This window comes from Bufo gargarizans, chromosome 2 (genome assembly GCF_014858855.1).
Source record: "Bufo gargarizans isolate SCDJY-AF-19 chromosome 2, ASM1485885v1, whole genome shotgun sequence".
Classification (NCBI taxonomy): domain Eukaryota; kingdom Metazoa; phylum Chordata; class Amphibia; order Anura; family Bufonidae; genus Bufo; species Bufo gargarizans.
Window position 1 is genome coordinate 94,155,085 of NC_058081.1, and position 144,179 is coordinate 94,299,263.

The window sequence follows — 144,179 nt, forward strand, 5'->3', positions numbered from 1 at the left end:
CGCTGCAGCATGATGAACGCTCGTCTGCAAGGGGCCTTCGGCTTTAGGGTGCGTTCAGACATTGTGTATTTACTGCAGATTTTCGGAGAATGTCGCAGAATGTGCTCATCAAATCTACAGTAAATTACAGTATAATACATATTGGGAGGGGGTTGGAAATGCCTACACGGAGTAAGTACATGTACTGTGCTGTAAACTGCAAATCTGCAACATCTAAACCCACTCCCTTGTGGGGTCGCATCCATTGGTCACAAGGACTTTCAATGCATAGTTCAATGGGATTGAGCTGTGATACCAAGCACAGCCGCTATACACTGTATGACACTGTGCTCGGTATACAATGAAGAGGCCGCATTGTTGTGGCCCCTACAAACAGCTGATTGCTGGGGGTGCCGAGAGTCAGACCCCCAACAATCATATATCAATGACCTATGATGAGTATAGGTCATCAATATTTAAAGAGGATTTTTAGAGGATCAGATGCGGACCCATGTATGTCTGTTCTGTGGCCTTGCAAAAAAAAGAAAAGAAAGAAGAACATGTCCTATTCTTGTCCGTTTTGCAGACAAGAATTTCTAACAGGGCGGAATGTGCAGGACCACAAAATGTGGGACGCACCACACAGCTGGTGTCTCCTCACAGCATCGCAAGCACAGCCGCTGTATAACAGCCCGGGGAATGCACTTGAGTGCCACTGAGTGTCAAGTGACCCACGATCATGATGCGCCACAACCTCTTCAAACAGCTGATCGTCGGGGTCGCCAAGAGTGGAATGCCCACTGATCAAATGTTGGCGACTTATCCTGAGGATAGGTCATTGATATTATACTTCTGGAAAACCCCTTTAATAAAAGTGTTGAGATACTGCTGCAAGGCGGCGACACCTTGACCTCTAAGGCGTAGAACTGATGACTGGCAGCCGTTGTCTCAACATGGCAAACATCGGGCCGTAAGGAACCCTGCCCACAGCCATTCACAGGCCGCCGATTTCTGGCAGATATTTTCGTAACTGAAATCAATTCTATACATTGGACTGGGGAATCTGCAGCCGGTGCAAGGATTTCTGCAAGACCCATTCAGATGAACGCGCAGGAAGTCTGCAGCGTGTGACCTTACCTCACACGGTGAACGACCACAGGCAATGCCCCAAGTGTCTACAGTTGTGACTTTTATGCCCCTTGCAGACGAGCCTGAGCAGATTAGGTCCGGATGCGTTCAGTGAAATATGTGCGATTTCACAAGCAAGTTCACTCAGTTTTGTCTGCGATCACGTTCAGTTTTTATTGCGCGGGTGCAATGCAATTGAATGTGTTTTGCACGCACGTGATAAAAAACGGAAGGTTTACAAACAACATCTCTTAGCAACCATCCGTGAAAAACACATCGCATCCGCACTTGCTTTTTTACCACTGGTCTAATAGTTATCCCCTATCTGCATAACCCCTTTATGGGATGAATCCCTGTATACAAAAACCCTACGTGAATTTCCTGCAGAATCCGCGGCCGCCCCTCGGTGTCCGGGTGTGTTCCATTTTTATGGAATGCTTGATTAAAGAGTTGTCATTTTCTAATAAACTTATATACTTGTATATCAGTCTCTCACATGCTTCGAGATCTCTGCTTGCTGGCAGTGTATGGAAACCTGTCCAGATCTAATACTCTCACAGTGGAGGGTTTGCTATAACTGTACCCAATCTTCTGTGAGCTAGACTGCACTGATACAATGGAGCAAACTGTCAGCGCAGGAGAGAGAGAGATTTGTGCTGCTGATATAGAGAACTGTCAGCGGTGATCAGGTTTCCCATTATGTACGGTGCGCAGACATGGACACCTACAGACAGTGAGTACTCACCCTCGTCCTGGAAACCAGGTGCCCGGCCGCCCACATGATCCTCATGAGAAAGTCAATGTCAGTACTGTACAGCCATAGGAATGGTAATTATGCGTCGCGTTGGAATGACGTCACCAGGCGCGCCTGCGGCAGCCATGTTTCTTACTGGCACTATGAAGCTATGCCACAACCAGCTGATTTTCGCCAACAATATAGTCTATTTAGCAGATGAAACGACGCACCAAAGCTATGACTATCTGATTTCTGTTCAGCTACTGCTTCACTTTTGTCACCCATATTGCCATCAGAAAAACTGGGAGGCGGTGCGAAGTGATGTAATCAAACCGCGCCTACAGCGTCATGGTCTGGGCGCAGAGTCTATACTGGCCGATAGGGGGAGACGTGGAGAGTGATATCCTGAGGGAATGTGTGTGACTGTGTACAGTGGGGGAGATTTATTAAAACTGGTGTAAAGGAAAACTGGCCTAGGGTTGTTGGATTCCGGCAGGCAGTTCAGATGTCTGATCAGGAAAACTGCATGACAAATGCATTGCAATACCGGATCCGTTTTTTTCGGTGTATCTATTATTTTTCACATTTTTAAAGGTCTGCGCATGCACAGACCTGGAAACTGGATCCGTTTTACCGGGACACTTGATACCGGATCCGGCATTAATACATTTCAATGGAAATTAATGTCAGATCTGGCATTCAGGATTGTGTTTCGGAATTTTAACCGGAGAAAATACCACAGCATGCTGTGGTATTTTCTCCATCCAAATACTGTAAAAGTGACTGAACTGAAGACATCCTGATGCATCCTGAACAGATTGCTCTCCATTCAGAATGCATGGGGATAAAACTGATCAGTTTTTTCCGCTATTGAGCCCCTAGGACAGACCTCAATACCGGAAAACTTTAACGCTAGTGTGAAAGTACCCTTAGTTGCCCATAGCAACCTATAATATTCCACCTTACATTTTGCAGTGCCCTCTTGGAAAATGAATGGCGGAATCTGGTTGCTGTTAGGGATGAGCGAATCGACTTTGGATGAAACATCAAAAGTCGATTCGCATACAACTTTGCTCTAATATTGTACAGAGCAGGAGCTTCGTACAGTATTAGAATGTATTGGCTCCAATGAGCCAAAGTTATTGCTTCGCGCAATACATTTCTTCTGTAAAAAAACATTTCTTGAACTCGGGTTCGGTTCCAAGTGATACCTTGGAACCGAACCCGAAATTTCTGAGTTAAATAAATATTTAATTTCTTTCTGCTCAGATCCAGCATATTGTTCAGTACTTGGTACTGTAAGTATTAAGCCTCACGCACACGACTGTGACCATACTTAGGTCCGCAAAAAACGGAGCCACGAAATACAGATAGCTTCTATGTGAGTTCCGAATTTTTCCTACTCACATTAATAGAAAGAGCTATTCTCATCCACAAATACAGACAATAAGCGCTGCGCTGAAATGTGCTGCGTGAATGTGTGCTATGAAGATGTCCGTGATGATGTCCGTGTGTCCGTTTTTAGGTTCCATGTGTCATCCGTAATCCACGGACGTTGCTCAGCTGAAAATTCATTTCCAGAGCATCTCCTATTAGTCTTCATTGAAAAACCGGACACACCAGATACGCAACACAGATGCCATCTGTGTGGTGTCCATTATTTTCACGGACCCATAGACTTTAATGGGCATGTTTGGCCCGCATCACGGACTAAAGTAGAGCATGTCTCTGTGTTTTTCTTTTTTTACTGACCCACGGCCAGTAAAAAAAATACTGATGTGTGAACAGAGACATTCAAATCACTGGGTACGTGTGCTGTCTGCAGAACATGTCCGGGAAACATGGAAATGTGGGCGAGACCTTAGTATAAAGTCCCTCACGGGGGCATCAGACAGGAGTGTGACAAGCCCTGAGGGGGACGACCTCGACCTATGCCCCATCCACTTCTCTCGCAAGTGACAAGAGGAGTAAAAAGTGGCAAATTAGGCCACAAATATGGCCTGCGCCATGATTCGCAATTTTTTAACGCCAGGTGGCATAACGTCATTAATCAGTGTGCCCACTGTATTCCCACTAGAAGCACTGGAACATTACTTACACCTTACACACAGCCTGCGTATACCCCGGTGATTGGCTGACCGCCATTTCCTGTGTGTCGAGCCCGGGACCAGGAAGTGAAGAGCAGGTCTCTAATGGCAACAGTGGGGAATCAGTGAGTAAGGATTCTGTTATTATTTTTAACCCATTCTGCTCCTAATTATTCCCCTGGAGAACCCCTTTAGATTGGATTTAGATAAGCGTCTTCCGGACATTATTTCATCTATATTTCTTGCGTGGGTTAGGGCCCAAAACTGCAGTTAAACCCGAGATCAGGCCATGACACATGTCAGCAATACAGGCGGATTATATGTCCAGCAGATGTTCCTGTCATGCTATAGGCAGTGGCGTAGCTTCAATGGAGGCAGACCACCTGACTGCTATGGAGTCCGGGGAGAGGAGGGGGTCCCAATCTGAATTTACTCTCTTTCTGAAATAAAAGCACTTTATTTTCAGGCAGCTGCCACCAGGAGGAGCTGAGTGCAAACGATTAGTGCAATAACTGTACATTCCTATGCACTGAGCTCCCCCTAGTGGTGGCTTCAGGCAGCCATTTTTGTAATATATTATGTGAAGGGAAGCAGTGAGTTATAGCTGTATGGGGGAAAATGTGCTGTTCAGAATGAGTGCCATGTTTATGAAGCACATGTTCCATTTTTTCTGACATAGAAGTCGGATACAGTGGGTGAGGCTAAGGGTGACTTCTTTTTATTATGATTTTTTAAATTCAAATTTATTCCGCCCAATAAAAAAAATAACAAAATGTAAATTCATCAGAAATCTGGGACATTGTGTTTTGCGTTCTGTGTTGCCTGGGAGTGTATGACAAACATATACTGGCAAACTGGGTGGAGCAGGGGGGCTCATACTGTGTATGTCCCTGGTTATATGTATAAGCTGTGCATGTCCCCATCCGCTTAAAAAACAACGGCTTAGGACTAGTTCACATGATGGATTTTGCAAACACAATATCAGCCGTATATTCTGCTGTGAACCTACTCGCAGTTTAGCTCCAGTGAATGGAGCTAAGCAGCGAGTGGACACCTGCCACGGTTTTAAGCAGCGTCTGTGTGGACACCCCACCAATAAAGGACATGTCTTCTTTTGGCACAGTCACAATGCAGAGCGGCTGCCTTGGCAGGCAAAAAACTAAAAACTCAATGTGAACAGGGCCTTACAGATACATTCCTGTTTTTTGACGGTAAAAATTCTCAGTTTACATCAGTTTTTTTTTCAGTCATTTTTCCCTATAGAGAGGTATATGGGAAAACATCTGGAAAACGAGTCATAGACACAGCAGCTGGGATTTAAAAAAACTAAAAACCACAAGCGAAGAAAGCGACCAAAAGTTTGGACACACCTTCTCATTCAAAGAGTTTTCTTTATTTTCATGACTATGATGAAAATTGTAGGTTCACACTGAAGGCATCAAAACTCTGAATTAACACATGTGGAATTATATACATATCAAAAAAGTGTGAAACAACTGAAAATATGTCATATTCTAGGTTCTTCAAAGTAGCCACCTTTTTCTTTGATTACTGCTTTGCACACTCTTGGCATTCTCTTGATGAGCTTCAAGAGGTAGTCACCTGTCTTCCAACAGTCTTGAAGGAGTTCCCAGAGATGCTTAGCACTTGTTGGCCCTTTTGCCTTCACTCTGCGGTCCAGCTCACCCCAAACCATCTCGATTGGGTTCAGGTCCGGTGACTGTGGAGGCCAGGTCATCTGGCGCAGCACCCCATCACTCTCCTTCATGGTCAAATAGCCTTACACAGCCTGGAGGTGTGTTTGGGGTCATTGTCCTGTTGAAAAATAAATGATGGTCCAACTAAACGCAAACCGGATGGAATAGCATGCCGCTGCAAGATGCTGTGGTAGCCATGCTGGATCAGTATGCCTTCAATTTTGAATAAATCCCCAACAGTGTCACCAGCAAAGCACCCCCACACCATCACACCTCATCCTCCATGCGTTCACCTTTTCTGCGTCGCAGACACGGTGGTTGGAACCAAAGATCTCAAATTTGGACTCATCAGACCAAAGCACAGATTTCCACTGGTCTAATGTCCATTCCTTGTGTTCTTTAGCCCAAACAAGTCTCTTCTGCTTGTTGCCTGTCCTTAGCAGTGGTTTCCTAGCAGATATTCTACCATGAAGGCCTGATTCACACAGTCTCCTCTTAACAGTTGTTCTAGAGATGTGTCTGCTGCTAGAACTCTGTGTGGCATTGACCTGGTCTCTAATCTGAGCTGCTGTTAACCTGCGATTTCTGAGGCTGGTGACTCGGGTGAACTTATCCTCCGCAGCAGAGGTGACTCTTGGTCTTCCTTTCCTGGGGCTGTCTGCATGTGAGCCAGTTTCTTTGTAGCGCTTGATGGTTTTTGTGACTGCACTTGGGGACACTTTCAAAGTTTTCCCAATTTTTTTCACTGACTGACCTTCATTTCTTAAAGTAATGATGGCCACTCGTTTTTCTTTACTTAGCTGCTTTTTCTTGCCATAATATAAATTCTAACAGTCTATTCAGTAGGACTATCAGCTGTGTATCCACCTGACTTCTCCACAACACAACTGATGGTCCCAACCCCAGTTATAAGGCAAGGAATCCCACTTATTAAACCTGACAGGGCACACCTGTGAAGTGAAAACCATTTCAGGTGACTACCTCTTGAAGCTCATCAAGAGAATGCCAAGAGTGTGCAAAGCAGTAATCAAAGCAAAAGGTGGCTACTTTGAAGAACCTAGAATATTACATATGTTCAGTTGTTTCACCCTTTTTTGTTATGTATATAATTCCACATGTGTTAATTCATAGTTTTGATGCCTTCAGTGTGAATCTACAATTTTCATAGTCATAAAAATAAAGAAAACTCTTTGAATGAGAAGGTGTGTGCAAACTTTTGGTCTGTACTGTATGTGCACGGTAAAACCACACGTAATCCTCCTCGTTGGCCTTTGGACTCCTACACGCATAAATTCAGTCTGACGTTTGATTGCCACAAAGAAATGCCATAAAAAATGAAAGTATTTTTATTACGTCACATGTTTTTATAGCGCACAGTTGTTTATAGGGAATCTGTGACCGTGACCTCCCTATCAGACTGTTTGTGTAGACACATAGCTGTGGCTCTTAAAAGACTGTTTTCTTTTGTTGATCCGAGGCGCCGTTCCTGAGTTATGATGCTTTTTCTTAATATGCAAATTAGGTCAACGGTGCAATGAGGGTGTCATCATTGCTCTTATTGCACTCAAGCTCCTCATTTCTGTGGTCAGCCCCTCCCTGGCTGCTTTGATTGACAAAACCAGACAGTGACAAAGTATCGAGGAAGGTGCTGGCCATGAAAGGAGTGGAGCCTGGGTGCAACAAGAGCAATGGTGACACCCTTGTTGCACCAAAGGTCTAATTTGTATATTAAGAAAAAGTATAACTTGAGAACGAAGCCTTGGATCAATAAAAGAAAAACAGCCTTTTAATCAGGTAAACCACAGCAGTTGGATAGGGAGGTCGCTGGTGACATTCCCTTCAACATTTTTTTCTTCAAGTGTTTTTCCTCTATTAGGACGAATGCACACGGCCGTGGAACACGGGCGTGAGTGGTCCGTGGTATCCCAGCCTGGCTTCCTGCTGACAGCAGGAGCGCATGGCGTTATTGGTTGCTATGACGCCATGCGCGTCATGCCGCCACTGCACTACAGTAATACACTGGTATGATCTATACGACTGTATTACTGTAGTGCAGTGGCAGCTTGAAGCGCACGACGTCATAGCAACCAATGACGCCATGCGCTCCTGCTGTCAGCAGGATGCCAGGCCCGGACACCACAGACCGCTAACGCCCGTGTTCCACGGCCGAGTGCGTTCGGCCTTAAGAAGTGTATGGAAAATACCACAGAAAGTGGCAAAGACACTTGGTTTAGTGGTGGTGCTCACAGTGTTGGGTACTGGCCTGTTGTACCCCCAGTCATCCAAAAAGTAAAAGAGGGACTGCAGCACTCCGTAATTATCGAAACGTCACGTTGATGAATTGAAGATTACTGAGTGCTGCAGCCCCTCTTTTTTAACTTTTTGGAATATACCACAACTACAACAAGCTACAAAACAAAGGGGGGGGGGGGTCAGCACATCCCAATGCGCAGGTGCACGTCACTATGGCTGAAAATACATATAGAACAACACATAATGCAACAGCTCTCTACAAACCAAATAAAGTACAAAGATATTGTATTGCAAAAGCTATGCTAATAAATTAGAGATGCTTAGCAAATACATTTTGTACAAAATTATTTGAGCCCGTCTGCCGCACGTCAAGGCGATACAAGCTGAGATAAAAAAAAAAAAAAAAAAAAAAAGCACTGTAATTGAAAAAATTACACTATAATAACGTACGTCCTGTGTTTCATAATTTCTATAAACTTTCAGTAAACTTTCAGTTGGAGTTGGTATATTTTTCAGAAAAAAAAAAAACACAGGAAAAAGTTCATGTCAACGACTGCAAAATTCACCCAAAACTCCATAAAAAAAACTATGGGGGTCATTTATTAAACAGAAATATGCCTAAATTAGGAATATTTCTGCCAAAGATTTCAGCGCAAAAGGTCCTTTACGCTGCAATCTGTTACTTCTTCCCGCTCTCGCCAGGTCTAAAAAAGTGGGCTTGGCGTGGGCTGGGAAGGGCCGGCAGACCAGTCTCATTTACTATTTTCTGCGCCTGTTTTAGGCACCGAAAATGGTCTAAATGTAAGACAGCAAGGAAGCTGTGTTACATTTAGAACTGGCGCTGGATACTCTCAGGTTTTGGAGAGGCTGGCGCCTCTTCATAACTCTGGCTGATCCACCACCAGCACAGAGGCTTATTAGGACTGGCGTCTAAAATACCATGGCAGCCAGAACACTACTGAAGCCCTGGCTGCCATGGTAAGCTCCCCGCTGCTGTGTGCACAACACACAGGGCAGCAGGGAGAGTGTGATCTTATTCACCCTGATAGATCTCTCTTAGGCCTCATGCACACTGCCGTTGTGCTATTGCGGCCCACATACAGCGGGTCCGCAATACATGGGCACTGACTGTGTGAACCCTACATCACGGATGAGGACCCATTCACTTGGAAAGGAAGCATGGATCAGAAGCACCACGGGGTACTTCTATTTTCTATTTTTTTATGGTGAAGACAGAACACGGACCCATTCAAATTGAATGGGTCTCGATCCGTCCTGGCCATCGCACGGGGACCGCACAACGGCCATGTGCATGAGGCCTTAGGGTGAATAGGACAAGGGATTAAAACATCCCAGGTTCTAGCCCCTAAGGCCTCTTTAACACGGGCGAGATTTCCACGCGGTGAACGCATTGCACCCGCACTGAATCCGGACCCATTCATTTCTATGGGGTTGTGCACATGAGTGGTGATTTTCACGCATCACTTGTGCGTTGCGTGAAAATCGCAGCATGCTCTATTTTGTGCTTTTTTTCACGCAACGAAGGCCCCAAAGAAGTGACTGGGGCTGCGTGAAAATCACAAGCATCCACAAGCATCCACAAGCAAGTGCGGATGCTGTGCGATTTTCACGCATGGTGATGATCGGGATGGGGACCCGATCATTATTATTTTCCCTTACAACATGGTTATAAGGGAAAATAATAGCATTCTTAATACAGAATGCATAGTAAAATAGGGCTGGAGGGGTTAAAAAAATATTAAAATAATTTAACTCACCCTAATCCACTTGTACGCAGTGGCGTACCTACCATATAGGCAGACCACGCAGCTGCTATGGGGCCCGTGAGGAAGAGGGGCCCGTAGTGGAGGAGAATCCCCGTCTATCTTCCTAACTGTCTCCCGTCTGCTAGCCCCGCCTCCCGTCGGCTAGCTCCGCCTCCCGCCTGTTAGCTCCATTATGCCTGATTCCTCTCTGGATTGCCACTATCCCACCAGTAGTGAAGTAAGTGACCACTTGTAAGTGAGGACAGTGCAGAGGTGTGTGTGTGTGTCACTCAGCTTTCCCAGGCTGTTCCTTTGCACATATGTCATTCAGAACAGGAGGAAAGCTGGGTGCTATTATGTAATGTGACTCAGCTTTCCTGATGTCCTGCATGGCACAAGTGCAGAGGCATGAGAAGATATGAGGATAGGTGGGAGCTGTGTTACTCAGCTTTCTCAGACTATTCTCATGTCTCTCCACATGTGCCATGCAGGACAGCAGAAAAGCTGGGTGCTATTACATCATGCAATGTCCCTCAGATTTCCTGCTATCCTGCAAGGCATAAATGCGGATAATAAGAACATGGAAAGGCAGGGGGGAGGGGTTCACCCAGCTTTCCCAGAGACTCCTGTCTCTGCACATGTGTCATGCAGGATAGCGAGTAATGACAGTGTCTCCCAGCTGTCCTGCATGACACAGAGGATGGGGGAGGGGGGCACTCGCTTCCTCAAACTTTTCTCATGTCTATGCGCATGTGCCATGCTGGACAGCAGGAAAGTTGGGTGGTATTACATCATGTAACGCCCCAGATTCTTGTCAATATATGCTGAACACCGCCGGGACCTATCAGATCCCATTCTCTATAAGGCTACTTTCACACTTGCGGCAGGACGTATCCGACAGGCTGTTCACCATGTCGTATCCGTACTGCGGCTATTTTGCGTGACCGCCGCTCCGTCCCCGTTGACTAAAATGGGGGCGGAGCTATGGCGGTGCACGGCGAAAGCCGCCGGACTAAAAGGTACTGCATGTCTGACTTTTTAGTCCGGCGACTTTCGTCGTGCACCATATAGTCAATGGGGACGGAGCGGCGGTCCGGCGGCACGGCAAAATACCCGCAGGACGTATCCGACATGGTGAATAGCCTGTCGGATCCGTCCTGCCGCAAGTGTGAAAGTACCCTAAAGGGTCTGTTGGGTTCCAGCATGAGTACTGCCATTTTGTAGAACAAAATACTTCTGCATGAGGTGGGGCAGGGGAGAAGTTAGGGAGGGTAGTAAGAGGAGCAAGGGTGCATAGTAGGAGGGACTAGGAACGGGCATGGGGGCCCAATCTAAATTCTTGCTATGGGGCCCAATGATTTCTGTGTACGCCCCTGCTTGTACGCACAGCCCGGCTTCTCTTCTTTCTTCTTCTTTGCTTTGCAGGAGGAAAAGGACCTGTGGTGACGTCACTGCGCTCATCACATGGTCCGTCACATGATTCATCACCAGGTCCTGAAGAAAGAAGAGAAAAGAGAAGCCGGGCTGCGCGAATAAGTGAATTAAGGTGAGTTAAATTATTATAATATTTTTTTTTTTAACCCCTCCAGCCCTATTTTACTAATCATTCTGTATTAAGAATGCTATTATTTTCCCTTATAACCATGTTATAAGGGAAAATAATACAATCTACACAACACCAAACATGCCGATTTTTCTCACGAGCATGCAAAACGCATTAAAATGTTTTGCACTCGCGCAGAAAATCGCGCATTTTCCCGTGATGCACCCGCATCTTATCCGGCCCAAATCCACGACGCCCGTGTGAAGGAAGCCTAAAGGGGCTAAAAGTTACTAAATAAAGAGTAAAAAAAGTTTACAAAACACCAAAATATTAAGTTTAAAATCACCCCTTTTCCCAATTTTACATACAAAATATATAAACAATAAAAAAATAAACATTTTACAAATCGCTACGTCTGAAAAAAGTCCAAACTATTAAAAAAAAAAATAATCTCCTATGCGATGAACGCTGTAACAGGAAAAAATAAAAATCGTTCGATTTGCCATTTTCTAGTTATCTTGTCGCCCCCAAAAATAGGATAGGACTGTTCTATTTTGGAACAGACATTTCATAAAATGCTGAATGCACGTGGCTTTTTTGGTGTTTTTATTTATTTCACGTGGTATCAAATGGTATTAAGTATCACAATACTTTTTTATAGTATCGAAATTGAATACTAATTTTGGTATCGTGACAACCCTAGCAAACAATGCAATGTATCACAAAATCATGGTAAATTGCATGCAGTTATGACATGTGAACCCAACAAGACTCTGAAAAGTGAGTTTTATTATAACTTTTATTATAATTACCTTATAACATACTATGTTGTGATTTCCTGTCTTTCAGATGTCTAATTTATACTTCAAACATAGTAACATAGTTTATAAGGCCGAAAGAAGACCATCCAGTTCGGCCTGTTATCCTGCAAGTTGATCTAGAGGAAGGCAAAAAAAAAGCCAATTTTCCCCACTTAAGGGGAAAAAAATTCCTTCCCGACTCCAATCAGGCAATCAGAATAAGGCCGAATGCACACCCCATCACATCCCATCATCTATTTATCCTGGGGATAAATAGATGACGGGATAGATCTCTGTACTGACCCCTGATATATTTATACATAGTAATTAGATCTCCACTCAGCAGTCTTTTTTTCTAAAGTGAATAACTCTAATGTTGATAATCATTCAGGGTAATGAAGTCCACCTATTCCAGTTATTACTTTAGTTGCCCTCCTCTGAACCCTCTCCAGCTCTGCTATGTCTGCCCTGTTTACAGGAGCCCAGAACTGTACACAGTACTCCATGTGAGGTCTGACTAGTGGCAGCACCATATTCCCATCACGGGCATCTATGCCCCTTTTGATGCAACCCATTATCTTATTGGCCTTGGCAGCAGCTGCCTGACACTGGTTTCTACAGATTAGTTTGCTATTCACTAAAATTCCTAGGTCCTTTTCCATGTCAGTGTTACCCAGTGTTTTACCATTTAGTATGTACGGGTGACTTGTATTATTCCTTCCTATGTGCATAACCTTATATTGTGTTAAACCTCATCTGCCACTTCTCTGCCCAAGTATCTAATCTATCCAGAGCCCTCTGTAGTAGTATACTGTCCTCTTCCGTGTCAATTATTTTACACAGTTTAGTGTCATCTGCGAAAATGTATATTTTACTGTGCAAGCCTTCTACAAGATCATTAACAGATATATTGAAGAGAATAGGGCCCAATACTGACCCCTGAGGTACTCCACTAGTGACAGTGACCCAATCTGAGTATTTACCATTAATAACCACCCTCTGTTTTCTGTCACTGAGCCAGTTACTTACCCACATACAGACGTTTTATCCCATTTGATATACTAACCTTTTATGTGGTACAGTGTCAAATGCTTTGGAGAAGTCCAGATATACGACATCCATTGATTCGCCGCTGTCAAGTCTTGAACTTACCTCCTCATAGAAACTGATTAAATTAGTTTGACATGACCGATCCCTCATGAAGCCATGCTGATATGGCGTTATTTGCTTATTTTTATTGAGGTGATCCAAGATAGCATCTCTTAGAAAACCTTCAAACAGTTTACCCACAACCTTACCGGCCTATAGTTTCTGGGCTCTGTTTTTGGACCCTTTTTGAATATTGGCACCACATTTGCTATGCACCAATCCTGTGGGACATTCCCTGTCAGTATAGAGTCTGCAAATATCAGAAATAAGGGTCTGGCTATGACATTACTTAACCACTTCCCATCTGGGCCATTTGCCCCCTTCCTGACCAGGCCTAATTTTGCAAAACTGACATATCTCACTTTATGTGGTAATAACTTTGGAACGCCTTTATTTATCCAAGTCATTCAGAGATTGTTTTCTCGTGACACATTGTACTTCATGATAGTCATAAATTTGAGTCAAAATATTTCACCTTTATTTATGAAAACATCCCAAATTTACCCAAAAATTTGAAAAATTCGCAATTTTCTAAATTTCAATTTCTCTGCTTTTAAAACAGAAAGTGATACCTCATAAAATATTTATTACTTAACATTCCCCATATGTCTACTTTATGTTGGCATCATTTTGGAAATGTCATTTTATTTTTTTAGGACGTTAGAAGGCTTAGATGTTTAGAAGAAATTTTTAAGAAAATTGCCAAAACCCACTTTATAAGGACCAGTTCAGGTCTAAAGTCACTTTGTGGGGCCTACATAGTGGATACCCCCATAAATGACCCCATTGTAGAAACTACACCCCTCAAGTTACTCAAAACTGATTTTACAAACTTTGTTAACCCTTTATGCGTTCCACAAGAATTAAAGGAAAATGGAGATCAAATTTTTAAATTTCACTTTTTGGGCAGATTTTCCATTTTAATCCAATTTTTTCTTTAACACATCGATGGTTAACAGCCAAACAAAACTCAATATTTATTACCCAGATTCTGCGGTTTACAGAAACACCCCACATGTGGTCATAAACTGCTGTATGGGCACACGGCAGGGCGCAGAAGAAAAGGAACTCCACATGGTTTTTAGATGCCATGTCCCATTTGAAGCACCCTGATGCACCCTTACAGTAGAAACTCCCAAGAAGTGACCCCATTTTGGAAATTAAGGGATAAGGTGCCAGTTTTATTAGTACTATTTTTGGGTACATATGATTTTTTGATCATTCATTATAACACTTTATGGGGCAAGGTGACCAAAAAATTGGTTGTTTTAGCACAGTTTCTATTTATTTATTTTTATAGCGTTCACCTGAGGGGTTCAGTCAAGTGACATTTTTATAGAGCAGATTGTTACGGACGTGGCGATACCTAATATGTATACTTTTTCTTATTTATTAAAGTTTTACACAATAATAGCATTTTTGAAACAAAAAAATTATGTTTTAATGTGTCCATGTTCTGATAGCTATATTTTTTTTTATTTTTTGAGAGATTTTCTTATGTAGGGGCTCATTTTTTGCGGGATGAGGTGACGGTTTTATTGGTACCATTTTGTGGGACATACGCATTTTTGATCACTTGGTGTTGCATATTTTGTGATGCAAGGTGACAAAAATTGCTTGTTTTGACACATTTTTTATTTTTTTTTACAGTGTTCACCCGAGGGGTTAGCTCATGTGATATTTTTATAGAGCTGGTTTTTACGGACGTGGCAATACCAAATATGTCTATTTTATTTTATCTATTTTTAATTTTTTTTTTTATTCCTTACTTGGGGACCTTTTTATTTTTACATGTGAAACTTTTTTTTATTTTTTTTATTTTTTTTTTCAACCCTTTATTTTTTTTTACACTTTTCGTCCCCCATAAGGTCATACAAGACCTCTGGGGGACATTTGCTTCACTTTTTCTTTTTTTTTCACTATTGATTTCTCCTGTAACTGGGGCTGACATAGTAGCCCCAGTTACAGAAGAAATGCACCCCCCAGAGAGGCTGTACAGCGTGATTCTGCGCTGTACAGCCTCAGAGCAGGGCTGATCGAGGTCTGTGAGAGACCTCACACAGCTCCTGCAGCTCCGGTCCCGGCGGTCACATGACCGCCAGGCCGGAACAGGAAGCGCACAGTGCTTCCTGCTCTGCAGACACAGCGCTCGGTGAGCGCTGTGTCTGCAGCGATCCGGAAGGCAGGGACACCTGGGCACTGTCCCTGCCTTATCTCTGGGTTGCCCTGCTGTCACTGACAGCGGGCAACCCGATCAGCGGCTGCACGATTAGAGAAACGTCCGTTCAGAAATAGAGGTCCACCCATAGGACGTTTATATCCTATGGGCGGACTTAAAGCGGTTAAAGGGTTTCTGTCACCACACTTTTCACTATTAAACAGGCTGACATTATACATGTGCAAATGTCACCTGAATTTAACTCTGCTATTCTTTTTTTTCAGTGTGCCCGTTTTTGTGCAATTATAACTTTTATGATATGCTAATTAGCCTCTAGGAGCAGGGGGGGGGGGGGGCGTTGCACCTGCTCTTAGAGGCTCCGTTCTCCTACCAATTTCCACTCCCTTCTACTCTTGATTGACAGGGCCAGGCCAGCGTTGGTCTCCCCCTCCCAGCCCTGTCTGCTAGGGAAATCTTGCCCTTGCTCCCTGCGTCCCGTTCAGTATTCGGCTACAGGATTCCTCACTGCGCCTGCGCCGAATACATCGCAGTTAGGCCTTTTTTACACGGGCGTCGCGTGTGAGGGCCGGCTAGGATACGGGTGTGTCGCGGGAAAATCATGAGGTTTTGCCTGCGAGTGGGGTGAGTTTTGTATGCCATTGCGTTGCGTTCTTCAGTTTTTTCCGCGCGAGTGCAATGCATTTTGCACGCGTATGAGAAAAAGCTGAATGTGGTACCCAGACCCAAACCCGGACTTCTTCACTGAAGTTCAGATTTAGGTTAGATATTCTGTAGATTTTAATATTTTCCCTTATAACATGGTTATAAGGGAAAATAATAGGATTCTTAATACAGAATGCATAGTAAAATAGGGATGGAGGGGGTAAAAAATAAAATTATTAAAGAAACCTCATCCACTTCACGCTGCCCGACTCGTCTTTTTTCTTTCTCTTTGATGACCTGGGAGGAAAAGGACCTTTGGTGACGTCACTGCACTCATCGCATGGTCCATCACAACCAAGTTATAAGGGAAAATAACAATGATCGTGTTCCCATCCCGATCGTCACCTCGAAATCATGCGTGAAAATCGCACCGCATCTGCACTTTCTTGCGATTTTCACACAGCCCCATTCACTTCTATGGGGCCTGCTTTGCGTGTAAAATGCACAGTATAGAGCATGCTGCGATTTTCACACAGCACACAAGTGATGCTTGAAAATCACTGCTCATGTGCACAACCCCATAGAAATGAATGGGTCCGGATTCAATGCGGGTGGAAAGCATTCACCTCACGCATTGCACCCGTGCGGAAAACTCGCCCGTGTGAAAGGGGCCTAAGGAGGCCATCGAGCGTCTTTCCCTCACTGCGCCTGCGCAGAATACTGAACAGGACAGCCCAGTCAATCAAGAGTAGAAGGGTGTGGAAAAAGGTGGGCGAAAGGAGCCTCTAGGAGCAGGTGCAATGCCCCCTCTGCTCCTAGAGGCAAATTAGCATATAATAAAAGTTATAATTGCACAAAAACAGGGGCACACTGAAAAAAAGAATAGCAGGGTTAAATTCAGGTGACATTTGCAAATGTATAATGTCAGCCTATTTAATAGTGAAATGTGTGGTGACAGAAACCCTTTAATTCTCTTAGGATACAGGGGTGTATGTCATCTGGTCCCGGCGATTTGTCTATTTTCATCTTTTTAAGACGCAGCTCCACTTCTTCCTGGGTCAGACAGGGCACTTTTAATGGGGAATTTACTTTTACATTCTGCATTTCATCTGACAGTTTATTTTCCTCAGTGAATACAGTGGAGAAAAAAAATATTTGATAGCTTTGCTTTCTCCTGATCGCTCTTGGCAAGTCCCCCCTCATCACTTTGTAAAGGGCCAATATATACTTTTTACAATTTATATAACTGAAGAACATTTTAGGGTTAGTTTTACTCTCTTTGGTAATGAATCTCTCTGTTTCCAGTTTGGCTGCTTTTATTTGTCTTTTACATATTCTATTTTTTTCCTTATAGTTTTTCAATGGTTCCTCCCTACCCTCCTGATTTAGTGAGTTAAATGCTTTCTTTTTCTCATTTATTGCTTTCTTTACATTTCTATTTTTCCACATTGTTTATTTTTATTTGTTTTATTGTTCCTTACCCTTTTATTCCCATAAGGTATGTACCTCTCACAATTATAGTTTAGGATGCCTTTAAAAATATCCCATTTGTGGCTGTATTTTTATTTTTGAGGACTTTGTCCCAGTTAGTTAGGCCAAAAGCCTCTCTTAATCGGCAAAATTTAGCTTTTTTGAAATTTGGTATTTTTGTTCCTCCCTGAAACACTGTTTTGAATGACAATTGGAAGGTTATTATTTTATGATCACTATTTCCCAGTTGTCCCCCAACCTGCACATCTCTTGTTCTGTCAGGTCTATTGGTTAATACTAAGCCCAGTATGGCCATCCCTCTAGTTGGGTCCTGAACCAGTTAGGAAAGGTAATTGTCTTTGGTTATTGCCAATAACCTGTTTCGGAATGTCTTCTGACCTTAAAGGGGTTATTCAAGTAGCCTCAAGGGTTGGGTTTCCATGGTTGAATGCCTGAGGACACCACATATTGCCAGATAATGGAGTCTTATAAAGCACCACCATTGGAGACACTAAAGGAGTGTTTTCTCTGCAGTGATTTTTACAGGTGCCCTCAACTCCATTAGAGACCTTTGGTAAGAATTGGAATGATGACTACCAGCCAACATCAGTGGCTTCATTGGAGGCAGTAAAGTACTGGAAACCACAGATCAATGGAGGCTGTTGCCGTAAGAAATGTGGACCAATGGAGGTCCTTGCAGTTCACTACAACTCAATAGTGTGGAACTATATTGCTAGTGATGTGGACCGTTCAGTCTACAAAAGCTGTGTGAGAGCTCTGTAAGGTCTGGTTACATGTTAACTTCAGAAATTTAGCATCCTAAATACATGGAAGCAGCACATATTTTGTGTATAGCCAAACTACAATAGAGATCAGTGTATCCTGACTGAGGTCCATCGTTAACATTTCATTGTGTTGGAGAATAACGCAGCTGGGAATTGACAAACGTGGGTCACTGGACCTCAATTCCTCTGAAAGGTGAGAGTCCCAGAGGTGAAATGTGGATATGCCATAAATGCCTAGATGGGAATACCGCTTTAAATCCCACTTATCTGTGAGCTGGCCCGGGCATGCATTACGCAACACAAGTGACAATGCAGCCATGAGAGCTCCGAGCTGTTTTTCCACAACTTTTGAGCCTGTGCAAACAGCAGTATGAAATTCTTGTTTTCTTTTGTATTGTTACCTAACAGAACCTGTGCTGTCACTTTGATCTACTGTACATGCTCAAAATACCTGTGGCTCAACCCTTGGCTACTTTCCCTTCCTGTCTCACCATTCTTTATTGATTTTTTTCTCATTAAAAGGCATTGTCTCACTTCGGCAAACTGCATTTATCATGTACAGAAAGTTAATACAAGCCACTTACTAATGTTTTGAGATTGTCCATATTGCCTCCTTTCCTGGCTTGATTCATTTTTCCATCACCATTATACACTGCTCATATCCAGGGGTTATGACCACCCTGTAATCCAGCAGTGGTGGTCGTAATTGCACACTATAGGAAAATGCCCCAGCTTCTCTGCGTTGCAACAGTGGTCATTGCAACAGAGTGGTGTATAATGTGATGGAAAATGAATGAAGCCAGCAAAGGAGACAATATGGGTAATAACAATACATTAGTAAGTGCCTTGTATTAACTTTCTCTACATGATAAATGCCATTTGCTGAAGTGAGGCAACCCCTTTAAGACTCTATCCCCATTTCTTTATTTTATACTTTTCATGTAAAGGTTGGGAAAGGCCCAGATGAATTAAACTATACACCATAAAGTGTCTTAAATCACACAATGACTTGCATTGTGTAGTGAAAAAAAAACACCTTATACTGCACAGATTTTTTATTTATTTTTGCGGGATTGCCTTGCATTAAAAAGCATATTTGACTGTTCTTTTAATATATTTAAAAGTATGTAAATTAGCTCTTCTCCAGAAGGAAGAAACTATTTCAAGTTATGCCAATGCATACCACCCAAAATATTGCATCGAGACACTCTTTTAGCATATTTGGGGCTCATTATACACTCTAGACATGTTTGCACATACAGTGCCCTGGAAAATGAATCATATCCCTTGAACTTGAAATTTTTTCACGTTACACCCACAAACCTAAATGTATGTTATTGGGATGTTAGGTGACAGACCAACACAAAGCAGTAAAGCCTCTTTCACACTTGCGTTGTCCGGATCCGGCGTGTACTCCACTTGCCGGAATTACATGCCGGATCCGGAAAAACGCAAGTGAACTGAAAGCATTTGAAGACGGATCCGTCTTCAAAATGCTTTCAGTGTTACTATGGCAGCCAGGACGCTATTAAAGTCCTGGTTGCCATAGTAGGAGTGGGGAGCGGGGGAGCAGTATACTTACAGTCCGTGCGGCTCCCGGGGCGCTCCAGAATGACGTCAGAGCGCCCCATGCGCATGGATGACGTGCCATGCGATCACGTCATCCATGCGCGTGGGGCACCCTGGCGTCACTCTGGAGCGCCCCGGGAGCCGCACAGACGGTAAGTATGCTGCTCCCCCGCTCCCCACTACACTTTACCATGGCAAACAGGACTTTAGCGTCCCGGCAGCCATGGTAACCATTCAGAAAAAGCTAAACGTCGCATCCGGCAATGCGCCGAAACGACGTTTAGCTTAAGGCCGGATCCGGATCAATGCCTTTCAATGGGCATTAATTCCGGATCCGGCCTTGCGGCAAGTCTTCAGGATTTTTGGCCGGAGCAAAAAGCGCAGCATGCTGCGGTATTTTCTCCGGCCAAAAAACGTTCTGGTCCGGAACTGAAGACATCCTGATGCATCCTGAACGGAATTCTCTCCATTCAGAATGCATGGGGATAATCCTGATCAGGATTCTTCCGGCATAGAGCCCCGACGACGGAACTCTATGCCGGAAGACAAGAACGCAGGTGAGAAAGAGCCCTAAGTATGTGTGAAGTGAAAGGGAAATGATACATGGTTTTCAAAATGTTTAATAAATAAAAATCTGAAAAGTGTGCCGTGCATTTCTATTCAGCTCCTTGTACGCCAATACCCCTAAATAAAATCAAGTGCGACCAATTGCCTTTAGAAGTCACCTGATTAGTAGAGAGAGTTCACCAGTGTGTGATTTATTCTCAGTATAACTACAGCTGTTCTGTGAAAGCCTCAGAGGTTGGTTTCTGAATATTAGTGATCAAACTGCATCATGAAAACCTAGGAACACCACAAAGGTCAAGGATAAAGTTTTGTAGAAGTGTAAAGCAGGGTTAGATTATAAGAAATATCCCAAGATCTGAACATCTCATCCCACTGTTCAATCCATCATCCAAAAATGGAAAAAGTATGGCACAACTGCAAACCTACCAAGACACAACTGTCCACTTGAACTGACAGCCCAGGCAAGGAGAGCATTAATTAGAGAAGCAGATAAGAAGCCCATGGTCACCCTAGAGGAGCTGCAGAGATCCACAGTTCAGGTGAGAGAATCCGTCCACAGGACAACTATTAGTTGTGTACCCCACAAATCTGGCCTTTATGGAAGAGTAGCAAGAAGAAAGCCATTTTGAAAGCAGGCTATAAGAAGTCCTGTTTGCAGTTTGCGACTAGCCATGTAGAGGGAACAGCAAACATGTAGAAGAAGGTGCTCTGCTCAAATGAGGCCAAAGTTTAACTTTTTGGCCTAAATGCAAAATGCTATGTATGGCAGAAAACACTGCACATCTCCCTGAACACACCATCCCCACTGTGAAACATGGCAGTGGCAGCATCATGCTGTGGGGGTGCTTTGCTTCAACAGGGAAGCTGGTCAGAGTTGATGGGAAGATGGATGGAGCTAAATACAGGGCAGTCCTGGAGGAAAACCTGTTAGGCTGGTTTCACACGGGCGTTGCGGGAAAAGATGCGGGTGCATTGTGGGAACATGCATGATTTTTCAGCGCGAGTGCAAAACATTGTAATGCGTTTTGCACTCGCGTGAGAAAAATCGGCATGTTTGGTACCCAAACCCGGACTTCTTCACAGAAGTTCGGGTTTGGGTTAGGTGTTCTGTAGATTGTATTATTTTCCCTTATAACATGGTTATAAGGGAAAATAATAGCATTCTTAAAACAGAATGCATAGTACAATAGGGCTGGAGGGGTTAAAAAAAATAATAATAATAATAATTTAACTCGCCTTAATCCACTTCTTCGGCCAGCCCGGCTTCTCTTCTGCCTTCTTTCTTCAGGACCTGGGTAATGGTGATGGATCATGTGATGGACCATGTGATGAGCGCAGTGACGTCAACACAGGTCCTTTACAGATGAAGGCAGAAGAGAAGCCGAGCTGCGCGAACAAGTGGATTAAGGTGAGTAAAAAAATTTTTAATTTTTTTTTTAACCCCTCCAGCCCTATTGTACTATGCATTCTGTTTTAAGAATGCTATTATTTTCCCTTATAACCATGTTATAAGGGAAAATAATAATGATCGGGTCCCCATCCCGATCGTCTCCTAGCAACCATGCGTGCAACCTTGCTTGCGGATGCTTGTGATTTTCACTCAGCCCCATTCACTTCTATGGGGCCTGCGTTGCGTGAAAAAAACGCACAAAATAGAACATGCTGCGATTTTCACACAACGCACAAGTGATGCGTGAAAATCACCGCTCATGTGAACAGCCCCATAGAAATGAATGGGTCCGGATTCAGTGCGGGTGCAATGCGTTCACCTCATGCATCGCATCCACGCGGAAATCTCGCCCGTGTGAAAGAGGCCTTAGATGCTGCAAAAGACTTGAGACTGGGGCGGAGGTTCACCTTCCAGCAGGACAATGACCCTAATAAACATATAACCAGAGCTACAATGGAATGGTTTAGATCAAAGCATATTCATGTGTTAGAATGGACCAGTCAAAGTCTAGACCTAAATCCCATTGAGAATCTGTGGCAGGACTTGAACATTGCTGATCACAGACGTTCTCCGTCCAATCTGACTGAGCTTGAGCTATTTTGGAAAGAAGAATGGGCAAGAATTTCATCCCCTAGATGTACAAAGCTGGTAGATACATATCTTAAAAGACTTGCAGCTGTAATTGCAGAGAAAGGTGGTCCTACAAAGTATTGACTCAGGGGGGGAGCTGAATACAAATGCATGTTGCGCTTTTCAGATTTTTATAAAAAAAAATTGATAAACTTGATAGTATTTGTTGGGCTATCACATAAAATCCACCACAATGACATTTAAAGGAAACCTGTCACCAGGATTTTGTGCATAGAGCTGGGGACATGGGCTGCTAGATGGCCGCTAGCACATCTGCAATACCCAGTCCCAATAGCTCTCTGTGCTTTTATTGTGTTAAAAAACCGTATTGATCGATATGCAAATGAACCTGATATGTGTCCTGTTTCCGGAGATGAGTCCAGCGGAAAGGAGCCCAGCACCGCCCCGCGTCCTCCGAATCTCCTCCTTGCTGGCTGAGGTCACAGAGCTGGAGCGCCGAAATCTTGCGATGCGCGAGCTAGCGCATGCGCAGTGTCGGCATCATGTTCATTCCCTGTTCTGGCATCAGCACAGGGAACGAACTACGCATGCGCTAGATCGCACATCGCGAGATTTTGGCGCTCCAGCTCTGTGACGTCAGCCGGCAAGGAGGAGATTCGGAGGACGGGGGGCGGTGCTGGGCTCCTTTCCGCTGGACTCATCTCCGGAAACATGACACATATCAGGTTCATTTGCATATCGATCAAAACGGTTTTTTAACACAATAAAAGCACACAGAGCTATTGGGACTGGGTATTGCAGATGTGCTAGCAGCCATCTAGCAGCCCATGTCCCCAGCTCTATGCACAAAATCCTGGTGACAGGTTTCCTTTAAGTTTGTGAGTGTAACATGAAAAAATTTGGAAAAGTTCAAGGGGTATGAATACTTTTTCAAGGCACTGTACGTTGGGATTATTTCCTGAGCTAAACCCCTTTAAGGAAAAGTTTGAATATAGTGGAATGAAAGGAACAAGTACTCACACACGCTGTTTTGCATACCACTCAAGAGTTTGTCGTACATGTAGACCAAAATCTGCATTTGCCCTAAAAGTCTATCTGCAGTCAAATTTAGAGCACATTTCTTGCCCATTTGATGATTGGGTTAAACAAGTTAACCCGTTGATGGTGTTTGCATGTGGTATCCAAGAAAAGTTTTGAAAAAAAAATGTACATGCCTGCTTTCCTTCACAAAAGGCAAATAAGTAGTTTTCTGCTCTCTCTTTGTAAACACCTTATGTAGACCAGAATGGTTGCCCCCTGACACCTAGCACTCTGGCCACATGACTCACCAGCCCCCACCCAAACAATGCCCCTTTATATGCTGCCTAAGTCAAGTTATATGAGGCATAAATTGATAGAACAAGGGGCCCTCAAGAAAAATAGAGCTTGAATTTTGGTGTTCAACTTCACAAAAATTCCACAAAATACCATCTGGCTGCCAAAACCAAGAGTGTAAGCTTTGAAGGTCTGGTGGGATATGTATCCCCGATACTAGGTGCCAGGCTATTTAGGTATAATACCAAGGCAGCAAACTGAGCAGGATAAATTAAATCATCGGTACAAATTTGTCCTACAACTCCATTGCCCATTTTAAATTTTTGGATTGTGAACATTGCAGTGGACATTGGGAGGACAAAATAAAGGTAACAATATTCCAAGATTACATTTTAAATCTGGGAATGAGTAATTTAGTGTCAGGCCTCTGTCACCTAATGGCAGGGGCGGATTGGGAACATATAGTGGCCCTGGAAAAAAATACCTAAAAATTGCCCCATATTGTAGGAGGGTCTAAATTGACAGGAGGTGGGGCAACAAAAGTAAAAAATACCACATTGCCTCTCAGCATATTGCCCTAAAAGCTGGCCATCAATATAGTCCATTTTCTCTCCCCCTCTTCCAGTTGTCTCTGATTAAGATAGGGAGCAGGATGCTTAGTTGGTGAGATGCGGGACACAGTTGAATTTAGAAGGGCATGTTGCTGGCCGGGTACTTAAATACTTGACTCCAACAAAGTTAATTACCACTGATAGCTTATTATGTACCCAGCCAGCGTTAGAGATGGGGGCTTGAGCAGACCCCTGGGCATCTATGGCCAATCCGCCACTGCCTACTGGGTCTCATAGGTGTGGCATAGCCTGTGTCTACAGCTGGCAGACCACTGCAGAATACAAGAAATGCTGGAAGATTGTTATACCATATGTCGAATGTTAAATCAAAACGCAGAGTTTGAGTGCAAAAAATAAATATAAAATTTATTGAAACACCCACAATATTTTAGTTATCAGGAATAATACATTTCACAAACAGATTGCTTGTGAAAATTATAATATAAAAAAAATTAAAATAAACAAAAAAATGATTCATACTTGGAATTTTTTAGGCATCCTAAAAAAAAAATTACAGAACACAATAATGGGAGCAAGTCAGGAAAGAAAATACAAAACATGGAAAATTATACAAAATAAAATTATCAATTTACTGTACTAGTCATTTCTGCAGTTTAATACACATTAATCCTATCGCCTTCAGATATCTTAAAATCTACCATTCATTAGATCAATCCCCCAAAATAACTGAATTTTCAAGTAACCACAGTCACAAGTTGAGATATATTCAAGTGTGGCCTACAAGCCTAGCTCCATTGGAGAACATTGTAGCCCGTGAATTTAAAGACATGAAATCAAATACATCAACATCTACTTGCTAGCTAACTATACTGCATTCATTTATGCCACAAAACCATGTTTTTTTTCGTATTCTGTTCAACCCTTTCCACTGCTGAACGCTGGAAAGAATTCAAATACGTAAAGATAAAAAGTTGACAAAGTCATACCTAAAATGTACAGGTTTTCCATTGACATTATGCATAATAAAAGGACAAAGATTATTAAAAGATGAATGCCTGTATCTGTAGTATGTTGTCTGAAGATATATCCCTGAACAATTATATTGGAATGTGGGCAAAATCTCTGGTCTCATGATCCCCGATAAGGTCATTAACAGATAAAAGCAACTCCCAAAATACATTTTGCATGCTACCAAGCAATACCCCAATGTAAGATTTTGCATCCCAAATCAGTTTTTTCAAAATGTTTTCACAGCACCACAAAACACACCAAAAAGACATTTCAAATTAGAAAAAAAATACAGTTAGCTTTATTTTCCCAGACGCAGCACCACTGTAGTGCATGAGCATTGATTGGTATTGCAGCTCAACCCCATTCACTTGAAAAAGTTGTCCCATCTTGGACTTTCACAGCTGAAATGGGAATATCCTCAGAAGAGGTGGGGTTACGGAAAAGGCTGAGTAATGCAAAGGAGCGATGGCTGCTTGGATTTTTCCATAATTCTGGCCACTCCTGTTCGGCGCTTACTGTGGCCATTAAAGGTCTAGACGCTACAAATCCTTTAAATGGGAATAACCTGTAATACCACACATAACCCATAGTCAACAGTGGTGCTGTTTCCAGGAAACAAAAAGCAACCCCTTTTTTCTTATGCTGTACAAACCCTTTGTGACCAGTATCTAAACTTGCCAACTACACATTAAAAGTCTGTAACGCTATTGTAGGCAGCTGTGGTGTGGACATTTATATTTTTACTAAATATCACCAGGTTACATGCGATCACCATAGAACAACTTGTGACTTTTCATGAACAAACTGCAGTGATGTATTTATGAGGTATATGTTAGAAAAGAAAGGTGTTTTACGGTGATTGAAGTGAAAAGATGTGAAAAAAATGGTTATTACAAATAAATTATGTGCACCGTTTTTTCCTCCCCCCAAAAAAAATATATAAAAAATAGCACCATATATAAAAAAAAAAAAAAAAAAACACAAGACATAGAAAGCTTACATATGACTTTTGCATTATAACCAGAGAGAAATGTCACAGGAAGGAGACCCATTATATAGACATAATACAAGAAAATAAGTGAGACTTAAATCTCTTCTCAGTAAAAAACAAAACAACAAAAAAACTGAAGAATATTAAAATTGATATCATGGATTGCCCTGTACCTGAAATGACTGATTTAGCTTATTTCCCAGTACTGTACATCTATACATGCAACGGTCTACTGTCTAATGTCACTATATTGTGAATCTGTAGTTGTTATACTCAGAGATTGCATCATTTTGTTACACACTTCAAATAGAGTTGGCAAATTTAGATAAAAAGCCATCTGAACCCATCAATATGGTGGGATCGATCGACATTGCCTCTCCAGTGTCCTCTGATGACAGATGTTGGGGGGGGGAACAAGGATTTGCCATGTATTGCAATATGTTCCAATGACAATAGATGGTTGCCAGAGGTCTCTTGCATGGACTTATTCTCCTAGCCTAATTGAAATAAACATGTAAAAACCAAGTATGCATGTAGACAATTAAGTCAAGAGACCATGTATGGCCAGCTATAGTGTAGCAAGATTATTGATCTATCCCTAGAAAGAGATAACACATATTACTGGGCTTAGGGTATAAAACGTGTAAGTTATTATTTAAAAAAAAACTCCTTAAAATGTATTCCACAATATGTGTCCATTTATGTTTTAAAACGATCTTTTGGCAAACAACTGCCCCCATAGGTCTATGGCCAACATGACATGATTACTGACTTGTAGGAAGAAGAGCAAAGGCCAAAGATCTAAAGCAATCTGACTATACCTGAAATCCTGGTGCAATTGGATAGAAGGTTCAACTCCATTTTAGCTTGAAAAAAGAGGCTGCGCTGTGAGAACAAAGCCCAGTAGCCCATATTTTTGTTTAAAACCAATCATTTTTGAAGCTCAAAGTGGCATAAAAAATTAAAGAAAATATACACACCTCCACTGATCCCCTGCTTCTAATAATATGATGCTCCTCAGGTGCCGAATGGTCTCTGCTTCCTGGTCCCTCTCAGCCAATCACTGGCTGCAATATTGACCCATCAGCCAGTGATTGGCTGAACAGTCATTTCCTGTGTGCCGAGAAGAACCAGGTAGTAGAGATCAGTGGGGACCTAGGGAGCATCAGAATAAGAGTGGCAGGAGATTTGTTAAGGGGAGGGGAGTATGACTTATTTTGTTTTTGCCACTCTGAGCCTATAAAATAAATGATCAGCCGGACTAGCCCTAGTGGTTATTACTGTGTTCTTGATAGAGTCACTAAAACAATGATTTGATCAATTATCAGAGTTACTGAAGAATAACACGTTTTGTGATATGGAGGTCGACACGTCTTTTCTAGTGGTTGGTTACGTTAGACCTTTGAGAGTGCATAGGTTTGTAGCACCACAGGGGCTGGAGATATAGGTGGAATCTAACTATAAATTGCTTAAAATGCTATGAAATAATAATAATTAAAAAAAAAATCATATTCATTAGACTTAACCCCGATCCCCGGATGGTTTCTGTTCTTCCTGCTCCAGCAATGACTCATTGGCCTGGACTTATCGCCACTGCAGCCAAGTCAACACTACTGAGGTCACCACTGTAGCTGTGATTGGCTGCTGCAATCAATCACTACAGCAGGAAAAAGAACAGAGACCACCAGGAACATGGGAAGTGTTGGCACATGAGACGTTAGGGATCGGTAAGGGGAATATCACTTCACTTTTATTATTTTATAGCATTCAAAGTTTTTTTTAGCAACATTTTGGACAGCCATCTTCTTGCAAATTCTGTATAATGCCTCCAACTATCAGTGCATCATTTATAGTCTTTTAGAGGTCTTTTCATATGGGTCACAGGGATATTTGTGGGTCTTCTCAGGCTCCAAGGTCCAGGTGCAACTGCTAGCTCTGCGTCCCCAATAGCTATGTCCATGACTTTTAACTTATCTAATGCCCTAATATCCAGAATGTCTTTTTTTATGGGAAAACACAGAATGTAATAATTCCTTAAGAAAATATGAGAAAATTTCCGCTAATGACAAAAAATAATAAGCGCAACTGTACAACCTAAATTAATGGAGAGCACCGCCATTCATTATTCAAGTGATAATTCAATGTATATTTCTAGTCACAGACAATTATATCACTCGGTTTTGAGCCTACTGCCCACAGCTACTCCAATTGAACGTATCATTTACATTATTCGATATATATATTTACTGCATTTATCTTTTTTTTTTATGCAGTGGAACAACACAGAACCCGAGGCTTCACCCAAAAAATTGTAGTAACAAAATCAGTGCAACCACCACCAACAAATAAATGCACAGCTTCAGAAAAAAATACAGACAGAAAACATGTCTACATAGGATAGATTTAATACCATGACACCAGTGAAAGCAAAACTTCCAGCAGTTTCTCTCCAGACATATAGTTACAGTTACAGAATCCAACCTTAAATCATTACACTCATACAAAATGGATATCTATAGTCAACACAATATGGGTTTATGCATGTATATATCATATACATTGTTGCATGCAAACAACAGTTTGCCAGTGCTTTGAACTGTAAATGGGCAGGGGGAGGTCACATACATTATTATAATTAGCAATGATAACACTATAGGAGGTCCATCAAAACTTTTTTTTTTTTTTTACAGGGAAAATGCTGATTATTAAAGAATAGTTAAAAAGGTTGAGCTGCCAAGTTATGCATAGCACAGAGTATGATGTAGGCAGAATGGTCCCCAACCACATCCAGGACTATGGTCCTTCTCTGGCAGGAGAGGATGAAAGCAAGGAGTCTGAGGTAGGACAGATGTAGTGTAAAACACCGCCACAATATCTTTATAGTTTTTCATCTAAAAATACGTACAATCTCAGTTTGTTCAAGTCTCTCTTGTCACTATGCAGTAAAATCTTGCTAGTAAGAAAAAAAAATCTAAAATTTAAGTCCTATAATATTTTATCAGGCATCGATTGACTCAAGCACCACTGGAAATTGGGGGAAAAAAATACAAAGCTATATTTAGTAAAATAGGGCAAAAATACATCATAGACATATACAAGTGCACTGCAGCACAAATCCATCATCTTCTATTACAGAAGGAAACGGCTCTTCGGTATTTTAGAAGTCCACATCTACCAAGACCAATAGCTAGCCACTTCATTGACCCGTTATGATCAAGTCATATATTTATATATATATAATTAAGGCTAATTACATAGACAAGGTGTACAGTAGTACACTCGGGCATGTATATAACTCACCAATCCTTACATTAGGTGGTCATAAAATATTTTTTTTCATCTTAGAATAGTATGAAGTACAGAGGGACACCAGTTTAGGAAAAATCTATTTCGTCTAAATTATCAGTGTCACCAGGGGAAATATATAGGCTTGCAAAAATGAGCTTTGGTCTAAAGTTTTGCTATTGTATAGTTAAGTTATAATTAACCTATATACAGTTTATTGTCTCTTCTAATAGACTGCTTTCAAAAACACATTCGTCATTCCACAGCCGTACCGAATAATAATTCTGTGGGTTATAAAATACATAATTTTATTTCTTTGTTTTTTTACAAAGATCCATTTTATGGATAAGAATGTTTACATTCCAGATGAATAGCCCAGTAGTTCAAACAGCACCTACAATAATTAAAGCAGATTTGTTAGGTACCTGTCTAAAGACCAGCATAGGATAGAGGGATGGATGCTGAGCATGGTAATATATAGTTTTCTATGATTTGATTTACCTGTGAGACCTGCTTTTCCTGTCCACTCCTAGGGAAAGCCTGAGTATTGCTTCCCCTGCTTATTCATAGAGAAAGCCTGTGAGTCCTTCTTCCCGTTCACTCATAGAGAAAGCCTGTGAGTCCTTCTTCCCGTTCACTCATAGAGAAAGCCTGTGAATCCTTCTTCCCATTCACTCATAGAGAAAGCCTGTGAGTCCTTCTTCCCATTCACTCATAAGAGAAACCCTGTGAGTCCTGCTCCCCCTGCTCACTGATAGAGAAAACCTGAGTCCTGCTTCCCCTGCTCACTCGTAGAGAACGCCTGTGAGTCCTGCTCCCCCTGCTCACTCATAGAGAAAGCCTGTGAGTCCTGCTCCCCCTGCTCACTCATAGAGGAAGCCTGTGAGTCCTGCTTCCCCTGCTCACTCATAGAGAAAGCCTGTGAGTCCTGCTCCCCCTGCTCACTCATAGAGGAAGCCTGTGAGTCCTGCTTCCCCTGCTCACTCATAGAGGAAGCCTGTGAGTCCTGCTTCCCCTGCTCACTCATAGAGGAAGCCTGTGAGTCCTGCTTCCCCCATCCACACACAGTAATTGACAGCTCTCCCTATTTTTAAAGGGGTTCTACAGTTTGTTTTAACTGATGATCTATCCTCTAGATAGATCATCAGCATCTGACTGGCGAGGGTCCAACACCCGGGACCCCTGCCGATCAGCTGTTTGAGAAGGCCTTCTTACTGTTTACCGCTGGCCCAGTGATGTCCACTAGCCTGGGTGCGGCTAAGCTCTGTTCACTTGAATGGAGCTTATCCCCTCCCAGGCCAGTTGATACTGGTCGTGACGTCACTGGGCCTGCGGTAAACAGTGAGAAGGCCATGGTGCTGCCTTCTCAAACAGCTGATCGGCGGGGGTCCCGGGTGTCGGACCCCTGCCGGTCAGATGCTGATGATCTATCCAGATGATAGATCATCAGTTTAAACAAACTGTAGAACCCCTTTAACTGTGCTGGCAGAGGAAACAGGACTCACAGGCTTAGGCCCCATGCACACGGCCGTGTTTCACAGCCGTGTGCGGGCCGTGGAACCGCGGCCTGGATCCCTCCTGAGAGCAGGAGCGCACGGCGTCACTGGTTGCTATGACGCCCTGCGCTCCCTGCTGCCGGCACAGTACAGTAATACACTGGTATAGATCATACCAGTGTATTACTGTATTGCGGCGGCAGCAGGGAGCGCACGGCGTCATAGCAACCAGTGACGCCGTGCGCTCCTGCTCTCAGGAGGGATCCAGGCCGCGGTTCCACGGCCCGCACACGGCCGTGAAACACGGCCGTGTGCATGGGGCCTTAAAGGGATTCTGTCACCTGGATTATGCCTGTAGAGCTGCGGACACGTGCTGCTAGATCGCTGCTAGCACGTCCGCCATATACATTCCCCATAGCTGTGACTACTTTTATTTAGGCAAAAAAACGATTTTATATATATGTAAATGAGCCAAGTAAGGAGCCCAAGGGGCTAACATTTCTGGAGCCCAGCCACGTCCACTGTGAAGGACCCCAGCACCGTCCTCATCCTCCGAATGTCCTCCTTGCTCCCCGAGGTCACCAATTTAGAGCACCGTAGGCAAAATCCAGGTGACAGAATCCTTTTAACTAGCAGCAATTAAACAGCTTTTTCTCTAAAAATACTAAATCAAATAATAGAAAAATATAATCCCAAGCTCAATGTATCTCGCTCTATCCTAAACTGCCTTCAGATGGTTGACTTGACAAATGTTCTTAAGTAAAGCCTTATGGAGATGATAATTTCAATAGTACATCTTGACAACTGATAACACTCGTGCACCGGCCTATGCTGTATCTCACAGCCACATTCGTATGACATCTTTCTACACTGTGGTTGTAGACCCCCGATCTTTCCATTTTATGAAGCTCATTTTTTGGTGACCTATATTTCCTCCTTTTGCGTCCTGCTATATCAGCAAATATATCCAAAAAGCACAATACAATTTCATATCCAAAACAAAAATAATAGAGCGACTGCTGATATGTTACCACGTAAAAAAGATTCAAGTGGCCTAAAATTTAAAAGAGGGTTGTTTTCCTAGTAATGGTCGCTTATTATTGGCATTTATAAGGGTTTTATTGGATTAAAAAAAGGGGCAGTTTTTTTCAGCAACAGTGCCACTCTTATGTATGTGTTGTGTATGTGTTCCAGTTAATATGGCTGAGCTTCAATATAGACATAGCCCATCATCAACAGGAGGTCCAATTTATGGGGAAATACGAAGCAGATGTGTTTTACCAATCCTGGGCAGGTCACCGAGTTTGTTTCATTGACCAACATGGCAAAAACTGTAAATCATGACTGGTTATAACTGACAAAATAAACTACTCAACTGGACTCATATTTAATATTAAGGCCTCATGCACATGAGCGTATTTTGTTTCTGTGTCCGTTCCGTTTTTTTTGTGGATAGGATGTGGACCCATTCATTTCAATGTGTGCTGTCCGCATCCGTATGTCCGTTCCATAGTGCCCCAAAAATTGTAGAGTATGTAATAGGCAGGGTAGGCATTGTTACAAATTCAAAAAATCAAACAGAAGAAAAATCCAGCTTCCCAAGAAAAGTGATGATCTTTAACACATACGTGCCTCAGAAGCCGACATACAATACAGACATGTCTACGCGTTTCGGATCACAAAAATGTGGACCCTTACTCATGAGAAGGGTCCACATTTTTGTGATCCAAAATGCGTAGACATGTATGTATTGTATGTCGGCTTTTAAGGCACGTATGTATTGGGAAGCTGGATTTTTCTTCTGTTAGATTTTTTGCATTTGGCGCTTGGTTCCTGGCGTCTATCCGCGCCTCCCTTGGATTTTGAACAGCCGGGTGAGCACTGCAATCTGACTTTGCATTGTTACAATGGATCCGCAAAAAAAACATGCAACACAGATGTCACATGGACGTCATCTATATTTTTTGCAGACTGCAAAATACATACGGTCATGTGCATGTAGCCTAACTGATCCAAAAGGAAAAAAAAACATTCCATTAAATGTTCATTTAATCAGGTCAACGTGTTATCAATTTCTTGTCCTAACTTGGGCCACTAACAATGCCCAGCTGCCATTTTTGCCTATGGTGGACTTATCATTTTTTCTTCAAAAACATGAATAAATGTTGAAAAATGAATGTTTTATTTTATACTGCAGTTGTCAAAGGTCAGTTTATACAAGGTAAAAATGAAATGCAAATTGCAAGGAGCCAATAGTTGTTTTTTGGTCTTCCTTAAGAAAGACGTCACACATTAGTCTCATGATGGAGATGTCATCTAATGTCAATGTCCCCGGCCTGAGAGAAACATACCATTTATATGGAGCTGTACGGGTACATAGTGGGGGGTGGAGTGGCATTATCTTCTTTTTTTCAAATGGCTGCTCTAGACTGTACAATAGTAACAATTCTGTAGCTTACAAATTACAACAAAAAAATTATATATATATATTTTTTTTATATATATATATATATATATATATATAAAAGCAGATATAGTTATTGGTAGGACGGCCACATTGCTTTAAATATTCTACCTCTATATACAATTCTCCCATTATCTATGTCTTTGCAGCAGGATAAAAAGTGCTTTAAAATCAAATTAGAAGTCAGGCAAAAAACAAAAAGCTATTTACAGACTGATGATTCGAAAAAATTTAGCTTTATGGGGTCTTCTCCCCCACGTGTTATGCACCACAAATAAAAAATAATAATAATATTTAAAATGGAGTTAGAACTGGATTTACATTCGGTATGGAACAAACTGCCCCGGTAGTTGGGGCAGTCAATAATATATAGGTGCAGTATCTTTGTTGTGTCTTTGACACAACCTTGCAACCTTCATCCAATCTAGAGACTAATACATTTACCCCCTAAAAATCTAAATAGTCTTAATTCTGCTACTTTCATAAAAATACTTTTATTTTATTTCTTTATTCTTCATAGCACCTGTACTCTTCAGGCCGAAAAAAATAGGTGTTGCCGTCATAGATTTTCCATGTTGAAATAATTGTCCGGTTTGTAAGGAGATAAAGCACCAAACTCCTTGCACCTCCCCCTACCACCAGAAAACAAAAATAATACAAAAAAATCATAAAACATTAAATTATTAAAAAGGATTGAACACATTTACAGTATAAAAAAAAAAAAAAACTTGCTGGGAATTTAAAAAAACAAAACCAAAAAACTGAAGGAATTCCAGGAGATTGTGGTCTGCATGGCAGTGTTCATGATATAAATGAAAGAGAGAATGCCCCAGAGCCTACCAGCACCATGTATGCTATCAAAGGAATACAGACAACAATGGTATAATATTCACAGTTCTCACTGGATGCAAGATACAGCAGCCCTTTTGTCTACAATTTACAAATTCATTCATTTTTTTACATTACTACAGGGGTACATACAACCTGTTTGTAGGTTAAAATTTTACAGATTTCAAAAAGAAGTTCCAAAAAAGGGGAACAAACAGATGTGCATTGAAAATGACTCAAAGATTCCAATCAATATCACTTCTTGTGCAAAAAGTAGCAGCAAAAAGATTGTTAAAATGATAATGGTGTGTTAGAAACAGGCTTCCTCTCCCACGTGGTAAAAAAAAATAATTTTATTAAAATGATTATTTTTAACATGTAATTAAATAAGGTTTTACATACATGACAATAGGAGGGGGGGTGTAGCCTGTACTTTGATTTCCCGAAGAACACGTTTAAAATTATTAGATGTTTTTTTTTTTTTTTTTATAAATATATTTAAAATGTTATAAAATGCTGCTTGAAATAAAATGGTGATTTTATACATCGATTTTCAATGGTCATATTCTCAAACACATCCGTATTCGGCTCTGTTCATACATTCCGTTCATAATAGAGCCATGTCATCTATGCTAGATCCGTTTTCAGATCCATCCAAAAAATTTAAAAATTTAAAATACCAGAAAGCCAGACAGAACCCTATTAATACTAGTGGGAACAGAGTCTTACTGCATCAACAGATGGTTCTATTGATCCAGAAGAAGCTATGTCTAGGTGGCAATCATTTTCAAGATCCAATTATAATGAGGCAGACGCTCTAATATTTGATTTTAAAAGGATTACTGTATCTGTGGTGTAGCCGCTGCCGTAGATACATCATGACCATCCTCTATGAGACTGCTAGATGGACAAAAATAAAGTTCCTTGTCGTGAGCATACTTTTTGGTGGCAAGTCAGCTATGATTTTTAGTAGCTTAGAAAACCTTTGCAGATGTGATCTGGCTATAAATTTTGCACCATTATTGTTCTATAAAATCCAATAAATATATGTTTGAATGCAGTTAAAAATCTTTTTTTTTTTTTCTTTTTGTGTGTGTGTCATAAAAGGATGCCAAGATATTCCTGTTATTTGTTGTACAACAGTAGGTGTAAAAAATGCAGATAGAAACCTTTTTTAAGATTAATTGAAAAAAAAAAAGATACAGTAATAGTTCTCTTGTGGATCAAGTCCTGGGAGATGTGTACAGATACAGTATCCCCCTGTGGTACACAGGAGAAAAAAAAAAAAAGCACCAAAATAGCACCATATATTAGAGTGCTGTCAAATAGCTGAGGTACAATGGCCACAATGGTAGCTGTTTTAATCTCATATCCAGCGACTATATGGTCCCGTAACCTTGGTATAGGCATAGGAAGATGAAGTGGTGAAAGAGTTTGTCAACATAGGAGCTGCTTGTCGAGTTGGGATACTGTCCTTGTTTTCAACAGGTGGGGTCTCTGTAGTAGCAGCACCACCCCACTTTCTCTTTTTGCCAAAGCCTTTAACTTCTTGTTTGATCCCCAGTCTAGCAGCTTCCTCCTGCCTCTGCCGTGCTCTTTCTGCCAATTGCTTCATTTTGACTTCCCAAAGTGCCAGTCCATGGTTAGGTTGATTTAAGTTCTTGTGTTGATAGAACACCAAGGAAATGCGGGTTGGATGACTGCGATCAGGCTTTTTTAGAGGTGTAGTGGCATGGAGCTCTCTTCGTGCACACTCTATAAGGATGGAGCCATGGGCTGGTGCTACAGCAACTCCTCCAATATTTTCATCAAGAAAATTGTGCTCACTGTCGGACCACACTTCATCATCATCCTCCTCTTTCTTTACTGGGGTATCATCTATATTATCATCTAGACTATATGGATCCCAGGTTTCTGATTTTAAGGGGGTTGATGGAGTGGCTGAAGACACAAACATATTCCATGGCTTTTCCTGCATACTGGAACTAGGTGTCACACTGCACCTATCATTACCAGCAACTGAATTCCAGAGCTTTTCTTGGAACATCTGGGTCTCCTTCATAGCACGACCACTATTCCAGTTCTCCTGAGTGATGGCAGAACTTCCACTGAGCTTGCATGAGCTCCAGATCTTTCCTGGAGTGTCAGAATCACGCTGGCCAGTCTGAGCATCCATCTCATATGCACCCCATTGCTTATTTGGTCCATGTATGTTCTTCAAACCCATGCCATGTGATTGGACACCATAATAATCTATCTTACCCAGACCATTTGTTAAGCCGCTTTTCTCACTATTCATAAACATGTTTTGAGAACCTTCTGAATTTGTCTTCTCAGAAAGAGGCAGTGCCCCATTTGCTTTATAGGGAATGGCCTGATCATTTTTCGGTAATGAGAGATTCAAAGCAGGACTCTGAGAATGAGAATGGACACTAAGGGGTCTATGGAATGCATTGTGCAAATAGTCATTCATAGGTTCCTTCTTAATTGCTTTGTTAAAATACGACGAATAAGGAGTGTTATCCATTGGGACAGGTGTAGTCCGGTGGGGGGTATTTGCTGATCTTTGACTGTTTGCATCATAAAGATTGTACTGCTGTGCCAGATCTCCTGACCGCCCATAATTTTGCTCAGATGACTCATTTCCATAACCATGATTCGCACTGACTGCTGCTGGTTGCATTTCAGACTTTTTCTCAAACGCGTTGCTCATCCACCCACCAGTCCTTTTGTCATTGGAACCATAATTCAAAAATTGAGAAGGGACCACTGGATTATTGGGTAAACCATAATATCCAAAGGGAGGAAGAGCAAATTGTGAGTGATAGCCATTGATAGAAGGCAGGTTAGGTGCTTGTGCATAGAAAGAATGGTAGGAGTAAACACTATTCATGCTGTAGGGATCAGAAGGTCTGCAGCTGCCCAATACAGAGTAGCTCTCAACAACTCCATTTGCATTATACTTGAAGGTATTGTAGTGATTTGTAGGCTCCACTTTTATACAAGGCTTTACCTGTTGCTGTGGTGTACCTGTGGATGAAGGAAGCACATTGTCATTAGAATGTTAAAAATAGACAAATTGATTAATTTACTGCTCATCAATAACCATAATCACACAACATGGTCCACCAACATAACCTGTAGCCTAAGGGCTTAAGCACACAGTATTATAGCTCCATACCACACTACTAAATGAATGGAGCCACAATACAGCACCCAAAGTCGATGGGGTTCTACTGTTCCTCTGTAAGTTTCTGAATTTATATTATTATTATTATATATATGTTATATTATTATATTTATGTTGGATTCAATGATCCAACCGAAACAAATATAGCATGATCCATGGGATTCCACAATAGGGGGGAATTCTTCCATAGAAGACAAATATAAAAGCATTCAACAATGAAGTTGCCCCTAATGTGTACAGACACAACAGGCTCGTCACCAATCCCTCAGTCATTACATACCTGGGTTTCTTGGTGTTTCTGCTGGTTCCTGCTTGGTTTTATCTGGGGTGATTAGTTTATCCTTTTGAAGCTTCTTCTTCTCAGCTGCTGCCTTCTTAGCATCTAACTGCCTCTGCCTACAAGATTTGGCAGGTTCGGGAAGCTTGCGGACTTCGCGGGGGAAAGCCGTCAGCACCTGTATTCCCCCTTTCCTGATCTTTTCATGTTGGCCTTCTTCACTCCCAAACTCATCTGTGGTGGAGACCTTGTAAAGTGGCAGCACATGGAGTTGTTCATCTTCAGCAATCTTACCAACCATCCTGTTGTCTTCCTTTGTAAGGGTGCAGACCTAAATATAAAAAAGAATGTGCTTTTTATGGACTGTAAAACACTGTTTTCTATAATGTGTGTTTTTGGTATACTTAAAGGGGTTGTCCGACATACCTCCATTTTCACCCCGGCAGCCCCCCTGACAGGAGCATTGGAGCAGTTCATGCTCCAATGCTCTCCTTTGCCCTGCGCTAAATCGTGCAGGGCAAAGGCATTTTTTTTAGATCCGGTGACGTACCGGGGCTCTCCATGGGGCTGCCAGGAAGCCCGGTGGTGCACTGATGGGCAGGATTTAGTGCTGCCCTAGCCAGTAAAACGGCTAGGGCAGCACTAAAGCCCGCCCATCAGAGCCTGTGACATCACCGAACACACTACCGGGCGGAAACGTGTGTTATTGAAAACAAAAACATGAGATGCTCCGATGCTAGCCTCAGGGGGCTGCCCGGGTGAAAATAAGGGTATGTCCGGGTTCAGCTCTGAACCCGGACAACCCATTTAAGCATTTTTTTATACTTGACAACCCCTTAAAGGGAACCTGTCACCTGGAAAAGACAATTTACACTAATCACAGTACCTTAAAGTATCTCTCATAGTGTGCCCAAAGATGTATTCATATATTCTTTCTGCGTTGTGCTGTCTCATAAAATTGACTTTTTGAAGTCGTGCTGGAGTCACGGGGGCAGCGGCCTCCTTGACTCAACCGTCGGATAAGCCCGCCCAGTGCGTGTCCTGCCACAGCATGATCCCGGCTACGGCTCCTTCCTTCCCTCGCATCTTCTTGTTCACTGCGCCTGCGCCGTTCCTATACAGCGTGCTCGCGCCCATCGCTTCTCCCCTGCGGCGTGAGCACGATCACTGTCTGCTTGCACTGCAGCACAGGCGCAGTGAACATGCAGATGCCAGGGAGGGAGGGAGCCATAGCCGGGATCGCGCTGCGGCAGGACGTGCACGCGCGAGAAGAGCGCGGTCACGGCTACAGGGGAAAATGTCCATCAATATGCGGAGGAGCGGCATAGGGGCGGGCTTATCCGACGGTTGAGTCAAGGAGGCCGCTGCCCCCGTGACTCCAGCACGACTTCAAAAAGTCAATTTTATGAGACAGCACAACGCAGAAAGAATATATGAATACATCTTTGGGCACACTATGTGAGATACTTTAAGGTACTGTGATTAGTGTAAATTGTCTTTTCCAGGTGACAGGTTCCCTTTAAAGGGTTTTTTGGTAATAATTATATTTTGTGTAATGCCCGCAGTCTGGCTCCTGAAAAAGAAGAATCATATTTACCTACTCCATGCTACTCCGGTCCACCGCTGTCTCCATCTTCCAGCCCCTGCACTGTTTATATCCGGCTGGCTATGGGCATGGTCACATGTACCACTCCAGCCAATGACTGGCTTCAGTGTGAACTGCTGCTTGTGGTTGCATCACTACTGAAGTCAGTCATTGGCTGGAGCGGTGCATGTGACCATGCTCATGGGAGGGGACCAGAAGATGAAGGAGGCAGGCTGGGAGCATTACATAAAATATAAAATTATAACTGGGAAAAAAAAAATTTAAAAGTAAATATCTAAATTTTTACAGTAAGTACCAATTAATTTTTACATTATTTCCTTTTACAGAAGCAGATGTGCATTTTCTGATACAGAGCTACAAATCTCCTGCAAAGACAAAATAAGACTGCAAACAGTCCAATGTTGCAGGTAGCAATAATTTTTTAAATTTTAATTTGAAAATGTCTATCCAGGAGATTTGGAGCGATAAATAAAAAAAAAAACAACAACTCAGCTTTAACCTAAGGCTACTTTCACACTAGCGTTCTGCTGTCCGCTCGTAAGCTCTGTTTGAAGGAGCTCACGAGCGGAGCAGAACGCAGCCGTCCAGCCCTGATGCAGTCTGAATGGATGCGGATCCGCTCAGACTGCATCAGTCTGGCGGCGTTCAGCCTCCGCTCCGCTCGCCTCCGCACGGCCAGGCGGACAGCTGAACGCTGCTTGCAGCGTTCAGCTGTCCGCCTGGCCGTGCGGAGGCGTGCGGATCCGTCCAGACTTACAATGTAAGTCAATGGGAACAGATCCGCTTGAAGATGACACCATATGGCTCAATCTTCAAGCGGATCCGTCCCCCATTGACTTTACATTGAAAGTCTGAACGGATCCGCTCAGGCTACTCTCGCACTTAGAAATTTTTCTAAGTTATTAATGCAGACGGATCCGTACTGAACGGAGCCTCCGTCTGCATTAATATGATCGGATCCGTTCAGAACGGATCCGATCAAGCGCAAGTGTGAAAGTAGCCTAAAATGTATAATAAAATAAATCGGCACAGATGTGTGGACCTATTTAGAAAATATATTTAAAAAAATACAAAATGTTGATGGGTGGACATCTTGACTGTAAATACTGAACTTACCACAGTGCAGCCATTGTAGAGGTTGTGCTGGTCTTTGTGTGCGTGGGCACAGAAATCCATGCATGCTGTAATACCGGAGAACGGACGTCCCTCTTCCATCCCAAGCCTGCAATCTATTGCTACATCCTCATTGTTAACCTAAGGAAGAAAGGCACATGATAATGAATTCTAAGTGAATCCAGATGTTTTTTTTTTTATACACTAAATAAAATTTACTGAAGGGGCATGCCAGGCTACCTGTCTCCCTTCTGTGGTCTTCAGGCCCCCGTTCTATACATTTCTGGACAGAAGTGTTAAGTGCACCACTGCCTGTCCTCAAGCAGCACACGACCCAACAGTGATGTGCCACTTGGGAACATGTCACGGTTGAGGCCAGTCACTGGCTGCAGCGGTGCGCGTGACCCCATCGATGCAGACGTTTGGAGGACAGGGACTGGACAACCAAACAAGGGGCGCCAGAAAGCGAGCAGCAGGGAGCAGGCGAGTAGGTTTTTTTTTCCACCTTATCTATATTTAGAATTATATGTCCTAAATGCTAAAGCAGTCTGCATTTCAAGGGGTTTCTTTTAAAGATATGACTTCATAAAGCATAGGGCACTGTGGATGCTATTATATAATGGGCACTAAGATGAGGACACTGTGGCTGGCTCGAGTATTAGGGCTCAGTCATGGTGACTGTGGTTTCATCTGTGACTACCAAGTGTACATACCTGATTTTGGTAAGCCTCTGGAGCAAGCCTCTTGTAAAGTGGAGCAACCTTTGTAGCCAGATCTTGAAAGTTATCATTAAGATGCTCCTCCTATTAAAACAACAAAAACTATTAGTACAAGGTCAGTAGGGAATTATCAATACAGGTTTTTCTGCCTAAAATCGGACACTCCATGCAAATACAGCGTCCAAACATATTTCTTTTCTGCAAACTCACATTATAATTGGGAGGGAATTTGGGGCACAAGTGGTAGTAATTCTTACTAATGACACATGGATTCTCATTATTACAAAAAGTCTACCAGAAGAGGATCATGAAAACTTCTCGGAACAGGGACTTTCTTCAGATAACACTAAGTTTGCTTTAATATGGTTTATCTGCCATATTCGTGTCCATAGGGGCTAGTTTAGATCTGCATATTACTGCTGTATATTAAGAGTTAACAGTGGGATAAGATCTAGTCATAGGGGTGAAGGAAAAGATTTTCAAGTTTTTTTTTTATAATGGGTTTAGAGCCAATACATTTTTGGTGCTGAATACACAGCTCCCATATGCAGCCAAAATATACCCATCAGCACTTAGGCTGACAGATTTAAAAACACACTTGTGTATTGCCAACATTCAGACCAATGACCTATATTATCTCATAGAGTGGGAAAGAAACCATATTAACTACCTACCTCCTTTGGATGATCACCCACAAGTCGAAATTTCCTTGGCGTTTTGCTTCGAGCAAACTTGCAACCATTGAAGTACATGCTCCATGAACACCCAAAGGAGAAAGAGGCGCCACAGGTGTTGGGATCCTTACCTTGGCACGCGCAAGTCCGACTGAAAAGACATACGGTAATATACATGAAACCTTTCACTTTCCACTGGTTTAGTGTCCTGCACATTTCATCATTTACTGTTACAAAGTTAGGCCGTCTGCCTCCATGTGTATAATGTTATAGGAACGTCAGTTTGAGATTTGGTTGTGTGTTATAGTCACTGCAACATGGGAATATCAGGAAAAATTCCTTACAATTGGTAGGGTCAGGCCTTGTCCTTAGAAAACTTACTCATCGTTCAGGCCACATCTTCTTGATGTTGGGTTTCCAAATTTGGTGATGGTTTCTGTGATAGTATCATACAACTTATCCCCCAAGGAACGAGTGATTCCCTCCCAAGCCATGATTAATATAATAATGACAGCATTCTCGCAATGGTGGCCAGTTCGGTGGCGGACCAAACACATCAGCTTCTCTTCCTCACTCTGCCGGCGGATGACCTGAGAGGCAAAAAATACCAGACTTGTTAGTTTCCGAACTTCCTTAGGAGTGGCAGCTAATTTCCAACTCATGTAATCAATTTAGGAATAGAAACCACTGCATGGATATTGTGAGAACCCCTTTTTATATACCCTATTAAAGGGGGTATATGATCCGTTAAACAGAGTATAGAGGAGCCCATTCATTAGGATGACTGGATGTAATACAACATTTGCCCTATAGTAGTCACTGCTGAGTAAACGTGCAGCCAATTGCATCTCATCCCAGCAAAAATGTACGTTTTCCCTGGGGTCTCCAGATCAGCTGGCGCTAGTAGTAAAGTCTGTGATGTCTTGGATGAGATTAACCCTTTAAATAGTTTTCCATCTACAGGGGCCTTTCAGGCAGATCCCAATCCATGGCTGGATCTGCAGAGGGAAACGTACTTACCTTGCCGCTGGGTTAAAGCTCGATTGCTCCCCCCCACTACCACTACTGCAATGCTCAGCTCCCTGTGTATCAACATCCAGTTTGATGGCCACATCACCCACTGACATGACGCAAGGGGGAAGCAACTGCTGCGGCCACTCATTGGCTGCTGCGGCTATCAAACTGAATGTTGACACACAGGGAGTGGGGTGCTGCAGTGTCGGCGGGGGAGTGAACGAGCCGGAACCCAGCGGCAGGGAGCAGGTAAGTATGATTTCCTCCCCTGGTCCGGCCATGTTATAGGGTCTATCCAAAAAGCCTCTGAAGATGGAAAACCCCTTTAATAAAGATGGCAGTTCATCTGACTGCATTTTTTCTAGACATTAGTTATATTAAAGGGTTTGCAAATATCTCCAATACAACCATTCTATTACATGACAAAGAAATAAGTGTAAATGATCAGAAGTACAATGCATTCAATGACTATTACCTGCAGCATTGAGAAGGGCGATATAGCATTAATATATGGTGACACGGGCCAGTCACAACCCTGTTCTATTAATACTGTAATAAACAAGCATGTCCTCAGTTCACCTCTATCCTACAGACGATCGTCTGCTTCCTGTCAATGAGGAGCAGCATCCTCTATCGGAAAGCAGCAAAAACACGAAGATGAAGGTGGCGTGCAATGTCAATCACTACAGAAGGGAGGAAGATAACATATCCAAACATACATATAAATATATGCCCTGGGCACAACCATAACTGCTGACTAACGGCCTCTAAACCTGTACACAGACATCAACACACTAACGGCAATATGCTCGAAAAAGGAAATGGATACCTGTAAGTCCCTGGTGGTGGGGTCTATATGTCCCTAATTTACCAACTGCTATGTTGGTAAGTATGCGCTTGGAGCCGCCGAGAAGAGGGAAAGGTTATGAGGTGCTCTGCCTAGGGAAGGGAATTTAAATGCAGGGCAAAGGCAGCAGACGGAACCTTTGCCCTTGGTGATAGAATACCTATCTATGCCATGTGTGATGACCCACCAGGGAGAGATGTGGTGAGGAAAGGGCTGGCTGGTAGTGATGGCACAGATAGGAGTAGTTGTTGTTCACGGTAGCTGCCCTCACTCTGGCGCTCCCCGGGGCTGTGCGATGTATGGAGGGTGCACTCTTTCTTCCCAGGGGACACACCCTGAGTTATGGGGTATCTTGTTTGGTGCTAGTTGGGGTTCCTTTGATGGTGAATGGTTGGCAGGGTGCAAGGCAGGAGTACAAGTGCAGGGCTGGATAATAGCAGTGGTGCAAGGCAATAATCATGCTAGTATAAGGGTAATGCTGAGTTCACACTTCAATTATTTGATCAGTTATTTCCATCAGTGATGGTGAGCCAAAACCAGAAATAGAGCCTACTCAGAGATAAGGTATAAAGAAAAGATCTGCACCTGGTTTTGGTTCACAAAAACTGACCAAATAAACTGAAGTGTGAACTTGGCCTAACAAATCTGGTGTTCCTTACTGAGGTAGTTTAGGCAGTTCATAAACTGAGACACTAGTAGCAACAAGTTCATTCTCTCCAGAGGACACACAATATACTTCCAAAACTGAACATGGGATAACGGGCCAACTCTGAGTCTCTCTATCAGATCCAAACTACTTTCCAAGTCAACCAAAGGGGTAACCATTCCCAATATGTATTACAGTTCCCACAGCGGGGTGTAGATCCTTCAATGGGTAGCTAATCTGTGATATAAACATATTCCATCTACCCTTCTTGTATCAACTTTGTGTTTGAGCCTTGTCTGATCTTAGTATAACATCCTGCTGGCTGATACCTTCTATTAGCACACAACTATACCTGACTAGCTCACAGCACCTCTACAACAGAAGTGCATGGAAAGTCCAAAACCGACAAAGGAGCAATGAAAATCAAGGTATTGCCAAAAACTTCCAGTAAAAGTCTCAAAGGGGTTTTCTAAAACTGTATACTGATGGATAGGTTATCAGTATTGATTGGTGGGGGTCCCACACCCGGGACTCTTGCCAATCAGCTGTTTGAGAAGACACCGGCGCTCACAGTAGTGCCACGGCCTTTGTTCTGCCCACCAAGTACAGCGCCGTACACTGTACAGTGGTTGTGCTGGGTATTGCAGCTCAGTCCCTTTCACTTCAATGGGGCTGAGCTGCTCCTAGGCCACGTGACCGATGAACGTGACATCACATGGCCTAGGGAAAGCTGTGAAAAGACTGCCTCCTCAAACAGCTGGTCTACAGGGATCCCGGGTGTCAGACCCTCACCGATCAGATACTAATGACCTATTCATAGGAAAAACCCTTTAACAACTTAACTGATTGTTACTATGCACATGGCTAGCATTCAACACTCCAATGGATAGTAAATAGAATATACCCTCATTAAAAAGAAAATGACCCATTGTCTAAATTAAGTTTTTTGGGTAAAACTTATTTTTTATTTTTTGTTGTTGATTTTTTTATTTTTTACATTTCCCTGTCTCTATATTTTAAAAATAATCTCTTACAATCTGCCAGTTTTCGCACTAGCCACTAGGCTTAAAATATGTCAAGACTCCCTGTACTTCGAATACAGCCACATGGGCTATAAACACAATAGAAAGGAGGCGGCTCATTGACTTTTATGGGGGAGTTTTCTAGGCATGCTCTGTGACCTGTGCAGAGGTCAGGAGGGAGAAGATAAGCTATGATATCAGCTATTGTGAATGGTGGATCTTCTGTTATCTGTACCAGAGGTGTTATTTCTACTGAAAAGTTAGGCTACTTTCACACTGGCATTTCTGGGTCTGCTTGTGAGATCCGTTTCAGGGCTCTCAAAAGCGGCCAAAAATGGTTCCGTTCATCCCCAATGCATTCTGAATGGATAAGAATCCGTTCAGAATGCATCCATTTGGCTGCGTTTGGTCTCCGTTGCGCTTTTGAGGTGAACACTAAAACGCAGCCTGCAGCATTTTGGTGTCCGCCTTACGATGCAGAGCCAAGCGGATCCGTCCTGACTTACAATGTAAGTCAATGGGGATGGATCCGTTTTTACTGACACAATATGGTGCAATTGGAAACTGATCTGTCTCCATTGACTTTCAATGTAAGTCAGGACGGATCCGTTTTGGCTTAGACTTTTTTTTTAATGAATAATGCAAACGGATCCGTTATGAATGGATACAAGCGTTTGCATTATACAAGACGGATCCGCACCAAACGCGAGCGTGAAAGTAGCCTTACCTGTACAGAACAGGAAGTCTTGATATACCGGTAGGCCTAGTGGCCACTGCAAAGACTGCACGCTATTAGGTATTTTTTTACACAGTGACTTGAATAATTAAAACAAAAATCATAAAAAAAATATATATATATTAAGTTTAACATAAAAACAGGTCATTTTTTGATGATAACATTTTTTGACATTATGAAAGATATTTTTTGCAATCACCTACCCATTTAGCAATAGGGCAACCCATGGAACTCTTCCCTTCTTTTCCTGTGTAAATGACTTTTTCTATGCGGATTGCTTTCCCTTTCTCTCCATACCTGCAAATAATAGTAAGTGCATAAATAGAAAAAAAAAATTGTGTGTGTGTATATATATATATATATGTTAAAACCAATGAACTTCACAAAGTATGGTGAGAAAAATTGGGAGAACATAGGAACTCCATTGAGATCTTGCCCTCGTTCTGTAAGCCAGTAGTGATAACCTATGAGCCACATGGGGTTAACATACATTACAGCCTTGCCTGTCCTACTCACCTTTCCTCCATTAATTCTCTAATTGATGCTACAGTTGGTCCAGATCCAAGGTGAGTGTAATATGGTCCTTCATCCCTCTCATTAATTTGCTCTGCAAAGAAATAGTACACTGATGACAAAGTCCTGTAAGAGTACCAGCGATGGTAGACATTGCTGTCCTTACTGCATTTACAAGTCATAAAGTGGACTCAAGAAAAGGAAGTGTTGCAAATTATCTTAAAAGTCTTGTCCAGGATTTCAAAAATGTGTTGGGTTTTCTCCATAAATAGTGCCACACTTGTCCACAGTCTGTGCTTGGTATTGCAACTCAGCCCTATTCAAATCAATGTGAGCTGTAATAAAGTACTGGACACGTCCCATTGACAGGCATGGTCTCTGGGGGGGAGGGGGAGCAGACCCATTTTTTTTAAACCTGGACAACGTGTAAACCTAGTTACCCTTCTACAAGGAAGGAGTGAGTTAATGGTTCTTCAACAGCATCTACCAGCAAGATGAACTCTTTGGTGGTCCGAGGATTTGTAATATACAGGTTCTTAAGTCCCTCATGAGGACTATACAGTCCCAGTGGATTGTACAGGTACATACAGTAGGTAACTATACAGGATATATCCTAGGACGACTCTTCCTCCTGGTTTATAAGATGGAGCCTCAGAAGGTAAACCTCCCCTTTAAGATCACTTTTCACATTCCTGTCGCCCGGTACGTCTCCAGCTGCCGTCCCTGCCTGTCCGTTGCACAAGGTCATGAATGTTCACATGCAGAATTGATTACTTTCTGTGAAATCTGCTGAACTTTCCTAATGAGTTATTGATCATGGGTTTACTGAGCATGCGGTCACTGTAATAACCCGAGAACAAGGCGTCCCATCTCCTTGGAGCAGTGAGGTGGACATCCAAGATCATATTTCACCATGCGCTGATGAAGCGCCAGCATTGCTGAGATGTTTTACAGAAATGCCTGGAATATCTTACATGGACTGTTTACAGAGTGTGACTAGATTGATATGGACCCCCATAGGCAAAATAAAGTATACAACGTTTAGGCCATCTCACATACATACCTCACAACTTCAAGAACTTAAAGGTCATCTGTCAGCAGACTTGTCCCTATGACACTGTCTGACCTGTTACATGTTAACTTTGCAGCTGAAGGCATCTGTGTTGGTCCCATGTCCATATGTGCCCGCATTACTGAGAAAAATTATGTTTTAATACATGCAAATGAGCCTCTAGGAGCAACGGGGGCCTCTGCTCTCTCTGCAACTGCTGTGCCCTCTGCACTTTGATTGACAGGGCCAGGCAGAGTAAACCTCATAATGCCTGACCTGTCAATCAAACTGTTGGGGGAGTGGTAGTAGCAGAAAGGGCTGAGCCTCTAGGTGTAATGACAACGCCCCCGTTGCTCCTAGAGGATCATTTGCATATATGAAAACATCATTTTTCTCAGCAATGCGGGCACATATGACCATGGGACCAACACAGATGCCTTCAGCTGCCAAGCCCACATGTAACAGGTCAGCCAGTGTCATAGGGACAAACCTGCTGACAGATGCCCTCTAAAGAGGAGCAATTCCCCCACTGTCATTTTTTTAAGTTACCTTTTTACATTAAGCCCCCTCTCTAACCTCACCCAATCCATGTTCATACGCGCCCAGTCCCACAAATCTTTTTTTGTGCCTTTTTAATGTCCTTTGTGTGGCACACCATAATAGTATTCCCACTCTGTGACAATGCCTCCTGAGTGCCCCCCCACACAGTGGCATAGCATGGGTTGCCAGCACCAAGTATTGCGCCCCCTAACCTGTGGACACTCCTATTTTCACACAGGCAGAGCTGTGCCCCCGAGACACGTAACCACCGGGTCCTCTAGAGGTAGCGGTATAGCTTACTGGAAAAGCGTGGGGCATGGTCTGATGTGACTGGGAACAAATAGATTAAATTTGCAGGGTGACTTTGGGGTAAATTCCCTGCCCTCCTCTTATCGTGAGATTTGGTATTTTTGCAGTGTACCCATCTCTGATGATCACACACTTTACGAGGCTTTATGTGTAGCCAGAGGAGTAATAAGTGTATTTCAGTGTGCAAGTCCAGTGAAGAATCAGGGCAGATTCACACGTGGCATAATTACACGCCACGGAGAAATCTGCTGCAAAATCCGGCCCTCCTGTATACTGTACCATAAACCCCAATGATGGGCTATGTTGAGTTGAAGGTCCATGGATTCAGGCCATAACATGGAGGTAATAATATTATGGCCATGTGACAAGGGTCTGACGACATCTTAGGGTCTCCCTCATCAGGCGGGGAGCGCAGGTCCTTCAAGAGAGGAGCGACTGCCCCTTGTGTGCAAGTGGACACGGTGAGTAGTTTCATTTAATTTTAACCCCTAGAAAACCATTTTACTAGTGTACCCATTTTAACAGCTGTTAGAAGGATGTACTGTCCCTTTAAAAACTGTCTCATTGACTTCAATGGGTTCCATCTGGCTAGGAAAAGGGCCAAAAACAGGGCATGTCCTATTTTTTCATGGCAGCTATTCACTGGCTGGTAAAAACAACAGCCTATAGCCCTATTTACTTCAATTTGTTCTAAAAAATGGCCTGTTGTGTGAATGTAGCATTAAGATTTCTTTAAAGGGTTTATCCGACCCCTAAAATTCCCCCTCCTCACACACAATATACTTACCTTGCTCCCCGGGACCTGTGTCGCTCCTGGTCCCCGCACAGATGGTGGGGAAGGGTGAGCCAATGGCAGGAGGAGATTAGCCTCCCTAGTGTCACCTGCGATGCTCCCTGTCACCGCCTGCCATTGGCTAATTCCCCAAAAATCTAGAAGTTTTGATCCGCGACTGGGGAGAAGCAGCAGCAGCCGTGCGGGGACCAAGAGCGACACGGGAGAGCAAGGCAAGTATATTGCGTGTGAGGGGCCCGGGTGTATAGTGCAGCATTTTAGGGGTTGGGTAACCCCTTTAGGGACAGTAGAAGTCATTCAGTCTCGGGCAGCAGAAAAAGTGACTTTTGGGGCCTCTGTATGGAGGCCACGGAGGTCATGACTAGCCCTAGCTAGTCAGCTTGTGTGGCTGTCATGGCCCATAACAGGTAGGAACTAGTGTTAGGACCACTCATAGAGGCGACCTTGACGTGGTGAGTGGCTTATTACGCTTTGGCCAAAATGTACACTAATGCCTCATTCAACATCCAGCATAGAGGCAGGGCAGAGTGCTGGTTGCAGTGTGCGATTGTATGTGTATTTTGCCATAGCAATGTGCACCTGCATACAGGGTTGTGCGGGCTGAACCCCCCACATTTTTTTTCTAAGAACAGGACAGGTTCTATAAATTGCAGCCTGGCTGCAGACAGCACACGGATTACATCTTTTGCGGACCCATAGAAACGAACAGGTCTGTGTGTGATCTGCAAAAAATGAGGATTGGACACGGACCAGAAATGTCATGTGCATGAGACCTTTGGGGTATGTTTAAAAGGGGCAGTTACGCAGCAGATTTGCCATCACGTTTTTTTTTTTTCTTGCGGCAAATCCGTTGCGTAACAGCAAAGCGGATGAGGTTATACAAAGTAAAAAATCCACAGTGCGAATCTACATTCTGCAGCATGTCACTTTACGCTGTGGATCTCACACAGTGCACTGGCTGAAATCCACAGCAAACCTTTCCACTGTATTTTCTGGCCACATTCACTTGGTTTTAGTTACGATCTGTGATTTTTTTTTTCTCCCTGCGGCCGAAACCCCGCCAGTCACCATTATTGTGAATGGGGCCGGACGGAATTCTGGCAGCGCGCAGTTGCGCCCTGCCGTGACTGAGCTGGCAGGCTTTTCCCAGCCAAAACAGGCTGCCGGACCTGCTTAAACACAGATGTGAAACAGGCCTTAAAGGGGGTAACCGGAAATTTGATATTGATGGCCTATCCTCAGACTCCAGGGTTTCCACCGATCAGCTGTTCGAAGAGGCCGTGGCACTCCTTGAGCCCTTAGGCTATCTGACCATGTCACTGGCCTAGGATACAGCCTAAGCCCATCTCAGTCCAATTTAGGGTACTTTCACACTTGCTGGATTCCGGCAGGCCGTTCTGTCACCAGAACTGGCAATCTGTATGCAAACAGATACCATTTGTAGACTGATCCTGATGCGGATCAGTCTCACAAATGCATTGCAATACCGGATCCGTCTCTCCGGTTGTCATCCTGAAAAACAGATCCGGTATTTGTCTTTTTCACATTTTTAAAGGTCTGCGCATGCGCAGACCGGATCCATTTTTCCGAAGCACTTGGTGACAAATCCGGCATTAATGCATTTCAATGTAAAATAACGCAGGCGTTCCGGAATTTTGGACGGAGAAAATACCGCAGCATGCTTCTTAGGTATTTTCTCTGTCCAGAAACCGTACAGTGACTGAACTGAAGACATCCTGATGCATACTGAACGGATTGCTCTTAATTCAGAATGCACTAGGATAAACTCAATACTGGAAAAGTTTAACGCAAGTGTGAAAGTACCCTTAAGTGAATCGGACCAAGCTGCAATACCAAGCGCAGCCGCTATACAGCGTACGGCACTGTGCTTGGTTAGCTGTGAAGAGCCCGCAGCGCTCACCGATCTGATACCGAGCACTTGTCCAGAGGATAGGCCATCAATATCAAATTCCTAGATAACCCCTTTAAGGGCGGTGTCACACACAGCTTTTAGTGGTAGAGTTTTGATGCAGTGGGTTGGAAATATTAAGGAATGACTTCTACTTCTTTCCTGCTGGATCCACTGGTGATTTCAAATTGAGACGTAGCAAGTTAATTCGGAAGGGCTAAATAGCTAACCATTTATTTGAATGTTTTTGGAGGCATTTCTGCCACCAGAAAGTGTTCACCTAGGCCAGTGGTGGCTAACCTCCATCACTCCAGCTGTGGTGAAATTACTACTCCCAGCGTGCTCCATTATTTTCTATGGAGTTCTGAGCACAGCCAGGCAAGTGTGCATCTTGGGAGTTGTAGTTTTACCACAGCTGGAGTGCCAGAGGCCAGCCATCACACACCTAGGCAGATCAGGATACTGAGCTGCCATCTTGTGCAGTAAGCTTTAGCTTTGGGATACCCTCAGGCTGGTGACAAATTCTCCTTCTTGTGGCAGGTTTTGCCATCAAAAACCTGAACAGGTGGCAGCACCATAGTAATCTCCATCTATAATCAGTATGACCGTAGCATGTAAAAGGTATGTTCTTTCTGGATCTGTATGTCCGTTCCGCAATAGAGAGAACGTGTCCTATTCTTGGCTTCAAATGCAGACCATGGACCTATTGAAGTCAATGACTCAGCAGAAAAAAACTAAACAAAAACAGATGCAACACAGATGTTATCCGTTATTTGCGGATCACAAAATACATACGGCCATTATTATTTAATTTTATGCACTTATACAGCGCTACTACACTCTGCAGCGCTTTACGGACATGAGCATCCGACTGTCCCCAATGGGTCTGTGAAGGTTCTCATTTATCCAGGTCATGGTATATCTGTGAAGAATAAATAGTTACATATTTATTCCCAGAGAATTCTTGTACAGTCACTCAGAATTGAGAAAGCTCGTTGGAAGAACGAGTGAAACGTTTCCAAGAAATCTACAGTACGTCCAGTTGCCTTGATTTATTCTTTACAGATGTCCCCAATGGGGCTCACAGTCTAAGGTCCCTATCAGTATGCCATGTGAATGTCTCCTAATTGTGTGGTATTTTGCTGCACTCTTGCAGTTTCTTTTTGTTCAAGTGTCATTTTTTTTTTTCTTTTTTTTAGGTAAAATGTCAGCTCCAGCTTAAAAACAAGCAGACAAATTGCATGTAATTTTAAAGAAAAATAAAATAATCAATAATCCCCTTTGGACACATTTGGCATATACACCAGGAGCAGGTGAAGGAGATGTGAATAACTGTATTCATTTATTAGACTACGTCTCCAGAGCTTCTTGTTGTTCTAGACCGTATTTTTCATCTGGATGATGACACCGGGTGTAATACTTCCTATGTAAATTCGCACAACAAACACACAAGACAAAAATAAAATAAAAATAACCTTCATAAAAAAAAAATCTAGCTGCATGACATGCGGTATAAAGAATAAATCTCTCATACCATCCACCAGTAGGTATTTGGTGTTTTCCCCTGACACCACTAATACCAGTGATAAATTGTACTGTAGAGCAGAACACAGCAATGCAGATATATTACATACTGCCCCCCCCCCCCCCCCCCCCCAAGCTATTGAATGACTTACGTAGAGCAGATGTCTTTACTGCAGCATTCCTTGGAAGAAATCTGGTCACGGATGGTTTTACACACAGTCGCACCCTTCATGCAGACGTTTATAGCAACATAGGCTCAAGTTCAAGGTTAAAATACATGTGGGCAGAATGGTAGTAGAAGCCGATCGCCACTGCCCTAATTGTCCTCTGAGCTCTGTTGGACGATGCATCTTTCTTGCATTGCTCCATACAGATTTTTTACTTGATGGTTTGATATCCCTTACTTCTTACAACCTAGATGCTATGGACATTCTGGCACGGAGATGAAAGGCTGTGTAGGCATATAGAGAGAAAGTAGAGCACCCACTGAAAATGCATGGAGAGGGGAATCGCACACTCCTCAGGAGATCCCTCACGAGTAGGGATGAGCAAGCATCGAGTTTTGACCACGGCATCTGAAGTGGAAAATGTATGCGATCAGCCTTATGGCTAATCGCATACATGTGCCGCGGGTCTCTGCTATTTAAAAAGGCAGAAACACGGTGGCTATGGCACCCGCTGTGCGCGGGAGCGGGCGCCATGTTTAAAGACCGGTCCGATGGCGTACATGTACGGCATCGGGCGTGAAAGGGTTATTTCATATGACATCACATCTCAGTTTGGTTGTAGGTGAACCTTTATTTTTAACAGATTTTTCCATATTACTAAAAACAGATGAACAGATGTTGGCTAATGTTAGGGTTCATTCACACGTCCATTCACTTACAACAGGGCTGGAACGGATGGGAATCCGCATTTCCGGGATCGGCATCCGTTTTTCAGGATCCGCAATTCCGTTCCTGAAAAAAACCGAGGACCAGAAAAGGCATTTTCTATTATAGTGTCTGTGATGTGCGGTCCGCAAATTGAGGATCGCACAGTGCAGGTGTCCGTGTCTTGCGGATCCGCAAAACATTTACGGACGTGTGAAATACAAGGGTACTTTCACACTTGCGACAAAGCGATCCGGCAAGCAGTTCCGGCGTCGGAACTGTCTGCCGGATCCGTCAAAACGTATGCCAACTGATGGCATTTTTAAGATTGATCAGGATCCTGATCCGTCTTTCCGGTGTCATCTGGAAAAACTGACCCAGCAATTTTTTTCCACCTTTTTTTCGGTCTGCGCATGAGCAGACCGGAAGGACAGATCCGGCATTCCGGTATTTTACATTCCGGCACTAATACATTCCTATGGAAAAAAAGGCCGGATCCGGCATTCAGGCAAGTGTTCAGGTTTTTTGGACGGAGATAAAACCGTAGCATGCTGCGGTATTAACTCCGTCCTGAACAGTCAAAAAGACTGAACTGAAGACATCCTGATGCCTCCTGAACGGATTGCTCTCCGTTCAGACTACATTAGGATAAAACTGATCCGTTCTTTTCCAGTATAGAGCCCCTAGGACGGAACTCAGTGCCGGAAAAGAAAACCACTAGTGTAAAAAGTACCCTAAACTGTGTATGTGGCCCGACCAAGCAAAACATCCCAGTATGTCTTATTTATCTTTGCCACCACTGCTATGGACGGTTAGGCTAGGGCTACACAGCGACATATCACACGACAATGCACCTAATGGTGTCGCAATATGACACACAACACGCTGCCACAGTCTCAAAAAATCCAGACATGATCGATTTTGTGTCGAAGGTCACAGGGGAGTATTTTACCACTGACTTCAATGAGCCAAAAAGCTCTAAAACATTCGCACAACAGTAAGGTGGAGATAAGTCACACTTTCTTTGACTTGAGGTCGTGCAACACATGTCGCTGTGTAGCCCTAGTCTATGACCCTGGGTTCAGACCTGAGCATTCTGAAAGGAGCGCTCTGTATGTGCGATTGTACGGGCGTTTACAATCGCGCATACAGAGACAAGCGAACACACATTGTTGCGCGTTACCGAATATCTATGTGCGGGAACGCGCGACAAAACGCCCCAAAAAAGCTCAAGAACTTGTTTGAGCGTCGGACGTTTTACAGCATCGATCGTACGCGCTGTAAAACGCCCAGGTGAGAACCATTCCCATAGAGAATCATTGGTTTCTCCTTGTTGAGCGTTTTACAGCGCATAGGAACGCGCTGTAAACCGCTCAGGTCTGAACTTGGGGTTAGAGTGGTCTTTGGTTTGTGTTGCTGCAGCAAACTTATAAAAAGTGTTTTAATCAATTTGGTGCAAGTGTGATGTGGTTTTGCCAATGTCAGTAAAAGGGGGGCTGCTTGACTTTTTTATTTTTTATTTTAAATAAGACAACACTAATCATGACTTTTCCTAATCCTTTCCAGCCACTTTGGAAAGTGGCAAAAGCTCATGAAATATCAAAATAAAAATAAAATACATAAATGCCACACGTTTTCAACATTTTAACGCCACAATCCTGTCATAGCAGACTTGATAAATATCCCCCTTAGGGTACTTTCACACTTGTGGCAGAGGATTCTGGCAGGATGAAAAACAAATCCGGTATTAATTGTTTTTGCATTTTTAAAAGGTCTGCGCATGTAAGTGATCGGTATTTTTGGCCGGAGAGAAAACTGCAGCATGCTGCAGTATTATCTCCGTCCAAAAAACGTAAGCGGGACTGAACTGATGCATCCGGAACGGATTGCTCTCCATTCAGAATGCATTAGGATAAAACTGATCAGTTTTTTTTTCCGGTACTGAGCCCCGAGAATGGGACTCAATACCGGAAAACGCAAGTGTGAAAGTACCCTTAATGTGAACAATCATCTGTGATGACCAAAGTCAGACTTCTTTCTGCTGAAATGTTGTCCAAAAGGTTGGAAAATGTCAGCTGAACAGGCAACGGCCAATTTGGTCTGTAATGTGGGTGGCAGCATCCTTCGTAGGAACGATCCCATGGATTATTGGTCCCACTGTGACCGATCAAGCAGCAAGTATAAATACCTTAGGGCAGAGTGTTGACGAGTCTAAAATGGAATAGTCTGAGGCTTTTAAATTTTACTGCACCATAGTTATTGTAAAAATCATGTGTCTGGTGGCTACCTAGAACTAACCTGACCTCTCAACCAACTACAACAGACGGCAGGCCTGCAAGATTTAGTGTTGGCACGCAGAAGGTTCCTCCCTGAACCACTGGACCTTGCTCCAGCCACCTACAGTGTGTTGGTGAGTTCACCCTAGTTTAGTCCTGCTGACAATTCCTTATCAGTCCTTGACTGATGGCACGGCCCTTGCCTTGACTGGTAATAAAATTCTAAACTCCTCCAGCAGTGACAACTTCCTTATTGCTCATTATTCGGATCCTGACAACTGGCTACTATAGCGGCAGCACACGCCAGTCACTTCTGATTTAGTGCTCCTGCTTTGGACAATGATATTTGGACAAGAACAGTAACAATACCTTTTTTGTGTTAAGGAAAAAACACTTTTAAACTAGCCAATAGGTTGTAGATGTTTAAACAAAAAAAAAAAAAAAGTCATGTCAGAGTAGGACAATGCTGGAAATACTAAGGTTAGGCTCTGTTCATATCTGCGTCATGGCTTCTGTTTCAGGCTGGACACCCCTGATACCCAGCGGATCCCACTGACTCACGACTGAAATTGTCAACTTCCGCTGAGGAGTTACTCTTTTTTTTTTTTTTATGTCAAATATAATGTCATTTGTGATGGAGACCCCAAACATAGCCTCTGAAGGAGATGTGAACATAGCCTTAATGGGCTTGTCCAACCCCTTGAATTATTATATATATATATATATATATATTATATATAATGCTATAAACTGTATAACACTCACCTTACTAATCCCCTGACACCACTTCCCAGGTCCACCGCCGTCCCCTGCATCCTGGCCTTCAGGGATGATATGACTGCTGCAGTGGTGACCTCATGGTGTCAATAGTGGTCACACGTCCATGTCAAAGCCATCACTGGAAACCAGGATACAAAGACTGGCAGGAGACTGGTGAAGCAGTGTTGAAATCAGTAAGGTGAGTATTAGTTTATTTTATAGCATTCTACAGAATAACTTGACAACATTCCAAGGAGCAGGATGAAGATGTCCATATAGACCTTTTCTCTGAGTACAATTAAACAGTGAATACTAAAGAATACATGAATTTGCCAACTCCTACTCATGTGCACTCAATATTCTCCATACTGTTCCACATGTGACTGCATGGGATTCTACAGTTATCACCATATTCTTCTGAAAAGAAAAAATAAAGCCCTAATTTTTGGGAACTTGGTGATAAAACACAAAGAAGATATTGGTGGTTTCAAGTAGGTGATGCTATGTTTCACAGCCATCCAATGGAGGACTTCATGCTTCTCTTCTTCCAGTTACCTTGGTAGGTTGTTTCCCCTTACCTACATTCATGAGGGCTAAGAAGCCAGGAACAGCTCAATGATATGCCGCGCATGCACACGGCTGAAGCAGACAAGAACTGGCCAAAGCAGTGACTTGCTGTACATAGTAGAATCACTACTGAGGCTATAGCGATATGACAGTCTCCATTCAAGCAGGAGATACGATCTCTACATATCTCTTTGCAACACTCAGAATCTAAACCGTGTGAAGAATGCATTTATCATAGACTAGATTGATGCTACTTAACATATATTCTATTCATCGCAAAAGGTCTATGTCTTCTCCACCCATAACAGAACATTAGTCAAGTCAGCTCAAAAAAGGTGCCAAAAGGACCAAAGTTCAATGTTCGTTCCTAGTGGTGACTGAAAGAACCGGGGCGTCTAATTATTTGCACACAGCGCAAAAGTGAAGTAGGTAGGGAAGATATTCTGAGTATTACAGCTGGCTTGTGGCGTGGACTCGCCGCCCAGCTGCTCAACCTTGGAGAATGGTTGAGAAATGCATGTGGTAAAGAGGCGGTGGAAGTTACTAAGCAACCAGGACGCCAGTACAGATTCGTAAGAGTAGCTGGCGGGTTATTAACCCCTTGTGTAGTTTCCTGGTTACGGTTATAGACGGGGACAGTGGAAATTGTTTATCTTGCCATTCAGGAATGTGGTATTTTAACGCTTTGTGAATCCTGTGTTATATTCGCATATCTATATCAATTAGCACCCGAGTTATAATAAAATAACCGTAAATGTTCTCACACGTATGGCCATGACCGACATTCCAGAATATCCGTATAACGTGGTATTATTGTTAGATTGTGTCTGGGTGGGGATTTCCTCTGCTTAAAGACGTTTCAAGTAGAGGAGCTATTGGGAGCTACACAATCCCTTAAGACTTCCCTAAATAGAATGGAAGAATGGTCTGTAAACAGTAGTTATTCAGTTTATATGGATCCTGGCATAGTTTTTATTTTTTTGTCAGGTTTACCATTGTAATGACCATTATATTCGATTATCAAATTGTTCTTACTTGGGGTCGTGGACGGCGGTCATTCTGCTACTGGAAGATTGTGAACTTATAAATATATAAAATTCTATAAAGATGTCCCTGTGTCAATTATGGTTGTGATCTTGGTTCTGTGAGGTTTTAAGAGAACAGTCATAGTAATAGTAGGATACTACTGCTAATCCCTTGGGGTACAGGCAGTGGGACAACCTTCTAACATAAGGTATTGTTTAAAATGGACAACCTCTTTTAGTTTTGACTATGGTTACTGGCAACTAGGTACTGTGGGCTTTAGGGATGTGTGACAAAACAAGACTTGCATATTTTTCATTATTCCATTGAAGGGGTTGTCTCACCTTAACAAGTTATATCTATTATGTGTATAACATTGATATAAGTAACTTACTAATGCGGTGGCTGCGATTCGCACAGCAAGAAAAGAGCCGTCCTTTCTGATTGCCTGGAATTGATTAGGTCCCATTCCTGGCCACCTCTCAATCTCCACTGTCATTCCCTCATCTAAGAATCAGATCGCGGCAACCACTTACCACTGGTTGTACAGGGTCTGCTGGGTGGGGCTGGGGAAGACCCGGTGGTCATGGTACACATTGGCACCAATGACAAAGTCAGGGGGAGATGGAAGGTCCTTAAAAATGATTTTAGGGAACTAGGAGAGAAGCTGAAGTCCAGGACTTCCAGGGTAGTTTTTTTTCTTTTAGAAACACGAGAGTCACCAGAGAGACAACGGGAGCTTAGGGAGTTTAATAAGTGGCTCAGAAGCTGGTGCAGGAAGGAAGGGTTTGGATTCATGGAAAACTGGGCCGACTTCTCTGTCGGTTACAGGCTCTACAGTAGGGACGGGGCTGCACCTTAATGGGGAGGTTGCAACTGCCCTGGGAGTAAAAAAAATAAAAAATAAAATATGGGTTAGATGGCTGGAGGAGCTTTTAAACTAGGATCTGGGGAGGTGGTGGTGGTGGTCATACTAATATACTAATAAGGGGGTAGATAGTGTAGACAGAGAGTGGGATATAGAAGGGGACAATGGGGATAAGGTGGGGGCTGGGGTTAGACAGCAAAGTAGGGATTAGACTGGGCAAAACTATACAATGATGAAAAATAGAACTTCTGGTAACAAGAACCTGTTACATACAAACATCAATCAAGGTAACCGAAAAATCCCAGATATTTACTTTACAGGTAAAAGTAATTTAAAATGTATTTTCACAAATGCCAAAAGTCTAGCTAGCAAAATGGGGGGAGTTGGAGGCTATGGTACTAGAAGAACACATAGATGTAGTTGGTGTGGCTAAGACATGGTTGGACTCTTCACATGACTGGGTTTTATTGAGGGTTTTACACCATTTAGGAAAGACAGGGTCACTAGAAAAGGTGGTTGTGTGTGCCTGTATGTGAGGAGTGATCTGAAGACAAGTGTGAAAGAGGCAATTGTGGGTGAGGATGGTGAGGATGTGGAAACCTTTTGGGTGGATATAAACACTGAAAAAAATTATACTTGGTGTAATCTATAGACCCCCTATGATCACAGAGGAGATAGAAACGCAACTGTATAACCCAAAATAAAGTGGGCTGTACAAGCTGGTACAGTGGTCATAATGGGAAATTTTTACTTCCCAGACATTGACTGGGGTCATGATTCTGCCTCAACTGCAAAAGGGAGAAAATTCCTCAACTTGCTGCAAGACCACTTTATGTGCCAGTTTGTAGAAGCTCCCACTAGGGGCAATGCTCTGTTGGATTTGGTAATTTCTAATGATGCAGAGTTTGTCCTCCCCTGCATAACGGAAATTGGACGGATCCTTTTTGTAGCCCATAAACTTCTATTATGATGGAATGAATAACGGAACGCCTCTAAAGGCATTTTATTATGCATTCCGTCATAGAATTGCGTTGTGGTAAGAGAATCCATAACGCAATTCACCTTTTACCACAAAACGAAGTGTGAACTAATTTCATAAGCGGAAATTCGCTCATCTGTAATGTCCATAAACTACAAGATGACTTGGACACTGAGTGTTTGGGCATCAACTTGACAAATGAGGTTCAATGTGGATAAATGTAAAGTTATGCATCTTGGTAGTAATCTCCATGCTTCATATGTCCCAGGGGATGTAACACTGGGAGAGTCACTTATAGAGAAGGATTTGGGTGTCCTTGCAGATTGTAGATTAAATAACAGCATACAATGTCAACCAGCTGCTTCTAAGGCCACCAGGATATTGTCATGCATTAATCGAGGCATGGACTCGCAGGGCAGGGATGTAATATTACCACTTTACAAAGTGTTGGTGCGGCCTCATCTGGAATACGCAGTCCAGTTCAGGGCACCAGTCCACAGAAAGGATGCACTGCAGCTGGAAAACCTATACAAATATATAATGGGCCATACAAAAAATATGGTGAAAAACTGTTCCATGTAAAATGCTCTCAAAAGACAAGGGGGCACTGCCTCTGACTGGATAAGAAAAAGTTCAGTCTCCAGAAGCGTCAAAACTTCTTTACTGTAAGAACTGTGAAGCTGTGGAATAGACTTCCTCAGGACGTGGTCACAGCAGGAACAGTGGACAGTTCTAAAAAGGGTTTAGACGAATTCTTAAAAGTAAACAACATTAAAGGGCTTCTGTCACCCCCCTAAAGTCATATTTTTTTTGGGCTACTTAAAATCTTTATACTGCGATGTATGACTATATAGTGCTCTTACTCATTTTCGTTCAGTAGTTTCTTAAAAAAAAACTGACTTTTAGAATCTATATCCGTCTAAAGCTGGATGTAGATGTGACGTCATTGGCGCAGGAGCATTGAGGATGGAGCGGCCGAGCGAGCGACCTCCTCTCAGTGCGCCTGCGCCGACTGGCCCTGTGAATCAACATGAGGAGGGGGCGTCTTTATGAAAGGAGGATGCGACTGCTACCAGCAAGTAGCCGCCCTACTTGCTGGTAGAGAGGTAATTTACATAATATAAAAGTCCGTTTTTTGAAGAAACTATTGAGCGAAAATGAGTAAGAGCACTATATAGTGATATATTGCAGTATAAGGATTTAAGTAGCCCCCCTCCCCCCCCCCAAAAAAAAAATGACTTTAGGGGGGTGACAGAAGCCCTTTAATGCTTATGAAAAATGTGTAGAAATCAGAGTCTCACTTCCTTCTGGGATTCGCATCCACACCTATCCCTTGGTTGAACTTGATAGACTTATGTATTTTTTTAACCGTGTTAACTATGTAAGGCTACTTTCACACCTGCGTTCAGGTGTCCACTCGTGAGCTCCGTTTGAAGGGGCTCACAAGCGGCCCTGAACGCAGTCGTCCAGCCCTAATGCATTCTCAGTGGAGGCGGATCCACTTAGAATGCATCCGTCTGCCAGCGCTCAGCCTCCGCTCCGCTCAGTGAGCGGACACCTGACCGCGTTCGGGTGTCCGCCTGGCCGTGCGGAGGCGAGCGGATCCGTTCCGACTTATAATGGAAGTCAATGGGGACGGATCCGCTTGAAGATGACACCATATGGCTCAATCTTCAAGCGGATCCGTCCCCCATTGACTTTCAATGTAAAGTCTGAACGGATCCGCTCAGGCTACTTTCACACAGAAATTTTTCTAAGTTATAATGCAGACGGATCCGTTCTGAACGGAGCCACCGTCTGCATTAATATGAACGCTAGTGTGAAAGTAGCCTAAATATTTGACCAACTAGGTCTTACATATAGTGTTACGGTTGCAATATGATCTCTAAATCTGGAGCTAAATAATTCTGTTTTTTTTTTTGTTAATTTTTTAAGCCAACCTGGAACGGTACATAGTACATGGAACTGATAATCTATCACAGGTAACCTGGTCTACATAAAAGGGTGGTCTTCTCTATGAGATGGTCTTTTGTAAAAGTTTCATTGAATAAGCAATTCAACTTTCATCTTGTAAATGACTAAGCAGTATCAATTGACAAGCGATGGCAGTTTATCTGGCATCAATATCTGCAACTGAAACAAAGGATCACACATGTTGAAATTGAACTTGGACGATCCTTTCTCCTGTGACATCCATCACTGGAGTACCGCCCCATTGGTATTACCCACAACAAGCGAGTTTAAGAAATTGTGTTTGAACATATATGGAAAGTTAAAAAAGGGTTGTCAATTTTCCAATATTGAGGACCTATCCTTAGGATAGGTCATCAATATTAGGTTGGCAGGGTCTGATTCCCGACACCATCACTGATAAGGTGTGTGAAGAGAACACAATGCTCCTGGGAGCTATGCTCACCGGTTACCTGCTCACTGTCCACATCGCAGCGGTGAGCATGTGTACTTCCAGCTCCTTCATCCCATTCACTTGAAGTGAGGTGGAGTGTAACTACAACTGTTCCTTCCCATTCAAGTAAATGGGAGCTGTAATTACGCTTGCTCACTGCTGAAATGCCGACGGCAAGCAGATACACAGTGAAGAGAACACTGTTCCAAGAGCACTGTGTTCTCTTTACACTTTGTGCACATTGTGAAAAGCTGTCATCTTACACAGTAAACCATCTTAAACTTAGCACATAAATAAACTTTTGTACTTACCCACACAGTTACATGTTGGGAATTCAGACTGAGCCTTCTTAGCTGGAGTGTCCAATAAACTCTTGGTTGGAGATGTTAAATAGTTTAATGGAGATTCCAAAAACCCACTAAGAGTAGGATTAAATGGCAGTTCGCTTTTTGTAGGAGTCCCATCAAGTTGATTTTCCTCTGAGAATGAGCATGTGGTAGATACCACTGTAATAGCACCAGAAGTCTCAATTTTGACTTGTTTTGGAGGCTTGGAGGAGAACAGGCTTTCATAATTCTGAGACAATTGCTGTCCTAAGGGCATGGTAGACCTTGGAGCAGACAGTGGTTGAGGAAGAAAGGGGAGTCTAGCCTGTGGCTCTAAAGAAGTTGCTGGTTTTGCAGGACACGCACCATTTTGAGAGGCCATCTCTGTACTTGGGAGCGGGAAGTCATCACCAAACTCTGCTTCAAACTGCCTAATCAAGTCTTCAAATTTGTCATCAATTAGATCATTTTGAGCGGAAACATGACCTACATTGGCCTGCTGACTGACAGATTCACTCTGTCCAGAGCTAGAGCTGGTATCATCAACTGAAGATGCCGCATTTGTATTTTTAGCACCAAAACTGTTGGTTTGAGGAATACCTAGTGATAAGCTATTGCCCTGCCCATCAGACTGATTTACAGAGCACATTTCCTGAGTGTTTAATGTAAATCTGTTGTCAAGATTAGCCTGTAACCCAAGCTGTGATGTAAGCACCATTGATTTGTCATCGGGAAGAGACTGCTCAACCTTTTCATTTGGTTTGCTCCCTTCATGCAGAAATTGGCGAAATTCTTCTATTTTAATTTGGCTCACTGGCAAGAAGAGGTCCTGGCCATCTTTTTGCTTGGGTTTTTTAATCTGTATTTGTTTACGAGGGGCTTTTATTTTCGGCTCAGTTTGTTTTTGCGATGGCGATTGCCCTCTCTTTTTCCTCTCCTTTACTGGTTTATCTGGCTTATCTGTGGTCTTTGGGACCTTTTGTGGGCTTGGCACCCACCAGTGTTGTTCTGGTGGAACCTCCTGTTTAGTGTGTGGGTCTATGAAGAGGTTGCGTTTATGGTGAAGGTGTTGCTGTAATGCAGCCTGTGCATTCCTATGCATATTTGCTTCTTGGAACAGCTGAGATAACTGCTGATCTGGTGACATTTTGTAAAAATCAGATGATGGGGTTTCTTTCTTAACAGAGCTTTGTTTCGACTTTTTTACTTTGGGGGTTATGGACTCAGGTCCCTTGAAACCAGACTTAATGTAATCATCTGGATTCCCAAGCAACTGCTTCAACCCGGTCATGGGATCTGACGGCGTTTTTCGTTGCTCTGGACCTTGAACCCATTGCTGCATAAATTCTGATTTTTGTGGAGTGGATGTCTCATTTTGCAGCATAGGAGTGCCATGAGATATTTTTTCTGGAATGTATTGTCCTTCTGGATAACTAGGGGTTTTGTTTTGATCCCAAGACGTTTGTCTGGAGGTTTGAGACATAGCAAGTGCATTATTACCAGTGTATAGTTGGGACTGGGGAAACAGTTCATTGCATGACATTGGTAATAACTGACCCTGGTCACCCTTTGCAGACGGAAAATGTGTTAGACGATCATGGGAAGGTAAAGGTGTCTGTGAAGGGCCATTGGGGCAATCCTTGTTTGTTTGTGGAAGTGCAGAAGACAATTGAGTAAGCGCTTCTATGGCGATCGCAGTTTGCAGACTTATATTTTTCTCTTTTGCAATGCTCCATGCATTTTGAGAAAAGGGAAGGGAGCCAGATGGGCATTTTGCAATCTTATTTTCTAGTGCAAGCACCTGTTCTTTCGAGTAGTTCTTTTCCCTGCTGACCTGACTGAGTGGGTTGTGTGAGCCATCTTGATGGTCCTTAACAGCAGATTTAATTTTGTTCTCAAGCCATTCCAAGTAATCTGGACATTCGGGTCCATCACAGTTACAGTTTGGGGGTTTCATGCCATGTTTTGCGAGTTCCAGGGCTGTTTTTAGAGTATTTAGATCTTCTGGGCAAGGTGGTGGTTTATTTTCTGGAATGCTAGAGCTTTCTCTATTTGTCTCATAATTGAACTTTTCATACAGCTGCATTGAAGCCATAGATGGTGTCCCTGATGCTGGTAAACCATAGGACACAGCCTCGGCCACAGCAGAGAATGCTACTAGGTTTTTGGCATCTTCTAAATTTGAACTGTTAGCAGCAGCATGATTGATGTGCGCATTTTCCCAATTTATTTTTTCACCAGAATCCTGTTGGATAGGAGTATTGCTTAACCAACTGTTTGCTTCCATTAGTAGCCTGCTTCCCAAATCTTCACATCCCTTATTCAGCAGGACTCTGTCACATGCCTGCATCACCCTTCCTTCTTCAACAGGATTGGCTGGCCCCGTTTCCATTTGCTCTGTTTTGGGTCCATCAACTAAAATACTTTCTGAACAATTCTGGGGAAAGACAAAAATGAAAAAAAACAAAAACAAAATTAATATACACATTTTTTAAGTCACTAATAACTAACAAAATAACTTTATAGCCCTCCAAGTGGTAAAATGTTTAAGCGTATAGATAAAAATCAACTTTTTGTGACATAGTGTCACACGAAAATTTCCCCAGTAGCTGGGAAGCTCAACAATTACAGTTGGGTGATGCAAATATTCAGTTGGGTTATTAGGCACAAAACTGAAGTTGCTTAGTCATAGGTTATCTTGAAGAACGTTGATCGTAAAAAAAAAAAAAAACAACATTCAGTTTGTGGACGTTTCACTACTCTAGTTCTTATGTTCCACGGTGAGCCCCCAACGCAGACGCAAAATTACACTGCACAAAACAATGTAAAAATACTAGTATTACAGATGTGTTCTTGAACGGCATCTATCACAGACAAAAGACAAGTGTTCTCTTGGGACCAATGCTGGATTGTGCAGTACACCAATGACTACAAAGTGAGCTTCACACAATGGATGCTTATATTTTGTGGGATATTCCATAAGTAATTTACCAGCAATACTTACCAATGACTAATATTAATGAGAACTTGTTTATGGTATAGTACCACTTAGAGATGAGAGAATTCCACGTTATGAAATTCGTTCACGCTTCGTTTGGTAGTAAAAGCAGAATTGCGCTCTGGATTCCGTTACCACGGACCATAGCGCAATTCTATGACTGAATGCATAACGGAATGCCTCTAGAGTCAGTTATTCATTCCGTCATAATAGAAGTCTATGGGCTGCATAATGGATCCGTCCTGTTTCCGTTATGCAGGAGAGGACGTGGTAACGGAATCCATAACGTAATTCTGCTTTTACCACCAAACAAAGCGTGAACGAATTTCAAAATATGAAATTCGCCCATCTCTAGTACCACTCATACACCGTTATACCCACACTATACAGCCGATTTAGGACTGGTAAGGACAGATACCTTGTTAATTGCTCGTCGGAGAAGTTGATTCACTTTCACCAGTCCCTGTGGTCCAATAGCACTATGTAGGTCTCATGCACATATCCATATTAAAACTCAGTTTTGTATGCAGCTATGAAAGGGCTCCCATTATATTACATAGGACCTCTATTGTACCTCAACATGCCCACTATTGCTTCTAAGGAGAGAATATCTCCATACAAATGGTACTAGTTGAATGGTAGCTGTACACTGCCATGAGCCCTTACCCCATCACAGGTACTTACATCGAGCACTATTAAAGCCATTAGCCATCATTAAAACCACCTGCCTAATATGGTGCTTTTTTCTTTTGTGCCAAACTTGCTCAAGGCATGGACTGCAAAAATCACTGAATCCTGTGGAATCTGTCACCAAAACATTATCAGCAGAAACCTTAAAGTCCTGTAAGTTGTCAATATGTGGGATGTGCTTGAAAAACATGTCCGATCAGATTGAGAACTAAGGAATCTAACACCTTAAAATTTGGCATGTTTTTCAAACCACTTCTAAACAATTTTGGCCGCTGCCATTAAGGAATACAGATAGATGGACTGCTTTTTGAAGGTTCTAATTACTTCAAACCAGGGATACAAGACCTGCCATTTTGGACATGCTCTGACCCAATCATCTAGCCATCACAAATTGGCTTTTCAGTTACTCAGATTCTTAGGTTTGCCTATTTTACCTGCGTCAGACACAAACTTCAAGAACTATCTGTCCACTGGGCACTTAATACCCCACCCCGATATGGGTCATTATCAAAAGATATTACTATGGCTAATAAATTGGTTACTAAAATATGACAGTAAGCAAGGTTGGTGTACAACTGCACAGCCCTTCTTAAAACAGACACAAGTTATACATGTTTAATATATATGTGTGGTCTTGATCACTGACCATTAATATAGTCTGGATCGGACTGGTCCACAGGGGCACAGGTTAAACCCCCAGTGGGCGCCCAGTCACCCACCACTTGCACAAGTGGCAATGGTACAATAGATTGACTGGGCTACATACAGATAGCCAGATTACAGAATCTTAACCAGCCTACGTGTCCATAGATAAAAGTTTAATATTCTACATGTAATGGGTGGCAGAGTTCTAGGCACAGAGGCATGCCAGCAAGTATCTTCTTCCCCCAAGGTCCTGCGTTATCAAAGACCCCATAATCAATCATCTTTAGCGTCTTGCCGCCGCCTGCCACTGTATGAGCAGGTGGTATTGCATATAGTTGTACACTGGGCCCCCAGAAAGAATTTTACTGGTGAGCCCTAGGCGCCCTTGGATATAATGGAAGTGAATTGTGTTAACTGTAGAACCATCTTTCTAACTGCAACCTATGGCCAAACCTCTGTGGGATTTGAAGCATACAGACAGCTGCCCATAAGGATACAAGATATCTGTATAAATCCATTGTGATAGCGACAAGCAAAGGATTGTCTGAATAGGACAGCTGTAATCTTACTGGTTGGGAGAACCTATTGAAAATCCTTTTAGACCAACATTATCTTCATTCACACTCTTCAAGATTTCACAGTCACATTACGGACAGCCCGAGAAATGTAATGCCCACATATGTGCAACTGTATGCATGTTGCACACCATTACCCCTATTTAACAAATATATATATATATATATATATATATATATATATATATATATATAGATAGATAGATAGATAGATAGATAGATAGATAGATAGATAATGTACCCAACTGTATGTCAAAGCGCCAAAAATGTTTTGGCATGTTTGGCTAGTAATAGTCCATGGGCATGACAGACATAAGTATGGAGAATTTTCCAGCCTCACGCAAAAGATGTTTAAAACTTAGGCTTATCACTATTTGGGAAAAGAATGGAATATTTCAACACAGCTTGTTCCAAAGACCTCCATGTATGGTTCACTAAAGCCAAGGTGGTAATGGTCTGTCAACTTTGCCGATACACATATGTGCATGTTCTGAGGCAGTAAAAAGGGGGGCTTTCTGAGAATTTTTTTTTTCCACTGATGACAAATCCTCTGGGTAGGTCATCAGTATCTGATCGGTGGGTGTCCAACACCTGGGACCCCTGCCAATCAGCTGTTTGAGGAGGCATCGATGCTCACAGTAATGTCGCAGCGTTTTCTCAGCTCATCAAGCACAGCGCTGTACATTGCATGGCAACCCAGTGCCATTCACGTCAATTAAGCCGAGCTGCGTCTAGGCCATGTGACCGCCGAACGTGATGGCCTAGGCAAAGCCACGGCGCTACTGTGAGCACCAGTGCCTTCTCAAAACAGCTGATCAACACAGGTACGGGGTTTTGGACCTCCACCGATCTGATACTACTAGAAGATAGGTCATCACTTAAAATCTTGGAAAACCCCATTTGATAAACATGGCTATATGATGACAAACAGAGGTAAGGATCTTGTAAATGGAGGCCTGAGAGATGCTCATCAGCCAATCTTCCAAAGACTTTTTTTTTTTCTTTTTAATTTACAAAGTGCAAATCCAAACATTTTTGGAAAAAACACTTTGCTACAACAAAAAAATAAAGGAAAAAAAAATAAAAAAAATTATATATATATATATATATATATATATATATAACTGAAACATAAACATTTCTCCACTGAAAGCATTACATATGGAAACAGAAATAAAGGGTTGTCCATTTCTGAAACTGCACAGGGTTAAGTAGGACGTCTTTTTTGTACAGAGCCTGGCTTTGTGAACCAATAAAATCCCACACCGACCATCACACTCCATCATTTGCCGTTTCTTTGTCTGCTGCAGAGGAACACAATGAAATCCAGGCTTGTACCAATGCTAAATCTCCTCAAACACCCTCCAAGAAACCCTTTTTTTCTGCAGCAGCCAACACATAAAACAGCCTTGCATCGTGTCCCAGGAATTGGTCTCATGGAAGGGGCATATCCACCACACACACCCGGCTCATCACAATACAGTTACAAACCATATATCCTTTAATCCTATGCTTCAGTGTATCTTATATCTGAGCACTGCTTACAAGTACTCTTGATATAAAATTCTAGATTGTGTTTGCTGAAACCTACAGTGCAAAAGGGAGGGAAAAGGGGGAGGGGGGGGGGGTAATAGTAAAAATCACACCATAACACCAGAAGCATCGAGCTTTAACCCGTAGGAACAAGTCTATGATATTTAAAACAAAATCTGTAGTATCTATGGCAGAATCTGATAAAATGAACAGCCATTTAAAGCCTTCCTGACAAAGGAGTCAATGAAACCCTAAGGATCCCACTGCAATTAAAAGAATCACAATGCCCTCACATATTTAAAAGCGCGTGATTACTGGCGTCATGAAACCCTTTACTTTAACCCTTTCACACAATAACCTTCATTTGCTAACCCAAGAGAAGAGAGTAAACTAAACAGATCAACGAGACCCTAGTTCCTAGAAACCCAAGAACAATGAACAATAAGAGGCACTTACATTGGAATGATCCGGTGGAATTAAAACAGAAAAACAAAGAAAAACTGTAAAAATGAGGAAGCACAAGAAGGAAGAGAAGTCCTGGGGCTTTAAAGGACGTGAGAGTAGAAGTGGTGAGCAGGAAGCGGCTTATAGATTCAGCCTACACACACCTCACCCTCCCCCCTCCTAACAGCTGTAGGGGCCATTAGCCCTGTCAAACAGCACACGTACATTCTGCATACAGCACACAGGCTCGCTCTGCTGCAAATTTCGGAAAGAACGGTCGCTAAAAAACACAAACAGGCGGTCCTTCTCTCCATGGACAACAGCTATATGGCAGCAGAGGCAAAGGCAGCTTTCTCTGTCGCCCCGGTGGCCTTGCCGGTTGACTCTGCTCATTTATACAAACAGAGTAAGGCTGCAATTACTTTATCGTTCGGTGTTTTTATGTCTAAGATGACGCTTGCTAGCGGGAAAAGAAAAGCCGATTCTCTCCGCTGTTCCGAAACCGTTTGTTTTTGGCATGAAGTTTCACTTCTCCCTGGCATAGGGCATGAGGAAAGGCAGAGAGCGCTCCCATTCTTTTCCTGCTCTTAGTCCCCATCTCCCTGTATGATGTAATCTGGAGAGCACTGACAGATAAAGCGGAGTCCACCCTTCCACGGCTGCGTAAGGCTGTCTGCCAATCAGAGGCTGGGCATAGCTTCCGTAGCGCAAAGGGCAACACTTTCCACTACAATACTACCATAATTAGATGGTTTCCCGAAAGCGGTAGACCTACGGATTCTTATGCCAAGATCTTTCAATGGACCTGCTTGTAGAAGAACACTAGATACTATAAAGGTAAGGACATCCGGTCTATAGAACTCCAAGTTCAGTGCTATACGACCAATCCATTCCTTTTTTGACGAGTATTATAGCGATCACATAACCAGTTAAACACGGTCTACTCAGTTAGCTGAAAGTGAATGTGTTTGAAGGGCATGGCCAATATGTGAAATCCGTAGCATTCCATGCAGACAATAACTAACCATTCTTCATCCACAGGTCTAGCTCGTAAAGACAATCAATCGCCAACCTCAAATCATTTCAGAACTGCATATTTCTAGCAGAATACATCTACCACCTTTACTGAGAATCCTTTGATCAGGATACACACGCAACCCCAACCAATTAAACGGTCATTCGAGAATGCTGGCAGTAGTTCGAAAGCAATGGTAATTTGTTCAGGCCTCATGAAGTTGGCTGGAATGGGCATACATCCGATCCAGCAATCGCAAAAGAAAATCTAGGAAAATGCTTAACAAAAAATAAAAATAATAAAATTATATATAAATAGACCTCTATGTAAAAGTATTGATTTCTTCAGCTCAAGGAGGACACCTTGCCATCATCTAGGTGAATTGCAAAATGACCCGAGTCAAGTTGACAATAATACTTTAGGCTACTTTCACACTAGCATTTTGGCTTTCCGTTTGGGAGATCCGTTCAGGGCTCTCACAAGCGGTCCAAAACAGATCAGTTTTGCCCTAATGCATTCTGAATGGAAATGGATCCGCTCAGAAGGCATCAATTTGCCACCGATCAGTCTCCATTCCGCTCTGGAGGCGGACAACAAAAGGCTGACACAATCTGGCACAATAGAAAATGGATCCATCCCCCATTGACTTTTAATGGTGTTCAAGTTGGATCCGTCATGGCTATAGAATACAAAATACAACCAGATCTGTTCATGACGGATGCATGCCGTTGTATTCTGGTAACGGAAGCGTTTCTGCAGATCCATGGCAAATCCGCAAAAACCGCTAGTGTGAAAGTAGCCTTAGCGAATCATGGCCCCACCATTTAGAAACCTAAAGACCCAAACAGATGAAAGACCATTCTGATGTACTCTTCATATGTTTCCAGAGTAGTCAAAGCTAATAATAATGTTACTCAAAGATAATGATAGACTCCAATTAAAGAAGTTGTCTCACAAAGACATCCCTTCGTCTAGAAGACTAGTAGCGCCTACCAACCTCATGGCAGTGGTGGTGGTAATTCATTTGAGTGCCCCTTATAGGACACAGAATGGAACTGCTCTGGGAGACATGCTCCCAGTCCATGGATGGCCATTCACTTGAATGGCCTTCATGTAAGGTTATATTTCCCCTACATGAAGGGAAGAAGCAAAGGATGGGAGAAGTTGGAAACGAGAAAAAAAAAAAGGGGGGGGGGGGGGGGGGGGAGAAAACTTAATTTCTTAGCCGAATCACTAAGTTAGAAGGGAATCAACTTGTGGATCAAAAAAAGCACTTCCTTAGGTCTCTCTAAGGGTACGCCCACAATGGATATGCCCCAGCGGATCTGTGTTCGGCAAATCGGCGGTGCTTTAGGCTACTTCCACACTAGCGTTTTTACTGGATCCGGCAGGGTTCAACAAAAACACTTCTGTTTCTGATAATACAACTGTCTGCATCTGTTATAAACGGATCCGGTTGTATCATCTTCAACATGGCCAAGACTGATCCATCATGCACTCCATTAAAAGTCAATGGGGGACGGATCCATTTTCTATTGTGGCAGGGAAAACTGATCCCTATTGACTTGCATTGGGGGTCATACTCCGCATCCCAGGATGGAAAGCAAACTACAACATGTTGCGGTTTGCTGTCCGGTATGGGAACGCAACTAAACGGAACAGAATGCATTTTGGAGCATTCCGTTATGTTCAGTTCAATTTGTCCCCATTGACAATAAATCGGGACAAAGCTGAAAAGTTTTTTTCCCCGGTATTGAGCCCCTATGACGGCTCTCAATACCGCAAAACTAAAACGCCAGTGTGAAAGTAGCCTTAAAGTACCAGCAAAGTAGATAAAATATCATCGTAAATTAACCTCTGGTGTAGATGTTAAAATTCATGGGTGACACATTCCCATTTTATGATAGAGACTTTTTTTTCTAATCCGTTTGTTTTCCGATTGCAGATTGGCTAAGCTATTGTTAACAGTATTTAGAGATTTCCATTAGTAACTTTTCTGGGCATGCTCTGTGACCTGAGCAGATCTCCGGAGGGAGAAAAAATGAATGGCGGATTGTGTTTTATCTATTATATAGGTGACATAAGTCATTGTAATCCAGCCTATCATAAATGAGAGCTGTAAAAATTTAGAACGGAACAGTGCAAAATCTGCAGGATTAAGATTTTTCTTCTTTAAAGAGGACCTTTCACCTTGAAAAACATTGTGAACGAAGTATGCTGCCATGTAGAGCGGCGCCCGGGGATCTCACTGCACTTACTATTATCCCCGGGCGCCGCTCCGTTCTCCCGTTATGCCCTCCGGTATCTTCGCTCTGTAAGTTATAGTAGGCTGAGACTGCCCTTGTCCTGTGGGCGTCTCCTTCTCGTAGGCTGCAGCGCTGGCCAATCGCAGCGCACAGCTCACAGCCTGGGAGTTTTTTTTGTTCCCAGGCTGTGAGCTGTGCGCTGCGATTGGCCAGCGCTGCAGCCTACGAGAAGGAGACGCCCACAGGACAAGGGCAGTCTCCGCCTACTATAACTTACAGAGCGAAGATACCGGAGGGCATAACGGGAGAACGGAGCGGCGCCCGGGGATAATAGTAAGTGCACTGAGATCCCGGGGCGCAGCTCTCCATGGCAGCATACTTCGTTCACAATGTTTTTCAAGGTGAAAGGTCCTCTTTAAATATAGGCAGGGGTGGACATACCGCCTGTGCAGCCGGTTCGGTGCAGGAGGGGGCCCCTTATTACCGGCGGCAGGGGGAGCATTGTGGAAGAGCTCATATCTCTATATTCCCGCGGCGGGGTAGGGGAGAGGCGTCTCCCTTCCCCAGTCCTCTCATAGGCTGCAGACCTAGTGCCTATAACCTATCGGAGGCCGACACAGGCAGCACGATGATATCATCGCAATGCCTGAGCTGTACAGCGCGGGACACAGGCCGGAAGAGGCCTGCATCGCATCTCTAAAAGTGGCAAGGAGGCAAGTACAAGTGTTTATTCTTTTTATTTACGCTTTGCAAGGAGTCGTATCTGGCACTCATGGGGGCATCTACTGGGGGCCCTATCTTATGTACTGTTACACATGGGGGGGCACTATGGAGGAGGAGGAGCACTATGGGGGCCTATTTTAAATACTGACACACATAAGGGGGCACTATGGAGGGGGAGGAGTACTATTGGGGGCCCTATCTTATATACTAGCACACATGGGGGGCGGGGGGGGACTATGGAGGGTTGAGCAATATGGGGGGGCTCTATGTTATATACTGGCCCAAAAATGGGGGGCACTATGGAGAAGGGGGGAGAGCAGCACTATGGGGACATCTTCTGGGGCCCCATCTTATATACTAGCACACATGGGGGGCACTATGGAGAATGGGGGGATAGGAGCACTATCGCGGTCATTATATAGGGGCATTATACTGGCACACAATGTGCCAGTATAAAATGCCCCCATAATGTCAGGCACAATGGGGAAAAGGGGAGGCCCACTATCGGGACACAATATAGGAGTATTTTATACTGGCGCAAATTATAGGGCACTATGGAGACATTGGCTCAACTGGGAGCACTAAGGGTTTTTTGGGCACACAGTAGGGAGCATTGGCACACATTATGAGGGCACTATGGGGACATTGGCTCTACAGGGGGCACTTTTTTATACTGCCACCCAACAGGACATTTTTATGTACTGGCACACATTATAAGGTGGCACAATTATAAAGAGAATTATTACTATCATGGGCATTATGGTGGGCTTTATTACAGTTGAGGGACTATGATGAACATGAATACTAGTATGAGCACTATGGGAGCATTATTACCTCTGGGACACAGGGGGGACATTATTACTGTAGGGGCACTATTACTACTACCTGTTGTCTGATAGAAATAATGATCTATTGGTGGGACTTTGAGCACTAATACTGTGGGGGGCACCCTGGCATGGTATCAGCTTAGCACAATTAATTTTGGGGAACATTATGTTTACTCTATTAGGGGAGTATTAGGGGTGGCAGGATGGGGTGTTCAGAAGGTGGGAGGATGATGGAAAACTAGGAAACTAAGATGTCAAACTCTGCAGAGAGAAGAGATGGCTGAAAGAAATCATCATGGCGGTCTGGTCTGAAAGGAAAAGATGAGGACAGAGAACATCAACATCTACATCAAAGGAGACGTCACTAGATTTAAGAGGTATATGGACCTGTATTAGACTATCTTCACATCTGAGTTAGCGATTCTGGCAGGCACTTCCAGCAGAGAACAGCCTGCCGGAATGCCCCAGCACTGCTGGATGCAGACAGAATGCCCGCCGGCCACATTAACTATAACAGCATGCTTGAGTTTGTGTCCAGCCAATTCCTTGCATTCTTCGCCGAATCAGGTGGCCAGAGAGTAGTGGCGTGGGTGTGAAAGTAGCCTTAACCTGTATGTTTTGTATTGCTATAAGTAATGTTAAGACAGAATAGGTTAGATTGAGAATTTGGCTTTGGTGGGGTGGGGTGGGGGGGCTGGCACATTTTTTGCACAGGGGCCCTCTGCTGTCTGTGTCCGCCCCTGAATATAGGTATATAGGTCATTATAAAGGAAAATAAACTTAGAGATTCTCTAAAAATGTTTAAAGGGGTTTTCTGAGATTTTGAAACGGATGACCTATCCTTAGGATAGGTCATCAGTATCTGATCGGTGGGGGGTCCGACGCCTGGGACCCACGCCGATCAGTTGTGTGAGTAGGCATCGGCGCTCCTGTGAGCGCCGTGGCCTTTTTGCAGCTCACCAAGCACAGCACTGTACTTTGTATAGTGGCTAGGCTTGGTATTGCAACTAGTCCCCTATAACGTACGGCACTGTGCTCGGCGAGCTGTAAGAAGGCCGAAGCCAATTTATAAAAATTAAAAATAAACTTAGATTTTAATGCAGTCTCCGTACAACATTAAAACACATGGGCAGCGTGGAGGCAAAATTTGTAACAGCCGAAGTCTTGCAAGACTAATGTGAAATAATTTGGTATTCCTATCTGCAGCTTTAAAAACATTTTAAAATAGGAATTCAAAGTCTGGTCTGGTACTGGCTGGTACCTTGGTACCAAACCCGACTTCGGATTCCAAATTTAAAATGTTTTTAAAGATGCAGATAGGAATATCGAATTAATTTACACAAGTCTCACGAGACACCCATAAACTTAAATGTATTTTATTGGGATTTTATGTGATAGACCAACACAAAGGAGTATGTGAAAAGTGAAAATAAAATTATACATTGTTTTAAAAAATTTTAATAAATAAAAATCTGGAAAGTATGGCAGGCCTTTGTATTCAGCTCCCCTGACCACCTTTCGCTGCAATTACAGCTCGAAGTCTTTTGAGGTAGGTCTCTACCAGCTTTGCACATCTAGAGGCTGAAATGTTTTCTTTCCAAAATAGCTCAAGCTCAGTAAGATTGGATGGAGAACGTCTGTAAACAGAAATGTTCAAGTCTTTCCACAGATTCTCAAATGGGATTTAGGTCTGGACTTTGATTGCACCATTCTAACACATGAATGTGCTTGGATCTAAAGTTTCTAAACCATTCCATTGTAGCTCTGGCTGTATGTTTAGGATCATTATCCTGCTGGAAGGTGAACCTCCACCCCAGTCTCAAGTCTTTTGCAGCCTCTAACAGGTTTTTCTCCAGGACTGCCCTGTATTTAGGTCAATCCACCTTCCCATTCACTCTGACCAGCTTCCCTGTCCCTGCTAAAGAAAAGCATCACCACAGCATGATGCTGCCATCGCCCGGTTTCACGGTGGGGATGGTATGTTCAGGGTGATATGCAGTGTTATTTTTCCGCCAGTCATAGGGGGTCACTTATCAAACTGGTGTAAAGTAGAACTGGCTTAGTTGCCCATGGCAACCAGATTCCTCCTTTCATTTTCCAAAGGAGCTGTCTGAAATGAAAAAGGGAATCTGACTGGTTGCCCTGGGCAACTAAGCCAGTTCCACTTTACACAGTATGAGAATGATGACTATGGGCCCTCTTGGCTGCTTCTCCAAGCAGTGCTCTCCTGATGGAGCCGTCGGTGGATGGCCATGTCTTGGTAGGTTTGCAGTTGTGCCACACACCTTCCATTTTTGGATGATGGATTGAACAGTGCTCCGTGAGATGTTCAGATAGATATAGATATATATATATATATATATATATATATATATATATATATATATATACACATATACTATATATTTTTTTTTATTATTATTATTATTTTAAATATATACAGTACAGACCAAAAGGTTGGACACACCTTCTCATTCAAAGAGTTTTCTTTATTTTCATGACTATGGAAATTGTAGATTCACACTGAAGGCATCAAAACTATAAATGAACACATGTGGAATTATATACATAACACAAAAGTGTGAAACAATTGAAAATATGTCATATTCTAGGTTCTTCAAAAGTAGCCACCTTTTCTTTTGATTACTGCTTTGCACACTCTTGGCATTCTCTTGATGAGCTTCAAGAGGTAGTCACCTGAAATGGTCTTCCAACAGTCTTGAAGGAGTTCCCAGAGATGCTTAGCACTTGTTGGCCCTTTTGCCTTCACTGTGCGGTCCAGCTCACCCCAAACCATCTCGATTGGGTTCAGGTCTAGTGACTGTGGAGGCCAGGTCATCTGGCGCAGCACCCCATCACTCTCCTTCATAGTCAAATAGCCCTTACACAGCCTGGAGGTGTGTTTGGGGTCATAAATTATGGTCCAACTAAACGCAAACCGGATGGAATAGCATGCCGCTGCAAGATGCTGTGGTAGCCATGCTGGTTCAGTATGCCTTCAATTTTGAATAAATCCCCCACACCAATCACACCTCCTCCATGTTTCACTGTGGGAACCAGGCATGTAGAGTTCATCCGTTCACCTTTTCTGCATCGCACAAAGACACGGTGGTTGGAACCAAAGATCTCAAATTTGGACTCATCAGACCAAAGCACAGATTTCCACTGGTCTAATGTCCATTTCTTGTGTTCTTTAGCCCAAACAAGTCTCTTCTGCTTGTTGCCTGTCCTTAGCAGTGGTTTCCTAGCAGATAGTAGCAGACAGTCTACCATGAAGGCCTGATTCACACAATCTCCTCTTAACAGTTGCTCTAGAGATGTGTCTAGAACTCTGTGTGGCATTGACCTGGTCTCTAATCTGAGCTGCTGTTAACCTGCGATTTCTGATACTGGTTTCTCGGATGAACTTATCCTCCGCAGCAGAGGTGACTCTTGGTCTTCCATTCCTGGGGCGGTCCGCATGTGAGCCAGTTTCTTTGTAGCGCTTGATGGTTTTTGTGACTGCACTTGGGGACACTTTTAAAGTTTTCCCAATTTTTTGGACTGACTGACCTTCATTTTCTAAAGTAATGGTGGCCACTCGTTTTTCTTTACTTGGCTAGTTTTTTCTTGCCATAATACAAATTCTAACAGTCTATTCAGTAGGACTATCAGCTGTGTATCCACCTGTCTTCTCCACAACGCAACTGATGGTCCCAACCCCATTTATAAGGCAAGAAATCCTACTTATTAAACCTGACAGGACACACCTGTGAAGTGAAAACCATTTCAGGTGACTACCTCTTGAAGCTCATCAAGAGAATGCCAAGAGTGTGCAAAGCAATAATCAAAGCAAAAAGGTGGCTACTTTGAAGAACCTAGAATATTACATCTTCAGTTGTTTCACACTTTTTTGTTAGGTATATAATTCCACATGTATTAATTCATAGTTTTGATGCCTTCAGTGTGAATCTACAATTTTCATAGTCATGAAAATAAAGAAGATAGATATATATCCATCTATCATCTGTCTATCTCCTAATCCTGCTTTACACTTCTCCACAACTTTATCCCTGACCCGTGTGGTGTGTCCTTGGTTTTCACGATACTGTTTGATCACTTTATGTTCACTAACAAACCTCTGAGGCCTTCACAGAACAGCTGTAGTTATATTGAAAATAATTGCACACAGGTGGACTCTTTACTAATTAGGTAACTTCTGAAGGCAATTTGTCATACTAAATTTTATTTAGGGGTATCCCAGTACAGGGGAATACAAAAAGCATGCCACACTTTTCAGAGTTTTATTTATTAAAAATTTTGAAAACCACGTATCTTTTTCATTTCACACATACTTGCTACTTCGTGTTGGGCCGTGAAAAAAAAATGTGGAAAAGTTCAAGAGATATGATGAATACTTCTTTCTTTCTCTCTGTCTAAAAATATAAAATTATATATATATATCCCCAAAGGCATGAAAAGCCATTTCAGAAGTCAATTTGCCCTTGTGGATGATAGGATCTTCACATAGAAATTTGGTTGCACAGGTCTTTCCTGTTTTTTTTTTTTTAAGAGGACAGCTCTGAATAAATTCAACATGTGCTTGAAATGTGACATTCCATTTCACCATAGTATCAGGCAGAAAACTCCCCGGCCTTTAGGCCCTCTCCTGTCACCCCAGTGCACACATAATTTTGGACCCATGTTATCACGCATGGGTCAAACGTATTAAAATGGTCAAAAGCTAGGATTCTTTGCATCCCATTCGAATAACATAACCCCGGAGTAACAACACTAGTATCAGATCAATTAAACTGGGCAAAATGTTTTGTCCTATGCCAAACAGTAAAACATGATATTGTTCCATTTCTGTTCAACGTAATTATGTACTTCCCATGTCACCTAACAAGACGAAAAGGGCTAAGGGAGAGGTGACCAGTTCATAAGAGGTTAGGTGTACATTTTTTCCCTGTTTGTAGACCACAGGACTTGCAGCTCATGTTAGGAACATGAACTATTTGCTGCTAGTTGCTCTATTCAGATTACGCACTTCGGATCGGGAAGCTCCGATGAGGGTGGGGAAAAATGTGTTGTCATACAAGAGCACGTGCTCCTGCATCACACATGGCCAGAATTCATCAGAATAAAAGGACAAGTACCAGATTTAACCACAGGTCATAGTTCTAGCGCTGGAGGAAGAAAAATAAATTACGGTAAGTGAACAAAAGGTTGGGGGGATGGCAGATTAGGTTTTGAGCTGTAGCAAATAGTTAAGATACTACACTAGGCACAAGCAAGGCTATGAGATATTTGTTCTTCTAATAGCTTTACGTTCAGGCTCGTCGACTCCTAAAAACTTAGCTTTAGAGACTGGATTGTGATTTTTATAGGTTACATTTTAACAGTCTTAACATTCCAAGAGTAAAACAGTAACCTCCAAAAGTTAAAATTTTGAATCAGCTCCCCTACAGGAACCTTTAGAGGGTAACACAAGCCTAGTCAATGATTAACCCTTCTTTTCTAGGACTCACACCCACACTATCTGCCGGCAAAGTAACATGTGGTGAGGACTGGAAAATTTGTAACTGGCATGTAGACAGACCCAAGGCTGAAGTTCAAAAATGAAATATGCTCGCTCTTCATGTCACACTGAAAGCAGAAAGTTGCTCAGACTTTAAAAAAAATATTTTCTAGCAGGATGTCACATGCGGTAACCAGTATATCAGATAAAGGGCAAGGCACTACATGGAAATAATGAGATCAACACACAAAGTACGTTTTATTGGTTCCATTGGGTGGTAGAAGATTCAGGAATGTCTCTGGTGTGCACATTTAGCTGCACATACACATATGTGGGGTCAGGAGGAATCGCCAAGAGCCATCTGAAGTGTAGACCAGGTTTACACATAAGGGTAATATGGCACTAATAGGGCCTACATTCTACACTGGATGCAATAGTGTAGAGGACCTATATGGACCATGTCTGCACAGGTTTACACAAACAGCCACCATGTGCATTAGACCTCGAGTGTCAAGGAAACTGGCGACACCACTGGCAAGTCCTTTGTCATCCTGGTTTTTGACACTGTTGCTAGTCAATCATATCATATAAAACCTGTCCCACTACAAAAGTAACTTTACGTATAGATGTAAGGTGTACGAGATTGAATTATTTTGTAAACTGACTGCTCACTATAGCCAGAGGTGCATTCAAAATTCTTCTGGCTTCAGAGCTGAAATACTTTCTTGTTGGCTCTACATCTGCACAGTGCGTGCTCTGGGATTTGTAGTCTTCCCACCAGGCACTGTAAAGTAAATGATGTAGGAAAAGTGACCCACTGCCATTATTAGGGACATGTTCAACTACAAGCTCGAGCAGCCGTATCCAATGGGAACCAAAACCTTTTAAATGGTTAACTTTTTAATGTAAGCTAAATCCATCTACTTATTACATATCTGATCCTCTTGTGCCAAGTTACTATGGGTCCGCTGAAGAACGTTGCACATTTTATGAATGTTTGATCTGCTAAGCACAATGGGTACACTTAAATGCAAAAGCATTGTTCGTATGGGCATGTGACCAGTATACGTCTATCAGACGAGATGGTGTCTTAACAGCCGTTACTCCAATTATTTGGAACATAATAGTCACCAAGACAGGCTCAGTGGTGCAGAAACTGCTTACATAGTGACAGTACTTGAGAAAAGCTAAGTGCCGAGGCAAAGCTCCTGACACTAACACAAGTTGAAATTCCTTTGTGTTCCTATATATATGGGTTTACGGCTTAGCTCATGTCCGAGATCATCATAATTTAAGGACTTTGTTCTCCACAAACACAATGCAGTAAAATCACAAAATGCATCATTATTGTGACTGCAGAAACAGTGGAAAAAAAACAGCCGCAGCTAATTTTTACCCACTCAACAATATATAGCAAGTTAATCAGCGCTCATTTAAAGGGCTGTCATCAATGACAGATCTGGGACCCACACCTCTCCAGAATGGGGCCCCTGAAGTGAAGGGAGAGCAGCCACGCATGCACCGCCACCCTCAGTTAACTGCAATGGGAGTTCTGAAAATAGCCAAGCACTGGAGAACACGGAGGCTGTGCATGTGTAGTGTGCGGTCCACTTTAAGGGACCCATTCTGCAGATGGGAGCGGGTCCCAGAGCCAAGACCCACAGTTCTCTGGCATTAATATCATAACCTGGTGATATGCCGCCAATGTCCCAGATAGGTCCTTAAAGAGATATTCCTCAACATGGTCAGATAACTTCCCCAGCAGAACTACTGCACAAATGGTCAGACTGTTTGCATTATATACTTGTTGGCAGCACCTGCACTGCGTATACGGGCGATATGCTGCCCACAAAAGAATTTTCATGCCACCATAAAAGATCAGTTGAGAAACCAGTGCTTGTTCATTTGTCAGCTGATTTACATGCCATTTCCACAGCCATCCGGACCACAATTAAGAATTAACTATAAAGAATTCCACAAATCCACGTATGGACCCCTCACAACCCCCGGTTTACAACAAAAGAGGAAAACACAGCCTGCAACCTTTGGTCTACTAGAGATATGACTAGTCAGCTAATGTCTTGAGGCAGGAGTCCGAATCATAGTTCATACATCAACCTTCTGCTGTGCAGATACTCCCTTGCAGAAACCACCATATCTGGTTGCTCAGATAGCTCAGCTCAGGGGGTGTGTTATTTTGCCTTAGAGAATAGTGAATCTGAAGGTGTGACACCCTATAAATCCTCTTTGTCTCTTTAAACGATTTCGCTCTCCTCCTCCAGAACCACACCTGTTCCTGCAGACCGGTTGGGCAGGTCTACCTGTGCTGCAAGCACCTGCATGATCTGAACTCTTCAGCTGTGTCTTCCCTTTAAAAGCCAGCTGATGTAGAAGATTATTTAAAAGGCCATTGACACCTTTGGTCACGTTTGTATTGCACTGCAATAATGTAATAAAACATTTTCCAACTGGTTTTTATTAAACTTTTTTGCTCAGTTTGGCTTCTGCAGCTTGCATATATTCCGGTACATAGTAAGCTGCAGAAAGCCGTTCAGTTCCATCAGAACAGCTTTTCAAAGATTTATCAAAACTTGTGGATGGGAAAAGTTACTTCGTTGCCCATAGCAACCAATCATATTCTACTTTTCATGTTCCAATGGAGCTCCGAAACATGAAAGGCTGAAGTACAGGTGCTTGCACCAAGTCCTCCGAGTGACATTGGGGCTCTTGGAGGGGACTTTGGGCTCCTTCAGAATGGGCTCTTTTCAGAGGTAATTTGTTAAGAAAATCAAATTTATCAATATGCAAACTAAAGCATTCATATCTGTGGCAAAGGAATATTGTGCACATGCTATAAGAGATCTGGCAGACCCTATAAATGCATAATCTAGGCGACAGGATCCCTTTAATTAGTGTTCAACTTACCTGCTACGAGGCTGTCTTTTTAGGCTAGGTCTACACATCAATAAGTTGCGCGACAGAGAGGGCGCAACTACATTGCAACATTTGTCGCACCAATGTCTCACGACAATTTTTTATAATGGTACTCTATGGTGTCGCACTGGAACTCAAACGTTATGGAGCGCAGAACCTGGATTCCTTGCTAAAGACAATAAGGTTTCAATCCATAGCACTCCAAGTTTTTTGTTCACAACACCACTGCAAACAAAGGCAGTAGTGGCCGGCTGTCCATAGCAGGAAAATGGGCACCATGACACCAAATCTTCTGCCAAGTGCCTGGAACTGGTCCGGCCAGAGACAGAGGTGTGTAATGAAGATGCCACCTGTGTCTGAACGGTGGACAACAAAACTGAGGGAGCTGCTCGTGCTTGTGGGTGTATCAAAGGATTCCTTCCACTGGTGGTCTGAGCTGTTTGGAGCCTGATCACTATGTGTGCCCTCACATAACCACTGCCCCCGACACCTAACAGCTGGGTCAGAGCATCCTAGATGGCAAGCAATTCATTGAAACGGCAATCCTGCCTCCGATGATGTGCCCCCTCTCAAAAAATGTCAAATGGGCAATGTCTTAAAGTGTTGAAGAGACATGTCTAGCAGTCAATCTCCCACCAAGAGGTACAATACCCAGAAGTAACCTCTGAGAGCCTTTTTATAGAGCAGTGGGGGGGGAAGTGTAGTAAGAAGAAAAAAGGTATATACAGTATGGGATTGCTTTTGAAACAGGATTACAATCTATGCCTATACAGTGGGATATGTTGCAGCTTTCCGTCAGAAGTAAACGTCAGGAAATCCTCCAGATGTATACCCCCCCCCCCCCCACCCCCCCAATTTAGGCAGAAAACATGATGTGAACAGAACCTATACATATTACACCACTTCAAACTTTTAGTAAATTATTGTATTTCCCCCATCATATACCAATTCTGGAGCATTTTTATTTTCTCTGTTGCGCTGCTCTGCGATTTCCTTTAGAAATTTATGGATAAACTGACAACTAGGTGATACAAGTTGGGGGGTGTCGTGTCCCTACATACGATCCATGCTGACCGTACCAGCCTGTGTAAGAACACAACTCTTTGACAATGTGGAAAAGGTAACTCAATATTCAATTGATTCATACATTTCTAGAAGCAATAAAAGAGGGATGGCACACAAACCGTTATGGGCAGGTGTGGCACTGTTTTTGGATTAAGGCAGTCATGTTTTTTCCTGATCCTATACAACCACTTTAAGGGTACCTGCACACAAGTGTAAGTGAACGCACATAAGATCCACACAAATTTCCCTGCCAACTAATGTACCTTTTTTGGTGCGGATTTGATTTCACCACAGATCTCACCCTTCATTGGAAAAGGGTGGAATCCGCAGCTAAAACCACCGCAAACATATTTGACTTTCGGATTTGGAAATCCACAATGCAGGACAATTTCCACACAATTATTTTTTAAATAAACAACTGGGATTTGTGTAATTTCGTACACTTTGCTGGTACCTTTCTATGCTGCAGTTTTTCTGCACAGGAATCTGCGCAGAAGAGCCGCACATATTCTGCAACATGTGCAGGTGGCCTAAGGACATCTGTCAGATTTGTACCTATGAAACTGGCCGACAGGTCATATGTGCTCTTGGCAGCTGAAGGCATCTGTGTTGGGCCCATGTTCATAGGTGTCTGCACTGGTAAGAATTTTTTATATATGCAAATGAGCCTCTAGGAGCAAGGGGGCGTCGTCGTTACACCTAGAGGCTCCGCCCTCTCCAACTGCTGCACCCCAATTGACAGGGCCATGCGTGGTGTTGTTTACACTGCCTGGCCCTGTCAAGGTGCAGAGGGAGCAGAGCCTCTTGGTGTAACGGTAACGTCCCCGTTGCTCCTAGAGGCATATAATAAAAATCATCATTTTTCTCAGCAATGCTGGCACATAGGAACATGGGACCAACACAGATGCCTTCAACTTCCAAGCGCATTTGCAACATGCCAGTTTCATCAGTAAAAGTCTGCTGACAGATGCCCTTCAAGATAAGGAGCTGGTCCCAAGGTTATACAGAGAGTATAGAAGATCCACTTGGGCAGAATCTCCATAATGAAGGGTGAAAAATAACAGCTCCTTCACGATTACAGAAAAGAATGCAATAAATGCCCCAGTTCTATTACTACTGTACATCTATACTATAGCACTCACCTTCACAGGTCAATACTAGGTGGGAGAAGACGGAGGACAACTACCTGACTTCTCACTACAGCTCAGGTGGAGTCAAATGGCTTATTTATTTGCCGCTAGGATCATCTACATGAAGGTGCAGACATCTTTGTGCTGTTCAGACTCGCCCTGTGCTACAGACCTTCATCAGCGGCGTGACTGTTGCCGTGTTTTCCCAGCCCTAGAGACACAACAACTGCTGCACCTTGCTAAAGGAGGGTGTGGGGAGGAAGACATTTAGGATGACTATTAATATTCCAAGAACAGCAGAAGACAACCCCATTAGAAGAGACTTTAGAGCCAACCAATTGTCTCTACAGTCCATTTGTTATGGGCCGATTCACATATAGCCGATGAGACCCGATTCGTGATCGGTCCTTTATTGGTAATACAATTAAGAATGGATGTGGCCATGTTCTGGAGGATAGGCCCAAGGAAACCAAGTCATCCCTGGTCCATGACATTCCATTCGGAACACAGGATCCAAGAATATAGGAACATTAGGCTTAAAGGGGTTGTCTCAAAACCGTATAATTCTACTACAGCGTTGCAATAAAGGGGCTGTCTCAAGTCAGTAAATGGCAATCATCATCTAGAGAAAGTTAATACAAGGCAATTACTAATGTATTGTGATTGTCCATATTGCTTATATGTTGGATTCATTTTTCCATCACATTATGGTTATGACCACCCTGCAATCCAGCAGTGTTGGCCATGCACACTATAGGAAACCACACCAACCTGTGTGCACTCTTGCACCGGAGAGGCCGGCACCTTTTCTTATAGTGTACAAGAACGACCACCGCTGCTGGACTGCATGTTGGTCATAACCACGAAGACCTGCAGTGTATACTGTGATGGGAAAAAATAAATCCAGCCAACGAAGGAGGCAATATGGAAAATCACAATACATTAGTAAGTGCCTTGTATTAACTTTCTCTAGATGATAAATGCCATTTACTGACTTGAGACAGCCCCTTTAATGCAAAGCTGTAGTAGAATTATTTCTTAGAAGAGAGAACCTGTACATTATAATAAATTACAACCATGCTTTAGATTGGTACTTGGGGTAAATTGAGGAGCTTGCACCATCCTGCAATTTCTGAGCTTACATGGTTAAAGGCGAAAGCAGGCAAATATAACCTTTAGATAAAGCATTTTCCATCCTGTATAGTATAACGGACAGATAGGAGCCTAAATGTCGGCCTGTGGCTCCCCAGACCGGCAGAGAGGACTATTGACTACACTCTGTTACATCACGGTGTGAATGCGGGAGCAGAGAACTTTTTTCCCCCCGGCCATTATCTTTTGGTAAGCGGTCGAAGTCATTCTGCAGGCCATCACAGTTTTGCTTCTACTGTAAGTACGTGCAAGCGGGGAAACTGCGCGTTCTCCTCTGATGTGACGTATGAGGGATGCGATGTTTGTAAACTACAGAGACACGTGACTTAGGGATCTGTGACTCCGCCAGAGACTAGAAAAGCAAGGTCTGCCTGCCAGAAGAGGGGCGGTGAGGAGAGGTTTCCTAGAAAGAAGATGAGGCCCCGTGGTTTTCGCACAGAACGGAAAAAGCAGCAAATAGGTACGCGCAAAAGCTATTTTTACACGCTACGTCTAACTCTAGAGCAACCTGTTGCCTGCATTAACTCCTTATGCACATAAGCACATAAGCAAGGCCCGGCAGTAACGGCTTGTTTTGTAGAACGTAATACGAGTTCCTGTACAAATTTAGCCCTCGGGTCCCATAATTGTGTCAATATCTGATGGGAGGTTTGCTCTGGCGTTTCTCTTTTGCTTTGGTGCTGGACTCGCTCTTCCTGTAGCGTATACTATATACTACACATATACCACAAATACGGCTGTGGGAGAATGCAGACTCCTCGGTGGCAATGCCCTCTTCACTACAACACAACAGATTTATGGTCCGGGTTTAAAATATATATACGCATCATGAGCTGGGTTTCTGCCATTACCACGCCCGGTGGTCACATGCAGTCATTAGATCAGGTAAGTTAATGTGAGGAAGGTAGCTGGCGTGTAAGTGCTGGCCATACAGACAAGAGGAGTAGCATACAAGGTGCGATGACGTCAAGAGTGATACATGTGGGAAAATACTAGAGTAACAGAGATGAATGGAGGTCCACGTTGCGCTACTTCCACCCCTGTGAGTGCAGTATGTCCCGCGTGTACTGCAGAAACAGAGGCATGGAAAAAGGGGGCTCACGCTCAGTATGCACAATGCTGAGTCAGCGTTACGTATCCCATGAGGCGGCACAAGTGATGCAGCAGAAGACCCCCGCATCCACCCAAAATGACATTTCAAAAAGCCACTCCTTCAACGGGAAAAACCCTAGAGCCACCGCCTTGCCGATTTAGTTACAAGTTCACACGCGGACCACAATTACCACGCGCACAACACGTGTTCAGGATAGACACTGTACGTCACGCCACAGTTAAAGGGACACATTCCATTCTACTTGGCACCAGCACAACACACTTCCTTTCCTTTAGCGAATTTAAAAAACCTTCTGTGCAGAGACGTAATTACACCCAAAAATGTAACCACAGTGAGAAGCAGAGAACTTAAACACCCCCTCCCTTTACCGGTAAGTAACTGCACTTATGTATACCGACTATCCGGTAATTGGGTGCATTGGGATCATTTTATTAGCTATATTCTGTCAAGTGAAACGCGCAAGATTACATGAAGGGGTTAATTTGTACGTACCGTCACAGTCGGCGTTTCTCCATTCGGCAGAATGTCGGAGCTGTCCTCATTTACAACCTGGAAGGAGATTTAAAAATAAAAAATATATATATATATATAATCTATAAATAAAATAAATAAATAAAAACAATTAAAGCTGTAAAAAGGTAAGGAAGCGAAAAGCCGGAGTATTAAGGGCGAGATGTCCTATCCCTCAAACCCTGCGTCTGGGGTCCTTGGCCGGATGCCGAAGGAAATGGGATTTAAATGATATGTTTACCCGGCTCCCACAGACCACAATGTCTAGGTGTCCCTAGCAAATATGAAAGCGGACAGACAGAACAATAACCTTTTGTGTAAAAGGATCTGGCGACAAAATCCTAAACACAGTTGATTACCAGCAGCCATTTTAGGTCTGCTCCTATAAAGACACTGGTGCAATGGCTTTTTTTTTTTTATGAACTCCCTCCCTCTTCTTTTCTGCCAGACGCTGGGATCATTATCATAAGACGGCAGCTCTTAGTACCTCTCCTACCCCCAACACATGATATGTGACATGCCCCCTCCCTGTCTCACTTGCAGTAGTAGGGAGTCCGAGGCACAGGGAGTGGGGAGGGGTGGGGGCTGGGTTCTGTAATGCCGGATTTTTTTTTTTTTTTTGAGATCTTAACAGGGAGAGCAGACCATGTGGTTTCCCTCCCAGCAATTCAAGGCTGCTGGAATCTGCGGACTGGACTACAGGGAATGAGCGGCGGAGCTGTCAAATTGGGAGGGTGGGGGGGGTTAGCGACAGAAAATCAATCTGTATGGACTTGCTACATGCACAAATAAACGTCCGCGATGGCGCGGGTTTCCTCCATCTGTTAGGTTTTTACATTTGCTGTAAGAGTTGAAATCACTTACATGTAACCTATACAGCAATGTCCTTGTGCAAGAGCTCTGTACACAGACATACATGGCCCACGCTATATCTGACAATGGCATAGCTAATGACAGGATCCTGCACCCAACTTCGACAGTAATCTCACTAGAATTCTATTCATGCCCCTCGTCCTTTGACATCATTCCATTTAATTAGATTTAAACCCCCCCCCCCAAAAAAAATTTTTTTAGGGGACCTATGGTACGACGTTGAAGAACAGCAATTCAAAAGGGTTAAAAGACTAGATTACACTGTAAACACGAGGCTAGCCTTTCTACATCAGGAAATGCCAATTCGCTACAAAAAGGGTTAACTTTAGTGGGTGGCGCGACCAAACCTTAAACTCTGTCAGAGCCAGCTCTTTAAACTGCGGAAGTATGTAACCTGCGCTCTGCCAAGGCTGACAGCCTGGCATTTGCAGGGTTAAAGCCATACGTGAAGAAACAGGAAACCCTTCTGAGAAGGATGTTCTGGGTGTGTTAGACAAGAGGCACCATCTTCTCCAGGAAGCCACCATATAGGCTTGTGGCCGTGTGTTCACTGGCATGCTTACGGCATTACATATAGGAAGGAAGATCGGCTGTGTATAGCCCGGCCTTTTACAACTATGAAGCTGAATAACGCTAGGTCGGGATGACCCAAAACGAATCAATCCCAAAATGGAAATGGATTTTTAACATTTCACGCATCTGAATTGTGTGCGCCGGCTTCTTAAAGGAACTATGGAAGATCGTGAAAAATCGTTCTTGCTAGTCTTGATATGCCAAGGGTACGGCTGCTTTAAGAATTTTATATAATAGTAAAAGAGATCATCATGAAGCAAAAGAATAGCGGGTCTGGTCTCCTACAATGCAAGAAATAAGGGCTAAACGTATTAAAGGGCTTGCCTTGGAAAACATTCGCCTTGTATGACCTCTGCTACTGAATAAGTGGTGTGTAGCGGTACTAGCGGCACACCTCCAGCTTGGATTTCAATGAAGTAGAATACAAAAACCACGTGAAGAACCCTACAATATAAACCTGTTGATGGCCTCCTTGGACATATTTAGGGTCGGTGTTCTTTAATGACTCTTCAAGCAAGCGTTACAATTAGGTAACGGTTTTGTATTGTTGGACCTGATTTGGCCAATACTACAAGTTTGATAAATGAGGTTCTCCACTTGGCTACCTCCACCAACAAGGCCCACCTGGATTCCACCAATTATGCTTTTAAAGGTTATGCAGATAGGAAGAGACCTGTCAATCAAGCAGAGCCGTACGCGGACAAGCTAAAGGCACCCACCTCAGATGATGTTCTAAGGATTTAAGATTATGCTCTCTCTGAAATGTAGTCCTTTATAATCAACGGGTCTGTCAGCATTTCATGGTGCCTGCAGTAAGGACAGCATGAACACGACAATCTATTCACTTTAGACCTCATGGACATGACCGCACTTTCAGTCAGCACTGGAACAGAATTTTTTTGCAGATTGAATGTGGACCCATTTATTTCTATGGGGCTGCACAAGGTGTGGACAGTGCACAGATGTCATCCGTGTGTGGTCCACATCATTCAGCCGTGCTGCAACCTCTAGAATGTCTCTTATACTTGTCTGGATTTTGGGGGTTCTCTCTCTACTTGGGGAGAGAACGCCTTAGTCGGCGTGAGGAGACTTCTAAACCATACATGCTCCTCTGGAATTCTGGGGAAAAGATGCAAATGAGCTCTTAACAAGCTCTGCCTCTAATGCCACCAGATGTAAGGCAGCTATCCTAGAAGTCAATGTTCAACCTTTTAAATAGGCCTTCAGACATGAGTCAGACATTAAATAAGCCAGCACCTCATTTGCAGACAGCTGTTTCGGGGCGATTGCCTGTTTTGCGGACAACGGGCATTTCTACAAAAGGGCCTGCGAAAGGTGTGGGATGCACACGGACCACATTCATATTTGGCAGATCCGGAATTGGCAAACCTCAAAATGTATAGAGTTGTGTGCAGGAGGCCTTAAGCAGCAGAACCAAAGGATGAAGAATACACCAAAAATTCAGTAATAAAGACAGTAGAGTGATAACTAGAAATCTAACTTCCCGTCAAGTGCTCTTATACAAGCATTTTATGGTGTACAAAGCAAGCGATTGAGACGGTAGATATCTAGGAATTCTTTGAAAGTTTCCTTTGTCTAGAGAGGAGCAATTCATAGCCTCTGCACTACTTGTTGACACTTGTCCCATCTAGGTAACGGCACTTTCTATAAACCCTAGGTGTGCACATGTCTAAAGCCAGCCATATAAACATGCATGCCCATCTCAGGTAAGTCAATATTTCAATAGGGAGAAAAAAAAAATATCTGGCCAAGACCTCAGTATAACAAAACTATATCCGTTATACTCAACTCTACAAGACTGAGCCTCCTTTATCAAGGAGCATCTGCGGTTGGAGATAGAACAAGAGTCTAAAGGCTGCATTACACAGCCCGATGTGGCAGACGATTGTCAGGAGGTAAGCGTTCCCTCCCGGCAATCATCTGCTATTACATGCAGAGATCTCCTCTACAGCACATGGAGTAGCAATCATTACGCTATCGCTCGTTTCCATGCTGGATAATGGTTTGCGGGTGGCAGATCCTGATTAGACACCAAGATCTGCTGCCTGCAAATGATACATTTTTAACATGTCTAAAGATTTGGATTGCCCAATGAATCGGCAGCAGTATTACACTCCAAGATGATCGCTAACGAGTGATCATCTGCCAAAAAAATAAAAAATATATATGTCATCAGGCGTAATACAGGCTTTAAACACCTTAGATCCTCAGCTCGTCTGTTTGAAATTTGTGGGTTTGGCCAACTTTTAATGTGTAGGCCAGTTTAATGCACTGTACACACAATGGATAGGCAGCGATGCCAGTCGATCCTCCTTTATTCCTGTTGATTACAAGCAGCACGTCCTTGATTACACAGGGCGATGTGTGCCAATAAGCGGGCACCTCATTCTGATGAAAGATGCTCATTAGCCGACAAACGAGTGTTTGCTCGTTTATCGACTGATCAGTTGCTCACTTATCCGTCCTAATTATCGGGAACTAACCCGTTGCCGATAATTGGCTCGAAAAATCATGTGCTCTAATAGGCCCTAACTGCTGGAAAGAAAGACTGCTGCAAAAGCCAACACCACAAACAGGCACCCTGCCCGGTTCAAAGTCCAGCAGACCATACTATAGGTGCAATAAACGGCTGTTGACAAGCAGCAAACACAGAGCTGTGTACCATGGGGCATGTCGAACACTACCCAAACCTTCATAGCAAATTCTTCCCCATTATAAATACAATTACCTGAACAATATTTACACTCCTTCCTACGCTGGATAAATAGATGCAAGATAAACTGACCCTAAAAACAATGAGTATAAGTCTACTTTTACACTGGCGTTTTGGCTTTCCGTTTGTGAGGTCCGTTCAGGGCTCTCACAAGTGGTCCAAAACGGATCAGTTTTGCCCTAATGCATTCTGAATGGAAAAGGATCCGCTCAGAATGCATCAGTTTGCCTCCGATCAGTCTCCATTCTGCTCAGTCTGACTAAACTGAGCCAAACGGATCCGTTCTGATAAACAATGTAGGTCAATGGGGCTGGATCAGTTTTCTGTGACAATAGAAAACCGATCCGTCCTCCATTGACTTTCAATTGCGTTCAAGACGGATCCGTCTTGGCTATATTAAAGATAATACAAACGGATCTGTTCTGAACGGATGCAGGCGGTTGTATTATCTTAACGGATCTGTCTGTGCAGATCCATGACGGATCCACAAACGTAAGTGTGAAAGTAGACTAAAGGGTAGGTTCACTGGTTCCGGCCTAGCTGAATACGGTCATTTACTAACGGACCCCATTGACCAACAGGATTCAGCCGCTTTCTGGCAAAATGCCGCCTTTTGGCCAGACAAAAACCATTGCATGCATTGTTTTTTGTCTGGCTGAAAACTGGCACCTATGCTGGATCTAGTTAAACAGAATGAACCAACCCAAACTATCCAGTATAACGCCTAGTTCACACATCCATGTCGTGGTCAGTGATTTCCATCTGTGATTTTGAGCCAAAACCAGGTGCGGAGCAGATCTTTTGCTTATACCTTATGTCTGTGGAGGCTCCAATCCTGGTTTTGGCTCACAATCACTGATGGAAATCACCGACGTGTGAATGAGGCTTAACGCTTTTAAAACAAAAGAAATCAAATAACCTACATATAGGCTGTGATGATACAAAGTTATTGGGTTCCGTGAAAGTGGCTCCTTAGCGTTTGACTCATTTGGACAACAGCTATTCCTCCCGATACCCATATGCACATGTATGCTCAGGCGTGCACGTGTTCTCAATGGGGAGATGTGGCCCACCTCCCATTAGAACAAAGGATTGGGTATGTTGAAATTCAACATGCCCAAACCCACTTTCCCAGGGAGAGTGAGGTCTCCTCCATACACATCAGATGTCTGGAAAGCTGGTCCTGCCAAAGTCAGCATGTTCAGTCAACATTAAAGTGTATGGACTCCATAAGAATTTTCAAACAAAATTGGCAAAAATAAATAAAAATAAGTCACAGTAACAGTTTGGCAATACAAGTGGACATACTATAATAATAATAATAATAATAAAAGTGGATATAATAAAATTGGAAGCGTCATGCCAGGGACAGACATGCATGGGGCCTTTTAGGCAAGGGTGGTCCACACCACATTAAAAAAAGGACACCAAAATTCACTTGGCTCAACATTACTGATGTATTCTATGTTATGAAGGATTGACCAGAGAGACATAGAAACTGATAAATCCTTGGTTAGATTCGAACCCAGGACCCTAATGCTGCAAGGCACTAGTGCTAACCGCTAAGCCCCCCTCTTGATAAATTAGTTGAGAAATAGCAAAGAGCCTACACACTATTCTTACACAGGGGCCCTCTACTGCCTATATATCCACTGGTCATGTGCTACAGTGCAATGACAAGACCCGACCCAATAAACAGGGGATGTCTGTTAACCACTTTACAACCTGCAAAAGTCTTGCTCTCCATTGTAGCCGTATGTGAACACTAAAAACCGACCACAGATTAAAGATTTTGGGTTGGCCATCTAGATGACCAACACAGCAAGTTACAATCTCTGCTGTGATCTATAAGCTTGTCATGGCTGTAATTAACGTGCACACCTTTTCTTTCTGGCACAAAAAAAACCCCAAAAAAACCCTACCAAGAATTGCCAAATGCACCCAATAGTGACTGAAAGGATCCAACACGGCTTACCAAACTTTTCACAGATATTGCTTTCCAGCTATGGTGCACATACAAGTGTATGTATATGTGTAGACCCGTGCTTTCAAAAGATAAAGTGGAATTCAATATTGTTTGCTCTTGATGGCAACCATAAAGTGGAAGCAAATGTGGTCCTCAATTTCTGAATACAAGCATAAGAGGCAGCTGTATATTGGTGAAGTCATCAAGGTCCTTCTACTTTACACATTTAAGGCAACCAAGTCATGCTTCTTCCTATTACATAAACCCAGAAAGCCCATTAGCTACAAGAGAGTTAAGATATCCCATGTCGATAAAAGGAAAATAACCAAGGTTCAGTAGGTCCTAGCTGTCACATCAGTGTGTGTGGGGTGGACTCCACACTGAACACAGGAGGGAAGTGTAACAGTAACTGGGCCTGGAAACTATGGAAGAAACAGGTCACCTAGACAAACCTAATCCAGGCTCTGACTACCTATCAATATGAATAGACCTTGAAGGTAGGAATATTCATAAGCAGGATACCTAGGCCCTGATTTCCCTATAAGGCCCTGGAATAAGTATAGGACCAGAGACAACCCATTCCTCCCCAGATGGACGAATGGAAGTCTCTGTCTCAGGCCTAGATACAACAGGGAATATAACATATACAAACAACCGTGACACTTAACTTCTGTAGAGATGGAAGAACAGGAACACCAGCTCGGATCTCACACCAGCTCAGCCAAACCCAAATTAAGCTATCAACCACAGACTCAGAAGGGTGGGGTGAGACTATAAAGGGTAGAAGTGATGATCACTGAGGAACAGCTGAGAAAAGGGAAGTGGTCATTAACCCTATCAACACTGAATCAAGAGAAATCAAGGAGGCTGTTGGATTCCTCCACGCTCAGCCAATCTCCTTGATTTCCTGACAGTCATCTGAGGGACCGTGACACTAGCCTTGCACAATACATGCATGGGTGTGTACATTGTAATCTCATCATAAAACATATGCATATACTGTAGTCATTATTTCTTATATTCTACAACAGGAATTACAGCATTGATAACAGAAGTATTGGTGGGTTTACACCTTAACGCAAATCTAAGCAACAGTGTTTTGGCAAACAACGTATATATACCAGCCCAACAGGTCTCCAATGGCGGGACTCAGCAATATTCTATGGTTTTCTTTCACATCCATTTGCCAATAGCATACTTTGTGCCACGCAAGAATGTCTTCCATTGGTTCTGCTGCTTAACTTGGCTGCAAGTGTTAACATTTCTTTAAAAAGATTCGTCAACTCCAAGTAACACAAGACAACGACACATTGATCAATGGTTCCATTGTTCGCAAACTCCCCCCAAGGGTATAGGCTTCGATAATACAACGAAGACAGCTACCTAATGTTCTGATACATGGCCGTTTCCTTAGAGGTGACGAGAACTGGTAAAAAATCTCAAAGTTATATAACCTTTTAGCATTCACCCCCTAGTTCTCCTGAGCTTGGCGTTGGTCACCTATGAAAAGGGAAGCCTGGGTTATTCAGAGATAAAGCTTTGGTTTTAGATAGAAAAGTCACAAGCCATGCACTTGGCCTGTTAGAGTGGTTGTTTAACTAATGCAGTTCCTAAAGCCTGCTGTGTGCTTCATTTAGGCGCGTGTCAGAGGACAAACTTCCCCTGTAGAATCCACCAGGAGCAGCGCCGCCTTTATTCTCTACGCTAATTAGCCATGTGCTCAAAATCTTTGTCGGCCATCCTCTACTGGAACACTTCCCGTTGCATGCCACTCTGGCACCAGCACGAAGCAGCATAGTGAGGTTGTGACCTACGGAGCCTTCAAATATGAAGAGCGCACTGAGGAATTAAAGTACAAGTTTCAAAAATGTCTACGCAAAGCTGATCATAGTTCGGAAGATAGCTGATCCCATCTAGTTTTCGTTCAATGTACGCTCAGTGGAAAACTAGGCTTAATATACATAAAGAGGACATAATGAACCACACGGTTTTGTAGTAAAGCTAGAATGGTGCTCCACTCCACCATTACCTCAATTAGCAGTGGAGCATGACATGAGAAGATGATGATTTTGGTTTGCAGCCTGTCATATTTTGCTCCTTTCAAAGATTTTTCAGTGATTATCTTCCAAAATGATCCCTACCACAGTCACTTCCCCCTATGACGCACCATTGAGTGGAGATGGGCACCCTAAAATGTTTGGCCACATAACAACCGCAATGCTCGCTACTCTGGTACTGATAATCCGACTTTCATGCACAGTCAATTCCAAATTGCACGTTTTTAAATCCCCTTAAACCAGCAGGCCTATATGGCTTCTTCCCTCTCTTTCTTGGTCATTAAACAGGCATTCCAGGACCTAAGGTACATTTACACTGCCCAACTGTCGGGCAGATTATTGGAGACCAACGCTCACTCCCAATAACCTGCCCCTGTAAAAGGTGCCTTATTCATCAGGGGAAAAAAATATTTAATGTAGACACCTAAATCTTCATTTCTGGACAGCAGACTGTGCTGTGTAAGCAGGGATATGCTGCCCAGAAACAAATCAGTATGAGGGTGAGCGATGGCAGTAGCTGATCTTTATTCAGTAGAGGAGATCGCTGCATGTAAATGTAAAGCTTTGCCTCCACTGATAAAACAGGCAGCTGTTGGGAAGGAACTCTGTTCCTGACAACAGCCTGTTCCATCGGGCCATGTAAACCCGCCTTTAAGACACCACATCAATTTCGGATCAACAAAGGTCTGACTCCCAATGTCCCTATTGCTTCATATGACCCACTTAAATGATGCATGGGGGACACATCACCAGATGACCCATGTCAAACTGGATGTTGACACAGGGAGACTGGAGAGTGAAGGATATGAAACCCAAGGATGGATAGCAGGTAGGCATGCTCCCCTCCACAGGTCCAGCCACATGGAGTGGGGTGCCTGAAAGGCCACCTGGGGTAAACAAACAACTTTAAAAAGTTGCATCCCGAAGTCTTCAAATTCCAATATATTGCTTGGTTTTCTGGGACCATATGTAGCCCAGGAAAAGGCAGCCCTTGCCTTCATTCCACAAGTCAAGCTTATTTTCTTTTGGTAGCATTAAGATAGGAAGAGATTAGTCTGGGATAAACCATGTACAGTAGAGCAACCCACTCACATATTTCTCAAAAGTCATCCCCTTCATCTTGAATAAAGTACTAGGCCAGGAACGTTTCACAAGGTTTCTCAGTCCATTATTATTCCCTGCTGTATTTGAAAAGGTTGACCAAATGTATCTGAGGATCACTGAGGGGCGCAACAAAGGCACTAGATGAACATTTATCAAATATCACTTCACAACTTTAGGAGGTAATTAAGCACCATCACTCATGACTACACCCAGATCCTAACACTGAGCCACCTCCAAAACACTGAGCCCGTAACAGAGCTTTAAGTACGTAAAAGGAAACAGATGTTCATTTCTGGGATGGTCACAAGTCCCCTTGATCTGCAAAAGTGGATTCAGAGCCATTTGAAGCACACTGGGAATAAATACAATGATCTTACACTTGTAAAAATAACTTCAGAATTTACTGAATTATAATTATTATTGGCCCACCTTAAAAAGGTCCTTAAAAGAGAACAGGTCACCTCTCCTGACACGTTTTAGGACCAGTTTTGCCGTTTTAGGACCAGTACTGGGGCACAAGATATAAAAATGGAAATCTTAAGGGCCCTTTACACAGGCCAAGAACCTGCCAGATAAAAATTGCTAGATCTGTGTAAAGGTGCTGCCGATTTCCAGATAAAAAGAACGAAATGGACATTTATTGGGTAATTGCTTCGTTTGCGCATGTACCCAAATCGCTGTCTGCCGGCAGAAACACGCTCTGCTGCCCACAAACATATATGGGGACGAGCAATGACATTAGCAAGTCAATGTAGGGATCTCCTCCATTGACAAGCAGGCGATTGCTGAGAAGGAACTCTTACTTCCCGACAATCGTCTGCTGAATGGTCCTGTCTAAAAGGACCTTTAATGGTCAAAAGGAGAGAACAAATAAATTGACTACAAGTTCTCAAACTACCATCAACACCTGCCTGTGTATGAAGTCATTAAAGGCGTTGTCTCATGAAGCTGATCAACGCAGGGCCATAGATTTCACTGCAGGAAATATAGCATTCAAATGAATGAGCACTCATAATGCAATGGACTGGTCTGGTTCATAGGCAGAAGCCTTCAGATTGAGAACCCCTTCTAATGCTATATAGCCTAACAGGGAATATGCACGGTGGTTGTCTTCACAAGAAGCATCATGGAGAATCTATATGTACGATGTAAAGTACATCCATTTCTCAACAGCTTGGCAATGAGAAAAACTCTTTCCTGAAGGCTTATGTTGAGTGAACAAGTCTACATGTCCACTTCTCATAATGCTTTTGTGAAGACAACCCAAGCACATATTCTCTATTGGGCTATACGGTCATTAGGGAGGGAGGTGGGGATGGCCAATCACAGCAAACTGGCACACATCAGAAATATACATTGGAGCATATTTCCAATGTATAATCATAGTGGGATGTGAACAAGTCATACATTCACGATAGAGGTTGGCCAAAAAGCTGCCCTCACCCCCAACTCTTCCATACACTGGAAAATTGCGGCTGGCAGCCAATGTTATTCTGGCCTGCTTTATAAGTGAAAGGTAACCCAATATGCACTGTGTTGCCAGCATGTACACAACTGTCTCACTACGTGGGTAGCAGTATTCAATTTCCTCTGTGTATTCGGAGTAAACAGTCAATGACAATGCTCACAAAAAGAAAAAAAGATTAGAGGAACATTCCCATTCTGCAGCATCTTCTCAATCCCACCACGTGCATGACGCAGCTAGTCATCTGCTTGCCCCTCCACCAGCAGAGCACACAATGAGGCCATTGTCTTGATTGTTACAGCACTCTATAGGTAAGGGTACTTTCACACTAGAGTTTTTGTTTTCCGGTATTGAGTTCCGTCACAGGAGCTCAATACCAGAAAACAACTGATCCGTTTTATCCTAATGCATTCTGAAGGGAGAGCATTCCGCTCAGGACGCATCAGTTCAGTCCCCCTTACGTTTTTTGGACGGAGAAAGAGACGGATCCGGTATTGCAATGCATTTTTCAGACGCATCCGGATCCGTCTCACAAATGCATCCGTTTGTGTCCGGATTGCAGGATCAGGTAGGCAGATACGGCGACGGAACTGCCTGCCGGGATCCACTGCCACAAGTGTGAAAGTATCATAACTCCATGCAGCACAAGAAGTGTCCTCCTATCCGTAAAGACACCAAAAACTTCCTTCATTACCATCACTAAGGGCAAAATCCCCAAGGGTCTATTCGTTCTTTTACGCATTTAGGAGGGCAGATACAATGCAGTAAGTGAAAATGGAGATTCTCTGACCTACTGACCATCTAACCTGAATAGACAATAGAAAGCTCGTTATAGGGCACATTATAAAACGAAATGACTCCCGAAACACATAGCTTGAAAAATTATATTTCCCATGCCTCATTCAGATGGCTAGCCATGGTGCCCCACAAGTGGTTATCCAGACATGGAGAACTACTGCATGTGCCAATATGGTCTAAAGGCAAGTAGGTCTGGGCAATATTACAGCACACATGCTACTTTTGTTTGTCTGGTGCAAATATGTCCATCACTCCATGCTTTTCTAGCATTCAAATCAACGGTGGACGATGTAGAGCATAGGTTGAATTTATTTTTTTCAATCTATTGTCCTATTAGATTAAGGTTTTTCCCTTCATTAAATAGGATAAAGGATGAAAATACTGACAGACCACACATTGGCCAACCATCTCTTGATGGAACCAATCCTTGGAAAATAAAACAGCGAGCTATATTCAGTGATCGATAATCCCATAACCATCAGTGTTAGGGCTCGTTCACACAAACTTGTGATGCCCGTTGCTGTATTGCGTACCGCATTTGCGAATCCGTGGCCATTCCGCATCACGGATGCGGACACATTCATTTCAATGGGTCCGCAAATCCGGAACGGAACACTATGGAAGCACTACGGAGTGCTTTCTAGGGTTCCGTTCAGTGCTTCCGCACCGCAAAAAGCTAGAACTTGCTCTATCTTTTTGCAAAACGGAAGGATCACGGACCCATTCAAGTGAATGGGCCTGCTATCCCCATGCGCCTGCCCCACGGATGGTGCCCGTGCATTGCGGACCGCAATTTGCAGTCCACAGCACGGGCTTCACACGTTAATGTGAATGAGCCCTAAGTTTACAAATTAATAGGGGTTCTCCAGAATTTACAGTTTGATGAACTATGCTCAGGATAAGGCCTCTTGCACACGAACATATTTTCATTCATTTTCCGTTCATTTATGGGTCTGCATATGGGTATTTCCGTTCAAAGATAGAACATGTCCTATTATTGCCCGCAAATCACATTCCGTGGCTCCATTCAAGTCAATGGTTCCGCAAAAAAAACTGAATGCATATGAAATGCAGCCATATGTCTTCCGTAACCGTTCCATTTTTGCGGGACAATCTATTGAAAATGTTATGCACAGCCCAATTTTTTGATGTACTTCCTGTTTAAACATTAATTGTATGCTTCCGTTTCTGCTCTGCAAAAAACGGATCACAAACAGAAAAACGGAACGGAAACACTACTGAAACAAAAAAAATATATATGAAAAACTGATCCTTTTAAAATGGACCGCAAAACCATACAGTCGTGTGCATCGGCCAGAGTCATCATTATGAGATTGGAGGGGATCCTGGGAGTTGGACTCCCACCAATCAGCTGTATGAAGAGGTCGCAGTGCTCTGAGCGCTTGGGCCTCTTCCTAGCCCATGTCACGTTATGTTCATCAGTCACATGGCCTAGGCGCAGCTCAGGCCTATTCAAGTGTACTATACAATGGTACGGCACGGTGCTTGGCAAGTGGCGCTCACAGGAGCACTGCGGCCTCCTCAAACAGCTGATCGGCAGGGGGTGCCGGGAGTCCAATGTGTATGATTAGCTAAGGGTACCTGCACACAGGCAGCCTCAAGGCCTCATTACTGATGGCGATCGGCATCAGTTGCCTTAACCCAGTCTCCCTTCTGTCAGGTTTCCATTGCTTTAGGCCTGTAGTTTAGTGGAGCCGGCCACGTTGCATTATGCTTTCGCTGTAACCAGAGGAAAACTGCTCCAGCAGGAACCAAAGCCCACATTTTTATCTAGATTCCTACTGAGGTTTATGAAAGTTGTTAGGAGAAACCTGAAGTTCCTGGGTCCTAATGCAAGATTTGTAATAGAGCCCCCCCACCTATCATGTGCCATGATGTCCTATGTGGCAGAGGCACCAATGGATGCCCTCATACACCAGGGCCTGAGGGCGACGTCATCTCTGTAACCCTTACAGTTACATCCCTGGTTCTTAGCGCAGGGACCGTAACTTAGCATTCTGTCTACTGGGATTATATATCACAGGGGTCTTATACTGAACGGGAAAAGAGAACACAAGACAAAGTAAGTTTAGCACCAAAATAAGCACTTTGGGAGGCGCAGAATCGGAGAAGCCTCTTCGCTGGAGTTTCTCATTCCGCTAAGAAAGCCGCTAGGAGAAGGAACTGAACAGTAGGGGCAGATCGGTGGCACAATCCAGAAAGAAGAAGTGAAAAAAAAAAAAAAAAAAAGGGAGTTCCTTATTCACAACGTAACGTGTTTCCCACAGCGTAACCTAGTGGGCCAAGGCAGAAAACTGCCCTGGAAGGTAACTCGAGGACATTGCTAGTGGAAGGCTTATGAGTCATAGCTGCTGGTTCAGTTATGCAGCAGCGTAGGGTCGAATGATGGGAAAGCGGTCAACGTCACACTTAAAAACACAGTCTAGTCATAGGAACCATTGGATTTAAAGACGCCGCTGCGCGTACGGAGGTGGAAGCATGATCTCTAATGAAAGGCAACACGGATTTCAGACCACGGAGAGAAAGCGGTACACACTCTGCAAGGGAACGGCATGAGCAATACGGACGCTGCAATCATGGATCATGAAAGACACTGCATCACTGCGAGAAGAACACCGTCCCGATATCGGGCCCACGTCGGCAGGAACAGTAAAGCGGAGCCAGACGTTGTGGCAATTGTACTGCAGATTCCTCGGAAACAAAGCCAAGTAGGATTTCTCTACGATTTTATTCACGGAGCGGTTCTGAACAAGGTCCTAAACCAGACTCTTCACCCCCTTGGCAGTGGGCACAGGTATACATTTGTAGCATTTTACACAGGTCTGGGGGCAAAAGGGCAAGCAGCTGCAGCCAGCCATTGCAGAAAACCAGAACCCCGTGCAGACTGCAATGGTTTCAGTGTATTTAGTGATCCAGCCAGATCCAGATCATAAGGCTGCAGGAGAAAAGGAGTCTAAACAGGCTACACAATAGCAGCAGTATGTGGCTTGCAGTGGGGGTGGGGAGTTTAAAAACCCAGCTGGCAGCCATAGGATATGCTTGCCTATACCACACGTCAAGAATCATTCCCTGTGTGGTGGTGGTAGGAGAGGGGGGGGGGGGGGGAAGGAGCGGGGGAGGGTGACGCACGCTCTCTTACAACCCCAAACACAAAAGGGAGGCCTGGCATGTAATACTATGGAAGGGTGTTTTCTACTATTCAGACTGCCAGAGAAGGGAAGAGCACAGGTACAAATAGGTGCCATAAACGCATTGAAGCTATGAAGGGGAAAAGCCCATTTCACACACCCATATACCACCCATGTGAGACAGTTTATGACCCTGGGAGATAACAGCAAATAGCAGGAGCAAGCAGATCAGTAGCAAGTACGGCCATGTTGGAGGGATTTAAATTACCAATTACACACAAACAGCAAGACAATGTGGCTGATCAATAGGACTTAACACAATGGGAGTTGTAGTTCCCTGGAACCTGCATGGCAACCATTGCCTACATCTAGTGCCGGAATATTCCAAAAGCACTGTACACCATGTGCCATCATCAAAACCTAGCTTTTATCTGCACGGGTTAAATACGTTTCTGCCCCCATCATAGACCCGGAGCTATGTCTGACCCGAGATAAAATCTCATAAAGGCTGGCTTTATACACAATGGTCCTAGGAAATGAATGGTTAATTTAATCAAATAATTATAAATAAACTGTTATCGGAAGGAAAAATCTCTATACTGGATACCGGCCGGACTACTTTGCCGGTCTGCTATCGGAAAGCAGGATATTCCAGAGGGAATAAGCAAAAATCACAAGAATTATTTCGTCTGATTTTTCTCTATTTTGCCAGGATAGAAAATATTTCCTGTTTCCATCCTGGAAAAATATCTGCATACATTTCAGAGTCCAGACCTCCGTCTGATTGGAGGTGGGGAAGGGGTTTCGGCCATGTAAACCCAGCCTTAAAGGGTCCACAACCAATCCATCATCATAACCATAAACATGAATGGAGATATGAAACTCAGCAAGTAAATGGGTAATAGAACGAATGTCTCGAAACGCGCAGCACTGCAGATCTACAAGGAGGCCGGATTCCTGACCGTCCCCAGAATAAGTACAATTATAAAAGAAAACATTCAGGTGGAATTAACATGAAGCGGAAGGTGTCAAGAAGAACTTCCATGAACTTTTAACATGAACCCCAGTGATGCAAGCCCCTCCTACTAAAACACGACAAACCAATCAGGCGCGGACGCCATCAGCTGAGACGCGTGTATCAGTAGCGAGCGTGACAGGATATCTGCCGTTCTTCTGTAACTGACATTTAACCCCGCTCTGGAGGTGCACCGAAACGTCATGAAGAGCAGTCTCCGCATACCACACAGCAATGTGTACAAGAAGCAGCTTGCCAACGTGCTCCCATATGGTCTAGCGGTTAGGATTCCTGGTTTTCACCCAGGCGGCCCGGGTTCGACTCCCGGTATGGGAACAACAGTTTTTGCAAGCGCTCTATCAGAAGACAGAAGAATTTGTTGGGCTACCATCGCTTTCATTGGATCTTTAAATTAGAATCCTTTTGCAAATCTAGGTCAACTGCAGATTGCCCACACCCTGCGGAAATCACCCATACAAATGCACCAATACACAGCAACCAGTGACTTTCAGTCCCGCTCACCTCTACTGCTTTTAGCGGTACCACTCGCTTCCTCTTCAGCTGCTCGCACTTTCTCTTCTTGCATATCTGGTGACTTGTACTTCGGTTCACGCAGTTGTAACAGGCTCCGCAAGGTTCCTTTCTCAGACATGGCTCACAGACCCCACAACGCTTTCTCTTCTTGAGGGGCTGCTCCACAACGTCCACGCTACTGCCACCATTTCCAACAGTGCCATCAACACCACCAACCGCTGTCTCCACCGGCATCGCCATTGGCTTCAGCCTCCTGAGGGATTCCCCGTCGTCGCAGAAATCATACACATCTTGAGCCCCCATGTGCGGCAATGGGGCATGCTGGGTCTCCATCATCACGCAGCCAAATTTTTCCACCTCAGAACCTTTAAGACACTGGCTTTGCCAAAGGCATGGGCTTACGCTGTGTGGGGGTCTGCGGTAAACGTTATCTAGTCCTGTGAACCAATATTAACCAACTTCTAAAAGTGATCCACAGTTTGTGTCCCTTCATTTGGATGTGAACCTCAGTTTGGCTGGTATCTTCATGGAGAACACTTTCTTAGCATCCCAAATTCTTCTTTTCCCAGCCCGGCAGACAGATTAAACGTAAGCGCAAGCGTGTCTTCTGGCGATTCCCCTTTCCCCCCTGACAGCTCATCGTGACTCAAGTACTTGGAAACACTACGCTCCAGTGATGCGCCAGCATAGGGGTATACTAAGACTTTCGGAAACTTTTCCTACAAAGAGAGGGATAGGTTATACACCTGAAATACAAAATTAACCCCAAACTTATAGGGGGGGGGGGGGGGCAGTCTTACAACTTATATTACACCAACGAACATAGGACATACTGGACACACTCCTACATAATCTAGGAATCCTATTATTGTCACCATTGTTATACAATGTATTCAAGTTATAAGCACATGACACATGAAATAAACAATTAGCAGGACCACCACATACAGTTCCCAGACACACTACACAAACACATAGGATATCCATTCTCTGGACTATAAACATACCCACATCCAGCACACAGGGAGTGCTAATGGCTCATTACCAGTGACAGGACACAGCTCCCTGCAATTCTTTGTTCTGAGCCTGGAGCTGGGACTGTACCGGTAGGTCGGCCCTCCCCCACCCCCTCCAACAAAGAGACCCCCTCCCACTGTGTGCAGGGAAAGAGGACACCCCCTAGATCCCCCCTCTTGTTCCTAGATCCTGCACCCCAGTACAGCAGAGGTCCCCCACAGCATGCACACAGCAATGTGACTGCTCAGCATACATTAGCAATGCATGGGGAGGGGGGAGGGGGTGTCCCTGCACACAAAACCCAAGTGACAAGGGGGAAACCCACGTGTAGGCACAGAAATGTAAAGGGGCACAATTCACTCAATTGTAAAGCTCTGGCACATTACCTGGCCCTTGCATCAGGTACAGCCATGCGCGCACATGCATTTACACTGATTGTACTACTGAGCCCAGCCAGACCGCAGCGCTGCCGTGGGATTCTGCAACTATGTGACAAGGCACACGTCCTCCGCCAGCAGTGCCACCGTCCGGGGCACGCCTGCCCGCACTCACCTTGTGTGTGCCCCTCTCTGAGGCTTCAGCACGCCGGGAGGAGGGGGAGGGGAGAAGCTCAGGGGCACAGATGTGGAGCAAACAAAAGGGAAGTGACTGAGAAACACAAAGATACGAAGTGGAGCAAGAGAGGATCAGGAGCAGAGAGAGGAGGAGGAGGGTAGGGGGTCACAGAGAGGGAGGGAGCAGGTGCCGAGACAGAATGGGGGGGAGAGCACATTTCTAACACACATGTGATAGCACAGGCTGCACCATGTATGTGGGCATTATATATATTACACACACATGCTGGTGTGTCTATGTAATCTACAGGCGTGCTGGTGTGTGTGTCTGTATGTAATCTACAGGCGTGCTGGTGTGTGTGTCTGTATGTAATCTACAGGCGTGCTGGTGTGTGTGTCTGTATGTAATCTACAGGCGTGCTGGTGTGTGTGTCTGTATGTAATCTACAGGCGTGCTGGTGTGTGTGTCTGTATGTAATCTACAGGCGTGCTGGTGTGTGTGTCTGTATGTAATCTACAGGCGTGCTGGTGTGTGTCTGTATGTAATCTACAGGCGTGCTGGTGTGTGTGTCTGTATGTAATCTACAGGCGTGCTGGTGTGTGTGTCTGTATGTAATCTACAGGCGTGCTGGTGTGTGTCTGTATGTAATCTACAGGCGTGCTGGTGTGTGTGTCTGTATGTAATCTACAGGCGTGCTGGTGTGTGTGTCTGTATGTAATCTACAGGCGTGCTGGTGTGTGTCTGTAATATACAGGCGTCCTGGTGTGTCTGTAATAAACAGGCGTCCTGGTGTGTCTGTAATAAACAGGCGTCCTGGTGTGTCTATATGTAATATACAGGCGTGCTGGTGTGTATGTAATATACAGGCGTGCTGGTGTGTCTATATGTAATATACAGGCGTGCTGGTGTATCTATATGTAATATACAGGTGTGCTGGTGTGTATGTGTATGTAATATACAGGCGTGCTGGTGTGTATGTAATATACAGGCGTGCTGGTGTGTCTATATGTAATATACAGGCGTGCTGGTGTGTCTATATGTAATATACAGGCGTGCTGGTGTATCTATATGTAATATACAGGCGTGCTGGTGTATCTATATGTAATATACAGGCATGCTTGTGTGTGTCTGTATGTAATATACAGGCATGCTTGTGTGTGTCTGTATGTAATCTACATGCGTGCTGGTGTGTGTCTGTATGTAATATACAGGCGTGCTGGTGTGTGTCTGCAGGGCCGGTGCTACCATAAGGCAGACCAAGCGGCTGCCTTAGGGCGCACCCTGGAGGAGGGCGGAAAAATGTGACATGGAGGGCTGATGTGACATAGGGGGGTGATTTGACATGGGGGCATGATGGCTGACATGGGGGCATGATGGCTTACATGGGGGGCATGATGGCTTACATGGGGGGCATGATGGCTTACATGGGGGGCATGATGGCTTACATGGGGGGCATGATGGCTTACATGGGGGTCTGATCTGAGGTCTGATTAACATTGGGGGTCTGACCTGAGGTGGGCGCCCCCCCTCGCAGGTGAGCTGTATCAATGAAATAATATTTAAGAGATTTGGAGTTCATTACCGAGAGGCAAACCATCATTTGGCCAGCACCATCTATCACACATCTATGGCCAGCTTTATTATTCCATTATCACCATTCATCACTTTGAACATTATTAATCTGCATGAAAAATTTGAATATTAGACGATTTAGTATGGTGTACAAGAAGTGGTATGTTCCAACAAAGAGGACGGTCAAAGATTGCATAAAAGCCATGTCTGTTATGGCCTCTTATCCTCATTCAAGTGATGGGCTGAGCTGCAATACCAGACACATACCAAGGACAGAAAGAGGAGTTTCTCACAAAAAAAAAAAAAAAAAAAAAAAAGTCAGAGAATGCCTACAAACTCCCCATAGAAGTCAATGAGGTCTTCTCCTGACCATTGTGTCTATGGCCATGGTTGCTGCAGTAAAGCATCTCTAAATGCTGCTCAGGACAGCTCATGCAAGATGGTCACCCCCAGAAACCTGTTCAGGAAATAGATAAAAAAAACTGAAAGATGTGTCACTATCTGGTTTTAACTGGTAGAAAAACTTTTTGGTGGTCACTTTAAGGCCAACCCGTTGTGGGATAAATCAGTAGAAAGCTACATAATATCCTAAATGGATGAGACCTATGTAAATGCCCATTCTCTGGCCCCTGAGATCAGCGCTCTCATTTGGATACAGCATATACTCTATGAAGGTTAGGTCATTGCCATTTTTACCTGTATTCACAGGAAGCATCATCTAGTGTATAGACCGTTTCCTGTTGAAAGATTGCTCCCTCTAGATCAGGGGTCAGAAACCACAGCACTTGAGCTGTTATGAAACTACAACTCCCAACATGTTCCTCCCATTTAGTTCCGAGAACAGCCAAGCAAGTGTGCATGCTGGGAGTGGTAGCTTAACAGCTGTGGCAGAGGTTGCGGGCCCCCGCCTCAGGAATATGTGGGGTACATATGTAAAATTAGCTCTCTTCCAAAGAGTAGAAACAGACTTCCTAAGAGCCAAACCAAAAAAAAGACCTCCATCTATAGATGGAGCTGCTCCCACAGGCAAAAGCAACGTGCATTGGGAATTCGAGACTGGGCAAAAGGAATTTCCTATAGAATCTGCTAATAGCACCTGCCTGGTCTACTTCCATAGTCATTATAGAGCGCTTCTATCTTCAACAAAAGAGAAAAAAACTTCCAAACTGGTACAAAGTTTTCGGTGGAAGTTTTCCTAAATCATCTTCTATACTTTCTCCCCATCTAACCTGCATTCTGATATTCACAATAGTGACACTGGACACGGGCAGGAATATTTCCCCCATCCAACCATAGATACATTGAAACATATGATGCGATGGCTCAATCCACAGTGATCATATTAGTGCCACACAACAATTCTCCTTGATTAGAATGACCTATAACCACACTTGGGTTTCATGGACCATGTCCGATGGCTTTGTAGAACAGCACTGAGTGCTATGCACTAATATGGCGTATACACCCCACGGTACACATACCACAGGATGGGACTCTAGGCAGTCGAGGTTTCAGAAGCTGGATTTTAGTGGCCTTTTCATTGCTCGGATATTGAACAATTCTCACATACTAAGTCAAATACACATTATAATCAATTTCTAATATAGTTAATTCAAGTACTGTATATTACGCAGAGTCCACAGAACCACCAGTTCTGGTTTCTGTACCTTTATTAAAAATGCTGCTTACTACAAAAAAAAAAACGTACTGCCTTCAACGACACAAGGATCTCTATAGGGAAAAAAGTTGCATCAGGCATCTTGTTTTCAGTGGTAGCTGTCCCAGTAATAAGCTGGTCGCCACCAGTCCTGCTTCTGACACCGCTGGCAATCAGCTGTAGCTGCTGGCCGCGCTTTTCCCCATAGCGGTCGCTGTAAAGATGATGTATTTACATGCAGTCCATGCAAATGAATGGCTGACAATGTAATAGGCCGCCGAGTCTACAAGAGCAGTTAGAGCTTTGCAGGCGCTGCTAACAGGACATATAAGTCTGGCTCTTTAACCACTTCCTGGCACAGCGCTGCCGTGTCATGTCCTTCTAGAAAAGTGCCACTTTCCTTTAGATCCTGAATAGGGGTCTGCTGGCTCCCCCAGGGGTTTCCCTGCTCTCATCCAGCTCACACTCTACCGCAGGTACAGACATAGTGGTGGGGAGTGAGCAGGGAGGGTGTACTTATCACCCTAGTTAACCTCTTACATGCCTCTGTCAATCTATAGCATACAAGGAGTTTCACAGAGGGAGGGGGCTCCAACCATCAAGAGAAAGTCTCACTTGTCAAGAATGTTCAGATTCCAGTTTCAATCTCCCATCTCCACCACTTTCATTCCCTACGGGGCACATCATGCTTCTGTAGGGGGGACTGGAAGTGGTGGAGTTCATTTCTGGGCCTAAAACACTTACAACAGGCGAGTGTTTTGTGCACCATGCTCTACTCCCTCACCATTGGTTCCATTATCTTGGAGAATCCTTTAAAGGGGTTCTGCACTTTGTTTTAACTGATGATCTATCCTCTGGATAGATCATCAGCTTCTGATCGGCCGGGGTCCGACACCTGGGACCCCCGCCGATCAGCTGTTTGAGAAGCAGCGGCCTTCTCACTGTTTACAGCCGGCCCACTGACTTCCCGACTAGTATCAACTAGCGTGGGAGGGGCTAAGCTCTGTTCACTTGAATGGAGCTTAGCCCCGCCCACACTAGTTGATAAGAGTCGTGACGTCACTGGGCCGGAGATAAACAGTGAGAAGGCCGCGTCGCTGCCTTCTCAAACAGCTGATCGGCGTGGGTCCCGGGTGTCGGACCCCCGCCGATCAGAAGCTGATGATCCATCCTCTGGATAGATCATCAGTTAAAACCCCTTTAAATTTCAATAACTTAACACAATAAATGGTGCAGCTGATATAAAAAAAACTTGTCCTGAACAAAAAAAAAAAAAAAAAAAACACGCCTTTGTCGACAGAAAATTATAGCTCTCCTAATGCATTGATGAAAAAAAAAAAAAAGCCCAAAATAGTCTGGGTCCTCAAGGTGGTAAGAAATCCTGCACTTTTTACACACAGATCCAACAGTGTTCAGTTTGGTTGTGCGGCCGGGTTAGAGTACTTTCACATTAGCGGCAGGCTGTTCCGGCGGGTGAACAGTCTGTCAGATCAGTCCTGCCGCTAGTTCACGTGTGCCCCCGGAGTGCCGCTCCGTCACCATTGACTATAAGTTCTGGCAGCAGCACGGTGAGAGGCAGCCGGACTAAAAAGTACTGCATGCAGTCGAGCAGCCTACACCAGGTTAGATCATACGATGTATCTCCAATGCAGAGGTGAATCTAGCCTTTGTGGTTATGCTGCAAGCAAGGGTGGACTGGCCATACACTCTACAAGGAAATTACACGGTGGGTCGATGCCCAGGGGGCTGCTGGAGCCCTCCTCATGGATGCTGGCCAGTTACATAATGATCTGATGCTCTATTATTATTATTATTATTATTATTAAAGCGCCATTCATTCCATAGCGCTGTACATATGAGAAGAGGTATACATACATAATATAGACAATGGCAGTAAGCATGAACAAGACGAGTTACAGACTGGATAGGTCATCGGTATCTGACCCCCAGGACCCCCACCGATCAGCTGTTTAAGACAGTGGCCTTCTTGCCGCTTTCCCTAGGCAGATTGACAACGCGTTCATCCGTCACATGGCCTAGGCACAGCTCAGCCCGGTAGAAGTGAATGGGGCTGTGCTGCAATACCAAGCACAGCCACTATACTATGTATAGCGCTGTGCTTCACAAGCGCTGAGAAGGAGCGCTGGTGCCTTCTTAAACAGCCAACGGTGGGTTCACATCAGCGTTATGGATTCAGTTATGGCTTTCAGTTATAACGAAAAATAACGGAATCCGTAAGACGGAAGTCAAAACGGAAGCCTTTAAGAGGCATTCCATTTTGATCCTTCATAATACAAGTCTATGGGAATCATAACAGGACCCGTCCTGGTTTCCATTATGCAGGTGTCCAGTCCTGCATAACGGAAAAGGGACAGATCCGTCATAATACAAGTCTATTGGCAGCAGAATGGAATGCAAAATGAATGCTTTTAAAAAGGCATTCCGTTTTGCATTCCGTCATAATACAAGTCTATGGGCAGCAGAATGGATCTGTCCCGTTTCCGTTATGCATGACTGGACTCCTCTATAATGGAAACCAGGACGGATCCGTTCTGCTGCCCATAGACTTGTATTATGAAGGATCAAAACGAAATGCCTCAAAGGCTTCCATTTTGACTTCAGTCTTATGGTTTCCATTATTTTCCGTTCTAACGGAATCCATAACGCTGATGTCCCGAGTGTCGGACCCCCACAGATCAGATACTGATAAGCTATCCAGAGAATAGGTCATCAGTATTTAAGTCTCAGCAAACCCTTTTAATTAGTGCTGGAAACACCAGGTACTTATGCAACTTGCAAGCGGCCTCAGACGCCTTCCTGAACTCGACTGTATCACTGTCGTGGTACCATTGAGTACTGCATCAGGGGTGGCAGTATTTTGTGCTGCAATGTGGTATTTAGTTCTCCTGGGGCAGAATTTAGTGCTGCCCTGTGGTATTTGGCGCTGCACCAAGGCATTGATGGCCCCGCCTCCTATTGCCCCATCAACTTGTGTTGCTCCGCCTTCTGTCAATTTGGATTCTCCTACAACACTGGGCCACTGTTCTTTTCCCATATCATCACCATGACGGCCACAAGGAGATTGACCCATGACCTCTGTGGGGGCAGGAAACAGAAGAGGTTAAATTGCCCCCTCCCACCACCGCACCTCAGTGTTCCTGTCCCCACTGTGGCCAGGGTCAGAGAAGAGTCTCCCTGTGGCCGGCAGGGAGATGAAGATAGGATTTTGTTTCTTTTTTTTACTATTTTTCTTCGTCTCCAGGGGCCTCCTGGTTACCCGAGGCTCGTCGGAGCTCCCCCAGTCCGCCGGCGGCCGCGTGCTCATGCTGGGCTGGGGGGTATCGGGAGGACTCGCTCCGGCTGGTCTGGAGCCTGCTCCCGGGCCGCAATCTTCCTCCTCCTCCTCCTCCTCCTCCCCTGTGGGTCGGGCTGGTGGCGGCCGGCGTGTGCGCACGCCGACGTCGGTGACGTCACTTCCGGGTTCGGACGCAACCCGGAAGTAAAGCGCAGGAGCAGAGCAGTTTGAATAAAAGGCGGGAGCAGCCATAGGACGCTGATCTGAGGTCTGAGTACTGCAGCTGCATTTTACTTCACAAAAATGTCAGGTCCTGAGGTACACACTGTTATGGAGCTTGATGCCCCCCCTCTGCCTCCTGTAAGTATCCCTCTGGGGTTTGCTTGTCTTATGGCACGGTATTTTTGCTAAGCCTTATTTCTGATACCGCTATTTCCATATCTGTTTCAGGCTAAAGAGGCGCAAAAAAAGTTTAAAAAATCTCCTCGCTGCATCTCTTGTGCAAGGAAACTGCCTGACAAATATGGAAAGAAGCTTTGTAAAGCATGTATTTCTGATGTGATCCAGCAGGAACAATCGTCCCTTATGGAAAATATCAGATCGGTGGTTCAGGAAGAAATCCGGGCCGCTAGAGTTGCTCCGTCTGATCCCCAGGACGAGCCTTCTCGCAAGTGTCCGCGTTCCAGGATTATTTCCTTCGGATCCGAGGATGCTGGTGATAAAGCTTCTACTTCCACGCAGTGGGAGGATGATCCATCTCTCTCTGAGGGGGAAATATACGAAAATAATAGGAAGTTTTATTTTTCCTCGGAGGAGATGAGTGACTTGCTAAAGGCAGTCAGAGCGACAATGGGGATTGAAGAGACCCCTAGGTCAGTTTCCATTCAGGACGAAATGTTTGGGGGACTCTAGGTGAAAAAAATCCAAGGTCTTCCCCATAAACGAACACATTAGACAAATGATTCTGGAGGAATGGTCAGAACCAGAAAACGATTGGGGATTTCCAAAGAATTTAAAAATCGATTATTATTCGACCCCTCTCAGTCTAAGCTGTTTGACGGGACCCCTAAAGTTGACGTGCAGGTGGCGAAGGTTAACAAAAAAACTGCCCTGCCGTTTGAGGATGCTGCCCAATTGAAGGATGCTATGGAGCGGAAGGCAGATGCTCTTTTAAGGAAAGCTTGGAGGCCTCCATGTTTAACATCAAGACCAACATTGCGGCAACGTCTGTAGCCAGGTCTATGTACCTATGGTTAGGGGAACTTGAGAACCACCTAAGCAGTAAGACGTCCAGGGAAGAAATCCTGCAGTCCATCCCGCTACGTAAATCAGCTACAGGGTTCCTGGCAGATGCATCGGCTGAATCTATTAGATTCTGTGCTAGGGAGGCAGGGCTTTCCAATGCGGCTCGTCGGACTTTGTGGATGAAGTCCTGGTCGGGCGATAGAATCTCTAAACTAAAAGTTAATATCTATCCCCTTTTCAGGAGAATATGTATTTGGGCCGGTCCTAGACGAGATACTTGAGAAGGCGGCCGACAAGAAAAAGGGATTCCCAGAGGAAAGGTCCTTTAGGAAGAACCAGTCCTTTCGGTCCTACGGCGGACAAAACAAGTCTGTTAGAGGGAAAGGCAAGTCAGGCCGCTGGTCTTATCCCAAAGGGGGTAGAGGAAGGGGCTTCCTTCTCAAGCCCCAATCCAAATCCGAGGACAAACAATGACGCCATTGTAGGGGGGAGACTGAAGGATTTCCTAGGTCCATGGTCACTAACATCAAGAAATCCCTGGGCCCTGGACATCATTCGGCAAGGTTACAGGATCGAGTTCACCTCTCTCCCCCTACAAGATTCGTTGTCACAAAAATGCCTACCAGATTCTCCAACCTAAATATCTTTCAAGGAGTCCAGGACTTGGTGAAGAAGGGTGCTGTAATCCCGGTCCCCGCATCTCAGAGGGGTCAAGGGTACTATTCAACCCTATTTTTAGTAAGGAAAAAGGAAGGATTCTTCCGGACCATCATAAACTTGAAACAACTGAACAAGTTTATTCTTTACAGGAAGTTCAAGATGGAGTCTCTCAAATCCTTAGTACCGTTGATAAAGCTAGGGGCATTTATGTGCTCGGTCGACCTGAAAGACACCTATCTGCACGTCCCCATTCACCCAGATCACCAGAGGTTTCTAAGATTTGCTATCCTAGACCCTTCCAATCGGATTTGTCATTTCCAGTTTATAGCACTACCCTTCGGGATTTCAGCCGCTCCAAGGCTCTTCACCAAACTTGTGATAGAGATGATAGCCCCACTCAGACAGGAGGGATTAAATATAGTGCCATATCTGGACCATTTCCTAGTCATAGCGGACTCAAAAGATCTCCTGCTGTCGGACCTGGAAGTATTTCTGTCCCGCCTATCTCAACTAGGTTGGATAGTGAACGAACCCAAGTCAATGTTGGTTCCATCCCAGAAGGTGAGATTCCTGAGAGTTACTCTAGACTCCGTAACTCAGTCAACTTTTCTTCCACAGAGCAAAATCCAGTCCCTGATAAACAAGGTGAGGCACTTCCAACGCCGGAAAAAATGCTCAGTGAGGGAAGCAATGAGCCAACTCGGCCTCCTAACCTCCTGTATACCCTCTGTCGAGTGGGCACAGACTCACTGCCGTGTGATTCAGACCTGGCTATTGTCCCACTGGAACAAGAAGAAGGGTTCTCTGGACTCCAAGCTCCCAATCCCAGGATTAGTAAAGCGGTCCCTCTCATGGTGGACGAAGGAGAAGAATCTGTCCCAGGGAGTCCCATGGATCAGATCACCGTCAATTACCATCTTCACGGACGCCAGCCAATCCGGTTGGGGAGCAAAAACCGACAGAGCCTATTTCCAAGGAACGTGGAAGCGTCTGATATCTGCCCAGTCTTCAAATTTCAGGGAGCTGTATGCGGTAAGAGAAGCCCTTCTCGCCGCCAAGCAATTAATAAGAAATCAGCACGTGAAAGTCCTATCGGACAACGTGACCGTGGTCTCCTACTTGAAACACCAGGGGGGTACTCGATCAAGGAGACTCCAGAGTATCTCAGAGGAAATCTTCTCCTTTGCAGAAAAGGAACTAAAGTCCATCTCAGCAATGCACCTGAAGGGATCCCAGAATCTAGAAGCGGACTTTTTGAGCAGACAGGTGGTAGATCATACAGAGTGGGCACTGAACCCAGAGGTCTTCAATATGCTAACCCAAAGATGGGGGCTTCCTACAATAGACCTGTTCGCATCAAGGAGAAATACGAAAGTGCAAACATTCTGCTCCCTAAATGCCGGGGACCATCCCTGGAGAGTAGACGCCTTCTCCCTAAAATGGTGCTGGGATCTAGGGTACACATTCCCTCCATTGCCGCTCATCCCGAGGGTCATTCAGAAGATTCAGGAGGGGAGAACCACGGTAATATTGATCGCTCCGTTCTGGCCAAAGAGAAGTTGGTTCGCTCCTCTATTAAAGCTAGCAATAGACGAACCAGTGAGACTCCCACTCAGGGGGGACATCCTATACCAGGGTCCTTTGCTACATCCTCATCCGGAGTTCCTGAAGCTCACGGCTTGGATCCTGAGGTCTCCCTCTTAAAGTCTCAGGGCCTGTCAGACCAGGTTATAGCCGCCCTGAGATGTTCTAGGAAAAAAGTAACTTCCGCGATATACCTGAAGGTCTGGAAGAGATTCTGCTCATGGTCGGGCGAGGAGAATCCAAATTCTGTGGGGCCCAATATCCAGAAAATTCTGGAATTTCTACAACGGGGCCTGGACATGGGCCTCTCTCCATCCACCTTAAAGGTTCAAATTTCGGCATTGAGCGCCTTCTTTGACTCCGACCTGGCAGACCATAGATTGATCAAACAATTCATTAGAGCTGCCCGTAGACTGAGACCCACGCTTAGGTCCCGCAGCCCAACCTGGGACTTAAATTTAGTTCTCAACAATCTTATGTGTTCCCCATTTGAGGATTGTTCAATTAAGTTGCTTTCATTCAAAACTGCCTTTCTTATAGCAATTACCTCTGCCAAGAGACTGGGAGAGATTCAGGCTCTCTCCATTAGGGAACCATACCTTACCATCACTGAGGATAAGATTGTGCTTAAACTAGACCCAGGTTTCCTGCCAAAGGTGGCCTCAGACCGCAACAGAGGCCAGGAGATCCTACTTCCATCCTTCTTCAACAATCCCAAGGATCAGGAGGAAGAGAAATGTAATTTCCTTGATGTTAGGCGTACAGTCATTAGATACTTGGAAGCCACTAGGGACTTCAGGAAGTCTGATCTCTCAGATCTCAGTCTGACAGTCTGCTTGTCCAATTTGCTGGAAGGAATAAGGGATCCAGAGCCTCAAAATCCTCCATTGCAAGATGGATTAAGGACACTATTACCTTATGTTATAAGAATCAGAATCTGGATCCTCCTTCCACGCATCATTTCTGCATTCAGGAAAAATTTCCATATCTTCTACAGTCATGGCCGTAAATGTTGGCACCCCTGAAAATGAAGTATTTCTCACAGAAAAGTATTGCAGTAACAGGTGTTTTGCTATACACGTTTATTCCCTTTGTGTGTATTGGAACAAAACCAAAAAAAGCAAAAATTGGTCATAATGTCACATCAAACTCCAAAAATGGTCTGGACAAAATTATTGGCACCCTTAACTTAATATTTGGTTGCACACCCTTTGGAAAAAATAACTGAAATCAGTCGCTTCCTCTAACCATCATTAAGCTTCTGACACCTCTGAATTTTGGACCCCTCTTCCTTAGCAAACTGCTCCAGGTCTCTCTTATTGGAAGGGCGCCTTTTCCCAACAGCAATTTGATCTCTCAGATCTCAGTCTGACAGTCTGCTTGTCCAATTTGCTGGAAGGAATAAGGGATCCAGAGCCTCAAAATCCTCCATTGCAAGATGGATTAAGGACACTATTACCTTATGTTATAAGAATCAGAATCTGGATCCTCCTTCCAATATTAGAGCTCACTCTCAGGGCCGGCCTTAGGTGTTCAGGCGCCCTGTGCGAGCTAACCTTGTGGCGCGCCCCCCCCCCCCCCCCCCCAAAAAAAAAAAAAAAATGCTTGTTGCTGGCATCATGGCATAGGCTGGCTGACTATCCAACCAAGTAGTTACCAGCCCTCACACCCCAAAGGCCGGTGTAATGTTATACTTCCCTAGTTCGTGAGATTTCCCTACCCTCGTCACTTCCGGTCGCACCGGACATGACGTGAGGAGGTGTGCAGCATCGCGCAGCCGCACAACGACAGGTTAGGGAAATTTCACAGCAGCGCATGCGCCAGGAGCCTCGCCGGCGGTTAGGGTAGGGAAAAACTATGGGCCAATGCGCAGTGATCGGATGGATGTTTTCAGCTGAACACCGGCCGACACTGCGCATGCACCGGGAGCCTCACCAGCGGTTAGGGAAGGGAAAAATTTACGTACGGGCCAGTGCTTTTTCCCTACCCTAACCGCTGGTGAGGCTCCCAGCGCATGTCGGCCGGTGTCCAGCTGAGAAAATTAGTTTCCAATGTAGTATTAATAACTAAACAATTAAATAATAAACATATTGCATTGTCTACTTACCACCAGGACAATAAGATGATCTGGACTCTGGCTGCAGTCTGGCTCTGGGGACTCCATTGTCACTCTCATTATTCCCCCCCCCCCATTACTCTCATTATTCTCCCCCCATCACTCTCATTATTTTCCCCCCCATCACTCTCATTATTCTCCCCCCCCATCACTCTCATTATTCTCCCCCCCCTCACTCTCATTATTCTCCCACCCCCCTCACTCTCATTATTCTCCCACCCCCCTCACTCTCATTATTCTCCCCCCCCATCACTCTCATTATTCTCCCCCCCATCACTCTCATTATTCTCCCCCCCATCACTCTCATTATTCTCCCCCCCATCACTCTCATTATTCTCCCCCCCATCACTCTCATTATTCTCCCCCCCATCACTCTCATTATTCTCCCCCCCCCACTCTCATTATTCCCCCCCACTCTCATTATTCCCCCCCCCATCACTCTCATTATTTCTCCCCCCCCCATCACTCTCATTATTTCTCCCCCCCCCCCATCACTCTCATTATTTCTCCCCCCCCCATCACTCTCATTATTTCTCCCCCCCCCATCACTCTCATTATTCTCCCCCCCCATCACTCTCATTATTTCCCCCCCCCCATCACTCTCATTATTTCTCCCCCCCCCCTCACTCTCATTATTTCTCCCCCCCCCCACTCTCATTATTTCTCCCCCCCCATCACTCTTATTATTTCTCCCCCCCCCCTCCCATCACTCTCATTATTTCTCCCCCCCCCCCCTCCCATCACTCTCATTATTTCTCCTCCCCCCCCCCATCACTCTCATTATTTCTCCTCCCCCCCCCCATCACTCTCATTATTTCTCCTCCCCCCCCTCCCATCACTCTCATTATTTCTCCTCCCCCCCCTCCCATCACTCTCATTATTCTCCTCCCCCCCCTCCCATCACTCTCATTATTTCTCCTCCCCCCCCATCACTCTCATTATTTCTCCTCCCCCCCCCATCACTCTCATTATTTCTCCTCCCCCCCCTCCCATCACGCTCATTATTTCCTCCCCCCCCCTCCCATCACTCTCATTATTTCTCCTCCCCCCCCCCCCATCACTCTCATTATTTCTCCTCCCCCCCCCCCATCACTCTCATTATTTCTCCTCCCCCCCCTCCCATCACTCTCATTATTTCTCCTCCCCCCCCCCTCCCATCACTCTCATTATTTCTCCTCCCCCCCCCCATCACTCTCATTATTTCTCCTCCCCCCCCCTCCCATCACTCTCATTATTTCTCCTCCCCCCCCCCCCCCCCCCATCACTCTCATTATTTCTCCTCCCCCCCCCCCCCCCTCCCATCACTCTCATTTCCACCTCTAGTGTAGCGTGGCCGAGCTCTGTTCGATCCGCGGTACAGGAGCATTTGTTTCCTGTACCCGGCCGGACTGACAGGAAGTGCACACTAAGTGAGCACTTCCTGTCAGTCCGGCCGGGTACAGGAAACAAAAGCTCCTGTACCGCGGATCGAACAGAGCTCGGCCACGCTACACTAACAGCACACAGCAGGCGCAGGCAGGCTCAGCCACTCAGGCGGCGCAGAATGAGGGGCGCCGCCAGCCGCCCGAAGTTTTTTTTTTTTTAAACCGCAACGTGCGCCCCCTGCTGAATACAGGGGAGGGGGAGATGGAGGGGGCGGGGGCCCGCCCGCCCCGTGGGAAAACATAAGTGCCGCCTCGCCTGCCCATATTACATTGCGGGCTGTCGGCCGCCCGGCGCCCCTGTTGCTATGGCGCCCTGTGCGGCCGCACAGCCCGCACACCCCAAAGGCCGGCCCTGCTCACTCTACCAGAGCTGTATCCACTACCTTTGCTGAAAGAGCAGGGGCCTCCCTGGATGATATATGCAGGGCCGCCTCCTGGTCTAGTATTCACACATTTGTAAAACATTACCGTCTGGAACCTCTGGCCTCTCCTTTGGTCAGAAGGTTCTCCAAGCGGTTGCCCCCACCCATAAAAAATAATTTTATAACTCTCCTTGTGGCCGTCATGGTGATTATATGGGAAAACCGGAATTAGACTTACCGGTAATTCAGTTTCCATGAAATCACCATGACGGCCCATACATTCCCTCCCCTTCTTTTCACCGGTATTTTTCTGGTATGGTGCAATACTGGTAAATACTAGGACACTTCTGGCACTTGATATCTTTGGAACACTGAGGTGCGGTGGTGGGAGGGGGCAATTTAACCTCTTCTCTGTTTCCTGCCCCCACAGAGGTCATGGGTCAATCACCTTGTGGCCGTCATGGTGATTTCATGGAAACTGAATTCCCGGTAAGTCTAATTCCGGGTTTTTTGCCAGGGTCACTTTATGTTCCCAGTCCACCCCTGGCTGCACGTTAAACTGAAAATAATCAGTTGCACCCTGAAGGTCATCATTAGGTTCTGTTCATACTCGGATCCATGCCATTGTCAGAGGAACATGTCAGGAGTATATTGTGACGTCAGTATATGCCGCAGTATAATGACGGATCTTTGCAGTCATACTGTGTAAGGACCGCAGAGCTGCTCCCACACAAGTGTAAAAAATTAAAGGATGACGCACGGCAAAATGCGTTAATGCCTCCGACATCTCAGCAACTTCAGAGGGATGCAAGGCAACATCAGTTCTCTAGAATATTACCATGGGAACCTGTCAGGACTCCATTCACAGACATGTGTGACCCATTGCACTGCCTATAAAACCTTGTACCAGCAATTACTACAGATCCGGAAAATAGGTTGCGGCAGAAAGACACCAGCTACAGCGCAATTCGGAGAGCCCCGTTCACCACAGAGGACACCACGCCTCACAGTCAGCACGGGGGAATGTCAGGAGGACGATCCTCAGACAACCTTTTTCCTTTCCCATTCATCACGCAGTCACCGTTCCGCCTAGTCCTCAATATTAACAAGAGGCAGAACATACAGGCGTGTGCCGGGGGGGGGGGGGGGAATTCCACCAATTGCTACGCATCACTTAAAGGGCAGTTCTAGTCAAGTTTGAAAACGCTCTTGCAAAAGTCAGAATCATCCTCTTGCCCATATAAGCAAACATCACACTTAAATATTAAGCATCGGACTGGAAGAAATAACGAAGTGCACAGAGCCGCTCTCGCTTTCCCTCCCCCACACCACAGAGAGCTCAAGGAGGTCACCCTGGTGCGGTCAGCATCCGTGTGGCCGGGCCGCACATTATAGAACAAACTTATTCTCGTCTGTTTGGTGGACAACAATTTTTTTTAATTTTTTCTAAGAGGGTGCCGCGAAATAAAAAAAAATTGCGGGTTGCACACGGACTGCATCCATATTTTGAGGATGGCAAACCGGATACGGTTGTGTGCAAAGCTGTGGTGCAATCTCTACGAGGGCTGCAGCGTCAGCCATTAGTCGTCACCCAGCTCTCCCAGACACAGATTTAACAAAAAACAGGCACTCGCTGTGCGCCAGACATCTGTTTCCCACAGAGGTCACCGACCTCCTGGATGTGAACATGTCCTGCCCAAATGATTGTCTCAAACTAGAGAACACTTCTTTTAACCCTTTAACTAGACACGGAGCTGGACGCAGCTACTATGTGAAGAGCGGACACGACTTTTCTCTGGAGAAGTTTGGTCTGAATTGTCCATTTGGTCGTGGAATTCTGCAAGGTCCTACATTTTCTTATGTACTGTAGAGTTCAGCAAGGGAGTGGTGGGAGCATAAACCTGCAGGCCAGGGATATGGACCCTGCTGGATACCACCTTCCACCTGGAGACTACGGACCCCAAGGGCGAATTCACACATGGCAGACAGTGGCAGAAATTTCTTGAGCTCTCATTAATCTGCCTGGGGATTACAGAAACCCATTTGCTGCAGAAACAACCATATTAAGATGGATGGAAAGGGTTTCAGTGGCACAAATTTCTGCAACCAGTCTGCTGCGTGTGAATTGACCCCCAAGGCTGGTCTCAGAGGAGTATGAGCGCTTCTGGTAATATCTGATGGGAGAGTGCCTGTCCTGTGACTGGGAATCTACCGCCGCATACGCATGGTGCAGTTTGGGTCAGCTGCGCCGTGGTTTGTCCAGAACACGCGGTCAGTACGCCGACTATTCCATGGACCCGATGCGAATTACGTGTGGTTTTTCAGCTCAGAATAACGCAGCATAATACAGCACCAGCAAACTGTACGAGATTAAACAAGTCTATTCTACAATTTGCCTTAGGTGTGGAAATTGACCTGCTGTGCGGATTTTGAAATCTGCAGCATGTCAATTGTTCTTGCCATTTAAATTTTTTTATTTTTGGTGCAGATTTCTCCCTTTTCAATGAAAGAGCGAGAGCGGTGAAAAAAACCGCATCAAATCCACAAAAGAACAAACAAAAAAAAACACCCTAATACACAATAAACTGCAGATTTATGCGCATTCTTGTGTGGATTTCATGTGGATTTTCTGCACCCTGAGGATATCTGCACACATTGCAGATTACGTGGAGTTTTTTTCATGCAGAAAACCCACAGTGTAATACCGTTTTACATGTGGAAACTTACCTGCCCTATGGATTTTAAAAACTATGGCATGTCAACTGTGCGATTCTGCACCTTATACAGTGATAGCAGCTTTCCCCATAGACTTCAAGGTGGTTGTTTAATAGAAAATCTGCACAAAAATGTGCAAAAAACAAAACAAAACCCTGCACTAAAACCACAACAAATAGTGAGGATTTGCTTTTTTCAGTTTTGGAGCAGATTTTCTGCATACAAATACACATGTGCAAGATCCGCATGAAATTCCACGCAGATTTCTGTGTGCTTCTGCACCAAACCTGCATACGTTACAAGACAAAAAACTTCCCATGGTATTCGGCCTCTTTCACACGAGGGTGCGATGCGTTAAGCAAACGCATAGAATCCGGACTGAATCCTGACCCATTCATTTCAATGCACGTTTTTTTCACGCATCATTTCTGCATTCAGGAAAAATTTCCATATCTTCTACAGTCATGGCCGTAAATGTTGGCACCCCTGAAAATGAAGTATTTCTCACAGAAAAGTATTGCAGTAACAGGTGTTTTGCTATACACGTTTATTCCCTTTGTGTGTATTGGAACAAAACCAAAAAAAGCAAAAATTGGTCATAATGTCACATCAAACTCCAAAAATGGTCTGGACAAAATTATTGGCACCCTTAACTTAATATTTGGTTGCACACCCTTTGGAAAAAATAACTGAAATCAGTCGCTTCCTCTAACCATCATTAAGCTTCTGACACCTCTGAATTTTGGACCCCTCTTCCTTAGCAAACTGCTCCAGGTCTCTCTTATTGGAAGGGCGCCTTTTCCCAACAGCAATTTGATCTCTCAGATCTCTCCACAGGTGTTCAATGGGATTTAGATCTGGACTCATTGCTGGCCACTTCAGAACTCTCCAGCGCTTTGTCGTCATCCATTTCTGGGTGATTTTTGATGTATGTTTGGGGTCATTGTCCTGCTGGAAGACCCAAGATCTAGGACGCAAACCCAGCTTTCTGACACTGGGCTCTACAGTGTGACCCAAAATCAGATGGTAATCCTCAGATTTCATGATGCCTTGCACACATTTAAGGCACCCAGTGCCAGAGGCAGCAAAACAACCCCAAAACATCAATGAACCTCCACCATATTTCACTGTAGGTACTGTGTACTTTTCTTTGTAGGCCTCATTCCGTTTTCAGTAAACAGTAGAATGATGTGCTTTACCAAAAAGCTCCATCTTGGTCTCATCTGTCCACAAGATGTTTTCCCAGAAGGATTTTGGCTTTCTCAAGTTCATTTTTGCAAAATGTAGTCTTACTTTTTTATGTCTCTGTGTCAACAGTGGGGTCCTCCTGGGTCTCCTGCCATAGCATTTCGTTTGATTTAAATGTCAACGTATAGTTCGCGCTGATACTGATGCTCCCTGAGCTTGCAGGACAGCTTGGATATCTTTGGAACTTGTTTGGGGCTGCCTATCCACCGTCCGGACTATCCTGCGTTGACACCTTCTCTTCCGTCCACGCCCAGGGAGATTAGTTACAGTGCCATGAGTTGCAAACTTCTTGATCATGTTGTGCACTGTGGACAAAGGCAAATCTAGGTCTCTGGAGATGGACTTGTAACCTTGAGATTGTTGATATTTTTCCACAATTTTGGTTCTCAAGTCCTCAGACCGTTCTCTTCTCCTCTTTCTGTTGTTCATGCTTAGTGTGGCGCACACAGACACACAATGCAAAGACTAAGGGCTGTCTCACACGACAGAGTCCATTGCGGGAATCACGCTCCGTGTGTGAGTGTGATCCTCTGCTCTGGACTTGCAGGAGCGCACGGCATTATCAGGATTTATAATGCCATGTGCCTCTGCTTGGCCTTTTTTCCACAGAATCATAGTGACATAAAGCTGACAGTATGATTCTGTAGAAATAAGGTCAAGCAGAGACACATAGCATTATAAATCATGATAATGCCGTGCGCTCCTGCAAGTCCAGAGCGGAGGATCACCACTCACAGAGCTCGATTCCCGCAATGGACTCGCTCGTGTGAAACAGCCCTAAGTGAACTTCTCTCCTTTTTATCTGCTTTCATGTGGGATTCTTATATTGCCCACACCTGTTACTTGCCCCAGGTGAGTTTAAAGTAGCATCACATGCTTGAAACAATCTTATTTATCCACAATTTTGTAAGGGTGCCAATAATTTTGTCCAAACCATTTTTGGAGTTGATGTGACATTATGTCCAATTTGCTTTTTTCCCCTCCCTTCTTTGGTTTTGTTCCAATACACACAAAGGGAATAAACATGTGTATAGCAAAACATGTGTTACTGCAATACTTTTCTTTGAGAAATACTTTATTTTCTTGAAAAATTTCAGGGGTGTCAACATTTACAGCCATGACTTTATAGTGTGCGTTTTTCACACAGTTCTGGCATCATAGAAGTGAATGGGGCTTCAGTGAAAAACGCATTGCATCCGTGTGTAACCTGGATGCAATGTGTTTTTTCACTGATGGTTGCTGGGAGATCTTGTTTTAAGTTTTCAGGTTTTTTTCCACGTGCACGATAGACTCATCAAAACTGACCCGCGCAGAAAAAAAACACTTAACGCAATTGCAGACAACACTGAACTTGTTTGCGAAAAGGTGCGAGTTTCACTGAACGCACCGTGGCACAATCTGTATCATCTGTGCCTTATAGAGGGAGAAAAAAAAAAAACTAAGACAAAAACTAACATAATTGACATACTGACAATTTCTAAATCCTCACAGCAGGCCAATTTCCACATGAAACGAAAAAGCAAAGTGTACATGACATTCGTCTACTCTCACAGACTTTGCTGGTACTGTATTATATTGTGGTTTTTCTACACGAAATCTGCGCAGAAAAGCCACACGTTATCCTCATTGTGCGCAAGTACTCTTCAGGTACCTGCACACGTTGCGGGTTACACATGGTTTTCTGGGTCGTTTCTTAACTTGTGCAGGTACCTGAAGAGTATCTGCACACAATGAGGATAACGTGTGGCTTTTCTGCAGTTTGTGAGAGTAGATGAATGTCATATACACTTTGCTTTTTTTTCCCTTAGGTGCAGAAATTGACCTGTTGTGTGGATTTTAAAATCTGCGTGAAAATCGCAAGCATCCGCAAGCAAGTGCGGATGTGGTGCAATTTTCACGCATGGTTGCTAGGTGATGATCGGGACGGGGACCCAATCTTTATTATTTTCCCTTATAACATGGTTATAAGGGAAAATAATAGCATTCTTAATACAGAATGCTAAGTAAATTAGGGATGGAGGAGTAAAAAAAAATAATTTAACTCACCTCATCCACTTGTTCGCGAAGTCCGGCTTGTCTTTTCTTCTTCTTTGAGGACCTGGGAGGAAAAGAACCTTTGGTGACATCACTGAACTCATCACATGGTCCATCACCATGGTAATGGACCATGTGATGACCGTAGTGACATCACCAAAGGTCCTTTTTCCCTCCCAGGTCCTCAAAGAAGAAGAATGAAGACGAGCCGGACTTCGCGAACAAGTGGATGAGGTGAGTTCAATTGTATTTTTTAACCCCTCCATCCCTAATTTACTTAGCATTCTGTATTAAGAATTTATTATTTTCCCTTATAACATGGTTATAAGGGAAAATAATAGCAATCTACACAAAATCTAACCCAAACCCGAACTTCTGTCAAGAAGTCCGGGTTCGGGTCCGGGAACCAAACATGCAGATTTTTCTCACGCACGTGCAAAATGTATTAAAACGCTTCGCACTCACGCATTTTCCCGCTACGCACCCGCATTCTATCCGGCCCTTACACGTGACGCCCGCGTGAAAGAAGCCTAAGGGTCTTTCTAGGGCACACGATCGTGGTTTGGTTACGCATCCTAGCCGCAATTTTAAGGGGTCGCAAAAGATGCGGACAGCACTCAGTGTGCTGTCTGCATCCGTTGCTCCGTTCCGTGGCCCCACAAAAATTATAAATCATGTCCTATTCTTGTCCGTTTTGCGGACAAGAATAGGTATTTATATAATGGGTCGTCTGTTCCATTCCGCAAATTGCGGAAGGCACACGGGCGGGATCCATGTTTCGCGGATCTGCAATTTGCGGACCACAAAACATGGCCTGTTCATGTGCAGGAGGCCTAAATGTGAAGATAAAACAAGTCGATTTATATGTAAAAATTGTTTTTTTCATACTTTCAATCACTGAAGGTATTTACAGTACCCAATGATTGAAAACTTAGAAAAAAAAAAAAAAAACACTCCAGAAACCAGAAGTTTGGTTTAACCAGTTAATGAGTTCCCATGATTGACTTGATAAGGAGAATAGATCTGCTACAGTGAGATTACCATCACACTGGAAGTCAGGGACCATTCATGGCTGTATGATAACAGGAAGGAGGCTCCCAGCGAATAACAATGCACCAATAATCCCTAAACTAAGGGGACATTGTGGTGGCAGCTGTCCCCCTGCTAGAAAGGGAGAGCTCTGCACAGGGCAGCACATTTAATAGGTAGGCAGAGAATCTGTGACCGGACAGTGGCCGACTTGTTAAAAGCATTCACAGCAATACAAGGAAAGATGTCACTCTTATCAGGGAGATTCACTTAGAGTTCTAGTAAGGACTCAGTCATATGGCCGTGTCCACAAGTCACGGATACCTTCAGTGCAATCTGCATTTTTCTTACTTCTATCAATAGAAAAGACTATCCTCGTCCACCATACTGACAAGACTATGGCATGTACTGTAATTTCCAGAATAGCCACACAGAACTTTTGACGTGTGCATGGAACCATAGAAATGAATGGGTCAGAATGAGGATAGCTCACAGATGAAAAATACAGTCATGTGCATCAGGCCTAAAGGATGAAAAGCAATGAGTATGGCTGGACATGGAGTATTTCAAAGGTTGCTCATTTATGCGCATATTTATGGGGCTGCAGGTCGATCATCATTTGCCTACTTACACACGATATTAGATGTTCAGAGAAGGAGGTCAGGAGGCTTGTACATACATGGGGTCATTGTATGCCTCAGGGGAGATTTTCTGCCTGTAATGAGCAGCAATTGTTGATCGGGGCTCGTTAACTGCTATCTTCACGCAACAACAATGGTACTGTATAGGGACAAACGATCGTTAGTACTCTTGTTCGTCTGCTCGCTGGGCACCGCCATAGTTCGGAACAAATGTTCATAGGAACGTTTCTTCAGACGCCTAAAGGGTTTTAAAGTGGAGACTTACCTGAGCTGTTCCTGGGAGTGCCATTCAGCTGTATAACCAGTCATCTGTCCATCTGTCTGGATTTTATCTGACTTGTATGAGCATTGTACTAGATTCCGAGAATGACCTGGGGCAAGGCTGATGGGCAGCTTGAAGTGTTCATACACATTCAGCAAACGTAGACTGAAAAGCAAGCTGGTGGGGTCAGCTGATCCGCTAGTGGCGGTGTCCTGACTTGCGCCCCATGTCAGCTCTAAGGGGACAGAAGGATTGGGCATACTGAATTTCCAATCCTTTGTATCCATCTTCCCATTGATAACACATGCCATCCCGGCTGAGCCTGCATGTAGCGGTATTATAACCTCTTTGTTCCTGAAACATCCCCGTTTTTGATCTGAAATATAGATTTGCATTATTACAGTTACAATATTAATCCAGAAAGTGCGTGTCTGGTTCCTCTCTGTATTAGAGCCCGCCTTGTAGAAATTTCTATATTAAGATAATTCTTGCGCTCTTGTGTAAAAGAAAACCATTGAATATATACACACACATTGATATATATATATATATATATATATATATATATATCATACATACACACACACGGAAAATGGATCTTTCACACAGAACAAAAATTGTCCCTCTCTGACCTTCTAAAAACTTGGGAGGTATGCTCTTTTTGGAGGGCCTGGCATGTCCATACATCACAGCCCATTTATTTAAAAGGACACCATGCATTTGCATGCATTGTTTCCCCTGTGGTGGTGGCTGTAGAGGATCTAAACACCCTCTGCCCCATTCTCTCTGGCTCATTAAAGTGGGGGTGGGGTATTCTGGTGGGGGCCCCCCTTCTGTGATGTCCACATACTGTAATAGGACCTATGGACAAAGGTTCTAATGAGACTAACTGCAGTCTTTTTTAAGTAGTACTCCCTTTCCTTGGCATTTCAAGAAGATTGAGTACTTCTCTGATACTCATCTATATAAAAAAAAATATGCTCCTGCAGGTCCCAAGATCTTGGCCTTTTGGAAAAAGTTTTGAAAGAAAAAAATTGCAGCCAATATTAGGCTGTGTTCACATCTGCAAACTCTAGCACATATACCGGAAAGCAGAGAATGGGGATCTAGTTACACGGGATACAATGAACAAACTGCCAAAGTTCACAATGCAGATGTGATCACGGCCTTAAGCCTGCATTACAACTGCCAATTTTTCGGCAGGTGATTGCTAACGAGTATTTGTATGAACGCTCGTTAGTGATCATCTTGCAGTGTAAGGCCTCATTCACACGTACGTGAATTTTCACAGACCACGGTCCGTTAAAACCCGTCCTACTGAGTGCACGGCGCCATTGGTTGCTATGACTCTGCACTTCGTGCCACCGCCGTACAGTATTGCACTTGTATGATCTATAAGAGTGTATTACTGTACAGTGGCATGACGCGCACAGCGTCATAGAAACCAATAGCGCCGTGCACTCAGCAGGACGGGTTTTCGCAGACTGTGGCCCGTGAAAATCCACGCATGTGTGAATGAGGCCTAATACTACCGCCGACTTCCCGATGAAAGAGCAAACGTTAGTTTATTGGGCAATCCAAATCTTGACAAAAATAAATAAAAAAAACTGCAAAATGGGGTGCTGTCTAATCATGATCTGCCGCCGGGAAAACCACTATACAGCATGGGGACGAGTGATGGCATAGCGATCGCCCCTCCGCACGCTGGGGAGGAGAACACTGCATGTAATAGCAGCAGTCTCCTCCACTCCCGAGCAGGCGATTGGTGCTGGGAGGGAGCGCTTCCTTCCCGACAATAGTCTGCCACATCGGGCTGTGTAATACAGCCTTTAGAAACAAATAGAATAAAAGGCAGTACACTATTGTTTGCTGCAGTGGACTACTCTTCACTGCCTCCCAGAAAGCCGACGGGGCTGGTGAGGTGCGATACATTTGTCATGGAGGAGGAGAGCAGATAATCACACAAGAGATAAACTTAGTTGTGAAGTGCAGAGGTCAGTGGGGATCCATCATGCAGCTTAAAACAAACCAACAGCAAGTCTCAGTTAACAGCGATATCACCTCCTGTAGTGACTTTAAACAGAAGTAACCTTTATCCTAAAACCAGAAGAGCCGCGCAGCCTAAAGCTGGCCACACAGATTAGATAGCTCGGCCAAGCGGAGAAAACCTCTGGTAGCATCTTGGCTCCCCGCTAACAAAAGGATTGGGCAATGGAATCAAACATGCCCGATACTTATGACGTCTGATGTCAGGAATCCACCATGCACAGCTGAACAAACCAAAATTGGCGAGGTCGGCCAATACACATCCAATGTGAGCGGCCAGCTTAATGGTCTTTATAGGCTGGCAGATAAATGCTCAGAACATGCGTTGTTTGGCAAAATAGCAAGCCAATCAGCGCTTGTTGAAAGGAACTTTTAAATTGGGCAACCATCAGTGATGAATGGCTGCACGAATAATCCTTCCCAACAGTTTTCTACACATCCGTTAGTTTCCATTATTGTCCGACACGTCCCCCGTTTACACGGGGAGATCTGCTGCTAATGATCATTTATACTGATGCATCACAAATGCAATCAGCCAACAAATGCCATCTGTCTGATAAGAGTCTGATCTGAGGTCTGATTGGGGGGGGTGGGGGTGGGACATTTATTTTTGTATTTTTTGAAAAAAGTGAAACCACCATAAAAGTCCTTTAAAATAAAAATGCAGATTGGGGGCAAATTTTTAACTTTGCAGTTATCAGGAGGGGAGGGAATGAATGAATGAATGAATGAATGAATGAATGAATGAATGAAAATTCATTCAAACCCCCTTAGAGTGCATGGTTGTCTGGCTGCACACCCTAGTGTATACTGGTAGGTGTGCTGCTGACAAACATTTTTAGGCCTACAGAATAGATGCAAACAAACTAGCACTGATCATCTGATCACTGGGCATGTTCACACAGGGCACGAACATTCATTCAGACAATCATCAATCAGCCCTTGTAAAAAGGGCTTTTAAATGGGTTTTACAGGACAAAAAAAAAAAAGCAAGATCTATCCTTTACGGGTTTTTCTATGCTCTCGACATGGATACCCTATCCTCAGGATAGAGGATTATCTAAAATTGTGGGAGGTTCTGACACCCCACACACCTACCGATCTGCAGCTTTCCTGCAGCTTCAGACGGTGAAACTAGCAATTTGAATGAAACCGGAAGCACAGCCCCGTTCAAAGTGTAGTGGCCGTGCTGAGTTACTGCAACTCTGTTTTCAATCACTTCAATGAGAGCTCAACTGCAGTAACCTAGCACAGCCACCACACTTCAAATTGGGCTGAGCTTCCTGTTCCATTCAAAGTGCTCGTTCCAGCACCAGAGGCTGCAGGGAACAGCTGATCATAGGGGGTGCAGGGTATTGGTCCCTCACCGATTGGATATTAATACTTTCATGACTGAGCCTGAATGATCAGGCATTTTTATGATTTAGCGACCCTAAGGCTACATCCACACGAACATAGTGTTTTGCGGATTCACAAAACATGGATACCAGCCCATGTGCGTTCCGCAATTTCCAATAGAATAAGCAGCCATACTGCTTCCTCTATTCATCGCTTGGCACCCATTGAAAGCTATGCACCCCTTGGTTCCCTGCCTGTCACTCACAGCCAATGTGGCAGGCGCAACACTATGAAGTGCCTTTTGCGCTGTGGCATTAGAAGAATTTTGATATCTCTGACTTTTAGTCTAACCAGACTGTCTATTACTCTGTAATTCCTCTAGTGCCGTTCTATGGAAACAGTAGGTTTAAAAGAGCACACCAAATGCTTGAAATAACTTCTTTATTAACTTAAACTTTTCTTCATATATAACACTACCGCTTCCGCAGCAGATAGGCCATGTACATAACATGTGTTGAATAAAGGAGCATAAAATGGCGGTATGCATAAAATGGTGGTTCAACTGTTCAATCTTGTCATTCAACATAAAATGGTGGATATATTTCTCTCTTGAGTATCTGTACTCTCACTAAGTTATTTAAGCAGTTTATGATCGCTCTGAGGTATATCTGAGGTCTAACTAATAGTTGTACTTGCTGAATTTGGTCACAATTTGCAGTATGCAGTTAGCAGTAACTATTTGCAGATTGATTGAGTATGATCTTGTATGGTTGTATGCAATTTGGATTGCAATATGGAATTTTAATTTGCAATTGTATGGCTCAGTATGGTGGAACTGTAAGTAAACATACATATAACCAGATCAGTATACATTTCTATTCACTATATTAACAGTAGGAACATTATATAACTGATTTAGATACCCATTTTGGCCTCTCTGCTTCCATAAAACACAGCCCTTAATGGAGTGTGTCTGTTCAGCTCCTCTCTCTGGTAATAAAATAATGATTCTAGCAGCTCCTGCTAGGGGAAATTCCCACACAGGCTGTGTGTGAGGCTGATTGTGATCGGTCTAGACCCCTGCCCGGCAACAACAGTTTAACTCTATGCTTTCTGTTTCTGCTGTGTCATTGAGCTTACCTCATATCCATATAATGAATCTTAAAAGGCATATTATCTTTTCTGCTTCTGTAAACATTTTATTTTATATACATATATACACACACACACACACACACACACACACACAGGGGATCTGGGGATGGCACTGTTATGGGGGCTCTGGGGATACCATCCACAGACCCCCCCCACCCCATAACAGTGTCATCCACAGACCCCCCCCACCCCATAATAGTGCCATCCACAGACCAGCCCCATCCCATAACAGTGCCATCCGCAGACCCCCCCCCCCCCCATTGCCGCTCCAGTACAGTTATAAAATGTGTATCAATTAATAATGATTCATGCTGCCCCCTCTGTAGTATACATTCATAAAGTAGGCCGGGCAGGCACGTGACGTCAGTCAGTGATGCTGCCGCTCGTCTGCCCGGCCAGCCTGCATTACGATAACAGTAGCCCTGTGAGTAGGATAAATATATTAAATGTTATACTACAGAGGGGGCAGCATGTATAGAATAATTATTAATTTTACACATTTTATAACTGTACTGGAGCGACGGGGCCGGAGCACAGTGAACGCACCGGCCCCCAGCTCCTCCTCCCAGTCCCTCCCCGCTGATACATCGCAGCCTGCCATGCTGGAGCATGGCAGGCTGCGATGTCAAAAGGTGGCGGAACGCCGTTTCGGTGCGTTCCGCCAGAAAAAAAAAAAAGCTATATATCAGTTATATGACATCCAAACATGAAGTCACTGTAAATAACTCAGCTTTTGTCTTTAACACACAAACATAGGAACTGTATTAAGGTTATTAGCAGGTCTAGCTGTATAAACATATAAGCTATATTAGCAACCTAGGAAAGGTCTTAGCTGGCCAGCTACAGCCAAGACCCAACCTGCTCCTGCTAGACTGCTGGAGCTTTAATGCGATCACATTACGGCGCTTGGATTAAAGACCATCCGCAAATGTAGATGCACTTGCTAAATGCAGGGTGCATAGGCAGTTAGCACGCATCTATACATATGGCAGTTGTGAATTGGGTTAATAAGATGTCCTGATAGATATTCAATGTCAGGAGCCTAGAAAAACTCTTAAGGCCTCTTGCGGGCAGCAAATTGCAGAGCCGCAAAACACTGATGCCGCCTGTTTGCCTTCTGCAATTTGCAGAATGGAACTGACGGCCCATTATAGAAATGCCCATTCTTGTCCGCAAAATGGGCAAGAATAGGACATTATCTATAATTTTTGCGGGGCCACGGAACGGAGAAACTGATACGGACAGCACACAAAATGCTGTCAGCATCTTTTGCGGCCCAATTGAAGTGAATAGGTCCACACCCGAGCCGCAAAAAATGCGGCTCGGATGCAGAACCAAACCACGGTCGTGTGCAAGAGGCCTAAGGCCCCTTTCACACGAGCGAAGATCAGAAGATTATTAATCTAAACTTTCCTTCCACACTGCGAGAGTTAATGCTTTCTCTACGCCCAGGTGTTGGTTAAAAGGGGTTGTCTGGGTGCAGAGCTGAACCTGGACATATCCCTTTTTCATGCTCCGATGCTCTCCCTTGCTCTGCCTTCCGCAGAGCAAGGGCTTTGTTGTTTACATTTTTTTACACTACTAGGAGGAGGATCAGTGTAGCTAAAGTCCGCCCATTAGTGCCGGTGACGTCACTGGCAACACTGCTAGGTGGAAGCCTCCGCCCAGCAGAGACCTGGTACGTCACGGATCTGCAGAAAAAGCCCTTGCCATATGCGATTCAGCGCAGGGCAAGAGAGCATCGGAACATGAAATGCTCTGATGCTCATATCAGGGGGGCTGGAGGGGTAAAGAAGGGGATATGTCCAGGTTCAGCTTTGAAAACGGACAACCCCTTTAAGTTAATGATCAGTCAACCTATTTAGCTGGGCTGTGGTTCCACCTCATCGCCTGAGCTTTGAGGTTATTCCTTGCTAGTAACTAGTGAAGGTGGTCTCCTCTGAATATCTGTGTCCGGACCTTATTTGTCTTCCGATTCTTCTCCTTGCTGCCTGCCCCGACCTTAAAACTGTGACCTGGATTGCGCTTGTACAGACTTCCGTTACCTTGGAACTGCTATTTGGAATACACAAGTATTCAGCCTGCCCTGTCTTCAGAACACACTTTTGCCTGTGTCCTTGGTGCTTCGCATCGGTGGCTCTGGCCCCTGTGGGTCAGCAGCCAACTACACCAGGAGATAGCAGTCTGGTTGGTTCCTTGCGGTAAAGTCCAGATCCCTGTACAGGGGTTAAAGGGTTAATACCAGGGACCGCCAGAACAATGCCCTTTGGCTATAAACCTAACTCCACACCCACTGTCCGTAACAATACCACACTGAAGTTTTTAGAAACTCATGTACCCCAGACTAAAAGGTGGCAATGACAGAACAGTCTCATATCCTGTGTATTAACGTACAGATGTTGAAAGCAAGTTTACGCATCCGCGGCAAGTGGACTGGTGTTAAGTTCCATGCAGCCATTTTATTTGAATTAATCAATCTCTGGCATTTATCACAGTGAAGCACCAACTCGATGCCAATTACTGTTCGTGGGGTTAGGTCATAAATACAAAGTTCCCGGATGACCCCTGTAACAGCTCAGGGAGCTTAAAGTTGCTCCAAAGAGGCATAACAAGAGACCAAACCTCAGTCCCTCATTTCTCCCCAAATCTCATAGGAGTTCCATGCCATGACAACTGCAGTCATATTGGTGGTAAAGTAAGGAGTTGGATACGCTCCTGCTCCCTACAGAAGGTTAGCGAGCACTTCATAGCAGCGAAATTGCGCAGCCTGTAGAACTACCACTGGGTTATTGGAGTCCACCAAGTAGCGCAAGTTAACTGTGTAGCTAAATAATATAGCCACACCACCACGGATATATGATGCCTTTAAAGTATCTCTAACCAATCTAGGAACCTTGTTGGGACACGAACAATGAACAACTTGTCAATTGCAATGAAAGAAGAAGATTTAGGAAATGCCACATTCAGTCACTCTGTAGAGGTACATCAATTTGGGCCACAGTACCGTTTAATTCGACCAGCCAGAGAAAGATGCAGGTTCACCCAGGCCTTGAGCTTGTGGGCAATATGCTCCATAGTGGGGCACACATTAAGAGAATAAACTTGAACATCTTTGTGTATCTCAATTCCTAAATATTTGAATGTATCTACTATAAATAGCTTTGAGCTTTAGGAGAAAGCATCGCAGTCAACGTCATTCACCAAACAGAACCAGCAATCCGGTTTAAAAATAGTCATCCACATCGAGTAGTGTCTCAAGAGATAGTCCAAGGTCCCCCAGGTGGACTAGAAGGCCATCTGCTTACAGTGACAACTTTTCAGTGGTGCCTGCAAAATCCCATCCCTCTAATTTAGGACAGTTAACAGACTATAAAGGTTCCATTACTAATGCAAACAGGGGCAAGAATGGACATCCATGTCTGGTGCACCTCTGCAGTGGGATCGAATCAGAGAGACCTTATCTGAGCAGTGGGTTTCATGTACAAAGCTAGCACTATCACCAGAATTGTGGCATCAAGGTTGATGAGAGATATGGGCTGATGACTACACAGATCAAGTGGCTTCCCAAATTCGTGAATCACTACAATAGTGGCCTCATGGAGAGATGGAGGCAGAGACATACAGTAGTTTGTAATGAGTATGCAAAGAGCTTACATAATCAAGAACTAGGTTCCTCCAAATATAACTTGCACTACCTACCCGGGAAGCCATCATGGCCAGGAGTCTTGCGAGACACTACAGAGGTAATCTCATGCTGTATTTCTATGTACAAAAGGGAAGTATCCAACTCCTACTGGGCCACCTGCAGCGTCCAACATGTGTGTAAATGGGACACTTCAAACATCTAAATATATACACACTAACCTGATCAATCACTGTTTTTGGTAGAAATTATATTTCTACATGGCAAATAATTTACTAGCAGGTGTAGTAGAGTAATAGAAATCCAACAGACCCCAACAGTCATGACATGCATGCTGCTGATTCTCTGCAATTCAAACTGTTATTGAAAGGGGCATGTTCAAAATAATAGCAGTGTGGGGTTCAATGAGTGAGGTCATTCATTCTTTGAAAAACAGGTGGCAATTATTGCCCTCATTTAAAGGAAAGAAGGCAGCAAATGTTGTACATGCTGGTTACAGTGCATTTCTCTCTGAAATTCTGAGTAAAACGGGTCGTTCCTGACTAGTGATGGACGAACATCTGCCGGGACGGTTCGCGAACGCAATCAAATGTTCGCGAACCGCAAGTTTGCAGCGGGTCCCATTTATTTTAAAAATTGCAGACGAACCTGAAAAACCTTCAGCTCATATTCGCAGCCAAGAAATTACTAGAAGTGCACAAATAGTCCCACAACATGGACAGTGACATACCAGATGTATTATTCGAATTTGCGATCTCCATTCATTATTTTTTTAAATGCGAAATATCGGCAATATAATTTTCGCGTACGCGCACGCGCACACCAGTTATTTGTCACTGTGGGTAGCAGAGGGAACGCAGCAAAATCGCTAACAAATGCTGCTGTATCTAAATGCACTATATAGAAAGTATATTATTAGTATATAACACCCCGCTTCTATCAGTTTTTTTAGGGGGCGACTGGTATATCACACCAGTTAGAAAAAATTAGAAAAAATAATTATATCTCTGCAGAACTGCTTACCACTGCTGCACAATACAAATCAACTATAATGTGCTTTCTATGTTAGAAAGTATATTATAAGTATATCACACCCCTCTGTGTATCACACCTATCAATATCACACCTATACCAGTCCTTAAACTGACTTTTGTGGCCCTATTAGCTAGCGTTTTTGTCCCCAACAGCCTGTCCGTGCTCCACACAGCAACCTCTCCCTACACTGGCAAAAGACTGAATGTAAAATGGCGGCCAGATCAGGTTTATTTATAAAGGTAGGGGATAGGTCCATGTGCTGAAATGTCTCAATTGGATGTCCTGTCCCACCTGATAGATGTGTCATGGGTCAAAGTTCTTCACAATGTAAAAGAATATGGCGCCGGCAAATATCGCCATATGTTCACATGTTCGGCGAATGAGTAAAGTTCACAGCGAACAGACCGCTGGGCGAACCGCAAGGCCATAACTATTCCTGACATTGTTCAGAAGAACAGCGTACCTTGATTAAAAAGTTGATTGGAGAGGGGAAAACATAAAAGTGCAGAAAATGATAGGCTGCTCAGCTAAAATGATCGCAAATGCTTTAAAATGGCAACCAAAACTTGAAAGACATGGAAGAAAGCGAAAAACTACCATTCGAATGGATAGAATAGCCAAAATGGCAAGGACTCAGCCAACAATCAGCTCCAGGAAGATCAAAGAAGGTCTAAAGTTAGAGTACTGCGAGTACTGTTACAGTTAGAAGACACCTATGTGAGGCCAAGCTATCTGCAAATTCCCACTGTTGAAAAAAAAGACAGACATGTGCTGAAGAGGTTACAATTTGCCAAAGAGCACATTGACGGCCTAAAGAGACATTTTGTGGACTGATGAAAGAAAGATTTTTCTTTTTGGGTCTAGTGGCCGGAGACAGTTTGTCAGATGACCCCCAAACACTGAATTCAAGCCACAGTACACTGAAGACAGTGCAGCATCGTGGTGCAAGCATCATGATATAGGGATGTTTCTCATACTACAGTGTTGGGCCTATTTATCGCATACCAGGGATCATGGATCAGTTTGAATACATCAGAATACTTGAAGAGGTCATGCTGACATATGCTGAAGAGGAAATGCCCTTGAAATGGGTGTTCCAACAAGACAACGACCCCAAGGACACCAGTAAATGTACAACATCTTGGTTCCAGATCAACAAGATTGACGTTATGGAGTGGTCAGCCCAATCCCCGGATCTTAATCCAATAGAAAACTTCTGGGGTGACAGCAAAAATGCAGTTTCTGAGGCAAAACCAAGAAATAGAGAAGAAGAACTGTGGAATGTAGTCCAATCATCCTGGGCTGGAATACCTGTTCACAGGGGCCAGAAGTTGGTTGACTCCGAGCAACACAAATGTCCAGCAGTTCTTAGAAACAGCGGTTATACAACTAAATATTAGCTAAGTGATTCAAAGAAAAAGCAAAATCTTCAAACATTTTTGTTGATATAGTGAATGTTTGAGTTTGTAAAGAGAAATACAAACACTGCTATGTTTTTGAACAGTCTAATATTCACTTTTCTTCAAAAAAAAAAAAAATTTAAGAGGAAGAACACGAATATGATATATTTTTCTTCATGTTCTGATTTGGCATAGAATGTGTAGTGTTCCCAATGCATTTGTGTGTATGGAAATTAAAGCTATTAGAAGTATTTTGAGCTTTATTCACTTTTTTAAACGCACTGCTATTATTTTGAACACAACTGTATGTATTGAATTGCAATCTATAGTATTCTATAGTATGGTATTCTCTGGCTGGCAATTTCATTTACATCCATTCGCCCATAGGTGGTGCTGGCATAGTGGGGAGTGTCTAGCCTAGAGTTAGTCAAAGCAGAAGTGTGAGGAGAGAAGCAAGTTCATGGAGGAGACACACAGGCTGAAGTCACCATGTAGCTGTGTTCATTAACTCTGGGCCCTGATCAAGCCTGGAGAAGAAAACTACAGAAACCAAGCCCCAGACAGTGAGTCTATACACCAAGATGCAGAGAGCCTAACCAGGGTAACCGCTAAGCTTATCTTATGGACCTCATAAGCACAAGTGACCAGGAGTAGCTTTCCGAGTGCCTGGACACAACTGGATGATTAAGGCCGTAATTGTCCTTATCCACTACACAAGCCTTCCGGGTCATAGTGGAAAAGCCTATTTATAGGGAGTATCCTGCCAAATAATGAAGCAAATCACTCTAGTCAGCTAATTAATCCATAGCCCCTGAGCAAAGGGGACCTCAGAATTGTGACTTTGGGGTTTCATAAGCTGTAAGCCATAATCATCCAAATTATAACAAATAAAGGCTTGAAATATCTCGCTTTGCATGTAATGAGTCTATCATATGTTAGTTTCACATTTTAAGTTGCATTACTGATTTTTCGAATATATATATATATATATATATATATATATATATATATATTTTTTTTTTATTATTTATTTATTTTATTCAGCATCTTTAGTGCCAAGAGTGAATTTTTTTGGGAATTACCACCAGGATCCTTGCCTGTAAAGTATCAGCATTAGGCCTCATGCACACGACCGTGTTTGTCTCCGCGTCCGTCCCGCCAATTTTAGCGTTTCAGATGCGGACCCATTCATTTCTATGGAGCCGTTGAAAATGCAGATAGTGCACAGTTTGCCATCCGTGTCAGTGATCCGTGGTTCCAGTCCATCAAAAAAATATAACCTGTCCTATTCTTGTCCGCGGAAAACTGTTTGCAGACCCATTTAAGTCAATAGGACCGCTAAAAAACAGAGAAACACAAGATTGTCATCCGCGTCCGTTTTATTCCTATCATTTGCATGGCAAACCTGTCAGACTTTTTTCTTTAACTTCCTTTATGTCTGGTGGTCCTCCAAAAATAAAGGAAGACACACGGAAACAAAAACTGAAACGGATCACGGAACGGAACTGCATTTTGCAGAACGGAACACAACAACGGTCGTGTGCATGAGCCTTTAGAAGAATCCCTCCATTGACAACTACCACTACCTGATAATAGGAATTACCAGTAAAATTATTACTTATGCTATGCAAAAAGCTTTCCATTGATGAACTGTACAGAGACAATTGATTTAGTAAATGTTCAACTGGTTAACAACAAAACGACTCAACATTTGCACCCAACGGTTCTGGCATCACAAACCAGGGGCCCAGCTGCCACAAGCACCCTAAACACCACCACCATCAAGGGCACCTCAACTTCCATCTGTCTGGTGTTCCCTGTAACAGAGAGTGCCCCGGAGGATTTCGTGCCGTCTTTCCATCCACTGTACGCCAGCCCGTGGAGGCATCTGCTAACCGCGAGTACATGAACTATTCTACCCATCGGCCCACCGTGAGCCTCATGTAATTTTGCCCTGTGGTTTGGTATGCCACACACCTGTGGCAAAGTGGGCAAGTCAATATTGTCAAGAGAATTAGACAGTTCCTTAGCGGAGTATTGGGCCCTAGACATGTATAAACTGGGCACAAATATCAAGCCAGTTATGGCTAGTTTCACACTACTGCTAGGGATCAGCCTGCCAAATCTCCCTGCATTCCTGAAAGCTCTAAAGTCTCTGTCCGGCCCCATGAACTACAATTGGTAGAGGCAGAGATCCGGCAGCAACACAGCAAACATGCTGAGAATTAGCCGGAAGAAAACTGCTGCGATTCTCTGCATATTTGCCAGGTTGCTGCTGCATCTCCCAATTATATTTCATGGGGCTGGACGGAGACTTAAAGGGGTTGTTTCTTCACAGACAATGGGGGCATATCGCTAGGCTATGCCCCCATTGTCTTATAGGTGCGGTTATATCCTGAACGGAGCCTTTGTTGCAAGGTGGCGGCTGGGGGACTCCAGTCTGGCCATCACCAAGCGCGCTACCCACAGAAGTTAATGGGAGCGCACCATGCATGACCAGCCACTGCTCCTATTCACTCCTATGGGCCAGACAGAAATTGCCAAGCCAGTGCACAGCTATTTTTGGAGGACCCATAGAAAATGAATGGAGAGTGGCTGCGCATGCGCAGTGTGCCATCCAATACTTTCGGGGGTTCGTTCTCGATATAGGTGTGGGTCCCGGTGGTGGGGCCCACACCAATAAGACAATGGGGGTATATCTGCCTGCCAAATCCGGAAATCCGTATGCAAATCCTTTTTTTCCGGATCCGTTAGACTTTTGCATTGAAATACCGGATCCGTCTCTCCGGTATCATCTGGAATTACGGATCCGGCATTTAATTTTTTCAAAGCTAGAAAAAAATGCGCATGTGCAGACTGGAGAACTGGATCTGGCAATGGGGAAATTTCTGGACTGGAACACTTGGTACCGGATCAGGCATTAATACATTTCAATGGAAATTAATGCCAGATCCTGCATGCTGCGGTATTTTGTCCGGTCAAATACCGTACAAGGGATGGAACAGAAAACATCCTGATGCATACTAAATGGGTTGCTTTCCATTCAGAATGCATTGGGACAAAACTGATGTGTTTTTCTGGTATTGATACCCTTTACCGGATTTCAATACCGGAAAAGAATAACGCTAGTGTGAAAGTAATAATGTGGATTACTATTAATTGCCATCTCAAGGGTGAAAAGTCCAAATGCCTCTCTTGGTCTATATGAATAATGAACATCCAGCCAATAGAAAACCTCTATGGTTTGAAAGAACCAGGCCTTGTCCTCTTGTCAGGTACAGCATAGCACCCTGGATGCCTAATTCACGGAGCCATGGCTGGACTTGGGTGAACTGTTGCCTTTTTTTTTGTACTTCAGAGGTGAAGTCATGGTAGAAGGAAGGAAAATGTCGCCGTCATTAATTTTCCCCTTTTTCCTGATTCCTGACTAAGGTCAAGACCGTGTTCCAGTCTCTATAGTTTAGAATTTTTATAATAAAGGGGCATGGAAGAGCACCCGGCAAAGGTGTTGTGGGGATCCTGTTCGCAAAGAATTGTAAGAGTAATCAGGGAGAGAACATTCTGAAGGATCCTGACAGTACTACACCTATTCACAGGCTCGGACTGGCCCACAGGGGTACAGGTGAATCCCTTGGTGGGCCATGGTCTCCCACCCTCTGTACAAGTGGCACATAACACAGTAGATATTCAATGTACAGCACCTCAACCAGCCTATGTCCATATAAAACGCTTGATAGATTATTAAAGAAACTCCCCAATTTATTATTATATAGACACAATCAGAGCTGATTACTTCTAGGTATAGAGCAGGCATGAGCAACCTGCGGCCCTGCAGCTGTTGCAAAACTACAACCCCCATCATTCCTGGACAGCCTACAGCAGGGCATGGTGGGAGTTGTAGTTTTACGACAGCTGGAGGGCTGCAAGTTGAGCATCCCTGGTATAGGGGAAAGCTGACAGTGTCCTCTTTTCCCCAGGACCTACCTTCTCAAACTTGCTGCAGGGACCCCATATTCAGTCATCTGGTAACAACTTGCTGCTGTGTGAGCAAGTAATATTTGAATGTATCTGTACGGTGGGCCCCCAAAATAAATTTTACTGGTGGGCCCTAAACACCCCAGTCCGACACTGCCTATTCAGATGTTCTGCATCTGCCTTGCAGAACCTTCACCTGTTTTCAGGTGACCAATATTAAAAGGTGTTGTCCCATTACCACAACTTAACCCCTGTCCACAGGATAGGGTACAAATGTCTGATCAGCAGGGGTCCGACTGATCATGAATGGAGTGTCGGACATAGGCCCCGTTCTCAACTCCATGGTACTGCCAGAGACAGTTGACTACATGCAGCGACCGGGTCCGCAAGGGCAAAGGGTGAGGTATGGTGGGCCGATGGGAGTAGTTATTGGTACTCACGGTTAGCAGAGCCTCCCTGGGCTGGCGTGCAGCGATTGGGAAGACAGCACTAAATCCTCCGGGGCACTCTAGTACAGGGATCACCAGCCAGATGGTAGTTCAGGTAGTGCTTTGGATGCTGAGACCCTGGTTGTTTCGTGATGCCAGCACTGTTAGGTGCAAAGATTGGTAGTGGAAGAGATGAGGAGTCAGTTCTAGTAAAACAGTTAAACTTTACTTGATCAAGACTTTATCTTCAGGTAGTCAGTACAGGTCATATATATGGCAAAGCAATAATCCAAATACTGGTTCAGCTGTATTCCTTGTAACAGGCTTGGTAATCCTAATTTGAGGCGTTTCCTTCTCTTTTTATCGGTCTATGCTTTCTCCACACTCTAGCACTCAGGTACTGAATATAATAACTTACTGGTCAGTAGCAATCCAAAGGGCCGTCTCCCTAACGGCAGGCATCTTCTGCTCCATTCTTTGGATAGGATGCTCACTGAAGAATATAGGTCCACTATGTCCATAGAGGCATGTGGTAAAGGATAATTTTTAGCATTAATCATCCATCTGTGTCCAGGTACTTTTAGGTTTCTCCTGGTCACTGGTGCTTGTGAAGTCCATTGGCTAATTTAGCTCCAACCTCCACTAGACTTTCTCCATATCCAGACGTAGACTCACTGGTCTGTGCGGCTTTAATGCTGTTCTCATTCTTAGTGCTCCCTTGACCTGGCCAGAGCCAAGAGGCTAACATGGCAGCTACATTGTGGACTAGGCTTGAATCGTTTTCTCTACATACCTCTCCACTCACTAACCAACTCTCTAATTAGCATATCTCGGTCATATATACAAGTGGTACCAAATGGATGTAATGACACACTCCTCTTGAACAGCCTGTTATAAGGAATTACAGCTATGTCCATAAATACAGTTGAGCAGCAAATATGAGATGTTCCAAAAATCACACAACTGCCGTGCATCAAATGATAAAATGAACAAACAGCGCCTCTAGTGTATTACCGCTAGATATTGAAGGTGTTAGGTGTGCTGTACAAAACACTCACCTGGTTCTGTTGTGAACAAGTCACAACAACTTTTCAGGCCTGTAACCATTGGACTTCAACCAACCGCAAATAGATCTCCCTGCTGTCAAGTCCTCACCCGGTCTGTACGAACCAGTGTGTCCGGGACATTCATAAGAATATGGACTTCCATGTCGGCACAGTACAAAGGCAGAAGAAAGTCGTGTAGCTTCAAGATTCAAGTATGCAGTGCATACTACAGACGTGTTTCAGAAAACCTTAGGGTTAATAAACACTTAGAGGGAACTGGTCATAAGCTTGATGCTGACCTCACTGAGGGCAGCATAAAATAGTGACAAAAATGCCAATTTCAGCGGTGTGTCACTCATCAGCTAAAAGTAAGTGGTTGCCGAGAACCAGCATCATAACCATTGCAGCCCAGGCCTTGA

The 144,179-nt window shown here is 44.0% G+C and overlaps 2 protein-coding genes and 1 non-coding gene across 10 annotated transcripts in view; 1 reads left to right on the plus strand and 2 right to left on the minus strand.

The window, feature by feature from the left end:
• BOLA3 (bolA family member 3) overlaps positions 1–1,970 on the minus strand; it is a 15,375-nt gene extending 13,405 nt beyond the window's left edge. The window contains exon 1 of the mRNA XM_044283127.1: positions 1,853–1,970. Within this exon, the coding sequence (XP_044139062.1) occupies positions 1,853–1,897 (45 nt within the window). The 5' untranslated portion in view covers positions 1,898–1,970. The remainder of the gene's footprint in view (positions 1–1,852) is intronic.
• Positions 1,971–33,225: 31,255 nt separating this feature from the next.
• Positions 33,226–105,928, minus strand: TET3 (tet methylcytosine dioxygenase 3). 8 transcript variants are annotated; one of them, XM_044279311.1, is made up of 12 exons: positions 105,848–105,928; positions 104,267–104,997; positions 87,993–88,049; positions 62,895–65,346; positions 46,713–46,803; positions 46,400–46,493; positions 42,313–42,521; positions 41,932–42,082; positions 41,252–41,341; positions 40,542–40,679; positions 37,823–38,150; positions 33,226–37,382 (listed from the first exon to the last, which is right to left on the minus strand). In XM_044279311.1, exons 2-12 carry the CDS (start codon positions 104,612–104,614, stop codon positions 35,719–35,721), a joined length of 5,622 nt encoding a protein of 1,873 aa, XP_044135246.1. In that variant the 5' UTR covers positions 104,615–104,997; positions 105,848–105,928; the 3' UTR covers positions 33,226–35,718. The 8 variants fall into 8 exon arrangements, with proteins under 8 accessions (XP_044135246.1, XP_044135248.1, XP_044135249.1 ...); XM_044279313.1 differs by lacking the exon at positions 105,848–105,928 and adding an exon at positions 105,682–105,752; XM_044279314.1 differs by lacking the exon at positions 87,993–88,049.
• Positions 104,009–104,080, plus strand: TRNAE-UUC. The gene has a single exon. It is a non-coding gene; the product is annotated as a tRNA-Glu (tRNA).
• Positions 105,929–144,179: the final 38,251 nt, after the last annotated feature.

Coding starts and splice junctions, on each gene's coding strand:
- TET3 (XM_044279311.1), bottom strand. CDS start 104,614: ATGATGGAGACCCAGCATGCCCCATTGCCGCACATGGGGGCTCAAGAT. Junction 65,347..87,992: donor GAGAAACGCCGACTGTGACG/GTACGTACAAAT, acceptor GTCTTTCCCCAG/AATTGTTCAGAAAGTATTTT. Junction 41,342..41,931: donor TGGGTGATCATCCAAAGGAG/GTAGGTAGTTAA, acceptor TTGTTTTAATAG/GAGGAGCATCTTAATGATAA.